The following is a 144,179-nucleotide window of genomic DNA, read 5'->3' as shown; positions in this document are numbered from 1 at the left end:
GGGCTCAAACCCGTGTCCCCTGCATTGGCAGGAGGGTTCTTAACCACTGCTCCACCAGGGAAGTCCCACGTTGCCTATTTTCAAGGCTTTATTTAACAGAAATTCAAATTTCTCTAAACATCTTCCTTGGGGGCATATTTCAGGTGGCAAAGCAGGATGAGCAGCATCGTCAGCTCCAGGAAACTCCCGCATGATCAGCTGACCACATCACACTTGAATGTTTAACTCCTGTCAACACAATTTCAATCATTACACTAACAAAACTTCCTAAGCCTGAAAAAATAAAACTGAGGAACTATCACCTGGGAAACTTAACAGACAAAACCTCCTGAAGATCAGCTGCATCACTAAAGGGCTTTTATAGTTTTGCTGAAGGAAAGTGAGTCAAGGTGAGGGTGGCGATTGAAGCCGAGTTCTCCAGAGAAGCGTTCACCTATGCTTGGTGGTCCGAAGCTGGACAGCAGACCACTGAGAGATGGAAGCGGAGGAACGACAGTCATCGGTCCACTGGGAAATAAAACTAAATCCTCCAGCATATGTGTGTTACTGTGTGTATTGTGTGGAGAGGGTGAGTCACTGCCCCATCTGTAATGGGATGCAATAACACAAGAGCTTTGGAAATGTCATACTTCCCTAAAGCAGGCAGAAAAGCAGATCAGTGGTGACCCAGTGAGAATATGGACCTTCCAGGATCTGCAGAAATTCTCTTTACCATCTCAGTGTGAACTGAAACGTTTCTGTAGCAGGCAGATCAAGGTTCCTCTCTGTTTCCTCCTCCCACCTCTCCCTGCCTTCTCCAGTCTGGGTTATCGGGGCTTTGCCTGTGTGTGTCATCATTCGAGACAGCATTCCATAGTGCAGGAGTTTGGGGGACGCTGGCGTAAGCTATTGGACAACCCGTGTCCCAGACAAAAGGCAATTCACTATTTCTGCATTTAATCAAGCCAAGTGTCCAGGAGGCTACATTGGGTTTTGGGACTAGTCCTGGCCGGTAATAAAGCATTTCTGCCTTGGTGTCCAGGACCAGAAGTGGGTGCTAGCAGAATATTTGGGCTTCCAGATCCCAGTGAAGTATCACTCATCATCATTAATCACTCATCATCATCATCAATAGCAAAGTCCTGAGTGAATGAATCTAACGCTGGAAAGAGCGTGCGTGCTGGGGCGATTGACCCAAACATCAGTGTGCTGTGTCAGCACTGACTTATTTCTAATTTCCCTCCATTTGGGATGAGTTTCCATATTTGACAATTAGTTCCCATCAGTTTGTTCCCAGAGGGCCCGTCCCTCCTTTTCCTGCAGAAACTCTTGGCTGTGGGCCTCAGCCTGGCTGCCCTTTTCTTGGCCCATCTCATTTCCATGCAGCCACTGTGGCCTCAGTGTCAAACAGCACAGCCTCAGCTGAAGAGAGAAACAGAAGCTCTGGAAAACTCTCTGGAGATCCACTGAAGACTTTGCCAAGGGAAGGAGGAAAAGGTAACTAGTTGGCAAAAAGGGATAATAGCTTTGGACTGTTTTGGGGGACAGTTGGGAAAGGGAAAAATGGAGTTTTGAAGTCAGAGACAGTACCGTCCACACATCACATTTGGAGAGATGCAGGATTCCCTGTCTCTGAGCTCCCTCAGCATTTTGGGTGTTTGGTCACCTCAGCCTGATGCCAACCCTTCGACTGCCTTGGAAATGATTCCTCACTCACTCTCAGAATCTCCTAAGTCGGTGAGCCCTGTTCCCTGAGGCAGCAACGCGCAAAGCCCAGAGCAGGGGATCTGCGGCCAAACGGCTGGTTTAATCCTGCCTCTGACTTGCTAGCTGAGGAGTACTGAGGAGTACTGAGTACCCTCCCTCTGCTTTAGCTGCGTGGGGATAGGCAAGTAGCCTCTAAGCTATTTGAGGATTAAATAGGTTTTGTAAGAAAGCGAAAGCTTTTACTATACCACCTGGTTCATGGTAGGTGTGCTATTCCTTTTTGATAAATGAAGGAGCTTGTTCTCGGGCTCACATGGCCTGGTCTCTTTAAAGACCCACCTTTGTTACTTCTCTGCTGCTTTATCTTCTTTCCCCCTACTTCCAAATCTTGGTAATAGACAACTGGTAGTTGGTGGCCATCCCTCTGAGGTGTGGAATGTTCTCCGTGGTATCAGTTAAGAAGGAAACACAAGTTGAGATACTGAAAAAAAAAAAAAACTTACAGTGGCTTCACATAACAGAAGTCACATTTCTCACTCATATAGGGGCAGGGAGGGGTAGGTGGAAAGCCCTCCACCAAAGATATTGCTCCCTCTGTAGTGCAAACGCTTAGCTGAAAAGCTGCCGCGCACGAGGACTCCTGTCAGCAGCCCATCTTGCATGGTGGACCCAATAACTGGGTCGCAGTCAGCACAATACGGACAGAGTGACGTGGTGTATGCCTCTAGGCCAACCCATAAGGCATCCTTTGATCCTCTGCTCTGGTCTTGACTCCATTGGCTGCTGGGTGTTGGTGGAGCTGCCTTCAGTGCGACTTAGAAGCACACATGGAAGAGAGCCGAGTCTCCCCTGGGCTGGGTCCCTCCAAGTTTGCCTGATGTTGAGTTCCTGTCCCTGGTCTGAAACACCCAATCCTGGGCATTCCTGGCGGTTCCTCCAATGTGAAAACTAAATCCTCAGTGTCTGCCCCACTGCTTGAAATGCATGTGGGCTCATGTCCTTTATTCCTTTTGATGAATTTGGTAGTTCAAATGCATTTGACCTGAGAAAACAAAGACAGGAATGTTTGTGTTGATGTAAACTGTTACTACATTTTGGAATATTGGTCTATTGCACTTCTTTTTATCCTACTCTATTAAAGTCTAAACATGAGGCTTACGTTTCTAGGATATAAAAATATTTTCATTACTGATATATGTACGATCTTGCCCAATAAGTTGACAGAAGGGAATATTTTATTCCTGGGCTAAGAAACATATCCCTGTATCCAATGCAGAATTTAAAAATAATTTTAATCACTAAGTATTATACACATGTGAGAAAGTTCATAAAACATAAGTGTGTGGTTTAATGAATCATTACACGAACACTAACGTGACCACCACTCAGACCAAGAGATGAAAGGTCCTCAGCATCTCCTGTATGACATGTCCTGACTTCATGTCTTCCCACCAAGCATGATTAAAGCCCAAATTATTACTCATTAAAGAGAAGAGACCAACCACAGGGGGACCTTGGGGCTTCTGCCAAGAGGGTGTTAGGAAAGACCCTGCCAGATGTGGCTGCTGTTCAGTAATCTGGGGGAGAGTGTGAGGAAGCAGGGCTCTGCTCTGGGATAGAGGCTCGGGGGATGCAGGCAGTTTTACAACTGGGGGGTCTCAACAAGTCTTAGCAGGAGGTAGGAGGCTGGGCTGATGGAGCTGTGTAGCCGTCACTCATACCAGCTGGGGTTTTGTGGTTTGGACAAGGTTTAAGTTCTGTCTGTTCAGACGTGATCACCCAGGGCTCGTGTTTTTGTCTTCCTCCTGCCTGGTGCTGACCTGTTCAGGAGCAGATCAGCAGGCCAGCTTTGGGATGCAAGGCGTGGCTTTTCTCTCAGGGTTCACAACCCTTTTGCAATGGGTCATTTAAAAGTCCCTCTCATAATGCTGGGAATTAAGGGGTTTAGACTTGTCCACTAGACAGTAGCAGGTGCACTTTTTGACCTCACATTCAAATGGAAGCTTTTTCTTCTTCTCCAAGTACTATTGAAATAATAGTTAATTTTCCTCGATTTTTACATTAACTCCAGGAGCAAGCAGTTAAAGATTGAAGAAAACAGACAGACAGATTATCACAATTCTCCAGGATACATGTTCTTACTTCCTTAATAATTCTTTATATATGATTCTTAAGAGGCCTGCTTGCAACTTGGTGTGTGATCATGTTGTAGTGTTTAACCTTTCTCTGCCCTCAATTTCATGCTAAGTATCTAATCTGTGAAGATGTGAAAAGAAATGACGTGTAAAGGACAATTTCAATACTCAGCTGACTTCCAGCAGGAAATTTGCTTCAAAACCATATAAAACATATTTTCTTTATTTGACCATATTGGTAGCTAATTTATAACCCCATGGTCAAGGGACTTGCACTATTCTTCTAACTTTGATGTAACTTGCTGTGGAACATTGGGGTGGACCTCCCTATCTGTAACATGAGGATGATAAGAGGGCCTCCAGATATAAAAGAGGTAACACCAGAGGAGATGCTGTAAGTTCTTCATAAATTGCTTCATATTTTACCAAGTTCTTCTAACTTACCTTTGCAAATTTTATCTATGTTATACTCTTGTGTAACAGTTATTATTTTCAGTAGGAGAATATTCAACCAAGAGTGGCTCAGCGAATTGTCCAATTTCATTTAGTTTGTGTTAAGGCCAGAAACCAAGCTGCTGCTTCTTCTTGCACTCTAAACATTTATAGTCTAATCGCTCTTCGACTGCATTTTTACAGCATGGCTGCTCAAGGTTTTTCTCCTAAAGAAAATTATGCTAGCTCTATTTACAATAGCCAGGATATGGAAGCAACCTAAGTGTCCATCGACAGATGAGTGGATAAAGATGTGGCACATATATACAATGGACTGTTACTCAGCCATAAAAAGAAACTAAATTGTAAGTTAGTGACTTGAGCCACCTGGCTGTAAATTCTTAGGAAAACCACTGTAAGCTTGTTGCTCGGTGATCTGACTGGGCATATAACGTTTCAAGAAGTTTTGTTTTCTTTTCTTTTTGTAAGAGAGTGTTCACAGAGAAATAGTATAACCTTTCCAAGGTCAAGGTTACTTATGAGCTGACAAAAAACCAATGCTGGCAGTGCCAAGATGTCACATTAACAGAAATTCTTAAAATTAGGGGAAATGGAAGAGGCTGTGTTTGTTGGAAAAGCTGGTTGTACGCACATGTAATTGGTGTGTATTTTAAGTAATGACTCACAGGTTGACTGTCAACTTATCCAAATACCGAGAGACCCTTCATCCTTAATTCATCTTGACTTTCAGGCTTACTTGGAACTGCTAAGAAATTAGCAAAATTAATACTTTTTCTGGTTTCCTGAAGGCAACTCAAATGTGATACAAGAATCAGTACCACCTAGTAAGGCAGGACCAAAATTTTAAATGTTCCTCACTGACATTAATCATTTATCATTTCTATGTTAATCCAAAGAATCTAATGGAAACTAAACACTGAAAAAAAAAAACCCTCAGATATGGGGATATTTCCAAATTGTTAACTGTTTACATTTATGTAGACAAAACATCTGGATATCTGACTTAAAAAGCTTTCCAACTCTGTATTTGTATTAGGTGAACAGTATTTTTTTAAGTCCCAGGACTGAAAATGTCTTATCCTTTAGAACTTGTTGAAAGAGTTGTTGCACTAAAGAAAGCCCCAGGGACAAACAGGAAATTCAGTAGATTCTAACATTTTGGCAAATTCCATTTTTATTTAAAAAAACACATTTGTAATATAGTTTGAATAAAATAAGCAGACCTTACTAAAGGTAAGACCTTACTAAAAGTAAGACCATTTAGTGATTTAAACCTCCTCCCCTGCTTATTAGCCTTTATGAGTCAGGTTTAACATAACCCTGATTCCCCTGAGTGAAAGATTATATATTATTTGATATAAATTACTTTGATTTAGGCCAATAATATTCAAGAACTATTTTCTTCTCTTAAATTAATCATCATATTTTCATCCTCAGAAACTTGGAAGACAAAGAAGACACTTATAAGATAAATTTTATGTACATTATACAGAATAAAAAAATGTTAAAATGTGTAAACATCAACGGTAATTAGTATACCGTTTACTGAGTGCTCACTACAGGCCAGCTGGTTTACAGACTTGATCTCATTCAATCCTCCAGCTATAATTTATTAGGTGTTCTATTTGTTGATTTGCAGGTAAGGAAACAGATTCAGAGTGTCACTTGCCAAGGTCACTTAGCTCTAAGTGGCAGAGCGGGGCTTCAAGCCCAAGTCTCCCTGATGGCAGGGTCAGCACCCTTTCTTTGTGACACCATTTGCTCTAGGATCTTGGTAGAATATGCAAAATACATTAAAATTTGGGGAAAGTTATTTTTTCTAACTCAAACCCATTACTGAGTATTATATTCGAAGGGAATATGTTACCTTTTGAAAAGCCCTGGTTACTCCTTTCCTTCACTGCAGAGACCAGACAGCGGCGTCAGAGGTTTACGGAGCCCTGCTGTGTGGACTGAATAAATCTCTGGGCTTTGGAGAGAGCACATGCCCTGGGCCAGCCCACTAGCTCTGAGTTCTCAGCTACCGCCACACTACTTTGTTCACTTTTTCATTTTTGACCTTAAAGCAGCTCATATTCACCAGGGCATAGAGAATTATGGCATAAATCAATTCTCTATTTTTCAGACAGCTTTTAAACTTTAACTTTCTAATATAAAACCAAGAAAACTATAACTCCTAATACTCCAAATGTAATACATTGTGCTGACCAGCAAAACTGTCCTTTCATGATGTTTTCAGGGAAAGGAAGTAGGTTAGAATTAAGACCAGCATAAACTTGAGTTGGGTTCGAATTATATTTGTTGAATAAGTGAAATGAAATATTGAACGTATTCTTTACCATGTATTGAATAGAAAGGTAATAACATTTGGTCAACAAGAGTTTTTTTCCACTTTTGAGATATAAATAGGACAGCCAAAGATCAGGATTAAGAATGTACCGGAACTTTAGCTGCCCTTTCTTCATGTATGAAGAAAAGGTCATGTTTGGTTTTGTTTGTATGTTCTATCTCTTGTGGTTAGCACAGTGATGGGCACAGAGGCAGTAAAAACACTCATTATTAATTAGTTTAACAAATACTCTGGTAACTAAACTTCTGACACTGTAGCATAAGGTGAAATTTGCTTTGCTTTTCCCCATGCATTGCTGTTGTTGTTTTGCATTTATTCATTTTTTTTTCCTTTAAGGTTTTTTAAAAAAATTTTTATTGGGGCATAGTTGATTTTCAATGTTGTGTTAGTTTCAGGTGTACAGCAAAGTGATCAGTTATCCGTATATATATGTATAACTGATAAGTTATAAGTTATGTATACATAAGTTATACATATATATGTATATGTATAACTTATGTATACATAAGTTATATGTATATGTATATATACATATAACTGTATATCCGCTCTTTTTTCAGATTCTTTTCCCATATAGGCCGTTATACATTATTGAGTAGAGTTCCCTGTGCTATACAGTAGGTTCTTATTAGTTATCTATTTTATATATAGTGGTGCCCCACACATGGTTGATTTATTTTTAGTATGGGACCCCTAGAGATAACAGTGGCATTTTCATGAGTTTTCTTATAACTAAAATCACAGCTCATTTTAAATGGCGAGCCAGGATCCAAACCACGTCTGTCAGATTCTGGAGCGCTTATTTCACACTGTTCAGATAACGAGTCTTTGCTCCTGACGAGGAAGGAGCCAGGTGCTAATGCAGATGCTGACGGTTTCCACCAAAAAGTCCTCTGTGTCACACGCGCACGTGCGTGTGTAACACAGAAGTCAGGATGTAGGACTCAGAATGCTTCTGTGATGGGCTTGGGGGCCGCAGGGAGCTGCAGACATTTACAGGCTCTGCCCCGGGGGGCGGGTCACACTGCTGCAGCTCCCTCTCCCAGGCAGGGAGACGGTCTCTCTCCTGCAGTCTCAGGGAATGTGGGGCAGAGCTCAGCAGTGTAAAAATAATCATGCCAGGTTTCATTTTATACCACGGCACTGAAATGTAACTACTCTTTGTCACACTCTGCTAACAACCTGTTAACAGATGTTTCGTTTAATAGACGTCAGTAGACGCCTAACAGCCCATGGTTTGAAATGTTGGTTCCCAAACAGCTATGTTTAATTTTGTATTTGCCTGGTCTCTTCTGGTCCCTCTGGCTTGGTATTTATGTCCCACCTGCTGGAATGAGACTGTTTTCTGGCATAAGGTTTATATAACGAGTGAGGGCTACGTTTGCTTAAAAGCTAGAACAACGGCTTAATGAACCTGAAACAGCCCTGATGTTTACACTCAGGCAAGGAGAGTTCTCCTCCACCGTCCAATTCAGAGGAGTATTTACTGATTGTGGTTGGAGTCTCCTTCCCTCCCCAAGAAAGAAGGTGCCAGTGGCTGAATTCCCAGACAAGAAGATTCACGACTAGGACTTACACAGATTGGTTTCCCATTTCTACAGCTTATGGAACAGGACGAACTCCTGGTCTCCTTCTAGTGTAACTTTTGAAGTGTTTTTGACTTTCTGTCATTGAAAAGGCGTTGGCATATTCATGGGAATGTTGGTGGGATTCACTTCCTGCATTCCTTCATTTTGTGGATGTAAGGGTCTGTCATCAGAACAGGTCAAAGTCATCATGCAGCAGTTACAACTAATATCCAGTCCTCATGGCCCCTGTAACAATGGTTTTCTCACAGCTGTGCACCTGAGGGAGCAGTCCCTTCCTCAGGCCCTTTGGGACGGTGTTTGGCGGGGAAAGGGAGGGCACCACTGGGAGGGGTACAGCATCCCCGGTCCTGGGGAGGGCACAGTGGTGTATGAAGTCTTTGTATGGCTCCGTTGGCCGAAGTATATTTTGGCAAATGGTGCCTGACACCCGTAAGTGCAAAGCCTTCAGTAGACGTTCTCAGGTGATACGGCAACCATGCCCCTTCCTCCCCATCGTAACAGCACAGAAAAGCACTGCATTTTGTTTAGTCTTTGAAGGAAGTGAGGAAGATCACTTGCAATATAATAACCTTGTAAAACCTCAAGATTTTAGACGTAAAATGTGTAAATGGGGAAATCCTAGTGGTACTTACAGCTACAGCCGTTTGGTGCAAGCGTCACGACGCTGACAACAGGGCCTGTTTCAATCTGTTAGCAAACAAGAAAGGGTACTTCCCAGAGCAGGGGGACAGCAAGCCTCCTGGGAAGAAGAGGCGGAACAGCTCAGGGCAGAGCCAGAGCTGTGCAGGCCGTTCACTTAGCCACGGAGCCTGCACTTTGCAGAAGTAAGGCATTCTGCGAAAGACAGGCAACCTACATGTGTGTACTTACATAATTTGCTTGAATAAGTACAGGGTTGAATAAATGATATTAAACATCAAAGACTCTGTAATATGGGCGTTGAAGCAAGAAGGGGGACTAAGAAGTGAGAAACTCAGAGAAAATTCTGTCTGCACCCATTAGCACTTGCCACCCATTCTTTAGGGCCAGAACTAGAGGGGGCCTCCTAACCTCTGCACACCATTTATAGCTTCATGGTGCGTACATGCGGAGACATCACATTTAGTTCTCGTAAGACTTTTTATTTAGTGATTGTCAACAAACATAGGACTTTATAGAAATATGGAATATGTTTAGTAAAAGACTGAAAATGACAGTGTTCAGAATAGTAGAAAATTATGAACGCAAGAATGTAACATATGAAAATAATTTACAAGAAGCCCCCTTCAGGGAGACGCTCACCCTCTGTCTGGCTCTCCCGATGTTCCCGGTCCCAGAGCTGACTTGACAGTGCTTTTGTCCATGAGAGACATACAGGGAAAGTCAGTCCTCATGGTTTGGGGGCTTGTGCTCTGCCGAACGTAAAGTCAGCACAGCTGTTATGCAAGCTGCTGAATTAACCACTGGTCTTAAAAGTGAAAACCTGCCCTTGCTGATGGTTGACGTACATTTGGGGCCTGCCATGCCATGGGCCACATTGGAAAGAACAGAGGTCTTCTAACGTCGATGGGAACTAAGGTATCACCTGGAAAGTTGCTGGTTTATGAGAGTCATTGCAGTTTCCTACCTAACAGATTTCTGTAATGCATCCTGGAGAACAAGATGAAATAGCCGGAGGACATGAATTTGAGAACCAAACCGCAAAAAGGGCTAATAAAGTTTGAACTGGGGAAACTGAAGCCCCATTACTTCTGCCCAGGGCCTCCTATTGACAGTTGCAGCAGTGTGCAGCCCTCCCAGGACTAGAAAGTTGGAAACTGAGAGGAGCTACGGATGCCATAGGAAAATGAGGGTGCGCAATGGAGTTATCCCCATCCTGGCTGTTACCTGCTCCGGTGGTTTTTTCATGCCAGCAAACTCATTTGAACAAAAGTATATACTGAAAATCTCGGACTCTTACCACACTTGTAACAGGGTCAATTAATTCAGGAAATGACATAAAGGGGTGCTGTTTGTCAGGAAAATTATTTATGAAGAACATCTATTCTAAGGCACGGAAGCCCGCTGGGGCCATCATGACTTGGGACTTGGTGGAAATGGACTTTCTAGAAATTCTGCCATCAGAAGGTAAGAAAGCGTTCTCAATGGCTAAGACAAATGCTGACATGGTGATCAAGGTCTTACTGAATTATGTCATCCCAATTCTTAATGGACTGTATCATCCTAATCATCTGGACTCCAAGAGGGGAAGCCATTTTGTTTCTAGGGTAACTCAGGGCTCTCTAAAACCCCAGAAATACCTGTAACTTACGTACTCCTTATCAGCCCCTGACTTCTGGACAGTTGGGATGATTAAACCATACGCTAAAGAATTCTTTGGTTAATTTATACCAAGCCAGTGGCTTATCGTGGCCCAGAACATTGCTACTCGTTCTATTAAAAAAAGGTCAGCTCCTTCTAGCAAGCATGCTACTTTTTCCCTCTGAGTCAATGTTCGGAGATCTGTGCATTTATTGAATAGAATTTAAGCCTACTCTTAACATGAAAACACGGTGATCAGAAACCAATGAGTTAGCTTGTTTCCCTAGCTCATGGCGCCATCCTGTGGCTGGATGCTAGAAGGTTAACCAAAGAAGATGGTACGGTATCGACTAGGAGAGCAGGGCTACACAGGGCTCCAGTGACAGTCACCGCGCTAAACCGAGCCTACCAGGTGCTGATAACTCAGAGGACATCGAAGCGAAGGAGAGACCCCGCTTCACAAACGAGGTTATAGCACCCGTGACCGTAAATACGCTTACATTTTTCTATAATATCTTAACAATATAGAGTGACTGTAGCGCCCGTTAAGGACCTCAAGGTTAAATTCTCCAGACAGTAACCTCCAGGTCAGGTACTTGTAATTAGGCATAATCTATAAACACTATAACACTGGGCAGTATAGTTTTTTAGAAATATAGAACCTACATATTTATAAGGAATTAATAAACATGAGAATAAAATATTTACAAATTATGAATTTCAAAAAATTAGAAAGCAATATTGTCACTACTTTAGTGATGAGCCGTACATACGATGGTACTGTCTATATGACGAGAAAGGCAGCGATATACATTGAACCATTAAAACATTTATATTCTTTGTCCTATTAATTCCACTTCACAATATCTATCCAAATTAAATGATCAGATTTGTTTAAACATATTTATCTGGAGATAATACAAGACAGAAAGTGAAGAAGAAATAAAGTTATTAAAAGCCCCCCATATAAGGAACTGGTTTAAATAAATTGTATGTTTTGGTTAAATGAGATTTGACTTAGCCAATAAGTGTCATTAATACTTTTGATATATGAAAAGTGTGTATAGTATAACGTCTAAACAAGAAAGCAGAAGACAAAATAGACTAAAAAGCTTATCCTGGAAGAAATCCTGCCAAATACTGGCAGTAATTACTTTTCAGCGCAGGACTCTCACACCCCTTGCTCCTGCCCCGGTCAAGGGTGCTGCCGACTCTGCCCTGCATGTTCTTGTTAAAGAGAGGTCCCTGCCCTGCCAGGTACGGGTGGCCAGGAAGCAAAGGCGTGAACCCTCCTCCCTCTGCTTTTCCTTCTGGGTGATGGAAACCTCATCAACCGACTGGATGATGCCCACTGTGGAGGGCAGGCCACTGCTTGACTGACTCCACGGATCCAAGTGCTCAGCTCAGCCAGAGACACCCTCACAGACACACCTGGAAATAACGTTTCATCTGGGCACCTCTTGGCCTAAAGTTGACACATAAAATTAACCATCACAGTGTTATCGACCAGAGAGGCATTATCCAGATATTGTATGAAAGCAAACGTGGAAAGCAGAACAATGCACGTTCAAGTTATATCAGGAAAAGTTACAGAAATTAACCCAGCACCTGCCAAAATCATCAGTGTTTTATCCTGTGGACTGGAATTATCTCAGGTGGGTAAACTGAAGGAAAAACGTCCATTAGCCTGACAATTAAATAACTGTAAAAAACCTGAACTATCAGCGATAGTGGGTATAGAAATGGAAGAACTATTTAGTTAATTTTTCTATTGGCTCCAATACTGGAATGAAGTTTTAATCGAGGGCAACATTCAGAATGATACGTAGAAGCAAGGCTATGGTTCTAATGGGTCAAGGTCATGCGAAGCCAGAGTAAGGACAAGAGACAGGAAGACCACCCTGAGACAAAATATAATTCAGAGCACGGTTTAAGGAGAAAAGTGCTACCAGCGTCGGACCCTGTTAAATCCGCGGAGGAGGACCCCTCCCAGGAGACCGGGGGCAGCTGCCCCCTTCCCCCACCCTGTGAAGGACCAGCACTTGAGACAATAGCCTGGAGGGGGAGGAATAAGGTGCTACTGGGTTTCCTCAGGTCGCCCAAGGGTCCAGTGCTCTGGTGCAGAAGACAAAACTCTGTGAACGGGAGTTTTCCACATCCTGATATATGGGAGCTTCTGCTAGATCTAATCCGACTTCTAAAAAGAAAGAAATATGATCCTCTTGCATTTAAACATTGTGGAATAGTTAATGATTGTAAACTGGACGTTCTTGATGTTGAGATCCTGTTAACTGAACCTTCACCACTCACGAACTGGTACTTTTCCCCAAGATCAGAGACCTCACTGCAGCAACTGTAAGGTGTGACCTGACTTCAGAAATATTAAAACATGAAAAAGCATGCCAAGAAATGGAGGAAAAACAGTGGTTAAACTGGAATTTAAATCTAAAATTTGTAGTTTATGAAGCTCCTTGGAGTTCGCTCTCAGATCTCACTAATTGAACCAGATAATTTGCCTCCATGTGGGATCCCATTTCTCTGGAGGTGGAGGATTCTGATACAATAGGACAGGACGGGGTCCTGGAGTCTTCCCTTTCCCGGGACGGGGTGGCGCTGCAGGGTGGACCTCAGCCACCAGGAGGCGCCACGAGACTGTCGAGGACACAGGCCAGGACGCAGAGGACTAAAGCCACAGTGCAGACCCACGCGGCAAACACGGGGAGGTGACCGTACAGACTCCTCTCAAGTTTACTTGCACACCACACACCAACAGAAGATAAGAGACATAAATGCCTGCTTAGCGTGTGAGGGCTGACGCTCATAACTAGTCAAGCTTGGCAAAGAAATTCAAAAGGATGGAACACCATGTGGTATAAGAGAACGAACAGCAATTATAAAATATAAAATCAGGTGCTAGTTTCAATTCCACTTGAAAATTTTCTGAGCCTCAGTTTACGCCTCTGTGAAAGGGTAACAGTGATAGTTACCACACTGTCCTCTTTTCCTCTAAAAATTTCCCATTACTCCAGTACCCACAGCTAGATGTTCCATAGGGATATGATATCAGGTCATTCTGTCTTTTATCCAAAAACTTCAAGAAAACCAATAAAGACATTAGAATTCCCAAATAATATATGTTTTATTCAAAGTACAATATCTTTATATGGAGAAAAATTTATATAGAGAAAAGAATCAATTTTGTCTCAAATAAAGATTTGGTGACACTGTTAGTATGGCATTAAAGAGTAGTTAAGTAATTTCTTCCAAGAAAACGTTATATCAAAATTTGATTTGTACTTTCTGAGGGTGAATAATACCACAAAACCTGGCACAATATATTTAAGACAAAGCAGAAGCTAAGTAATTAACTATTCTCTTATCACCAGTTTCAGGAAACACAATAAGTTGGTGCCTCAAGATGTTCAAATTGTCCCCAAAGTTGAGTTACTGCATATTTCCTCAATCTTTGCTATTAGTTGGAGGAGAAAGCCTTCCAGATTAAAGATGGTGGACCAAGTACTCCCCCATAATAGCCTTTCCTTCCAAGACTGCGTCGTTATCACAGTATCTCTGTCATAGGGGGTGGAGAAGCGATCGGCAGAAGACCAAAACTGACTTGGAGCTCACACAGAGTGAAGGAAACCTCAGTCCGCACGTGTGGGGAGGGATTCTGGATGCTGAGATTCAAGGCGTCCAGGGTAGAACTGAGACAGCTCTCTGAAAGCAGAGGGATTTATTAAACTCTGTACCTGGAATGGTGGACCCTCAGTACCTCACCTCAACCCTGCCTGCACACCCATTCTCCCTGCCACTAGTGAGGAAAACACCAGCAGCCATGCACCCTCCTTCCGAGAGGAGAGGAGGGACTTTCCTCTAGAGAACGGAAGAAGTCTAGACCAAAGACAGCCCTTTCTAATATTTGGGAAATTTCAGCACAGTGAGCATTCCCTATCAAATCACCCCAAAGAAAGCCGCTTGCTAATGACAAACCTTACAAATGACAATGGAGACTCTGTTCACCTTTTTGAAGTGACGCTGTCAAATGTGAACAGAAAATAAAGCATCACCAGACATTTCAGGGAAACGATCTCCAGGTGAGAAAGAGATGAAAGTAAACGAGCAGATATGCTTATTCTTGAGAAACTAACCCCCCCAGCAAAATGAGACACAAACAGCATTGTTATGTTGTCACTACTGGCCCTGTTTAGGTTTTAGACAATGCAAATGTATCACTTTGCTATATTTTTAATTAGTAGGATAAACCACGTGAAAGTGACATTCTTAGAGGTGAAAATAGTCTAATATCAGCAATTTCGCACATAATAACTTTTTTAAATAGAAAGGATAGAATTAATTCAATATCCAGGCCAGCAATCAAGGAAGAAGCAGGACTGGAGGATTTTATCATCAAATAACGATAGCAAGATCTGAGCTTCAAGTTTACAAAATGACTGACATATACTGCCTTGTTTGTTCTTTAAACAAACCTGTAATTAAATTAATATACCCAAATATTGTTAACTGTTGAGAAATCCAAGACCAAATAAAATGAAGCCTCCTCTGGGACACAGCTTTAATTGAGCAAGAAAGTGAAGATGAGACCAGAAGCCAGGCTGACTGACTCCGTGGCCTCTGCTTCCATTGCCCCAAAGAAGTCAGCCAAGATGAGACCCTGGGGAGGACACGAGACAGAGGCAGAGGGGAAGGAGCGGAGGAAAGGATGACATGTAAACGGAGGTAAAAGAAGGAAGCCTTAACCACAGGAACATATGTCTATGGAGTCAGAACTCATGTGAATCCATGTGACCAGACAGTGTCACGTTGGCAGCAGACTCTTGAACCGACCCAAGGGGAGAACATTTATGACACTGATCCCAAGAAGGATAAACTTGACATATTCCAGATGTGAAGCAATTAAACCTTTGCTGGGAAGGAACAACCCAGATAACTGCACAAATGTCCATGTTAAGGAATTAAAATGAATTTATACCCACATAAAAATATAGGAAAGATTGACTCTTGTCAGATGTCTGCAGGCTAAATTAGCAAATGTGCCACACACATGTGCATGTGCCACGCATGCACAAACATATGCACACAAACACATAGAAATATGTTCAAACACACACGGGCACATATATACACGTGGGCACAAGCGTGCACAGCAAACACAAGGCATGCATGAGCTCGCACACACATATACATGCATGTGCACATGCACGCACACATATACAGACACGAATGTTATGCATACACGTGCACTCACACAAGTGCACACATGCATATGAATATACAAGTGTGTGCATGGTCTTTTGTACACTATTCACACATGAGTGCATATCACGTGTTCATGCACACATGTGGTGAGCTGTCCAAGCAAAGGACAAACAAGTTACCTGGGCGGCTGGTGCAGGGTGACTGTTGTCTCTACTGGCAATCTCATCTTGTCTAGGACTGAATCCCATTCACACACTAATGGCCGTGCGCTTGCTGAATTCAACTCAGCTTCCTTTAGAACCAAAAGACACCTCTGCGTTTCATCAGAACTGATTTCCTTTTCATTTTCTCACACAGCTTCTAGGAAAAGAGAACAGCTGTGAGAGAGAGTGAGCGGGAATATCCGCAGTGTTTGGATGAATACAGTGCCTGGAGAGGAACTTTTAATACCTCCTAGTCCCAATAAAGTATAAACAGTCAGGGGGTGTTACAGACATCACTGCAAACCAGAAAACACAGCTGAGTCATAGCTTCATGCAATGAGCGTTTGGCTGCAGCCTTAGAGGGGCAGTGAGAGGCTGAGATGTCAGATAAGATCAAGACATAAAACATCACCTCCTCTGTCTATGCAGCACCACTGAAGTTCACAGGAATTCCCCATTCCCTCCCCGCTTGCAAACCTCTGCTCAAAGGATGGATCCCTCCACAGAGAAGGATCGGTGCCTCTTGTGTAGCACCTCGAATAAACACCTGCCTTGTTTCATTCTCCACGTCGATGGCTGGGGACATCCACGCTCTTCACATGCACCCCCCAGTGCGACCAAAAATGTCAATACTACGTTGTCCCGGCTAACCTTAGCACCTCCTAGAATAAAGGGGCAAGTCACAGCTAAGAGTCAGCTCTGGCTAGCTCAGATTCTCCGAGGTGAAGGGACACTGCTTGTCTTTTGTGTGATACAATGAAGCCACATCACACCCTTGGGATGGTAACCAAAGCTGTGCTCTAGCCTACCCTCTTCAGATTTTTCATTCCGCGTGAATACAGACCTCTTTGATCTTTCAAATGATCTGTTTTGGAAATGTGTAAAAATAAAACAAGTTGAAACTGTGTGACTCCCAAGGAAAAAAACATTCAGTTTTAGCAGAGCGCCTTTGTAACCTAAGACGCGTCGGTCATTGATGACGGTGACTTCAATTGCACTTGACACTCCCATCTGGAATAATAAAAACAACAGAACAAGGTCTTTGCTCTTCCTCTTCTAAACTTTGTGAACATCAGCAGGTCACCTAGATCCTCAGGCTGCCTGTTTCTTCTTTTGGAAAAAAAGAGGTGGCTTTGCATAGGACTCTGGACCCTGGCGGAATGGATCCAGGCAAAGGGCACAGGGCACGCTAACTGCGTGTGCAGTCCTGGAGATTAGTGTAGATTATTTTTAGATACTGTAACCTTGGCTTTATTGACACCTTATATTAAACAAGTCTCACTTACCAAATGCCACAGGATGCAGGCCGACAAATGTGCTTTGAAAGAAAATTCCTGTGAGCTAAGACTGTCTTGGACAGAAAATGTTGAGACGGTTAAAGAGAACACGGATGTCTCCACACAGGGCAGCCTCCCTGGAAGCCTCGGCCTGTAAAATGTGGCCCCATCCCTTCTTTTAGAAATGTGTTTAGATTTTATGGATTTCTGCCAGGTTTTGTTATGTAAGCGTTATGTACTGAAAGGTCTTAATTACAGATTTTTAAATGTTGAGAAAAATGTTCACCAGTCTAGTTTGTAATATATATAATAAACCTGTCATATAATTTATTTTCTTTAAAAACAAGCTTCTTATACAAATTGCCTATGGAACTTTTATTTAGAATGTAAGGTCATTTGGGGGTTAGTGTCTTGTATACAAAATTCTCTAAAATGCTATGGTCTGTTTTCGGGGTGTTACATTCCTACAAGCCATGACCAAGGCAGGGTTAGTCAGCTCCTGCAAACACAGATCCTCCTGGGTCTGGGAGCTCAAATGCCTAGGCTGTGCCAGATGAAGTTTCCATTCCTGAGTCATAAACGCCTCGATGCTTGTATTACAGAGAAAAGACCACCTTTAGCTTTGGCACAGTGATCTGGCGAAGGCCTCAGACATCTCTACTGCAGTAAAATTTGCAAAAAGCCTATCTTGCTAGAGGGCTCTGATTCAGAGAAGAAAGTTGTGGAGACTCTGGGTTTATTGCTTATTGAGTCTGGCAACAGAGCGTGTCCATCAGGAAGTAACTGGGCTTTGAGAGGAAAGTGGAAAGGCACTGGGTTTCAGAGCTTGGACATACTTTTTCTTTTTTGAAACATCTTTATTGAAGTATAATTGCTTCACAGTGCTGTGCATTGCAGCTCTATTTACAATAGCCAGGACATGGAAGCAACCTAAGTGTCCATTGACAGATGAATGGATAAAGATGTGGACATACTTTTTTAAACTTCAGTTTTCTTCTAGTTAAAGAAAAATAACAATATCTGTGTCTTAGGGCTGACGTGTGGGTGAAATGTGTGGCCCGGTGAAGTGCCCAGAGCAGTGTTTGAACCAGAAAGGGGAGTCGGTGCGCTGGTCTGTTCAGCGCTGGGTGCTGTGTAAGGCAGAGGCGGAAGGCACGAGAACGTCAGAGAGCGGGGCATAGTCCCAGACGAGGGACAGGGCGCGCGAGGGCAGCAGGAAACCAGGGCTCACCGGAGCAGGCAGGCACTCCTGACTGACCGCTGAACCTCACGGGTCTTCACTCCTGTGCCTCTGGATGAAAGGTGACCTCCTGTGCACATTTTCATCCCGCAGTGCGGTTGTTTGTAAGCATCCCTCGTTTCCCCTGCTGGCCTTAGGAGCAAGTTAAATACAGGGACGGCATCTTATTCCTTTGGCCCACTGGGCCTAGCTCAAGGTTTCCCAAAACGCTTTTAGACTAAGAGGAAGAAAAGGAAAGGAATAAGTGGGCACAGCCCAAACCGAGAGACATCATCTATCTCAGGAGCGTGAGTGTGTTTATGGAGGTGAGTCCCAGGCAGGCCCTCGGGGTACCCGTGCTGCCCAGAGCTCCCTGTCCTGGGCCCACTCCTGTTCCCCACACAGCGACATGCTGCCCTTTCAGCCACGCAGCTGACATATTGATCTAGCTGAAGACGGGGTAGAGAGGCAATCAGGGAGCCTGCGTAGCTGAGTTGTATAAAACTTCCTTTGTGTATTTACAGGAAAACAAACAGGATGATACCTGTTTTAAAGAAAATGTGCAAATTATTTAATTATTTCCAAATATTCACTGCTTTTCACTGGGGAAGGGAAACTGTTAGGAGTACGGTTTGTATTCCAATTCCTCCAGGACCATGAATGTGAACTATTCTAGGGGAAATAATACTCCAGTTAAATAGCTCATCAATGGAAATGTGTTTCTATTATAAATATGTGAAAGTATTATTAGTTTTTGTTGCTTTTTGTAACATAAAGCACACATAATCAAACTGATTTGGGAAGATGTGTTGTGGCATTCAGCTTCAAAAGAGTTATTCAACTTTTGGAAGCTCTCTAGAGATGGGTGGTCAGAATTGATCAAATCTTTCTTGCGGTAGGCAGCCCTGAGTTGCCCCCGCAATGATCCTGTCTCCTGGTACCCATGCTTTTGTGCAAAGTCCTCCCGTGAGGGTGGGCTGAACTGGTGACTCACTTCTAATAAACAGAATGTGGAGGAAGTGATGGGACATGCTTCCAGCAGAGGCATCTGAAAGGCTCTGAGTTCCTCCGTGCTGTTGCTCTCTTGTTCTTGCCTCTGCCTGCTCTGATGCAGGCCGGCTGTCACGTTTTGTGCTGCTCTGTGAAGAGTCCCACATGGGGAAGAGCTGAGGGTGGCCTCGGGCAAACAGCCACGAGGAGCTGAGGTCCCCAGTCCAACAGTCCGTGGAATCAAACCCTGACAACAGCCATGGGGCACGTGCGAAAGCCACGCCCGCCTCAGCCAATCTCCAAATGAGAGCAGCCCCGGCTGAGGATGCGAGAGCGGGAGACCCGTTGTGTCACCCGGATCCCTAAGGCACAGAAGTGTTGTTGCTTCAGTCGAGTAAGTTTTGGAGCAATTTGTTATGTAGCGTTAGATAAATCTATTCCTCTACCATGAATTCTCACTCTTAAGAAATATCCACCTGAGTATCTAAGGATAAAGTGGTCCACTGTCTCCAACTTACTCTCAGATGGTTCAGAAAAAATAATATGCATGTATAAAAACAAATAAAGATCTATAAAATAATAAGCAAATGAAGCAAAATGTAAACAACTGGAGAAAAAGGATGAAGTTTTTTAGAGTATTCTTCCAATTATTTCAACTTATATAAAAATAAAAAATAATCCCTAAGGCCAATATAAAAGATCAGTTTAGGAAGAGAATAGTTAAAATTATAAAAGTGGTTATTAACAAAGTTGCGAGAATAAACAGAAATACACAATCGAAGCCCTCGTCACAAGAAAAAGAAAGGAAAAAATATTTGTAACTATGCAAGGTGACAGATGGTACTCAGACTTATTGTGGTGACCATTTCACAATGTGTACAAATATTCAATCATTACCTTGTACGCCTGAAACTAATACAATGTTATATGTCAATTATATCTCAATAATAAAATTTTTTAAATAAAAGAAAAAAGAAATTATGTTTAAAAGCAAAAACAAGCGAGCCTATGTTTTTGATTAGTTATGAGTGTGGTATCTGCATATGGAAACCTGTGGTCAACATATCACACCATGTCCAGAGTAACAATAGCTATTAAGAAAGAAACCTGACTTGCCTAAATAAAGAAAAATTGTATAAGACAAAAGCATTGGACTGTTTACTTTTTAAATAGTTATCAGTTTTCATTTGGAAAATCTAGAAAAGCCTTTGGGAAACATGTAGATGTTAGCTATTTCAACTACTTCTTTTCTTAACATCTCTACTTTTATAAACAAAAATGTATTCATCTTTAAATGCACACCTATATAATTCTACATGCTTCTGTGATTTTTTGGAAACATGTCATATTGGAAATACTTATTTATATTGATTTTGAACAAATGTGTACAACTTATTAAAGAAACAGTTGTTAATATATATCAAAAGTGTTGAAATACAGCCTTTGACTCAGTATTTTAGAAATTTCTCTGGGCAAGTGAGTGCTACAAGAAAACTTTATGTACAAAGATGTATACGACAGTGAAAAGCTGGAAATAATCCACATGTATAACAACAAGAAATTATTTAGCAAGTGGAGAAAATGGAATATTATGTAATAATTAAAATTATGTTCAGGGATTTTTTTTTAATGGAGAAATGCTAAAATCTAAAAAGCAGTGTATAAAAATAGCAATGCAATAATTTTTTAATTCATTTCAGACTTGGAAGAAACAATCTTCTTTTCTTAATACTATTATATATTTCTAAATTGATCTGTAAAAGTATTATAGTCATGTGCATATATGCTAAAAATATATAATATGTATATGATACTCCATTACCTTGTAGGAAAGAGATGATGACTTATTTGATATTTTCGTTAATGATTAATGCAGCTAAGAAGACATGTCAGCTGTGTTAAACAATTTTTGGTAAACTATAGACTTAATTTGCTAAAGTGGACACCAGGGAAAAATTAAAAGGAGAGTTTTTGTTCTCATTTTTAAAGAATATGTGCGCATGCCAAAATTGAAGAGCGATTACGCGGAGAGTTTATTTTTTTAAGACTATTTATAAGTGGTCTTGAGAGAGACGTTTTATATTTATATTCTTAGAGTATAGTACACATATCAAATATAATTGGAATAATACTAAGCTAGTTGTTTTCTGAACAAATTGTATCTCCATGTTGGCTTCAAACCATTTGCTGATAAGATTTTTTTAAGTAAAAAGAAAGTATAAATTCCTCTAAAATATCACCATTTTCCCTTGGAGTCATTTGTATGTCCCCAAAGTTTAACCAATGGAGGACCTTCAAAAGGAGAGTTAGTGGATATCTTTCTTTTGACCTTCTCACACGTCCTTACAAGTCATACAAAATCATCCTCACTCCAGTGTGAAATATTGCTTGGGTGAGAAAGGAAAACCTTGACAAAATAGGTCTTTAGCGTCCTGGGTAACACCCAGAATAAGATTCCAATGAGGCTTCGGTATCACAATGACTCCTGGATCCTCATACAATTAAGCCAGAGATTCTCAACCGGGGGTGTTCAGGTCCCTGCCCCCCCAACATGTGCCAATGTCTGAAGACATGTCACAACTGGGGGGAACAGGGTGATACTAGACACATATGATACACAGAATATACATCACAAAGATTATTCAGTTCAAAATGTCAGTAGTGCTGAGGTGGAGAAACCCTCAACTAAATGAAATCTCAAAATGATACATTTTTCCTTTTTTTTAATACTTGTATTAACCCTAATATCAGATGACAGATTCTAGGCGCGTGCATCACTTAAGGGAAAAAGTCCCCACGTTTCTTTATTAACTTAAGGTAATTGTATGATTTAACAGCATGTACGCTTCAGCAGCAGCAACAGCAACAAAACAAATAATCTTGTTAGAAAATGGGCAAAGGACTTGAACAGACATTTCTCCCAGGAAGACACACAAAGGATAAACAAACACAGGAAAAGGCTCTCAGCATCACTAATCATTACAGAAATGCAAATCGAAACCGCAGTGAAATACCACCTCATACCCACCAAGGATGGTTACAATCAAAAGAATGGACAGGGCTTCCCTGGTGGAGCAGCAGTTGAGAGTCCGCCTGCCGATGCAGGGAACACGGGTTCGTGCCCCGGTCTGGGAAGATCCCACATGCCGCGGAGCGGCTGGACCCGTGAGCTTCGGGGGAGGTAAAGAAAGAGAAGGTTATTTTAGAATTTTTTTAACCTCCCAATTTTACATTGCCTTGGCCGCACTATGGCCTATCTAGACATTTTTCCATAACCAATAACTCACCATAAGCCTGAGGAGAAGGTTGATTTAAAAAAACCACCAATCCTTAAAATGTCTTTTTTTTTACTAGCTCACAACCTGTATCTGATAGAGAGCAAACTAAATAGAAGTTAATTCTGAACCGAGACAGATCCTGGGCCCACAGGAGGGGCAGCAGACAGGGAAGATCGGGGCCCACAGGACAGACTCTCACTGTGGGTTCCAAAGACCAGAATCAGGCCAAGCAGGTGTCACCCAGCTGGTGACAGCGGGAGCAGCCCTCCTGAGGGACCAGGACCTGGCACGTCCACGGTGGCCTCACCAGGACCCGTCTGCAGACACAGATACATGCACGCCTGTGTGACTATCCCCATCCAGCCTCTGTCTTCACGACATGCACCTGTGGTGAACCAGGGCGGGTGTGGGTGGAGCTTCAAAGATCATCTCATGCAGAAACAAGACCGTAAAAAATGAACAAACTCAGAATCCTTTTTTTTTCACTGACATTCTCCCTACCCTAACAAGTCATTTGCTAGCATTTTCCGACACACTTTTCCAGTTCTCGTTCATAGGTATAATCATGTTTACCTCACTTTAATCATTGCTTAGAAAAAAAATTCTGGTATGGTATTGATTTCACCTTTATTATATTGTGCGTATTATGTGCTGGTCCATGTCAGGGTGTCTCCTCTCCACGCATCCTTCCCTCTTCCTGACTCTCTTGGGGAAAATACACACACAGTTTGTCTTCAGTACCAGAGCGAGGCCTGGCATCTCTCCTCTCAAAGAGTGTCCTCCCACCCCTTTTTTGTCTTTTCTCACTGTCTGCTCTTAAACTGGCCTCTACGCCCCTTCTAAGAAGGAGCTGGTCCCTGAAGGGGAATCTTGCAAATAATACATAACCAAAGAATCAGCGCCGAATTGAACAAGTCAGGTGACAACTCTGAAAGTAAACCACACCAGCACCTTGTGTCCGTTGTCTGGGACATCCGGGCAGGTGGGCGTCCTTCCCTGGGGTTGCCCTGCGTGTTTGTCTGACCTGCCCTTCGGCCCGGAGCCGTGGTCGCCACTCTGGGTCTGCCGCACAGAGCCCAGGGTGACCCCAGGCCTGGAGATGGGCCCCTTTAGCCTCAGACCATGCTTCTCAGTCAGCCCTGCGGGCCACCCAGAAACGACGTCGAGTCCCCACAGTGGCTACTTCATGCTTTTTCTTTTCTCCTGAACCTCCCGCGTCTCATGTAGGGACTGAGCTACGTGAGATCAGAGATGGGAAAGCCCTGCTCGTCTGAGCCCAAGCCTACCAGCCCGACGATTTCTGAGCACAGTGTGCCTTTCACCCTGAGACAGTAACTGGACGAGTCTGAACATATCAAAGGCCACCTTCTCGAAGCCCCACCTTCAGGTGTCCTCTCCAGGCCCTGCAGGCACCACTGCTGTCCATGTGCTCCACTTCTGCACTTTTCTCCGCCATCTTCACGGCGGATTCTTCACCTGCCTCCCTGCCAGGCCTCCCTCTGCGCAGTTCCCCTCAACCTGCCCTCGCCCCACTCCAGGGGGCTCAGGCTTGTACCCGCCCCTGGGAGGACTGTGGTCTAGACTGTCACTGACTTCCACACCAACCCCCAGGGCCTCTCCTCTGTCTCCACCTCATGTGTCATCCCAGTAGCTCTGGTCCTCCTGACCAGTGCCTCTCATTTTAACTATTTTGTTCTCTTGTTTTTTTTTAATTTAGTTATTTATTTATTATTTATTTTTGGCTGCGTTGGGTCTTCGTTGCTGTACGCGGGCTTTCTCTAGTTGCGGCGAGCAGGGGCTACTCTTCCTTGTGGTGCACGGGCTTCTCATGGTGGTGTCTTCTCTTGTTGCGGAGCACGGGCTCTAGGCACGTGGGCTTCAGTAGTTGTGACTCATGGGCTCTAGAGCGCAGGCTCAGTAGTTGTGGCACACAGGCTCAGTAGTTGTGGCACACGGGCTTAGCCTCTCCGTGACATATGGGATCTTCCCAGACTAGGGCTCGAACCCGTGTCCCCTGCATTGGCAGCCGGATTCTTAACCACTGCACCACCAGGGAAGCCCTCTCTTGGTTTTTATTTCATTAAATCTTCTTGCTTTTCCCAACTTTGCTGGCTACTCATAGCCCCAGTCTTTCTGCTCTGCCCCTCACGGAGCTCTCCCAGGACCCGGTCTCCCTCCTCCTCTTTTGTATTCTTCTTTAGGTAAATGCATGTTCCAAAGGTAGATGTTAGCGTTCTTTGGGCTTTAGGTCTGCAGACACAGGTCTCACTTAAGAGCACCCCCTTGGATGTCTAAGAGGCACACGAGAATTCACATAGCCAAAGGAGAGCTGCAAGTCCCCCATCGAGCAAATGGACCCCCTTCCTCCCTTGCTCTCACCTTCAACGTCCAAGCCATTTGGAAGCTAGGGTTCCACAATAATTCCTCTGTAGCCCCTTTTTGGCCACCACTCCCTGACACTGGAGCACATCTGATTGTCACTCTTCTACCAGAATATCTTGTGAAAGCCTGAAATTTTGGATCTTGGCCTATATGGCCCTAAAACCCAGGCCATCCTTAAAGCCCTTTGTCCCAAAGAGGATGTGTATTTGCCCTATCTAGTCCTGGCCTTTACGTTTTAGAATTAGGGTTTGGGGGTCACAGAGGCACGTGGACTGAAACCCCAAACTGAAGCGCTGTGCTCAGGAAGACTCTGGAGTGACTTTTTTCTCTTTTATCCTGTTTTCCCTCCACCAGGATTCAAAGAGAGCTAAGTATTTCTCCCAGGTTGATTTGCTTTTCAAGCACTCTAGTTGTCCCCTTTCAGAGGACCTGAATTTACAAAGGTCATTTCCACTTCCTGCCACGTGAGCCCTGTGAAATCCCACACTTCTGGCCACCAAGAATTAGCATTGCCCTGAGCCAATCAAGACTTGCCTGTTCTTGCAGATTAGACTCCAAGGCTTGCTTTATTTGTCTATGTCCTCAGCTGTAAGTTTTCAAATGACTCATTTGTTTTTGTTTTTCCTGGCTCCCTGGTCCATAGGTCGCCACATCACAGACAGTGAGCCCTCTTTGCTATTGTTCGTTGTGGTGAAGAACTTAGTGTAATTCTCAACCAGTGCGGTGTCAGATCAAACAAACCTCGAGGAGGGGACTTTATGACAATGGAGGGGAGGTTCTGACCGTGAGGTCTTCGAGCATCTCCAGCCTGGGCAGACGAGTCTTGGTCTTTCTGGGGAGGAGTGAACGAGGATGAGAAGACGGGTGTGGGCAAGCCTGACCGCAGGAGGTCAGAGGTCAGCTGTTCCGCAGAGAGGCAGCGGGAGGGGGCATTCCTCATCTTAATGCTCAAGGGAGGGTCCAAGTTCAGGGGCCACGGGGAGGAGAGAATCTTAGCCAAAGTTCGGTTAACAAGCCGACAGGTGTGTTTCCTGCAGCAGTGGCGACAAAGCAGTTCAGCTAATCGTTTATGGGACAAAGAACGGGAACATGGACAAGTGGCCTTGTCGCTGGTGAACAAGGGGGTCTCATCTTAGGTGTGGGGAAGGTGTTCTTTGCAGTCGGTCCTTTCTCAGAACACAAAGTGGGGATGCCTAACCTTTGCTCTTTGCCAGGAGCCCACGGCTAGGCAAAATGCAGCATCGTCAGTAGCTAGAAATAATTTTTTTCCAGGATGGATTTCATTCTCTATCCAGTGTTCAATCTTGTATGGAGTTCCCTATGCTACAGTGTTGCTCAATTCTTACCTCAGTTCCCTTATTACCAATCACAGCAGTATTTAGCTCACAATACTGAGAACTTCTTCCTGGGAGAAGAATTAAACTGAAAATAGAACTTCCATTCCCCAGAATGTGGGAGCCTTAGTGAAATCATTGTAACTGCCGGGGAAACGGAAACGTAAGGACTTTAATCACCTTGTTTCTAGAATTACGTGGTTTGTGCCTGCATGCATACAGTATGAACTCAACCTTTCTCAACTAAATATTTTATAGCATTTTTAAAGTCCTATATTTAAGAAACCCTTCAAATATTGTTGAGAGTTAAAAACCTGGACCAAGTGGACCCAACTTAACTGCTGCAGCCACCCCAGGGCAGACCTGGGCAGTGGGCGGCAGGGAGGCCCAGGCAAGGGCTACCCCTCCGTTGTCACCCAGACGGGGGGCAGGGTTACAGTTGCTACATATTCACAGTTACTCCTATTCCATAAGAGACAATTTACTTCTAGTGACTTAAACAGGAAACGTACTCTCTAGGTATGTGTACTGATGCGGATGGCTGCCCAGGTAACTTTCAGAACCTAAGTGACACAGTAACCCATCCACATTGCAATGCACCTACCTGGCTTCTACAGGGTTGACCGTGTAACCTCATGGGAAGTCCTCTCCTCAGGACTGACACTGTAAGTATAATCTCTGTGGAGGTGCTAAGAGAGAAATTCCAGCTTGTCTGGCAAAGGTACACCAGAACAAAAAAAAGCAAACTAATATCCTGGTTATGTTTATTTTTACCCTTTGGAAAAAAAGTAATTTCTACTTGAAATCTTTTTTAGCTGTTATTAAGAAAATAAAACATGATATAAAATGTTAGACAAAGAAAAATTTTACTGCACGACCTCAGCACCCTGACACACAGCCTGTGTTCACCTGTATTTTCCCTTCCAACCTCCAAACATGTATACATTTCACTTCGTCATAACGCATGTAAAATTGTGTATCCTAATTTTCTCTGAACAATATGTTGTAAGCACTTTTCTGAGTTGTTATTTAGTTGTCATAATCATAATTGTAACGGCTGCACCATATTTCAGAGTTTCTCAACACTAATAAATATAATGTTCATATGGCTGTAAATAAAATAATATTGAACCACGATGGGCCTTTAAAACTTAAATGTGATTACCTGCACGGCCAAAAATAGCTGGCTTTTCCCTGGGCTGCATGTACTTTGAAACTCGTGAAATATTTAAAAATAAAATTAATTTATCTCATTTCTTGCATCCTTGGTTCCAGTCTCCATGGTGTGGGTCATCTTGCTGGGATGAGTATATTACAGCACAGATATTAAGCAGCCCTCCCTGTCATTCTCTTTTCTCCAGCTGTGTTGTCTGCATTCCCACAGTTTAAAGTTTATTTTAAACTTTATCCTTTCCCACGTTCTTTGTTTCTTTTAGATAGTGTGCATGTAATTATAAAAATAAATTCAGATCAAGGGTGCCTTTTGGAGAGATGGGTGCATCTCAAAACAACCAACGTCTGTAAAAGGAGGTATTCCTCCTCTGTTTTGTGCCTGTTGTGTGGGAATAAAGCAATGTGACCATTTTAGAATAATTAGCGAGATAAAAATCCAAAACACTGACTAAAAGTTAGCCTTGCTAGTCTGTTGATCATTTTTGAGTTCCTCAAACTTACACCCGTGTGTATTTATGTCTTTTTCTGCCTTAATTTTGTTTTCAACTGCTTTGCAAGAGTGCAAGAATGCAGGCTACAGACTTACTCCCGTTGGGTTGGGCCTTTGCCGACCTGACATGTGCTCTGTGATAGACCTGAGGAGAGGCGATGAGCGAGACACAGACTGCGCATCGGAGCCCGCAGACAGGAAAAGGACTGTTATCCGCCAGGCTTGTGTTTTGGCTGTGGGAAACGCCTGGCTTCAAGGTGTCTGGGGCAGGAAGGAGGGGATCTGAGAAGACTTCATGCAACCTGGATGGCTTTCAGTTTTATTTCATAGTGTGGCATCAGAAAGAGTTGTTTGACCGAACACTGCTTCTAATGTATCCTTGTGCTATTTTTCGAGACCCTGATGAGTGACAAGAGAGCTAGAACCTCCTATTTTGCACAGTACAGTAATAATTCTCACACCACTACGGAAGCACGGGGATATTAGTCTTTTTTATTCTCTGCCTTGAATGGTGTCTGGCACACAGTATTCAATAAACACATGTTGATTGAACGTATAGATGGTCGAATAGGCATTTCACGTAATAGACTAGTACAGATTTCATTAGAAAGTGCTCTTGTTATATATGTAGGTACAAATTTAACATGGGAACTGCAAGGCTTACCCAGCTTCCATTTATTAACCAGCAGTTACTGCAGGTCTGTTAGTAGGCTAAGCTCCGAGGGCGCAGCTACAAAGCCCCGTCCTATCAGGGACATATGGAGATGGAAACGGGCATAGAGAATACAGTGTGCATTAGAGGTAGGTTCAGTCCTCAATAAACATGCTCAGAAACTACAGGTAGGACCAGAAGGTATCCACAAAATCCTTGGGTGCAGTGATTCCTGAATTAACAGCCTGTGTGGTGCTCAAGGACCTCCTACTTTCATGTTCCTTGAAGATCATGTCTACTGATGATCGGGCCAGAAGTGGCAAGAGCTAAATAAAGCTACGGATGGTTGACATCTGAGCTTCCAGATGGGTTTATGCATATTGATCAACGGTGAGTGCCAGTTCAATTTGCAAACTTTATGTGACAATAGTAATAATAACTTCAGTAATGCTTACTGAGCATTTCCTAAATGCCCAGCACTCAATGAAATCACTTAAATGCATTACTTTATTTCATACCATTTCTACAGATGGGAAGCCTGAGGTTCAAAGATGGAAAGTCCTCTACCTAAATCATAGAGCTTGTAGGCAGTCGAGTCCAGGTCTGGTATTTACCACTGTGCTCAGCAGTCTGATTCTAGCATATCACACTGACTTAAAATTTATGCGACTCTATATAAATTACTTCAGACTCAGGATCCAGACAGGATGTGGTAGAAAGACCCGTACCTGCAGATGGTTGAGAGCCGTCGGTGACACAGCTGGTTTCCCCACAGTCTCAGGGCTGACTGGAGCCTCCATGTGGGCTTGGAACCAGCACAGCCACCAATCTTGGAGCTCTGGGTCCGCCACTTACTAGCGGTGTGATGTTGGGCAGGACACCAAGTTTCTTCACCACTAATATTTGCACAATGGTACTGTCTTCCTTCCGCTGTGAGGATTAAATGAGAGAATGGTCTGGAAAGTACCTGGTAAACCATGAGGACTGAAATACACATGTAATATTTTTATTTGACTTAAGTGGAAGTGTGGACAATTCGACATGCTAAAGAAAAAAAACCATTGCTCACCTCTGTGAATATAAAATACTTACATGAGATTTGAAAATTTTGCTTTATTGTTTTTAGCTAAATTCTTTAATCAGTCTTTTCTTCGTATGACACACGTCCTATGGATTTACTCTGTAACCAGTAAGGATTTGGGGGTATTTGACGGAGGGATCAGTCTATCAGATACTCAACTGGCCCCACAGTTTATCTGAATGTGAACCTTAATCATACGTGAAAACCAGATGACGTCTGGAAACTACTGGCAGAACAAGCTGGTCAAGGAGCAGTGTGTTCACAGCACGGCTTTGTCCAGACTGAGAAAGGAAAGGGAAATCACTCAGGACTGATTTCTTTTTGTTTCTAACGAATGTCAAAGTCTGGGAAGCTTTCCCAGAAATCTCACTTCCTACATGAGCACAGCAGCCCTAGGACCACCAGGTGACCTGCTAAGCTAAACGAGTAGGACCCCTTGCTTCAGGCAAAGTCTCCTTCCTTGGTTTCCACTTTCCATCCTTTGCTTATGTAGTCCCACAAGAGCTGTGTCTGAAGACAGACAGCACTGTTTGCTCTGCTATGATAATAAAAACACGGTTATGAAATAATGTAAACGTGCATATAAAAACATACAGAAAAGCCAAATACAATAACAGCCCAGCCAAGCACAGCAATTTAGCCCTAACCCTTAGGAATGTCAAGTAGAGAGACTCGGGCCTTAAAGGCATAATCAAGCAATGCTTAAAAACGTGCAAAACGTTTAAAAACTCCTCATGCACAAAAGTCAATTGCAATTTTTTAATTTTAACATAATTTTAGACTTACAGAAAATTTGCAAAAATACTGCACAGATTTTCCGCATACATTTCACCCATCTCCTTCCGATGTTAATATCTTATCAGTTATCAAAACGATTAACTGCAGACTTTATTTGGATTTCATGTTTTTCCATCGATGCCCTTTGTTGTTGCAGGAATCTGTCTCCTTGCTCTCGTTCAGCATCTAACATTTCTCAGTCTCCCCATCTTTCACGCTGAGAAAGTGCTTTTGGAGGGTATGCTCAGGTACTCTGCAGACTGCTTCTCAGTGCTATTATTGATGCTGTTCGCCCTGGCCACTTGGCTGCAGTACTATCTACTGGGCTTCTCCCTTGTAAGGTTACTGTTTATCCCTTTTCATCAAAGATCTCGGGGAGACACTTTGAAGATACGTGCGAATCCCTTGCCCCTAAGTTTGCATCCGTGAGTGGATCTGGCCTGCAAGAATGATTACTGTAGTGTTCTAACGGCGATTTTATATTTTCTTGATTCTTTTCACATTATTGATTAGAATCTTCCCTGAGGAAGAGCTGCCCTTCTTCCCCATTTACTTACTTATTCAATTATGTATATCAGTATCGACTCTGGGTGTTTGTCTTCTGGGTTATAATAGATAGTTTTCATTACTTTTTTCTCAGGTTATTCAAGCTCAGGTCACTGGGAGCTCTCCCCAGTGCATGCCTGGCCCTCCCCAGGTCCGCAGACCCTTTCTGAGCACTTCCTTACTTTCTGGTCCCACAGATTTCCCAGGCTCATCTTGTATTTTCCCTGCCCCCAACCCAGGAATCAGCCAATTCTTCTATTGATATTTAGATGGTATTTTAATGGTATTTCAAAGCCAGGATCTGTGGGGGGGGGGGGGTGCTGGATGAGCTCATGACAACCGGGTTGCCATGGCTCCTGGGCTCTCTCAGGGGACAGAGCTGGAAATGCATGGTGTGGACATTCTCTGTGCATTTATCTGCACACATATTAAAGACCATGAGCTCGTGGGGCTGCCTCTGATTCTAATGCCAAACCAAGGGCTCATTCACGCCTTATTCCCTGCTGTACTTGTAACTTCTTTTCCTGAGGATGCGAAACAGGGCTTTCCCGTTTGTTCAATCCTAGCGCTCACAAAGTTATGATTGCTACCCCACACTACTGAACACATTTACTAACTACAGTGTAGGACTAGTGCATAATTTTAAGTTTGTTTTTTTCAGTCAAAATCCTGTTAAAGTTAGGTTAGCACTTTTCCTTCCTTCCCCTTCCAGTGACTCACCTGCAACACAGTTCGTTTCATTCTGTGGTTTTTACTCTCATTTTATGTCACTTTCATGTTCTTTGATGCAGTTTAAAATGATGCTATATTTACATGGTGATCTCCAAAGACTGCTGTTAAATTTGCTGGAAACTGCTCCCTGGAGGTGAATGTCAACATCATGGGATCTTAGATGTTCATCTGTGTTCTTGTACATAGAGAGGCATTTCCAAAAATACTATAACAGAGATTGGATTCCAGACAAGCACAAAACCTGTCCAACTCCAGGTGATTCCAAGTCAGACATGCCCATCTTCTCCTAGTTGCCCCCAGAAACGCCCGACGCTCCCACATGCTTTTACCTGTGTGGTTTACTTCGTCAGCATCCATTCTGACGTTAGTCACTTAATCACACTCTCGCATTCCGAAGGACACTGCAGGATCAAACCAGGGAGAGAGTGTCAGGCTGGCCCACTTTTCTCAGGTCCCAAGAGGAGAAAAACATATTTTGAGAAGACAGATTTCCTTCCTTTCCTTTGCCTAAGATAGATATTGGGTTGGCCAAAAGGTTCATTTGGGTTTTTCAGTAACATTTTGGCCAACCCAATATCTTGCTGAAGATAGACTGTGAATTAAGAGTATGGACATTCTTGAATTGCCATGTTTGCTTTTTAAAACTATTCCTTTGCCACCTTTATCTATTCAACTGGGGTAATGGGCTGTGGGGAGGGGAAGAAGATGCTGACTCTTGTGTTTATTGTAGTTGGATTATATTAGATTTGTCCTTTTACTCTAGTTTGTAGACACATTTATATACTGAACTGTCATTTTACATATTTGTAATCCCTGCCAAATTTGCTTAATCTACGAATGTGATAACCAAGACCTTTATAGTGAAATCCAACACTCTAATGAAAACTTTGAGTAGAAATAGGGTCAGGAAGGGCAATTATTATTCCAATTTTCCATAACATTAACATTAGTCTGTAGTATTGCATTTCTCAGATTGTGTTTATTTTATGTCCCCCCCCCAATTTAACTTAAGTGAAATTAAATCAATAATGTGTTTCATTGACTGTACATTGCATTGTTTGTTTTGTAGACTGGAAATCAAACATGGAAACTGACTTTCACAGTGATCTATGTCGTTCATTTTTACAAGTTCTCTCTAAACAATTCTACTGCAGTAACAGCATCTTTCTCGTGAAATTCTAGGTTTAAGAGGAAGCAGATATTTGCCACATTTCTTAAAAGCAGGTGCCTGTATCTCCTAAGGTACTGTTTCTCAAACATCAGTCATTTAGATATAATTTCACAAGTTTATTTACCACATCAGAAAACCATCTTCCCTGTTACTTGACACTTTTCAAAAGGAAATCTTGTATTGGCATCTTAAATGGAAAATTGGTATCATTTGACATAAATAAAAACAGGAAATATTTATATGTAAGCCTGAGTTCATAAAAAGATCACTTTTTATAAATAAAAATAATTAAACATACTTAACATAGCTATTGGGTTTTACAAAATGAAAACTTAGATATTTCCCAAGTGAGAAAAAATGATTTATGAAGAGTTAGTAACAAACATATTTTGAGTAGATGTCATTTACTCTAAGATAAAGGTAAGTTTTTATTTAAGAAAATCAATGTTTTATTTAAGAAAATAAATGTTAAACCATTCTCCAAATACCAACTCATGTGTTTGAAAAAAATCACAATTATTTTACCACTACTTCTCATTAATTTCTCATTAGTTTACAACGAAAATTAAGAAAGTAACTATTTTTAAAAAATACTTTTGTTTCCAAAAGACTTCTAGAGCAATGGAGTGTTCTTTTGCTGTGTTAAACTATTTCATAATGTCTTGAAAGAGAGCATACAAGGTCTATTTTTTTACTTACTACTGCCACCTGGCTTGAGAAAATATTCGTGGAGCTCAAATTTGAAATGTTTTATATGACTTTCTTTAAAATTGAGATTGCAGTATCCTGCTCTTACCGTAACTGACAATTTTTAACCGTCATGTTAAATCTTCAGCATAACTCACATTTGACCCATTAATGAGTGAAAAGCTCCCCAAAAGCAAAGAAAAACCGCCCAGGCTTTTAGCCTTGAGAGTCCTCCCCGCCCTGCAGCTGGAATCAGCCCAGGGTGGAGGACAGGAGGGGGAGGGGCGCCTTCCAACAGAGCCAGGTGTGAGGCTGTTTGTGCGGAAGCCTCATTCCTTTGGGGGCTCACCCAGCAGGTGGCAGGAGGAACCTACAGGAATGAGCCCCGTGGAGCACCCGGGCTTAGCAGAATTTTGTTTTGAGGAGGTATTGTGAATACCAAACCTAGAGGAAACATCCCCGTCTGCGTCTAAGGAGCTGGCCCCATCACCAGTATACATACGGCAACGCATTCTGGGGCAGAAGATAATTGTTTCTTCCCTTTTTTGTTTGTTTGTTTGTTTGCGGTACGCGGGCCTCTCACTGTTGTGGCCTCTCCCGTTGCGGAGCACAGGCTCCGGACGCGCAGGCTCAGCGGCCATGGCTCACGGGCCCAGCCGCTCCGCGGCACGTGGGATCCTCCCGGACCGGGGCACGAACCCGTGTCCCCTGCATCGGCAGGCGGACTCTCAACCACTGCGCCACCAGGGAAGCCCTGTTTCTTCCCTTTTTGATATAGTTTATCTAAACTGCGAGTACAAGCGATTACTTGAAAAAGCTGGTTAAGCCAGTGTGTCAGTTAGACATTCTTCTGGTTGCAAAGAAGTGCTAATATTTATTGAGCTTTTCACGTGTTGGGCACTGTTCCGAGTGCTTCATGTGACCGTCAGCGATAAGGCAACCAAGGCACAGAAAGATTAAATAAGTTGTCTGAGGTCCCGGTCATGGAGGCTGGATCCAGAGCCTGCAGTCTTAACTGCTGGGCTCGCTCTCCTGTTACAGAAGGATCTCATCCAGGACAGATTTTTTGCCAGTATCACTAGGGCAACATGGGCTCTGCCCGCTAGATGAGCCCTATCTTCACGGGATGACCGAAATCACCACTGTGTTTGCGGGTGCATTTCCCCCAGCGCCCCAAAGTAGTCATTAATTAGCTCCTAGATGAGTTCAGCGGGAACTCTCAGTTGAACATTCTTCGAATACGTGTGAAATTAAAAAATAGATATTCGTGACCTTTTGCATGTTCCTTATGCTGTGGGAAACAGCATCTTAAAGTGTTCCAAACGTTTTCCCTACCTCGGATCGGACTTATACTTGGCATAGAGCTCGAGTGTTGGCCCTCGGGGGTAGTGTGTGTGGAGGAGGCCCCGCCCCCGCGAGGAAGAAGGCGGTGCTTCCAACCCTGCCCTGCTGCTGCTCTCCTTGGAGGTTTCCAGAGTTTTCACATCCATTAGCTCATTTAATCCTCCCAAAAGCTTGTTACGTGGCTATAATAAAAATTTACCAAGACTCAGAAATTCTATAATTGATCCAATTTCACATGGAATTGAACATTCTTTCAAAATCCATGCTTTTGTTCATGCGGCCTTCAGGAGCTCTTGCCTATGAGAAAGAAAAAAGTGGTACGTCTTCTCCCAGAATATCCTCAGCCTGTAGCTTCTAATTTTCTTGAAAGGTTTAAATTACATGCTATAATTATAGTGATGTTTGAATCTTGAAAACAAGGGCTAATACTGTCATATAAAAATAGAAATTATATTTTCCTCAGCTGTTACAATTTACTTATGAGTGGATTAAGTTATAAGATCAAATGGATTGATTTCATGTTATTTTTAAATTAAGACTTTACTTTTTGAGCAGGTTTTGGGTTTACAGAAGAAAAGGAGCCCCTAGTATGGAGAATTCCCAAGTCCCTGTCACCTCCACCCCCAGTTTTCCTTGTTTTTAACATCTTGCATTAATGTGGTACATTTGTTACAATTTCGTTGTATTTTAATGAATGGGCTGGATTTTCTTTGTAGTTCTGTAAAATTTATTTTAATTTTTAAGCCACGAAATAAATTGTTATATCCATAGTAGAAGGCATTGCTCTGTCCATTTTTATCATTACTTTCAGGGCAAATCTGATTGCAGGGGAGGTTCTAGAATGATGGATTACTTTTGTTAAAGAACTACCTTCTGTTGGTAAGTGCAAGGCTTTTCATTATGCAACATAAGGATCACTTACTCAATTTTCAATTTAGCTAAAAAAAAAAATCTGTACATGACTTTTGCATGGAAAACAGGGTGCACCATAACACAGGTGTTCTGTGAAAACGTCCAGTACTGTCCCGGGAAGGATGAGCTAATACTGAACACGTATGAGGTGCCGAGTGCTTGGCTCTCTGCTCATGCAGGCCTCCTTGGAGCCCTGCCAAGCCAGTGTCTTCAGGAGTGAATTTCTAAGCTGTTAGAGCAGGTAACTGGCTGAGCACGATGTTTACCCACAAAACCATGCCAAGCACTGAGGGATCTGACAAAGGCCGATCTTTACATTTCAAGCTTTTGGGAAGAGGGACCATCTCATAAATTCTCTGTGACAGTCAGATTTAAAATGCGCCCCATTCTGAGGCAGGGAGATCTGCCTTTCGGTGTCCAGCACTCTGGGCTCAGCCGTCCTAACTGTCCGACAGTGGGCTGTGCTGTCGACGTTTTCCTGCCTGCTGTCTCTCTCTGGTCTGACTGAGTTGGTTACTCTGTCACATGTGTTTTCAGGAAACCCCGTGGCCTCATTTTACCTTTCCTAGAAGCAGTAAGGTAAAACCACATTGGGACACATCTTCACAAAGAAGAGGCCTGGTGATGTTGGAAACACTTGGGGGGGTAGTTGTTAAAATTTACTACTGTCTTTTGTAAATGCAGCCCTGACAGCACAGGATGTTGAGTCTCAAAGCCCAGGCCACTCAATGTGACCATAAATTAACGAGGTACTTGAATAGGCAGGAAAATGAGAATACTGAAATTGAAGAGAGAGTGTACAGAAAATACTCTAGATGACAAAAGACAAAACTCAAAAGGTGTTTAGGCCTCTAGCTTTTTTTTTTTTTTTAAGTAATTTTAATTCTAATTGAACCTCTTGATAAAATTTCCAAATTGTAGATAATATTGAAGAAATGCTCATGAACATCTTGGGTGAGAAAAGAAATTTTTCTTTTTTACAAAAGCTGACTACTAGTGAAGTCTTAAGTGTAAAACAAATATGATATATGAATAATGGTTGGAGGATTTTGTTTAATTTCATTAAATATAGACTGTTTCTGTAGACTCAGAAGAGTGTATTTTAAGTTCCAGTTCTTTTTAACAGTCTGTGACCCTTTGCAAACGGTTTAATTTTCTTGAGTCTTCTCTTTGTTTCCTTAATTGAGAAAGGGAAATTCATTCAGTAACAGAGCATTTTGCTGGGCACTGAAAATACAAAGTTGAATAAGACTTGGTCTTCTCCTCAAGGACCTTTGGTGAAACGGGAGGCATGTAAACAAATGAGATGATGAGATATTTAAAGTAGGCAGATGCGAAGCTAAGATACCCACCAAAACGACGAAGTGCCGAGATGTAACCTTAACAGGAAATATGCGAATATCACGTGAGATCTTTAAAACACTCCTAAAACAGCATTAGACTTGGACAAACAGAAAGACAGCCATTATCCTCGCTTTGGACAAGTGAACATCATAAGGATGACAATTTTCCTTACGTTATATGTATATATATATTATTAATATAATTTAACACAGTCCCACTGAAAAAATAGTAAGTCTTTTTTCTGGAGATGGTTAAGTTGATTCTTAAGTTCACACATGAAAATAAACAAAAAGAACAGCCAGGGAAACCTGCAAAAAAAAAAAAGTGAGAAGAATTGCTTAACTTGCTACATTTAAAAAATACCCTAAAGTACTGTAATCCGATCAGTGTGGAAAAATGAGCAGACAAGTCTTTCCTGTATTTTCAAATTTTTCAACTCACTACGCTTTAGACCTACCTTCAGCTTAATGATTCTCTTTTTGCTATGTCTAAATTACTGTTAAATCCACTTATTGTGTTTTTGATTTATTCTATTTTTCAACTCCAATTTTTTTTCATTTCTCTCCTGTAGTGTCAATTTTCTGCTGAAATTCTCCACCCTTTTAATTCCTTGAATGTATACATCATAATTTATGATAATCCCATTGCAAATGAGTGCATTCACTGTATAATTTTTATAAGTTTAAAGGTTCAAATTTTGTAAGCTTGCAACTATGCAAGACAATACCACATAGCGCTTAGGGACACATACATATGTAATAAAAGTGTAAAGAAATATATGGAATTAATAAACAGCTAATTCAGGATGATGATTACCTTTGAGTCAGAAAGGGAGGGAGATTGGGAAGAGTGTTTTATTTCTTGCTGGGTGATGATAATGCGAGTCTTCATTTCTTTTTCCATGTCTTATGAATTACGTTATAAAAAAGTCAACACATGTTTGTATAAAATGTAAGTCTATAAGAACACAAAGCAGGATAAAAATCTGGAGCATAAGGATCGTTTGGCTGCTGTGTGGAAGCAAGGAATCAAAACTGGAAGCCGTGACAATAGTCTAGGGTTAGAGTTAAATTCAGAACACTCTACTGTTGTAATCGTGGTGGTGGTTAAATCACTTATAAATCTAGTGTGAAGGTTAAATAACAAAGCATCAAAATAACTATAATTACAAGAACTTGTTGATGTACACACAGGTAAAAGAGATAAATTGTAACATTAAAAACATAAAATGGAGGGGGGGAGAGTAAAAATGCAGAGCTTTAATATGTGTGCTAAGTTGTTATCAACCTAAAACAGACTGTTATAAATACAAGATGTTTTATGTAATCCCTCATGGTAAGCACAAAGCAAAAATCTACAGTAGATACACAAAAGATGAAGAGAAAGGAATCTAAGCAGACCACTACAGAAAAGTATCAAATCACAAAGAATGAGTGCAAGAGGGGAATATAGGAACAAAGGAATCACAAAACCACCAGAAAACAATGAACAAAGTGGCAATAGTAAGTCCGTACCTACCAATTATTACTTTAAGTGTAAATAGACTAAATTCTCTAATCAAAAGACATAGACTGGCTGAATGGATTAAAAAAAAAAGACTCAACTATATGCTGCCTACAAGAGACTCACTTCAGCTTTAAGGACACAGGCAGACTGAAAGTGAAGGGATGGAAAAAGATATTCCACATAAATGGAAACCAAAAGAAAGCAGAGGTAGCTATACTTATATCAGAAAAAATAGACTTTAAGCCAAATACTGTCATAAGAACAAAGAATGTCATTATATAGATAAAGTGGTCAATTCAACCAGAGGCAATGACATTTGTAATTATTTATGTGCCCAACATAGGAGCACCTAAATATATAAAGCAAGTATTAATAGACCTAAAAGTGGAAATAGACAGCAATACAATAATAGTGGGGTACTTTGATACCCCACTTTCACCAATAGATAGATCATCCAGACAGAAAATCAATAAAGAAACATTGTCTTTAAATAACATGTTAGACCAATAGCAGAAGAATACACATTCTTCTCAAGTGCACATGGAACATTCTCCAGGATAGAGCCTATGTTAGGTGCAAAACAGGTCTTTATAAATTTAATGTTGAAATCACATCAAGCATCTTTTCTGACCACAGTGATATGAAACTAGAAATCTACTATAAGAAGAAAACTGGAAAATTCACAAATATGTGGATACTAAACAACATGCTCATATATGGCCAGCCCACAGATAACATCATACTCAACGGTGAAAATGTGAAAAATTTCCCTCCAAGATCAGGATGTCCACTGTCACCACTTCTATTCAGCATAGTACTGGAAGCCCTAGCCAGAGCAATTAGGCAAGAAAAATAAATGAAAAGCATACAAATTGGAAAGGAAGAAGTAAGGTTATCTCTGTTTGCAGATGGCATGTTATTATATGTAGAAAACCCTAAGTGTCCATCAACGGATGAATGGACAAAGAAAATGTGGCGTATATAAATAAAAGCAGAAAATCCTGGAATTTGCGACAATATGGATGGAACTTGAGGGTATTATGCTAAGTGAAATAAGTCAGTCAGAGAAAGACAAATAGTGTACGATCTCATATGGGAAGCTAAAAAAGCCAGACTCCTAGAAACAGAGAGTTGATTGGTGGTTACCAGGGGTCAGGAGGTGGGGGAAATTAAGAGATGTTGGTCAAAGAATACAAACTTCCAGTTTCTAAGACGAATATGTTCTGGGGATCTAGTGTACAGCACGGTGACTATGGTTGATGATATTGCATCGTACAACTGCAATTTGCTGAGAGAGTAGAACTTAAGTGTTCTCACACCCACAAAAAAGTAAATATGTGAGATGATGGATGTGTTAATTAACTAAGTGGGGATCCTTTCGCAATGCATATGTATTTCAAAGCATCATGTTGTACCCTTTAAATATTGTACAACTTTATTTGTCAATTATATATTAATAAAGCTGAAAAAAAGAGGTCAGTAGCATAGTCATGGAGGTGGGTTTTAACATCCAGACCAACCACAGACCTCTGGTTACTTTACAAAAAGAAAATAAGAAAAACAAAATCAAGACATTAACTTCACATTTTAAAAACATTTATTTAGGGACAATGGAACCATATCAACATAACTTTATTCTACTGCTACCAATGAACAAGCATAACCTCATAAAGAAGGAAAGTTAACAGATGTCATCTTTTTTTAATGCATAGGGGTTGAATTTCTTTGTCATAGCGTGTTTCTTACATACAATTTTTGAAGGTATAGAGATAATTTTTAAGGATTAATATTCTAGTTAATACCTACAACTATAAGTATTACTTAATACACTATTTAAGCTGATTTATTCTTTTCTAGTCACTTTGCAAATATATAAATTGGTATTCATGCCCCTATCCTTAAGATTCTCCAGATAAAATAGTCATCATATACCTAGCCAAATCAGATGTTTAGTGATGTTTGAAAATGAACACAAAAGAAATGTGACCATATAAATTAGAGGATATTAAACTATTAAATAGTATATGTGATAAAAATCAGTGGAAAGTATTTAAAGATATGTAACTATATATATATATCTATATCTACATATATAAACAAAATCTTTTACATACTGGATAAAAGTTTACAGAATAAACAGAAGTGTTTTTAAACTTATACTAAACGTTGTTTAGCTGAATAGTAAATCCTGCCAGTGTAGTAATATTTTTTTGTAATTCTCAAAGAAGAAAATAATATAAACTTTAATTCATGGTAACATAGTTGGCTGGAAAAATGCCAGTTTGACCTCGAAGGTTTCCTTCCCACCAATCAAAATGTGAATCTGTTTTTGATATAACTGTGATTCTGTCTCCAGCTTGAAAATTCAAATCTCCTGGCTGTTGTCCTTCAAAAGAATATAGTGCTGTCACTTCAAGAGGTTGGTTCAAATTGCCTAAAACAAGAAAAAAGCATTTATTCACATTTTTATGAGAAAAACTGGAAGTATGTGTAGGTAAGATATAAATTAACAACTCAGGGCTTGGTATTCTGATGTCAGAGGCCAGCAGAACTCATAGCACATGGTCTGTGTAATTTTCATCACTTTATTAAACTTACGCTTTTCTTCTTTGTAAAGAGTAAATATTTGGTAATAACATTTCCTAAATCCACACAAGTCAAACTGCATATTGCTATGTACTTAAATATGTGTTTGGCAAATATTTGTGGTTATAATTGTTTAAATTTTGACTAAACTATAAGATAATATTATTGTTTTTCCAATTTTAATAGAATAGTCATGGTAGCTTCAATGAATTATAGCTATTAGATAAAAGATGATATTTATGCACTTGATTGTATCATAAAAGATTCAATTTAAAAACCGTGCTCTGTGGTCATCGATAATGAGGATTCCAGCTTGGATGCATTTGCTGATTCATCAGTAGACATTTCTTTTCCCCAGGCTTTTATGGCTATTTTCATTTCTGTACTTACTTGATCCTTTCTCTCAAAAGAGAGATGAAATTCAAATTAGCACATCAAGAAGCATGTCTACATATATTTAACCAGAACTTCAACCCATATTGGGAAAAAAATACCTTGAGAATTGAGTGGGTAACATGAGTAAAAGACATTAAATATTACAAACTGTATAGCATCATAATAAATATAAAGAAACAGATACTTTCTGGGTACTCAGCTACATGGAATTTGGCATTTCCATGTTTCGTATAATTTTGTGCAATTAGATGCTTGTTAAATGCATCTCAGTACAGTTGTACTGAAAATATAAATAACCAAATTCTAAATCCAGTTACTTATTTGAGCCTATAATACTATAATAAGAAAAAATAAAGTGACCTTGGACTATTAGTAAGAAATGAAAATAGTCAACACTCTAGTTAAACTACATTTACTGAAGCACTGAATGTGTATCTCACACAAGATGGGGCCAGAGTTCTTTCAATAAAGCATGTACCATGTAGTTGAGTTCTCCTAAAGAAATAACTTTAATAATAGCTAATATAATTATATTAGCAGTATTACTGGTACAGTTTTTCTCTATAAAATAGAAAAGTTCTGTATATTTTTATATTTTATACTGTATTTACTTTTAACCTGTTAATTTTAAGAAATAAGATTAAAAGTGTGTCATTAAAAGAATAAAATTTTGATATAGTCTGGATAAAATCAAAACCAGTTAAATGACTACTAACACATATGAATGAACAGTCGTTACTATGTACTTTGAAAAGTAGCTATAATACTACATTGAGATGGGACGTGCAGAAATGCCATGCCTCACTGTGATTAGATCAGAAGAATGTAAGTTAATGTTAAAGAAAAAAATCATTCTGAAAACTATTTTCCTATATCAATAATTACATTTATGACCTCCATATATAAAGCTCAATCTCAATTAACCGAACTTAATTAATGAAAACCCTTGAGTAACTCTTCCTCCCCCTCTTGTCTCCCAGACATTTCGGATAATAGAAAGAAGCACGTAAAAAGAGAGTGCTTGTGAATATCAGGGAATGTTCTGGAAGCCAGAGCCATCTTAGCTGCCATACATGTACACATCTGTAGCACTGATTACAAAATCAGAGATGCATAGGAATGGTGACCAACATGATAACAGGTGTCATTCGGTGTGGCTATGATAAGAGCAGCTCCTGTAGCCCGAGCCGGGCACTGGGATGAGCACCCTCGTCCCGCACTTCCTAGGAGGCAGCTCCCGCATCGCCACTTCACAGAATATGAACCTGAGACTTGCAGATGTGAAGTGATTTGCCCAAGGCGGGGAGATCTGAATCTGGAAGTCTGTCTCCAGGCAATCTTAATCACTGCTGAGATTACACCCCAGGTCCTCAGCAACCATGAGTCTGAAATTGCATCCAACAGACTGAACTTAGGTTCACCAGTGCATTTTACTTTTGTCAGGCAGACTTTCAAGGAGAACTAGTATATTTGCCTGCATCACTGAGTTATCCAGACTGTGCAAATAATGAGAACATCCGATGCTGAGGACCCCTAGTAATCACTGAAACTGAATTTGTTTTTAGCAGTTTTAGAAATATATTTTATGATGAATAAGTTAGAGGAAGAAAGATATTATGACCTAAAGAAAAGACAGAGGGGATCACAGACTTGGTTCAATCCCTGCCCCCCGACCAGGGGTTGCCATTGCCTCTGAATTGCGGTTTCCAAATAAGATAATGGGAAAGATGGGCATAAGGGCAAAGCAGATGGCTCTGAGTTGCAGCAGAGGACAAGGCGGTGCTGCTGGGTTTGAGGAGGCCAACAGTCAACGTTCCTCTTCCCACCTGAGTTTCGAACAGAGGTGAGGCAGAGAGGGAGGTGTCGTGGCTGGTAGAGCTAGTGAAGAGTGTGGCTAAGACAGGCAGACAGAGGGGTGCCAGATTCCTCAGCCAACTCACCAGTCAGGCAAATCCCTCTACCTCCTGGCAGGAGTGTAGAAGAGTCGGGAGTTGAGGGGTCGTTGGCAAAGTTCATTCACATGAAAACGAAGGAGTGAGCCCGGCCGAGTAGGGGCAGGTGCTCCCAGGAGGGACCAGTTCACAGGCCAGTGCCATGCCCTGCTGCTAGCTTGTTCTTCAATAAGCTCAAAATGACTTAAAGTTCCTCTTTACTGTAAATATTTGTGATAATTTCCATAAGGAGAAGTTTAATGCCCTAAAATACTTCATTAGGAAAGGTGAGCCAAGGAGATATGTTCTTCCAGGAAGGGAGACCACCCTGGAAACCACGGACGCAAAGCCCACTGGGTCACTATAGCAGCCAGCGTTCACAGACGCCTTCCTTCTGCGCAGTATATGCCTTCAAGTTTTATATTCCTGCACTCAAAAGAATCTGGAGGATCTCTGAAGCAATTGACCATTTTCAGCAAAATATTCAAGTTTAATTCAAATAGAGGTTATTTTTCTCTCCCAAATCAGGGCTACGCTTGACAGGAACCAGATTACAATCAGCTTTGGCGACTGGCAGCTGCTCTGAGGCTCATAATTAGCAGGTCTGCGCCCGCGGGATGCTGCTACTTTACTTCTCAGCGGAGCCTGCGTGACGTAACCCATATGCAGCCGACACATCTGGCCCAAGACATGACTCAGAAGAATCTCAGCCTCTGGAAGTTCCCCTTCAAGAAGCAACCAGAAATAAGAGAACACAGCGATGTTTTGCTTCACATTTACTGCAGTGATGAGCCGGGTGGCTGACTTGATCCTAGCGCCATGTCCCTCCAGGCTACATGTGGCGTCTATAACTTTGGTGACCATGTCCTCTGTAGGAGTGTAAGGGTCAATGGCGAGTGAGCCGGATGAGGCTACCAGGCGAGGCCACCAGACCAGCGGTTCTCAAAAGGCAAAGTCTGGGCCTTTTATGGTTGTCACACCCCCTGGGGAGGGGGCATCGAGTGGGCTTAGTGCATGGGTACTGCTGAAATCCGCACAGCACAGGACAGCCCCACAAGAGAGAGCCGCCCACTGTGCCCAAAGTGTCCCTGACAGTCGTGGGGTGGATGAGAAGAGGATGATGGAGGCTGACCGAGGAGGTACAGACCTTCAGTTACAAAACACCCCAGTAAACAGGGCTGTGGACGCTCAAGGCTTGTTTCACCGAGAGGCCAGATGACAAGGTGGTTTGGAGCTTCCAAAGGGTGCAAAGCAAAAGTACGTACATTCTGGAGAATTATCGTTATGCCCGGGCAAAATTGCAGCTCGTCTGTGGGCATGGGACAGGCTGTGGGGAGCCAGATGTCCCGCTCAAATGGGTTTTCAGCTCGAGCCTGAGGACTGTGGGTTGTGACTTTTCCCTGCAAGGCTGATAGACTAGGTGTAAGGAAGCCCTTGGTAAGAATTTAACCGTTTCACACGGTAATGTAAAGTAAGATTTACTTTTTAAATAGACTTTAAATCTTTCCTTACATTTTCTTCTTCAAAACTCTTATATTTTGAGAAAGAACTAAAATAAATATTTATATTAACTTATTACGTACTGTTTATACCACTTAACTCGTCCTACCCTCAAATATAAAAGCAAAACCCAACCACCCACCCAACCATGGGAAGTAACATTGTGTTTGGATCACACAGCCAGTGAATGAGAGTATTGGCTGTAAGTCGGAGCCTCTGTCTCCAGAGCCCAGTTAGGGTTTTGTTTCTTCTTATTAGACATTTTCCCTTATTGCTTTTTAAGAGATATTTCTAATATTTATTAGGCATCTATACTACAGGTACAGACTTCAGAGAAATCTGAGAAAAGGAACCCTACTTCCCAGAGTCACTTTGCCAAGCCCTTCTTGGGGGTGATCCACATTGGGGGGCGGGGGTGGACCACAGCCTCGGCTCAATTGTAGCTAATGTCCCTTATCCCTCAGGTCCCGATGGGCCCCCTTCACCAAGCAAGTCCAGCCTGTCTGTTGACCTTATCAAGTTTAATCATTCTAACTGTGTAGAGCATGTTTGTTTTTGTTTTTTTTCGGTACCCGGGCCTCTCACTGCTGTGGCCTCTCCCGTTGCGGAGCACAGGCTCTGGACGCGCAGGCCCAGCGGCCATGGCTCACGGGCCCCTCTTCCCGGACCGGGACACGAACCCGTGTCCCCTGCATCGGCAGGCGGACTCTCAACCACTGCGCCACCAGGGAAGCCCCAGAGCATGTTTTAAATGAAGTGCTTCTCAAGATAACGTGGATATCCCATAAATCAAAGAAGCGGCGCTAAACAACTTCCCAGATATTTTCACAAGCTGCCAGATTATAATCACAAACTAGGAAGTTCGTGATTATAAGATGGTTGTGAATCATTTGTAAAACAGAGATATTTTCATTTACCAACTCTCTCCCTGTAGCTGGAAAGTTCAGGATAGAGATTATATTCATTTCTGTTACCTGAAAAAAAGTAAATAGATAAATAAAAGAGGGGGAACATTTAGAAAACTTATTAGTATATAAAATACCCAAGAATGTCAAAGCTTGTTCTCGTTAAGCAAATATTTTAAATCACTCTGATAGAAATATCATTATTTTATCATCTTTAAATCAAGAGGAATACCTGAATATTCCTCAGGTATTCCTATTTTCTACCTGAAAATAGACCAAACGTAAGGCAGATGGTAAATGTCTGATAGCCGTGTGACCAGACGCACATAAACTACAACTCATGGCCTTGCAATTACACATTCATGAAAAATACAGACACCTCTTTTTCCAGAAAATACCTGAATAAGCAAAGTTTGTAATCCCCAAGCCAGTGATTTTCAGACATTCTTTCTTGCTTAACATCTAAAGTAATTTTTAAACAGCAAGTATTCACTTGTATGTTTTTAAATTGATACCTAAAATTGTTAACTGTAAGCTTAAGGGTGTACTTTTTAGCATATTTCAATATCAATTACTTAAACATTCATCTCACTCCCTTTGTGGATAAAAGGATCTAAATATGATAGTGATCTGAACCTATCAGCATTCATTAAAGAAAATCAACAAGATGTTTTTCATTTTTAACCTTCAAATCATATTTTCATTTAATTTGTCCCAAAGATTTTCTAGCAATGTATTAATATTGTACTTTATGTAAGTGTCTACAATACAAATTTGTACATAAATTTACTTTTAAAATTGTATTTTATGTAACACGATCACCTATTAAATAATTTCTTATAGATTGAGTTATCATAATCATTATTAGCACACATTGATCAAAACTTTAAATATAGTATGAATTTGTTAATTTACTAAACAGGAAAGTAAAAGGTTATTTGAAATGCATCTCAATAAGTGGACAAGACTTTTAAAAATTAGTTCATATACACAGGATGAGTATTATTTCTGGAATGACATAGTTTCAACATAAAATTGTATTTCAGTGTTCTTTTTTAAAGATACAGGTGTTAGGTGTTAAGGAAGCTGGTTGTTATAAAAACTAGAGAGGGCAAGAAAGAGATATTTTATAAGAATGTAACAGAATTTTTTTATGTCCCTTCTAAGATAGAGGTAAAAAAAACTGCATAGTTATCTATCATCAAAACAATAGCAATAATAAAATATTACTTATGAAATAATAAACTATTACTATTACAATTTTTTATTTTGGTGATAAGTAGCTATGTGATTTTTAAAATAATTAATATATAATGATAATATTAATTACTATTCTTATTATAAATTCAGATAACAGTGCCATTAGGTCTCTCTTCAGTTTTGTTGAAAGCAAAAAAAAAAAAAATGTAAATCACCTAATCTACAAAGTATTTACTGCTCATCAGACTTAACTAACTATACCAACATTAACACCCATATTTCACACTGGATCATTGTTCTTTCATTTTGGGGACAATGTACTGTAGTATGATTAAGATGGTTTGGGGTTTGCTTTTCTTATTCAAGTGTAAAAAAAAAGTACTGTGAAAGGATAGAAGAGAGAGAGGGTAGCCTGAACATCATGTTCTCACTTGGACTGGCTTTAAGAAAGAACACGTGTGGAAACTGGTCATCTGTAAACTGTATCTCTTAAATTACCTATGCCCAGGTGCCCTTTCACAGTCTCTGTGTTCCCCCTAAGGACAGAGGTACACCACTTTGAAGGCCAGTGGCCTCAGAAGTTTATGAACAGAAAAATATAGAAATAAGCATTGGCAAGGTGGGGAAGAGGGTACAAATACCAGAGAATCTATTTTTAACAACTGACTATAAACAAGAGATTTGGGGTTGGTGATCATATATAAGACAAAATATATGCAAATTAAGACTTTCTCAACTATTAAAATAAGCACTCTGAAATATAAATGGGAAAGTACATTCCATTCAACACAGCAAACCAAAATCACAAAGTATTTAGGAATAAATTTAACAAGAAAGGCACAGAAACTATGAAATCTTAGGAAAGACATAAAATAATATCTCAACAAATGGGAAGCATAAAATAGGAAGATTATCATAAAAATGCCAAGTAATGTAATGTAATGTTATTGTAATGTTATTGTATGTAATGTTATTGTAATTAATATAAAAATCACAGAATTCATGTAAGTACATAATATTACTTCAACTAGAATTGCATATTGGGGGTCGAGGGGAGTATTGGTAAAATGATCTTAAAGTATATGAAGAGTTAAGTATCCACTAACTGCAAGAAGAAACCACTGCAAGAAAATTTAGGATACCGTGAATGCAATCTTGTATAGGAGGGAAGTCCTTAACCCTGACTAAAAAATACAAACCTATGAAAATAGGTGACAGATATATTTTTACATAAAAATTAAAACTTTCATATAGTAAAATACATGAGAAATAAGATCAACAGACAAATGATACATGTAGAAAAATAAACTGTCATCCAAATGACAAAGCCCTTAATATACAAAGCACTCCTACAGGCTGAAAATGCAACAAATATTCCAATAGCAAAAAATTAACCAATGAAATAAAGAGACTTTTCAGACAAGATTAAATTCCAAACACCAGCAATAGTATGAAAAAATATTTAAATCACTAATAGGGACAAAAACTATCCAATTAACAAGGAGATATAACCAACCCTCAGACTTGTAAACACCTCAAGACACTCCAACATTAACAGTGATGAGGAATGAATATGGTGAGGAATGTTACGGTGGCGCGTGTACATAGCAGGGAGTGTAGGTATATGATGGCGGTGCACATGGTGGGGAGTGCATATGGTGGGGAATGGCTAATGAGACTCTGCAGTAGTAAAAACTTTTAAAAAGCAATCTACTAAATCTGTTAAAAATTTAAAAATATATCCTTTGACCTGTCATGTCCGTTCCTGGTATTTATCTTTTAAAAAGTGCCAATGTTGTAGACAATTTAACTTTAAAAGATATTAATTGTGGCATTGCTCAGCATGGGAAAAAAACTGAAAGTTAGTATCTATCAGTAAGAGAGTGGCTGAATAAAATATGTACATCTACACGATGGAATGTTAAATAGCCTTTAAAAAGAATTAGAGTTGTATCAGTTGATTCAGGGATTTCCATGAGGTGTTGTTGAGCAAAAGGAACAAATAACCCACAAACAAACAAGCTATAGTAAAGCATAAATAATAAGACAGCATATTTGTGAGACAACAGCAAAATATTCTGCCTATGCGTATCTACGTGTTTGCACACGTGCCCACGTGTAGGAATATAGAAACATGGAGAAAAATATCACTCCTGTTGTTCACATGGGTGTGCTGGGATGAGTATGGAAGAGGGTGCCGTGCAAGTTAAGACAGAGGAGAAATGGGAAAAAGGGAATGAGTCCCAAAAGAAAAAGAAAAAAAAATGCTTTCAAAAACCATATTTATGAACCACGTATGTACTTATATAAAATTATATATGTGAGGATATATAAAAAATTAAGACTTCATTTTTTAATAAAGAACTTAAGAATAGGTCAGGTTTAAAATAAAAGGTTGAAAATAGATACCAGTTTAAAATTTTCCTTTTATTGAATAAAAAATGGGTGTTCGCAACTGGGGATGATACGCTGCATGAGAAAAAGTGATGAGCATGTGAAAAAAATAGGAATCGAGCAACAAATAATGCAGCTAAAAAGTCAAGGAAGAAGGAGAGTATTCACAAGGACATATGGTGAATAGAGTTGAGTTTGCAGAAACGTGCACAGGCAAGAAGGTGAGCTGGCAAGGACACTGCGAAAAATAGGGAGAGCGGCCCCTGCCGACACAGATCGACAGATCAGAAGACACGAGATCACTGTGGGAAACAGACAAGCCAAGGCTGGCTGGAGTAGGGGATCCAGTGACCAAAGATGATGGTGAGATTTTAAAATACATGCTCGGGAAGAATATGCATGAGAAACAAATCTTCCAAGATTCTTCCATTGTCAGGTGAGAGGAGCTTCTCGAGATAAGGTAAGTAGCTTTTTAATCTACACTGACAAGGAATTGATATTGAGGACGAACAGGATTTTTATGTCAGCATGATACAGATACCTATTCTCTCAGCAAGGAAATTTTAGAAACACTATGTATTTTAAAGTATACACATGGGTCAGATTTTAGGTAATCACTCAGATCTAAAACATCAATAAAAATAGATTCAACGCTCTCACATCTTACTACTGAAAGTAAGAGGGTAAACAAATTAATCACCACAACATGAATGAAAAATAGACTATCCCGTTTGATAGAAGAAGGCAGCATCCCAGCAGAACGGGACACAGAGTAAGTTGCTAGGGCGGGGGCGGGGGTGGGTCATACGAGAAGAACAGGTCTGTTCCTGAGGATCTTCCTGGAAGGGGTGAATTTAAGCTAAAGGCACAGCCAGGAATCAATATAAGGGCTATGAGTCATGTTTCACGCCCAATTCTCAACTGTACTTCCTTCCAGCATGAAAACTGGGCAAATGGATACAGAGCACGGAGGGGGAGGGGCAGAACGGGCTCCGTGCCCTCGGCAGCACTTTGACACTTCCAGTCCCCTCCTCCCAGATCTTATCATACGCTGTTGACCCTTGAATAACACGGGTTTGGACTGTGTGGGTCCTCTTATACGTGGTTTTTTTCCGATAAATACATTGGAAAATTTGTCTGAGATTTGCCACAATTTGAAAAAACTCACAGATGAAATGCACAACCTAGAAATATCAAAAGAATTAAGAAAAAGTTAGGTGTGTCATGAATGCATGGAATTTATGTAGATACTAGTCTATTTTATCATTTGCTATGATAAAATATACCCAAATCTTTTACTAAAAGTTAAAATTATCAAAACTTATGGACACACACACTTACAGACCATACATGGCACTATTTGCAGTGGAGAGAAATGTGAACAAATGTAAGGCTGCAGTATTAAATCATAAGTGCATAAATGAACATACTTATGTGCATACATAAATGTACATAGTGCACTACGGTAATAGTGCACCACCTCCTGTTGCTATAGCGCTACGGTGAGCTGAGTGTTGCAAGTAATCATCTCCACATGAGGAGCAATCTCTCCAGTAAACTGTGTATCACTGTAATAAGTTCTCTTTCATGGTTCTGGTGTATTTTCCATTGTATTTAGTATGATACCGTAAACCTTGAATAACGCCATGGGACCCATACAAAGTGCCACTAGTGGTCCTGGAAGTGCTTCCAAGAAGCAGAGAAAAGTCATTACAAGCAAAAGCTGAACTGCTTGATGTATACTGTAAATCGAGGTCTGCAGCTGCAGCTCCCCACTATTCCAACATAAATAAATTCAGTGTAAGTACCGCTGTAAAAGATGAAAAGGAGGGACTTCCCTGGCGGTCCAGTGGTTAAGACTTCACCTTCCAATGCAGGGGTTGCGGGTTGGATCCCTGTTCGGGGAGCTAAGATCCCACATGCCTCGTGGCCAAAAAACCAAAACATAAAGCAGAAGCAACATTGTAACAAACTCAATAAAGACTGTAAAAATGGTCCACATCCAAAAACAGTTTTTTTTAAAGAAAAGGAAATTCATGAAGCTGCGGCCACAGCTACACCGACAGGCGCAGAAACCTTTTGCGTCTTTGGTGAAATATCTTTTCATCTTGTATTAAAAATGCAGTTTTTATGTGGGTGCAGGATTGCTATCGACTCTCATATGATTTGAGAACAAGCAAAGTCATTATATGAGAGCTTAAAGCAAAAAGAAGGTGAAGGATCTAAAGCTGGAGAATCAAATGCCAGCAAAGGCTGGCTTGATAATTTTAGTAAATTATCTGCTTAAATACTGTCAAGATAACAGGAGAAGCACCTTCTGCTGACCAAGAGGCAGCAGACAAGTTCCCAGGTGCCATTAAGAAAATCATTGAGGCGATAGGACATCTGCCTGAACAGGTTTTTAATGCAGATGAAACGACCCTATTCTGGGAAAGAAAAATGCAACCAAGGACATTTATTAGGAAGGAAGAAAAGCAAGCATCAGGATTTAAGGCAGGAAGGGATAGACCAACTCTGCTCCTTTGTGCACAGGCAGTGGAGTTTATGATCAGGACTGCCCTCATCTACAGAACTGCTAAACCCCAAACCTGGAAGGGAAAAGATAAACGTAAGCTGCCCATCTTTGGGCTGTACAGAAAGAAGGCCTGGATCGTAAGAATCCTTTTGCTGGATTGGTCCCTGAAATCAGGAAGTGCCTTGCCAGTAAGGGACTGCCTTTTAAATTCTTTTGATATTGGACAATGCCCCTGGCCCCCCAGAGCCCCATGAGTTCAACTCCATGAGTAGACCACCAAGTTGTGTACTTGGCCTCAAACACAACGTCTGTATTTCCAGCCTCTAGATCAGGAGATCATCAAGACCTTTAAAGGCTCTCATCACACATGGTACTCTACAGAAAGAACTGTTGATGCTATGGAAGAAAACGCCTATAGAGAGAACATTATGAAAGTCTGGAAGGATTACGCCACTGAAGATGCTATTGCTTATAGGAAAAGTCATGAAAGCCATCAAGCCTGAAACAATAAACTTCTGCTGGAGAAAACTGTTCCAGATGTCGTGCATGACTTCAGAGGATTTACAACAGAGCCAATCAAGGAAATCATGAAATAGATCGCAGATATGGCCAAGGAGATGGGGGCGGAGGGTTGCTGTGAAGGGTTTCAAGATACGGATCTTGGAGAATTTCAAAAGCTAATAGACACCACACTGGAGGAATTAACAAAAGATGACTAGATGGAGATGAGAGCTTCTGAACCAGTGCCAGACGATGAGGAAGAAGACGTAGCAGTGCCAGAAACAAACTGACATCAGACAATCCGGAAGAGGGTTCCGATTATTCAAGACTGCTTTTAACTTGTAGGATATGGGCACTGAAAGTAAAGCAAACAGTGGAAGGAGGACTGGGATCCTATAGACCCACTTTTAGAGAAATGAAAAAGCACAACAGTCAGAAATTACGATGTATTTCCATGGAGTTACACTGAGTGTGCCTGCCTCCCCTGCTTCCCCCTCCCCCACCCCTCCCCCACCTCTGCCACCCCTGAGACGAGCCCTCCCCCACTCCAGCCTGCTCAACACGTGCAGGAGGAGGATGAAGACCTTTATGAGGATCCACCTCCACTTAATGAACAGTAAATAACCAGCATGCTGTTCGGTTAATAAACCTTCCCTGGTGTACGTGTGAATGTCCGCATGTGAAAACCTAATAATTGTATGGGACGTCTTTGTGTTATCACCATCATCGCCTAAGTGTTCATCGTGTGGAACTTCCTGGGCAAGACTTGTATAGAAGTGGATAGCCTATTCTCACATAGGCATAAGGTGAGTCATATTTAATACAAAATTAATAATGTGTTAGTTTTCTTACTGTTTTATAACTTGGCTTTCAAAGAATTACATTGCTGTACCGTATGCCCCTCTCTCTCTCTCTCATAATTGGAGAAACTATCAGTCTTCATCGCATGTAAGTGGTTTTTAAAAAATGTAACGATGTTTCTAATACTGTATTATCAGTATGGCTGTAATACTGTGTGCTATCCAAATTTCATAACTTCTCACTCATTAGCGTACAGGCTAGGCTACCGTGAAGCAGTCATATTGCTGCTTCTTTTTCATCAATGCATGAATCATTATACCTGTAAATACGAATTTCTTTTTCTATTATCTTTTCACTTTTTATGTCTAGTGTTAGTAATACATATAACATTTACAGTTTTTTGTATCATATGAGACAATATTGATGTACGTACTGACAGACTATTCATCTTGTAAACAGACAATGTAAACTTATGGTATAAATAAATACGGTAAAGTACGATCAATGTATTTTCTTTTCCTTATGATTTTCTTAATAATATTTTTTCTAGCTTACTTTATATAAGAATATAGTATGTAACACATATAACATACAAAATACGTGTTAATCAACTGTTCATGGTACCAGTAAGGCTTCCAGTCAGCAATGGGCTATTTGGGGAAGTCAAAAGTTATATATGGACTTTTGACTGCATGAGGGGTTGGTGTCCCTAACCTCTGCGTTATTCAAGGGTCAAGTGTACTTCCTTCCAGTAACGGCAGTTACTTTTCCACCTGTGATATCTCTGCTTCTAGAAGGAAAGTTCTTTAAAGGCAAGAGGTAAGTTAGATTCATCACTGTGCTCTCAAAAGCCACAGTCCAAAGCCACTTGCAGAACAGTTAATTATTACATGAAACATTGCCTACTTTGATATATTGCTATTTACTGGTAACCTCTATACATGAAAAGCAGAATTCCAAGAGTGACTGTCATAAAAATGAGTGATGGAAAGAGGTGTAAAGGCCAAAAGCCTGGTGCTTTACAAATTTATCCTATTTTAAAACCACCTTATGAAACCCTGAGCTCCCAAGAATGTATGGTCAAATTAATATTCAGAAATATAAATCTATGTGTATATGAGAAAAATAGGCTTAGTTTCCATTTCAAATTAGCAGGATAATAGTCTTTGGAAGAAATGACAAAAAAAGAAAAACTTTAAAGATAAATCACTTTGTGAATTGGAAAAAGCATTTTCTGAATGAGAATAGACATTTTCACAAATTACAGGAATGAGAATTTGCCTTGTGTGTTTAGAAGAGACCGGGCATTTGTTTTTCTCTCTTTAATACTCATTAGTTCTTCTATTTGACACTAAAGTAATGACTTTAGATCTATCATTAAATGTAGCTTGATTTCTTAATAATATTTCACGATTACTTAATTATAAATGTATTTGAATTGCAACACAAATATTTACTTTGAGAGCCAGAATTGAGCTGTGCTTGTGCAGACGAGTGCCGTGGTCTTGACAATGGTTTTGAAGGTAATTCTTTAGCCTGGGAGGAAAGACAACAACAAAAAATGCATGTGATTTTAAAACTCTGTTTTTACTTAGGAGCATATAAGGCTCCCCCCCCCCACAGTGGGTGTACACGGCAAACGTTATCCTATGCACTCATTAACAGAGCACACGTACTGCTCTGGGCCACATCTGGTTGAACTGGACAACACGCGGGTGACGGCTGGGGGCGCGCTTCTATAACCGGAAGCTTCCCTCATCCTGGCACCTTTGACACCGCGCAGGTGGAGCAGAGCGATGCGCTGACCCGGAAAGGGCCACGCGGCTCCGAAAGGTGCGGAACTGGATGAACGAGGCGCACAAAACCCTCTGCACGTCAAGGCCCCTGGCTAGCGGCAGTTGTTAGTATTATCAATTAATATTATAAAGTTCTATCCTTGCAGAAATGCGATCATGGAGAACCATGTTGCTTCCTGAAATTTGCATAGATGACTGTCAAGGCTTTATGACATTTTCACAAGAACTTTATGTTAATGAAATTAAAAGGGAAGTGTAGTAGGTTATTAGAAACCTGATATCAAGGATAGAATGTTCTATATGAAGAAATTTTCTGTGGCTACTAAGAAAAACATAAAAGCCAAGCATGGTCACAGAAGCCTCCTCCCTCCCCCGTGCTGCCCTTCTTGCATTGATTCGTTGTCCTTCATTTCCACACTTGCCAGTAAAAGAATCAAGAATTTCATGAGGCCCTCCTGCTTCAGGGGCCGCGGCGCGCCCCAGGTAGAACGCCATGAGCTCGGGTGCCTTGACAAAAAGCTAATAAGAAATATATTAAGAACATTTGATGTTATGGAGACGGCTGCTTGCCTTCAGCCTCGAGTCACCCTCTGCCAGCTTCACACTCTTCTTCTGCAGCTTCCTCGCCTCTCTCAGCCTGAACAGAATTCAAAAGAATTAGGGCGTTGCTCTGGATGAGGCTTTGGCTGAAGGCAGTGTTGTGGCTGGTTTGGTCTTCAATCCAAACCACTAAAACTTTCTCCGGAGCAGTAATAAGGCTGTTTCGCCTTCTTATCATCTGTGTGTTCACTGGAGGAGCACTTGTGATTTCCTTCAAGGACTTTTCCTTTGCACTCACAGCTCGGCTAACTGTTTGGCACAAGAGACCCAGCTTCCGGCCCATCCTGGCTTTGACGTGGCTTCCTCACTAAGCTTGGTCATTTCTGGCTCTTGATTTAAAGTAAGAGACGTGCAACTCTTCTTTTCACTTGAACACCTGGAGGTCTTTGTAGGGTTAGTAATTTCAATATTGTTGTGTCTAAGGGAATAGGGAGGCCTGAGGAGAGGGACAGAAACGTGGGGGCAGGGGGTGGTGGTGAGTGGAAACAGCCAGTCTGAGGAGCCATCGGAATACACACTCGTTTACTGATTAGGTTCTCCATCCTATAGGGGTGCAGTTCCCGGTGCCCCAAACAATAACCATGGTAACACCAAGGTCACTGATCACAGATCACCATAGCCAATGTAGTAATAATGAAAAAGTCTGAAATATTGCAGGAATTACCGAAACGTGATGCAGAGACACAAAGTGAGCAAATGCTGTTGGAAAAATGGTGCCAACAGACTTGCCTGTGCAAAGGTTCTCTGTACACTCTTAACGACAGGAGTCTACGAAGTATTACTTTCTCATCACACGCTCTTCAAATCAATTAAAGTGATTTGCCTTGCACTTACTTTCGGTTAGTTTCTTTCCTCTCAATCAAACAGCTACCTTCTAAAGACATGCCAGCGAAGAGGCCTCTTGACTTGCAGTAAGTAAAGACAGCCGCGGAGCTTCTTAGGGAGACGTCTCCTTCTAAATTCCTGCAAAACAGAAGGCTTTGCATCACAGAACTGTGAGCATGTTCACTTGAAGATGTCTGATTGGCACTGCGCTTCTAACCCAAAAGAAGGATCCTGCTCTGCACTTACTTCAATCATTTTTTTTGCGGGGGGGAAGAAATATTGTTTATTGAATATTTAATGAGGTCACGTCCATAGGGCTTTCTCTTTTTGTAAATTTTATTTTATTTATTTATTTTTTATACAGCAGGTTCCTATTAGTCACCTATTTTATACATATGAGTACATATATGTCAATCCCAATCTCCCAGTTCATCACACCACCAACCCCATCCCCAACTTGAATCATTTTACATATTTTACTTCCTGCTGGCCTAAGCTAGGTGTGTTCAAAGGGGTCTAGAGGACGGACAGTTCATGGCAAGTACACAGCAGGTCAGATGGTTGTAGCACAGTGTGATGCACGTGGAGAACACACGTACAGCTGATACTTTCCCATATTGTCTTCCTTCCCTAAAACAGGGAAACACACCTCAAGAGTAAAAGACTGTGGTTCTTTTTACAGTGAGTATTTTCATGGAACTTAGAAACATTTTTAAATGATTTTACTGAGTAGCTTCTATAAACAGTCTGGGTTTAAAATATTTAATTGCTCAATTAACTCAAGAATAGTTATTAATAGAGAAGGAAAATAGACTTTAAGTATTGTAAACATCACTCAAGTAAAACACTTCTATTTCAATTTTTCATAATTTAGTTTGAAAAAAAAAAACCTTTTTTTCCCTGATCAATGCCGTCCTTTCTCAGTTAATTAAAATTGACTCGACCTGGCTCCTTCAAAGCTTGAAGGTGAATTTTATGTTGATTCCGGTAGATACAACAGCCTGCAGTTCTGAAATATTTAATTTCTTTTTGTGTGTTTTAGTTTCAGATTTTCTCACAGTGGCTGTGTTTTGTATATTTCTTATTTGTAAGCAGCCTCAAACCCTCTGGGGCACGTGTAAATCATAAATTTCTGTCATTTTAATTCGTTTCCCTTAATGAAAAACGATGTAGTTTTAAAGCCTTTACTATCCAAGAGCTGTTCAAATGGGATTTCAGCGTACTCACCTTCCCAAGGGCCCAAGTGCCACAGTCAAATTCCCTCCAAGTGTTAGGTTACCACCTTTTGCAAAAGCTTCTACTGCTCTGTCATAATTCAAAATTATTACCAAATCCGATACCTGAAATGTAGACAGCCATTTATTTTAAAAATGTCTAAACATCATTTAAAATATATGTTTACTAAAACTCAAGATACGATATGTAATGTAGCAAGAATTTCAATGTAGCCAAAGAAAGTATGAAAGCAGAGCCGTGCTGTATTTTCAGCTGCGGATGTGAGCCGCTAACCTCCCGCCGGTAATCAGAGCGCAGGCCTCTGGGCACTCTCTGTGCATCGAGCACGTGGTGTGAGGTCTCCAGGCATCGACTTCTTCTCAGCAGCCTCGCGGCTTAGTGAGGCTGAGTGACGTGTCCTAGTGACACGTGAACAGGTCACACACAGGTTGGAAGGTCCGGGGGCCCGAGTCTGGTCCCCACCGGCGCCCCTGCAGGGCCACGCGACCCCCAAGCAGAAGCCGCCCCAAAGCGCAGAACACCAGGAGGAAGATTAGTTAACCAGTAGTTATGCCTATTACCATGGTTAATCCTCCAAGTAAAAGCAAAGCCGGAGCGTGTTCTCCACGCTCTGGGCGGGTCGCTGTGATCAGGGCGTGTTCTTCAGACTCGCCTCCTCTGGGGCGGGACCCCCGGTGAGGCGGCGCAGGGTGCCCAGGCCACGGCCCCTCACCCCACGACCGCAGAGAGGCGCCGGCTGGGGAGGCCAGACTTTCAACCCAGCTCCTCTTCGCAGCACCGGGCCATCTGCGGCATCTTGGCTCCATTTGGCCTTTTCATGGTTAAAGTCCACGGCAGGACCCGCCCCCTGAACCACGTGGAGTCAAGCACGTGTGTCAAGTGCCGGAGAACTGAAGGCCTGAGGGCCTGGCGCTGGGAATCTGGGCTCAAAATGGAAACCATTTGGGTGTTAATTCCACTTCTTCCCCTGGCATATTGTGTGACCTTGGGCAAATGATTGAGTGGCTCAAAGCCCCAATCTCCTCTGTAAAATGGGTATAATAGTAACCAGATTTCTAAGTATATATAATCGTATAGATATATGTATATGCGTATATATACGCATATACACAAATCTAGGGTTGTTTGAAAGATGAGTTGAAATCATCTGTAAACCCTGGCATCACATCTCAATAAAATATGCAAAGGCCAAGCAGATTAATGTTTAAAAGATGACTTCATTTATATCGTTCTTTAAATTTTTCAAATCTTTGTTTTCATCTGACAGAAGAATCTGATTATTACCAAATGTGATTGCACTCGGAAGGGCCTAGTGGAATTCCTGATACAGTTTAATATGAATCCCTTCATGAAAAATTACACTCAAGTTCCGTAGGACAGACCAAATATGCCAGCTAATTGACGCATGCAAAACATATCACTGTGACTCATGTCAACTGTTAATTCCATTTTATACATGGACAGTTTCTGATGATCATTATGTTGAATGACGCAGAATTATTTAGCGTTTCTCATGCAAAGTTAAGCAATTTTGCCACTGATCGCATAACCAAATCTTATGTACTTTTTAAGATAACACATATGAAATTACTTTGCGTAATGCTTAGAGTATACACACTCAGTGTAAGTCTCCAGCCGTGACCTTGTGGATACTCTAGTTGTTATGTCTCCTTCTACTTGGTGCGTCTTAGGATAGTTAAGTAAGGCACAACTCTATGAGTCAATAAAGAAAATAAATTAATCCTTTAATTTTATGTCTAGTCTCAACTCAATTCTCAGTTCTCCTGAAATAAGAGTAAGATAACCCTGTGTTCTTTGGTGGCGTGGCTAATTAGAGAGCCAGGTCCAAAGCGCCGCAGTTTGAAGAGCGGCGGTACTGGCGACGGCTCCTGATTTATCTCCACAGCTTAGAATAAAAAGCAAAACAGATTTCCTGAAAGAAAACCGGAGCAACGGAGCAGATAAACAGTTAAGACAGACGTTTAAGAATTTGATAAAGGCTTCTTAATAAGTTCGCATTAAGATACAGTTAACTGTAAATAAAATGCGAGTTTTACAATTAAACTCAATTCTTTAAGAAGAATTTTAAAAAATACAAGTATCATGCAGGAAAAGCTGGGGGAGAAATGTTCTCAGGAACCGGAGGGCTTCTCGTCCCCTGACACCCTGTCCCCAACGTGGCACTATCCCATCTCCCTCTCAAGTGTTTACCCACCTTGAACCCAAGCCACCGAGTCCCTGATGCTGTCGTCCTGTGACGAAGAGATAGCTTTCAAGCCCCAAATCCAGACAACCTGGCGAGAAAGCCCAGGGCTCCCTCCTGTGGTTCTAGTGAGACCCGTCCCCAGCCCCACCCCTAGCCTCCATAGAAGGGTCTTCTTTCCCATCTCTCAAGCCATTCTGCTCGGGAGTCTGTCTCAATCCCCAGAAAGCCTCATCATGTGGGCAGTAAGCTTTCAGACTCAGTACGTGGCATCATCAGCCTCAACGTTCGACCCAAATTTGAGGGGTTCCCATCCCCTTCCACTCCTCACAGTAACAGATCCCCCCCTTGCACAGCAATCTTAGGGGACTTCGAAACTGAACTCTGATCTCCAAGAGTAGTTTCTCAACTTAAGCCTAGATGCCTTCCTCATCATTAAAGGAAAAGGGTTCATCCAAATTCTCCTGGAAGAAGCGGAGTCATTCTTCTCACATTACAACCTTGGGTGAAAGCGAGGTTGATCTGATTTGACGGCCCAGTGTGGATTCTGGCTTTTGGTAAACAACGAACAGTTGGGTAATCCAAGGTATCAGGGTTTTCAGACCTTTGGGCTCTGCTATAATTGTCCTGGAAAGAAAACTTAATGGTGTTTAAACCAAGTCTTAGCATTACCTTTCCTTACTCCACTGACTTTTAAATCTTTCATTTGTTGTTGTTGTGTTTGGTGGGTATGTGTGAGTTATACACCCTTGGGAATTCTCAGCAGCTCTCGTGAGGGGACCAGTGCCATAATCTATACTTAACTAATGCCCAAGCTCCTGAAGGCCAACAGGTTCTGTACACGTCCCTAACTTCACACACCTTCAGAACCGTTCCTGGTCTAGATTCCAGAGTGGAGCTAGAACTAGACTTCCTGACAGTCAAGTACGCATTCCACGTGTAATGAAGGGGTCGCCACCTGGGGGAGGCAGCAGGGGGGCGGAAGCTCGCAGCGGGTCCTGGGCCCAGGAGAGGGGTCTGGTCCCACCATGGGGGGCGCTGCAGTCCCCTCCAGCCCTGCCACCACACACCACACCCACGTGCTGCCAGGTGGCGAGAGCAGCTGACCCCAAACGCCAGCCCCCTTGCCTCTGTCGTAAGACCTGCCTTCTCCTCCTGTCATCAGACCAGGGCGAGTTTACCTGGAACCACGGCCTTGCTTGGACCCTTCCCCTTCTCTGTCCTGCTTCCCTTAGCCCCTTATAGTTTCCCCCCCACCCAGAACATTTGCTCAGTAAGTCACGTGCACCAGGAGCCCTGTCTCAGGCTCTGTCTCCAGTGAAACCAATTAGAGACAACCACACACCACCTCTGCAAGATGCTCAGCATCTCCGTGCGTTGAAAATAATCACATGCGCCCCGCCTACCTCATCCGTGCCCTGAAATCCACGGCGTGTTACATGGGTGGGAGTTACGGTTAGAGCCAGCTGGGGCACTAGAAGCGAGGAGACTCACCCAAGCGCCCGTGGAAGCCAGAGGCCTCCCTCTGAATGGCCAGCCTGTCATTCTCCGGCTGGAGAAGTCACATAACTCAGTTATCTACACAATGGCGGCAGCGACAGCCACTCAGCATGGCTACGGTATGGAAATGATTCTATGAGAGTACATGTGAGAGTTTTATGAGAATGTTAGCCATTATTGCTAATTATTCCATTCCAAAACAGAAGGGCAGATAATTAAGTTATTCGACAAACATTTAATAGTTTGAACCGATGATGCCAGTGCTTTAAAGAAACATTTATTTTGGGTGTCTATTTGTGCTTGACACTTGGCCAGTCTGAGGGCACAGGTATGAAGGACTCACAACCTAGGTAAGGGCCAGGCAAGAAAACCTCCAGACTGGCGCATGCGCCGAGCGCCCCATCCCACTAGGAGCAAGCGTCTGGCGGAAGAAGAACGCCAGAGAGGAGCTCGGGCAGCCTGGGGGGCTGCAGACTCGAGGCATGGGTCCCGCTGCCTGAGGTGGCCACGGGCCTGCTGCACTTCATTGGAACTGGAGCTGGGGCGACAAGAGCATCCAGACGCAGGAGCTCCGCGGGCGCATGGCCACCGACCCCCAAGCTCCCTCGCTCATCCTGGGTCAGAGCTGCACCCCGAAGGTAACTGCATGTTTCTGGCCAGGTCTGAGATGCTTCCTGGGGAACCAGCACGGCCTCTCGTTAGCACTGAAAAGTGACCGACAGCTCTAACCTTACGGCTACACTCAGGGAAGCAAAGCCAGGTCCTATTGAAGAGATACAAACTCCTAGGACAGTCTTCTAATCTCTACTTGAAGAGGATATTTTTAAAAGTTAATACTTATCTTCCATGTACAGTATTTAAATGGAATTCCAGAGTTAATTTCTACTCAGCCATGAGGGTAAGTGGCATTCAAAGTTTCCACAAACGGCAAATATAAGCAAATGCTCTTTGAGATGGAGCCCCAAAGCCTGGGGTCAGCGGGCAGTGATGAGGGACACCTGGGTACAGCACCAGGACGTGTGAGCAGGGGTGCACAACAGATGCTGAAAATACGCTTTCCACACGAGTGCGATGTTTCTGAAGGCCATGATTTGGTTGAATATACAACCAAAAGGCAGTCATGTTAGCAAAACTAAAATATGTTCCTCTTTTTATATCACAAATCTATGCAGCAGCAAGTAAAGGTCAAATAAAAATGAAAATCAGTAGTGGAAACACTTCCTCCTAATAAGGCCAAGGGCATTTAAAACTATGGCAACAGAGCAAATTCATAAAAGGGTAGTTCAGGAAGAAACAGACTGAAATTTCAGAAGAAAATGATTTGGGAATATTAGGAGATTTGATTTACCAAATCACTTAGCAATAAAGCAGCAGACGAAAGATTGATATCATGTAGATGCTCCCTGTGGGAGAGACCTCTGTAAGCAAGTGTGTGCTGGCATAATTTCTAGTCCATTTGATAGAAACCATAGTCATTAGCAGCAAAGTTGTAAAATGAAACAATACAAAGTCAACCTTTACTTAAAAAATTGTAAGTAGTTTGAACATCAGGGATACCAAACTGGATTTTGCCACAAATGTTGATACATGGCATTGAGCTGTTTGCACCCATGACTCTGCAATCAGAAGCCATAAACTGCCAGTTGTAGTTTTCAGGTCTGAGAACAAGTGTTCTGCAGATGTGCTAACGATGGAAACAGATGAGATGGTAAATGAAAGAAACTCTACTCTCAATGAAGGCGAAGGAGAAAAATGATAAACATTACACAGCTTCAGATAGAGAGTCAAGAAAATAAAAGGGAACGATTTCCATAGGTGGTTAAACGAGAACAGTAGGAGATCACTCGACTTTCACGTAGCAGTTGCTTTTAGAGAATAGTGCAGTCGTATGTACACACGTCACCACTCACCTCTATTCCTAGTTCAAATCCTCCACCAAGCCCAGCTATCCCGATGGCCGAAGGTGCAGACCATTCTAATAAAAACAAACAAACATTACTCTAATATTAAAACTCCTTGGCACATAAATATGGGGAGGAAAAATGCTAAAATATGAATTAATAGTGTTTCTTCTTAAAGTAATGAGATTTTGGCATTTTTGACTATGTTTTTAAATGTTCTTTAATAAATATATATAATTTTTTTTTTTTTTTTTTTTTTTGCGGTACTCGGGCCTCTCACTGTTGTGGCCTCTCCCATTGCGGAGCACAGGCTCCGGACATGCAGCCTCAGCAGCCATGGCTCACGGGCCCAGCCGCTCCGCGGCACGTGGGATCTTCCCAGACTGGGGCACGAACCCGCGTCCCCTGCATCGGCAGGCGGACTCTCAACCACTGCACCACCAGGGAAGCCCCATAATTTTTTAAGTTAAAAAGGTTTGAAAGGTGTTAGTTATTCATTATGAGCCTCATAGACTCACAAGTCTATGTTTTCTAATCTTTCCCTACAAACATGCATAATACCAAACTATTGAATTCTCACCAGTTAAATACACATAGCATTTGATCATTTCAACCGTCCGTATTCCTAATGTTTTACAAAATAATTGAGCTGGAATTCCAGTCTTTTGTTAGCATTTTATCATAGATATAAGAGAGCAAATGGATTCAAAATAGCTTATTATAATCGCTTCTTATGGTAACATAATACTAAACCGTTTCTATTGTAAATCCTGGAGGGCAAAAACTGTTTTGACACCCTTTGTGCCTAGTAGAAGCACAAGAAATAGGTTATAAATTCAAGACTATTAAAATTCTAACAAGATACACATCCTTACATTTGGAAACTAAGTACAATAATTCCATTTGCCACGATATGGTACATTTCAGGATTATCGTGTGCCTAGCTTTCCTGATCTGGACACAATTGTGCTAAACAAGTCTAGAAAAAATAACTGGGGGGTGGGTGGATAGTCTAGATGAAGTACTTTCTGAAAATGCCCAGCAGCTACCTAAGCCTAATTTTTCTTGCTACCATGTATTCTAGATGACAGGCTAGTGCTTGAATATACCCAGAACTAATCTATCTGGGCTTAGAGGGGTTTTGATTACAGAAATTAATGTCTCATAATCTCAAAGTTATTTTCCACTTCCTATGTTAGGGACTGTCCCTGTTTAAAAACTGCCCACCTGGGCTTCCCTGGTGGTGCAGTGGTTGGGAGTCTGCCTCCTAATGCAGGGGACACGGGTTCAAGCCCTGGTCTGGGAGGATTCCATATGCCGCAGAGCGGCTGGGCCCGTGGGCCACAACTACTGAGCCTGCGCGTCTGGAGCCTGTGCTCCGCAACAAGAGAGGCCGCGATAGTGAGAGGCCCGCGCACTGCGATGAAGAGTGGCCGCCGCTTGCCACAGCTAGAGAAAGCCCTTGCACAGAAACGAAGACCCAACACAGCAAAAATAAATTAATTAATAAACTACCCCTAACATCTTAAAAAAAAAAACTATTAAAAGTGATTAATTTCTAAAAGAAAAACAAACTGCCCACCTGGCCAGGGTCTGGGGATTTGCTGTGCCCCACTGGGCACATATTATATTACCCTCTGAAGAGTGACCAGCAGCTACTTGGGAAGATGAGAGACAGAAACTTAGGTATCTAAGTAGGAAGGTCCACCCGAGGTTCTGATAGGAGCCCCAGGTGTCGACGGCTCCTCCCCCTTTTCTGACAGTCACCGGTCCATGACCATTCGGGCCTGCAGGGCTGGGGGCTCCTTGCAGGTGCAGAGCCCATCTCATGGTGGACTCGATTTGAGTGTGCCTACTTGTCTGGTTGTACTGCTGGGAATCTGCCCACGAAAATTTGCGTAATGCTTCTTTTCTTGAGAAGAAGAGAATGTTGTCACTTTTTGTTTCGTAGCCAAGCCCAGAGCTATGAAATCTGGACCACCTCAGGGGCAAACTCTCATTTGCTGTAGGGACGCCTCACAGGGGACAACAAATCCTGCTGACTCAAGTTCCGGGGCTGTGCGCCCCCCAAATGCCGGGTGTATCTCCTGTCAGTGGATGGCCCGTGTTCTCCCTCAAAATAAAATTAAATTATCTACACTAAAAAGAGCTATTAACAGAAAAATGTGTTCAATTATATAACTGAACAGCAGATGTTAAATTCATATAAGAGCCTTTTAGTTGGTTATGACACACCCACACACATTTTAAATACTATATATGTTGGTCTTGGGACTCAAGCAAACGCATCTCGATGTCATGTCTAAAAAATCAAGTACCAGACCTCGCCCCAGAAAGCAAAACCAAATCATACTGGCCTTGCTATGCTTCTGCCCTGGGGCATTCTTTAAAATGTCTCAGCTTTTAAGATCCCACACAGGAGCAATGGGGGAGAAAAGCTTCCATAAAACAAAAGGAAGCAGCTGAAGGTGAAGCTGAGGGACAGGAATGCATATTTAACAACAGAAATACCGCGTCAACGTTTAGTATACGCTCCATGGGAGGACAACAAAGTGTGTAAAGACGGGGGCCCCATCTTCTGATATTTTGAGTCTCACGGGTCGTCTGACCACAGAGAAAACGGAGGGAGCGGCCCAAGGAAGGTAGTCCAGGCGGCACCGGAAAACCTGTCTCTCTCCCTACAAAACCTGTTTATAGTGGAAACAGAACAAAAAAGGGACAAGGATTCTCTGCCCCTCCCAGCGAAGGGAGGCTAGCTTACTTCCATCTGGAAGGCGTGCCAGCACGATCCCACTGCCACCTCTCGCTGTGACCAGAAACCCAGCTTTTATCGCAGACAGGACCACCAGGCCCTTGGCTTTGGCAATGACGTGTGCTGCAAAAGATGAAGACAGGTGAGCGCCCGGCAGGTGACAGCTCAGCAGGCCTGTGCACGCAGGTTTGCTTCCCAGGGACCAGGGCCTCCCTATGGCCTCAGCGGCACAGGGAACTGCGAGGAAACCGCCCCAGGACAGAGAAGCCTGAAGCCTTCGGTGGCCCTAACCCAACAGGGCAGGCGCTCAGAATCCTGCAATGGACACAAGAAATGAGACACTGGGATGAGACTGTACTGATATCTAGTAGCAGGACAAATAATTTGGAGATTTCAATTAATTTACAACATTATTTATAATTTTAAAAGTTACAAAAGTATCTTCAAAGAAATTAAGACCTACATAGTGTTAAGGAGAAACTTCAAAAGTGACTGACACGCAGTGTGCAGCAGGACGTTTGAACACATTGTTGAGTTCAGCTTCTATTAATATGAAAATCTGGATTCAAAACCAGGAGAATTAAATGATTTTGCCACTTTAAAACATTTTTTGACTTTATAAAGTGATCTGATCAGTATTCGAATAACACATAACTACCAGTGCACTGAAAATATAATTCAATTTACAAAATATTGGTTTATCCACATTTCAGGGAAGTTTGTTACACAAAAGGAAGGTTATTAACATAGGTACCCACTAAACACAGTGCCTTACTAGTCTGTGGATCTATTTACACAATAGTACATCTTTCAAATAACAAAGGAAGCCTAAACATTGGAAATTATTCTTGGATCCCAATGTTACTTTTAAGGTAGTTTAATTTACCATCATTTTAGTCAAATATTCTGTCAAGGAAGTCAAACCAGACAGTGTACTCAAATACACAAAAAAGGCTTTGTAGGTGTCCCTAGGAAACACTAAATTTCTAATACACTTATGCACACCATTTCAAAATTTAATAATAGACTCTCAGAGACGGTTCAACCAAGAGCACGAGGAGGGTAACACACAGACCATTCCTGGAGCTCTTGGTACTTGAACAAGGTTTAGAAGTAAGGCTCTCTTCTCTCGGACGGTCATCACCTAAGTGTGCCTTAGCTCGCGTTCTAAAGGGTGTGACACACGGTACTGATGCTGACAGCTTCATTATACATCAGGTAGGTTTGTTTATACAACACATGTTGGCAGAATAGCCTCACACGCCATTCTCAGTGCTGTTACAGTGAGTAGTGCCTCTCTTCAGAAACATTAGGTATAACAGAAGTATATTTTTAAAATGAACATAGTTCAAATGTCAGGTGTGTTTTTATATCTTATCCACCCTGATTCAGGGACATTAAAATACCAATAATCCCTAAACAATTGTCCAATTAGCTCTTCATTTGTAACGTAGATGCACTGACTGCAGATTTACTCTCTAAACTGAGTTTCACTTAGTCTCAGAGCCCCTCACACCAGATGACCGTGAACTCACAGCCTAAGAAAGTCTAAAGGTCTGGGCATTTTGTTTTCAAATATTTTTTAGATTTTATCTCCTATCACGTAATACACCTCCCTAGCTTTAATGTACGCGTAATGGGCCCTCCCTACTCATCCCAAGGACAGACGAGGCTTGGTCATCTGGCAGCTGCGGCCTCCCTGGCTTCCATCAGACACACAGCCCGCACCCCTGCGGGCCTTCGCTCTTATTCAGGCTGCTGTGTAAACAGGTTTTCATTTTCTGAGCTACACCCAGTGAAAGGGAGTCGGGTGGCCTTTGACTGGAAGCAGAATAAAGGCAAGGCAGAATTTTGCTGGACAAAATCCACGAGAAATAATCCATACCCCCAAGTTTTTATGGTAGGAAATACAGCTTATCTGTAACTTGGGCTAGCCTGACATGTATGTAGATGCTGCTGTATATTGAGAAACGTCTTCTGTCTCCTGCTTCAGAAGACAGCTACAGAAAATTGAGTTTTTCTGGCTGAATTTTCTTCAAGTGTTACACAGTGCTTCTCTAGCTTGTACGTGCATGTGACTCACTGGAGATCTTGTGAGAAATGCAGATTCTGACTCATCAGGCTGAAGTGGAGCCTAAGGTCCTGCGTTTCTAACAAGCTCCCAGGTGATGCCCAGATGTGGCCACCTGCCTTCAAGGAGCAAGGCTCTATGAAGCGCTGTTTTCTTAAGATGGGAGGAGTGGCTGGGCCAAAATCACGACACTTCGTATTATTACCATAACAACAACAAATTAGAAATTTTTACAACCCTTAAAGGTCTGTTAAATAACTTCAGAAAATCTGGCTTAAGGAATTAAACTGGTTTCTCTAATGCAGGATGAGTTATTCACTAAGAGGGAGATCAGCCCGCAGCTGCCTGAGCTAGTCTGCGTGTGAGTGTCTGCATCAGACAGGTATTCTCTGAAACACCTTTAGAAATAACTGGTACTAGTAATGAACAGACAGTGGTTCCCAAAGGCTGGCCTCTGGACCAGGTCTTGTGTGGTCAGCCTGACTACAGGAGAATCACATTAGAGACGTGATAAAATCTGCGCTCCTGGCCACGCTGCTCCCAGGGTCTGATTCAGCAGGTCGGGGGGTAGTTTAGGAACTGCACTTTAATGACCCAGGGAATACAGATGTGTAGCTGTGCTGGGAATCATTGATTAGTCTTCTTAAACCACTATAAAGTATAACTATCTTACCTAGAAAGGAAAAACACAAAATTAAAATTTATTTATGAGATTAGCCGGTGAGTTTGCAAGATGAGTTTGCCAAAGTCCTCAGAAACTGAGGATAAGGACCTGTGAGTTTGGGGAACGTGCAGTGGAAACGGACACAGGGTACTTAGGGCCATGGGCCCTGCAGAGCGGAGGAGGAGAGGGGGCTGCCCAAGACACCAGCCGGGACGACGGGCCCAGAGGAGAAAGGTGGTCTGAGGACCTGTGTGAGTCAAGGGTTGCAAAGGTAATTTAAGAAACAGAGCAGATGCAGAAGTGAAAAGTATGTATTTCATTTACCTACCAGGAATGATCTTATCAGGTCCACTTCCGGAAGTTATTTCTGTGAATTCTCTTAGAATTTTAGCAGCCTTCTTTGCTTCAGATTTCAAATTGGAAGGTATAGGGTTATTCACTGAAAGATTAAAAAAGTGATTTTAATGAAGAGATCTACTAAATAGAAGTTAGAAATTTGTTGTAATTTCATTTTTTCATACACAATTAAGCATTATCAAATTGTATCCTACCAGACAAAGGAAATAAATTGAAAATCCTTATTTATTGATCATTTCATCTTTATTTTCCTACTAAATTAAATTCACTAAGATTGGGAAACCCTAAACTCTCAAAATCTCAGAAATTATAAAATCATGGAATTCTAAAGGATCTTAAAATCTGGTCCAGTCTCCCAATTATGTATCTTTTCCCTGTAATTCTTAACTCAGCACAATATTAACAAAAAATATTAAAATGTTAAGAATGAACAAAAGATGTATTTTACTACCGTCTATAACAGATAATACAAAATTTAATATATTTGGCTATTTTGTTGAAAATGTTTGACCTGTCTGCACAGATTTTCCATATTAGTAAAATTCTAGTAGACCCAGGAATTGAGTGATTACTTCAGTTAATGAACATTTGCATTTGTATAGCATTCTATGTTTTCAGCATTGGTTGGGTATTCATAAACTCAGAGGAAGGTTTATTCATCCTAGCGATGCTCACATAATCTTTCCAGCTCTGAAGTATGTGGGATGGACCATTCCTTTGTCACAGGACAAGGAACCAGAAGAGTCAAAGAAATCAAGAGGCTTCAATATAAATCCTCTGTTCTGACCATCAGATGAATTTTTCATTTCAAAGATTGTGTTTTCAGACCTGAAATTTCCATTGGTTGTTTTTCATTCTTTCCATTTCTATCCTTATTGTGTTTTTGTTGTTCTTTTAATCCTTGAGCATATTTTAAAAAGTGTTTTTATATCCTTGTCTGATGATTGCATCATCTCTGCCCTTTCTGGGTCTGTTTTTTGACTGACTTTTCTCCTAGTTATGGGTTATGTTTTACTGTTTCTGCCCATTGCTAGTGAAATTTGGTGGTTGCTAGAACTATGAACACCGCCATGTTGAGGATCTAGATATTGTTGTCTTATTTAAACAGTGTTGCTGCGTTTGTGCTGGCGCCAGGGAGTCACTTGCAGATCAGCTCAGCCTTTCCAAGGCTTGCTTTTATGTTTCGCTTGGAGTGTGTAGTCTTCGGTGCCAGGCCTGCAGTTACCAGTGGCTCTGGGCTGTCTCCGGAACGTCCTCGGATGTCACACACTCTCTCCACCCGGCTGGTTGGAACTGCTGCTCCCAACGCTGCATAAGCTCTGAGGACTGTTTGCCTCACAGCTTCCTGAGAGCCGTTCTTTGCCCTGCCCTGAAAGTGTCCCCTTCACACAATGCTGCCTGCGCAGCCAAGGACTGCAGATTTCTGGAGCTCTTTCCATCTCTGATTCACTCTCCTCTGGGAATCTGCTCTGTAAACTCCAGTTGCTCAGCCTCTCCAAACTCAATTTGTCTCTCCCATTCAGAAAGAACCCATGCCACGGTGGGCTTCCCTCCCTGTGCTGCAGCTTGGAAAGTGGTCCAGGCAGAAAAACGGGCAGTTGTGGACTTCACCTCAATTTCCCCTCTCCTCTGGGATCCTAGACCCACTCGCCTGTCGTCCAACATGAAAACAGATGCTCCATATGTTTTCCCCAGTTTCTGGTTGTTTACGGCAAGTGGCAATTCCAGTACCAGTTTCTTTGTCATGAAGCTCTCAGTGTACTTTTGTTTTTTATGATGAGTAATACTGAATATCTTTCCATTTCTGTCAAATCTTTTTTTTTTTTATTTCTTGTCCATTTATAGAGGGTATATTGATTTGTATATTAAGGGAATTAACCTTTTTTTCTAGAATACGAGTTACAAACATTGATTTCCTCTTTGCCATTTGTCTTTTCAATTTTCTTATGATGGTTTTTCTACTTTTTAAAAAATGAAATCAAATTCATAACTACTAAACAAAGCAGTTCCCAAATTCATATGGAAAAATAAGCAAGAAAAGCTAGAAGAAAATGTGTGAAAGAAGAAGAATGAAGGGGATAAGCTCTGGTTTAACATATTATAAAGCCTCAATAATTTACCTCTTAGTGATGTAAATACAGACAGAAAAATCAATTTGACAAAATAGAAAATTCAGGGCTTCCCTGGTGGCACTGTGGTTAAGAATCCACCTGCCAATGCAGGAGAAACAGGTTCGAGCCCTGGTCTGGGAAGATCCCACATGCTGCGGAGCAACTAAGCCCATGCACCATAACTACTGAGCCTGCACTCTAGAGCCTGCAAGCCACAACTACTGAGCCCGCGTGCCACAACTACTGAAGCCCACGCACCTAGAGCCCGTGCTCCCAACGAGAAGCCACCACAATGAGAAGCCTGTGCACCGCAACGAAGAGTAGCCCTGACTCGCCGCAACTAGAGAGAGTCTGCGCGCAGCAACGAAGACCCAACACAGCCAAAAAAAATTAAAAAATAAGTAAAATAAAATAAATAAATAAATATATGTAAATCCATTAAAAAAATTCAGAAATTGGCCCAAATATATAAATTAATTTAATATATGATAAATATTGCACCTGAAATCATTGTGGAAAAGCTGTTGTACACAAAAAATAGTGGTCCTTTGGGGGAAAAAAGTCATCCACAGTTTCACATTACATAACAATAAACTCCAAATGCATTGATGATTTAAAATACCAAAGGTCAGGGTTTCCCTGGTGGTACAGTGGTTGAGAGTCCCCCTGCCGATGCAGGGGACACGGGTTTGTGCCCCGGTCCGGGAAGATCCCACAATGCCGTGGAGCGGCTGGGCCCGTGAGCCACGGCCGCTGGGCCTGCGCGTCCGGAGCCTGTGCTCGGTCCCAAACGGGAGAGGCCACAACAGTGAGAGGTCTGCATACCGCAAAAAAAGAAAAAAAAAAAAAAAAAAAAACCAAAAGTCAAACCATAAAAGAACCAGAAATTATGGGAGAATTACTGTTCAAATTCATAGTGCAAAAGGCCCAACTATGAGGAAAAATTGTTTTTTTCTTTTTTTGGCCGCACCACGTGGCATGTCGGATCCTAGTTCCCCGACCAGGGATTGAACCCATGCCCCCAGAACTGGAAGCATGGAGTCTTAACCACTGGACCGCCAGGGAAGTCCCTGAAAATTTTTCTATATTTTTTAAACCACCAGAAATTATGGCATAAGTGCATTGTAAAAATAAAGGAAAAATATAGATACACAAATATTGAAGAAAAAAGGCATCCCTACTACTAATACTCACCAATACTACTGTCTGCATTTTAGTGTGTGCTTCAGTTGGTTCCTATTGCTAAACAAGGAGATTATTTCCTTTTTTAGTTTTTAGTGATACCACTGTTCGATGGTAATTATCTTGAGAGAATCTTAGGAGTTGGAATTAATGACTGAAAAAAATAAAAAATGTCTAGCTTTTTATTCCATTATCAAATCACCTTCTAAAATTACTATCCAACCTTAGAACCACTGGGTATTACCATAAAAAATTCGTACTGTTACTGGGGAAGCTGGTCGAGGCAAAGTGTGCACATCAGAAAGGATGACAAATTTTTATTGTTTGTTTACATTTTGTTTTGCATATTTTCTGTTCATGTTCTTTGCTTATTTTTCTGGTACCATACTCCTTTTGTCTATAATTTTAATCATGTCACAAGTTTGTATCTCAGCTTCTTGTTTTCATACTTTTATGTATAGTTTTTCAGTATTTGTTTTTATTTATATGGCAATATCTCTCTGAGCTTTCTACCATTATAATCTTTCTATTATTGTGACTAAAGGCCTTTAAAAAAATTATACAAGTATTATTCTAAATTTTCTTCCTCCAGAGCTTTTATTTTACATTAAATATTTGACCCTCCTCAAACTTGCATTGGTATAGGATATGAAGTGAGAACCTAATATTTTAAAATTATACAACACAATTTATTGAATGATCCACAGCACTTAATTAAAAATGCTACCTTCATGACAAAAGCAAGAAAGGAATATATATATATATATATATATACTCATATATTTAAAAATATATGAGAGAGATGACATGGTAGATTAACAAATTATTCTGGGACTTTAGGTCATTCAAAGGAAAACAAAATAAAATTAGATTACATATCACATCATACACACACAAAAAAATTCAATGTAATTGAACGCCTAAATATTAAAAGCAAAATTTAGTACTTTTAGAATAAAAAGAATAGGGAATATCTTTATGATTCAAGGATGGAGGAATGCTACAAACAAGGCACAACAATAACGGGAAACTACAGATACATTCAACTACATTAAAGTTTAAAAAGTTGTATCAACATACATTTAAAAAATAAAAATATAAGCCACAGATTGGAAGATATTTGTCATAAACATAAGTGACAGAGATTTAGAATCCAGAATATATAAAGATCTTTTATTTTTTAATACAGAAATTTTAAATTTATTTACGTTTATGATTGATATGATTTATGGTTAATTGATTTATTATAATTACAAATCAATTTGAATTTTTCAATTTGTATTTCTATCATATCTTTAGTATCTTCTACTTTTTCGTTTGTTATTTAAAATTTAGGATTCTTCAAGTTGAATTCTTAAATCCTTCTTTAGTTCTGGACATTTTGCTTCTTCCATTTCTGTTTTTTTTTTTTTTTTAATTTTTATTGGAGTATAGTTGATTTACAATGCTGTGTTAGTTTTCGGTGTACAGCAAAGTGAATCAGTTATACATATACATATATCTACTCTTTTTTAGAGTCTTTTCCCATATAGGCCATTACAGAGTATCGAGTAGAGTTCCCTGTACTATACAGTAGGTGCTTATTAGTTATCTGTCTTATATATAGTAGTGTGTATATGTCAATCCCAATCTCCCAGTTTATCCCTCCCCCCCAACCCCTGGTAACCATAAGTTTGTTTTCTACATCTGTAACTTTTTCTGTTTTAGAGATAAGTTCATTTGTACCCTTTTCTTAGATTCCACATATAAGTGATATCATATGTTTGTCTTTCTTTGTCTGACTCACTTCACTCAGTATGACAGTCTCTAAGTCCATCCATGTTGCTGCAAATGGCATGATTTCATTCTTTTTTTATGGCTGAGTAATATTCCATTGTATATATGTACCACACCCAGAATATATACAGATCTTTTAATATCAATAAAAATATGAAATCACTATAGAAAATGGGGCAAAGTGTTCAATTAGTTAATCCACAGAAGAGGAAACCTCCATGGCCAATAAATATATGAAAAGTTGATCAAACTCCCTAGAAGCCAGGGACATGCAAAGCTAGACCATAATGCATTACCGTGTCTTGTCCTTTAGGTTGACGGAAATTATAAAAGCCTGCCAATGAGCATGTGTAGGTTGTGCAGGGCCACATAGGGAAGCCTCCGTCCCATTGGTGGGGACGTGAGTAAGTGCAGCTGCTGTGGGAGCTGTTCTGAGGACAGCTGGAGATGACCCACCAATTCTACTCCTGGACGTGCTCAGAGGCACTGGCTGCCCGGCTGAATGGTGGCCCCCAAATTCACGTCTACCTGGACCCTGTGAAAGGGACCTTATTTGGAAACAGGGTCTTTGCAGACGTAATTAAGTTAATCATCCTTGACTACCCGGGGGCCCCTAAGTCCTTAAGGAGACAGAAAGGGGAAGATGCAGAGAGGAGGGGAAGGCAACGTGGCCACAGAGGCAGAGGCTGGACCATGCGGCCACAAGCCCAGGAGCACTGGGGCCCCAGGAGTTGGGGGAGAGAAGGCAGGACTCTTGGAGGGGTGCGTCCCTCCAAGCACGGCCCGGCTGACGCCCCACGGGCAGCCTCCACGCGGGAGAGGCCGTGTCTGTTGTAAGCCGACCAGTCTGTGGTAACTTGTTGCGGCAGCCCAGCCACCGAGGCAGGGCTTTTAACAGCACAAAGAAATAAATATATTCAAACAGGAGACAAACGTCCCTCAAGAGGAGGACGGATATATCTAGTTTGGTGTAGTATTAAAATTGTATTCTATACAGAACTTCAGATAAACTAGATCTACTGTATCAACATGGCAAAATGTGAGTAATATTGACAGCAAAAACAAGTTGCATAAAGATATATAGGGTGTCACACATTTATGTAAACATTTACATAAATGTTATACAAATATTTATATATAAAGATAAAGTAAAATGATACTTGATTTGGGGGTGGGGTGGCCCTGGGGAAGGCTTATATAGGAAGCTTACTGGAAACTTGTACATTTTCCCTTAGGCTGTGCATAGTAAGTCACGGATGTAAAAATTGTTATTCTCAATAGTCCTTTGTATGTCTGAAATATTACAGAACAAAGACTGCTCAGCATAAATTGAATCCTGTACTATTAAATATTTAATATATTAGTGGAAACGTATGACTCCAGCTGTAAAAAAATATGTATATTATGAATAATTACTCCATAAGTTGTCTTTTGTTTAAAATCTGACCTCTCACAGCCAACATGTCTTGCATGAAGAGGTATAGAAAAGTGAAAAATGTACCCTTATGTTTTACACAAACAAGAGAGCACACACAGCCTCCCCTCCCTCACGCATGTGCGAGCGTGTGCACAACACACACACACACACACACATAATCCAAAGGACAGGGATTTGGTGAGTGGCTATACACTAAATATTCAGTTGTTATTATATGCATTTGTATACCATTGACAATTCTGAAATTTGCATTTTTAGGAACTAACATAAAGTTGCTCTTCGTCTTCTCGATCATGTATTTGTTTAAAATCACACTGTCCCATTTTGACGATGGTACTGAGATACTGAAAAGCTGCTACTGTTGGTTCTCTACTTTCACTTGCGATGGTGAATATGAAACACAAAGATGAACACAGAAAAATTCTCAGAAGCACATAATCTTTAAATAGGGAAGGAATCTTAAAACATCCATTTAAAATTATGTCAATTTACTAGTGGTCTTTAAACTTTTCCTATTCTCAATGCTTTGGTTATAGTCTGGATTTAGAAGGTCTTAGAAAAAATACAACGTAGAACAATTCCAAGTGAACATATTTATGTAGATACTTCGGCCTTTAAAGTACATTTTATGGAAGTGGCTGTTAGTCATGACTTGACTAATGTCAGTAGCAAGCTAATGACATACAGTTGGTTTTGGTATTCCACAGTGAGCAAGAAAAAGTGTGCACGGTAGGGGGCATTTCCAAGTTTCCGATATGGTATTGACACAATTGACGGCTTCCGAAAACCACAACCGGTGTGAACAGCCTCAATGGGAGCCCGCCTCTTCTCCTCTGGATCACTACAAAGGAGGTACCGAGCTGGCGATCAGCAAGGCAACCCGAGTGCGACTAGAAAACCGACTAACGTGCACTGTCCATTTGTAACGCATGTGCTTTGATACCTGGCATAGGACTAGATGAGGCCTTTGTTTTCTTAATTTCTGTTGGGATCTAAGATGATGTAACCTTACTCTTTATGGAATGAACAAGTCGCATGCAGGGGGTCTCCCGTGTTAGCTAGTTTCCCACACACTCGTGTGCTTCCCGCGTCAGCACAGCGCTGGTCCCGGGAGCTGCCGCCAAGAGACAGTAATGGATGTCGCTGCTACGCCCAAATAGTGGGAAGGAGCGTCTTCTGCACCCTCCCTTCCTATCACGGGCTGCCTGAAGGGGTCTCCAGGGTACAGCCACAGTGGGAGGGATGGAGAACCCTGGATCAGAACACGGGGGAAGCTGCCCACCACAACTCTTCTTGTGCTAAGAAATCGAGATTTGGGGGCTTGTTGCTGCAGCTGACATAACCCTACTTATTATGCTTAAAAATTATTTCTCATCCCTCCATGGTATTCGCTGCAGAAGTTAGATGGAGAAGTATCTGTAATTTTTATTTTCTAACTTAGGACTAGACTTGTTTTATATACATTCTAATCACTTTATTAGTTTGGGGAGGTAGATAACCGGGTAAAAACACATAAAATATAACATACCACATGTTAATATCGTTCTCTTTGATTACATAGCATTCCTAATAGACTACTTGCAGGTCCTTCTAAAAGAGCAAAGCAGTAGTTTTGCCTTTTTATTAAAGGTTAAAATGGATAAAAAGATAGATCTTTGCTGTACCAAGTGCTCCTATTAGCACGTGCCTGAAAACTTGATGCTATAGGCCCCTTCCTGCACCCTCCTCATTGCGCCCGAGTCATGCCTCTGGCCGGAAGAGGTGTAGCAGGCAGAGTCCAACGGCAGGTGGGACGCACACTGCGGGTCAAAGAGGGGATGTTCACTGTGGGAGCTATTCACTCTGTGTGGCGCCCTCGGCTGAGGGCCAGTCCTCGGGTCGGGGGCAAAGGTGAGGAGATGCAGCCCTCCTTGGAGAAGCTGTCGCTCGGCCCGAGGACGGCGGACAGCTGCGCGCCACCAGGCTGGGCTCCCTCTGGGGGCGGCAGGGGCAGGAGTCCTCAGAGCAGTGGGGCCTCTGGTTTCTGAGTGCGGGGGGCTGTGGAGAGGACTCCGAGAGGGCTTTCCCGGGCCTCTGGCCAAACGGGCTCGCCAGATGGCCTCTCACTGCTCCCCGAGGGAACTCGGCATCAGCCCCTTACAGGAGCCCCACAGCCCCGCCCAGAGCACGTACGGAAGGGGCGTCGGGAGCTCAGAGGCCCCGAGGACTCGGGCACACCCAGCCACGCACTGTTCTCCCGTGGGAACGGCTGGTTGAAAAAAATGAATCAAAAGAAGAATATTTTATGTGAGAACACACTTCCAAAGATGAAACAGGTAAAATCCCATCCTAGATCAGCATTGATAGCTGAACATTTATGATCTGTCGTGATGAGGGGCGCTAAACAGTGAACTCAGGGTGAAAACGTTCTCCCATAAAGAGAATCCCATTCTACCCACCAGAAGATTTGGATTACAAAAAACGTTCTCAATTATTATTATAATTCAGTTTTCATCAGTAACAATTTGTGGAAGATTGTTTTCTCTCTTGTTGCATAAGTGTCAATACATAGCCTCAGTTTTCCTCTTGGCCCCCAGAGCCTGATACACGGGCTGCCTGGTCCTAGAGGAAAAAAATGCCAACCTCTGACCTCTTAAAATTCCACTCATTCTTCCAAATCAACCTTAAACACCGCTTCTACTTGAAACCATGAGTACGTAAATCTTAGACCAGACCTGAGATTTGGCAAGATCCCCCCACCCCGGGGCCATCCCTTCCTGGGAGCTGAGCAGAGCTTTGCCACCTGCGCTGCACAAAACAACAGATGACCCAAGCAGCAAGGAAGACACCGGCCCCATGTCTTGTGGGAGAGGCCCCAGAGGACCCAGCAGTGCCAAGGTTGCTAACACTGCCTTCGTCTGTCTTGCCAACTGAAAATTGTCCCTTGCCATCTGACTCTACAAAGATGAGGTCACTGCAGTCGCTGACCTTTAACACGCCCTGAAAGGAGCTCAGGGCGGAGCTCAGGAATGAGGCCCTCTGTGCTCTGGAAAGAACTGGCAGAACAGGCCTTCAGATACTTAGATCTTGTCAGGAGAAGATTTTAAGAGCACAGTTTCTCACATTTTCTCATATCTAGAAAAGCACTAGAATCACTGATAGGGACATCTGCTGTGACCGGCAGCGAATGTCTGCCAAACTGTGTGCTTGACTACATGTACCCCCTTCACCGAAATCACGTGTACACTGGCCTCCCCACCCCGTCTCTTCAGAGCAGTTCCTCAGCACTATCTGAGAGGCTGTCTCCCAGGCTACAGTCCTCATTTTGCCCCAAATAAAACTTAACTCACAACTCTCACATTGTGCATTTTTTTCCCGTCGACAGCCTCCAAGAGGGAGCGAAGCATTGGAGGCCAGCCCTTTCAGGGTCCTCTCAGCTTCCCCAAGGCTCCACCTTTCCTATTCACACTCACACCTCAGGTCCTGTGACTTTAAGCACCATTTATATCTGATAATTCTCCAAGCCTGATCTATTCTTTAACCTTTCCCTAAATGCCAGACTCACCGTATCAATTACTGATTGGACCTTGAAATCAAGTATCCAAGTAAGCATCTCAAATTAATCACATTTAGACTTAACAGTGATGCCCTAACCTCCTCTCCAGCCTGCTCCCCAAGTTTCCTCTCCAGGTAGGCTTCATCCATCAGGGAGCTCACACTCAAAACCTGAGCCAACTGTAACTTCCATATCGCTCTCATTCCCAGTGCCAATCCACCAGCACACCCTACTGGAGTACAGACCTTCAACACGCTCAGAATCTGGTTACATGTCACCCGCTCCCCTGCCACCAGTCTGGCCCAAGGAATATCTGCTCTTGTGGTGGCTGTTCAGCAGCCTCCTCTGTGGTTTCTCTGTTTCCAGTCTTGAACACCTATGGTCATTTCTCCAAAGAAATGCTCTAAGTAATAGCTCATTAATAACACGCCTCAAAGTTTTTCCACCATATTTAGTCTACACCATGGCTTTTATCTACCCTGTCTGTCTGTCTATCTGTCTATCTGATCTGATCGTTCTAACCTAATCTCCCTCTCTAGAATGTAAGTGCTATAAGGTTAAGCACGTTGACTATTTTATTAACTGTAATATCTCCAACACACACCATAATAACATATAGTAAGTGCCCAATAAATATTTGTTAAATGAATGAAGCATTTGTTGCTTTTAGGAATTAAAGATCAAAACCCTGTGAGGACTAGGAAAGGCTCATTTACATAGAAAACCCAGTGGGTTTAGAAGAACGTGTGCTGAGTAAGCGCAAAGGTTCCCTGACTCTCAGACTCTGTAACATTTCCTAGATCTTGAGAGAGAGGAGGGTGAGAGGGAAGCGTGGTACAAGTTGATGGCATAGTACCTTAAAATAGTCCTTTCTAGGCTGTCACAGGAAAGGTAGGACAAAACCAAAGCAAACCAAACCCCAAACTAAGGAGGCCTGAGTGTCAGGAGACCAACAAGCACACTGGTCTAAAAAGCCTCAAGCAGCCCCACTGCCAAGTGGCACCCACCCCACGGAGACCCCTTCAGCCCAGAGGGCATGGGAGAGCCAGCTCTCTGCTTGCGGAAACTCCTGCTGTCCCATCAGAGCTGGGGTGCCAGGACCCCTTCAGCCCAGAAGGCATGGGAGAGCCAGCTCTCCGCTTGCAGGGAGCTCCTGTTGTCCCATCAGAGCTGGGGTGCCAGGACCCCTTCAGCCCAGAAGGCATGGGAGAGCCAGCTCTCTGCTTGCAGGGAACTCCTGTTGCCCCATCAGAGCTGGGGTGCCAGGACCCCTTCAGCCCAGAGGGCATGGGAGAGCCAGCTCTCCACTTGCGGGAACTCCTGCTGTCCCATCAGAGCTGGGGTGCCAGGACCCCTTCAGCCCAGAAGGCGTGGGAGAGCCAGCTCTCTGCTTGCAGGGAACTCCTGTTGTCCCATCAGAGCTGGGGTGCCAGGACCCCTTCAGCCCAGAAGGCATGGGAGAGCCAGCTCTCTGCTTGCAGGGAACTCCTGCTGTCCCAGCAGAGCTGGGGTGCCAGGACCCCTTCAGCCCAGAAGGCGTGGGAGAGCCAGCTCTCTGCTTGCGGGAAACTCCTGTTGTCCCATCAGAGCTGGGGTGCCAGGACCCTGGGAGGGCAGCAGGGGCAGCTTCAGAACTAATAATAACTGAAGACCCAGAAGCAAATCTGAGTGGGCAGAGGCGGCACACACCTGACGCTTCTTCTCAACACCCACTCTGAGACGTGACTGAAAACGAGGACTCGATAGAATGTTTACACTTCCGGCACTCGAGCTTGTGATTTGAGACTCTTACCCACACAGCTGTCCACCACTCAGCTGCAATCCTTACAGGTCAGAAGCAGTGCTTTTTACAAAGCTTTGTGCCCCTGTAGAGCCCTCTTCATATATCCAGGTGCTCAGTACATCGCACTGACTTGAATTAATAAACTTCAGTGGAAATTGGTTCCTTTTCCTACTGAGCATCTATGCCTCTGGTTTTTGGAACCAGCACAGTGTTTGTTTCCACGGATGCCGCACCTGAAGGGGACCCATTTGCAGAATTAGACCAAGTGTCCTCCTTGTGCTACAGCAGAGCTTTGTAACCAAGGCTGATCCACGTCAGCATCTGACCAAGGGCTTGTGTGGGAGCTGCCGGAACTGCCTCTTTCACAGGCACTTCTGTTTGGACTTGCTGCAAGGTTTTGTCACCACTGGGGAGAGCCTGAGAGCAAAGCCATGCAGAGGAGCACTTCACTAGAGTTGGAGAGAGGACCTGGGCTCCGCCGGCACTGCCTGAGCCCAGGGCTGGGCCACAGCTGGTGCCACAAGCAGCTCTGGACTCTTCAGTCACATGGACCAGTGAAATCCTTTCCTGCTAAAGCCAATTTGGATCAGATATTCTGGCACGTGCAACTAAAGCTCAGTAAATGATACATAAACCTTACCCCCAAAAGACTTTCTACTTTGAACTCCATCAACCAGGCAGAATTAAACCAGTTAAATAAGCAAATTCCACAGTTGAGAGTTGCTATTGCAAACATCCTGTGTAGGGAAGGTCAGAGCCTCTTTTATAAACATGGGAAGGAAAGCTACTGGACTGGGGAATTCACACGCAGCCCGGGATGCCTGCAGACCACAAAGCTCAATCCCTAAGCCTGAGTGCTAGACACAGCCCTGCGTCACTGCGAGCTGGGTGTCACATGGTCACGGTGAGGACACCTTCACGTTCAGCTGAATTCCAGAAGAACCTGGCCAATTTGTTTGACTAGTACAGATCCTATTACATTTCTAATATGAGCATACTGCCAGGTCATAGTTGTATAATGGTGAATTTTTCCGTCAGAGCCAACAAGTAATAACAACGATTTCGAGACAAGCCTCAATTCCTGTCCTCAGCATCAAATCATGGCTCATCCACTTTTCCTCTGCTGTACCGTTCGGCAGAGGGGCATGGTCCGTTCAGAATGTTGATATCATTATAGTGCTGAAGTTGTGAAGACAAGGTCATTTTTAAGTCATGGTTTGCATCTCAACATGCATAAAATTCTTAAGTCTCTTGAATTCCAAGGCAAAGCAAATCATCTATAAATATTTGAGTTTCTTCCTAAGAGAAGGATGGATGCCAAACCTCAAGCCAAGAAAACAGATGTAAAGTTTTCTTTAAAAAGTAACTGAAATATTTGAAAATTTCCATACTAAGACTTTTTTTTTTAATTAAGAGGATTTTTTTTTTAATACTGAGGAGAAAATTTTTACTTTGGAAACCTCAAAAGCTTGAAATGAGCTTAAGATGTAGAAATAATTCCCATATTGGTCATGGGGCAGTAAACTCGGGGCTGGGGTGACTGGGGGCCACAGTGACATCAGAAACTATTTGGAGTAAGCTGCCACCCGGGTGGTAAAACTGGCTAGTCTCCGGCCCAGCCCTGCAGTCTAGAACGGAAGCAGGGAGAGGAAAGGCCCCCTCCCAACACCTCAGCGTTTTCAGACTTCAGCGCTTCCCAAACTTTCCCTCTGGTCAACAAGCATCTAATATATTATTTTCCTTAATGGAGTCTCAATTATGAGAGGGCTACCTATAGGAAATTTTTTATTAATTTTTATCTTGGCTATAAACCTTAGCTAAAATAAAAGAAACTTTATATATCTATGTAATCTTTTGAAAGCCGTTGAAATATTGAGTTTAGCTTTATTAGGACGTTATCATCTCGGACACTACCACCTGATAACTATGGCCATTGTTTCTTTCTTTTTTTTTAACATCTTTGTTGGAGTATAATTGCTTTACAATGGTGTGTTAGTTTCTGCTGTATAACAAAGTGAATCAGCTATACATATAGATACATCCCCATATCCCCTCCCTCTGTCTCCCTCCCATCCTCCCTATCCCACCCCTTTAGGTGGACACCACTGTTTCTTAAACTAATTCTTATCTCTCTGTGGCCTGGGTTTAACTGCTTCCTTTGTCTTAAGGAGACAAAGTCTGTCAGTTCTAGAAATCAAAACTGGTCTCTGGTCAGGTCATTAACCTTCTAATCCAAACTTCAAACTAAACTAATGATTTGAGCCCCAAACATTACCGTGGCCTGTGCCTCTTTTCTTGTTCCCCTGATCACAGGATTCAGACAGGGGACAGAGACTATGGAGTGACAAGAACCATAACTTCCAGCATAAGGAGCCCCTCGACTTATACCATGTTACCTTTTCTCAAACTGAAGAGTGATCCTGGCTCAGAGAAGGACTACACAGGCCACATTAACCTGGTCAGTGACTGTGAAAAATGGACTCCTCCCAAAGAAAATAAAAATTCCGTGTGTTTAGGTCTCCAACTGCACAGGATGATGTCTTATCGTGACACACTTGCACATAAGGCAACTTGTAGAAAGACGTCTGTGACCACCGGTCACTCAGCGTCACGGCAGCAACATCCCCTTCGCTTGTCAGCGTTCTCTTTCCAAACACCATATCTTTCTTTCTAAACAGTGAGAAAGCCCCTGAGAAAATTTCCTAAATGGAATAAAAGCATCAAATCACTCTTGATAAGCACAGATTTCTTTTAAATATTTTTTTAATCTTACAAAAGATGAGGGATAGTATTAACTCATTTTAAAGAAACTCTGTTTAAATAGAATATTTGTAAACCAGATAACCAATTCTCCTTAGTTTATGCATGATAAACAGGATGGAAGTAACAACTGATTTTAACCTCCAGCTGGTCACTGCGCAGGTATGCCAATAGCAGCCCACACAAAGAACTAAACAGCACCATGGAGACTTGTTATTTCTCTGAGGTGCGTGTGTGCAGAGTTTCTGACTAACCCATTATTAATTCAGGCATCTCCCACACCTCAGTAAAAACTCTCATGAGGACAAAAATGCAGGACACGCATGTTCTGTATACAAAAGAAAACCTGAAAACCTCCTCCCCTTTGGTAGAACATTCTGGGGCCATCAGATTCCTACTCTCTGTGGGCAGGGTTCCCCTGTGTCATTCTCTCCAACTCAGCCTCAGCAGCAGCAGTGGTGACACAGAACTATTTGTTGAGATGAAGTGAAAATAACACATTTCCAGCTAGCAGGGTAAATCTCATTATCTTATGGTCATCTACCTGTTCAGAGCAGTTTCCTATTTCATTACACAAGGAAAAACCACCACAGTAAAGGAAAGAGATCCAAGGTCCAGCGCTCACAGCACCAGGGAGGCGGCCACTCTGCCCCAAGAGGTTCCCCGGAACTGTGGCTGATCACAGGCAGGGCCAGGTGAGGTGTGGAGGGCCCGGCACTTACACCTGGGGAGCCCGGAAACAATGGCAGCTTTCTGCCTCCGGCTGCGCGAGCCAGGCCCAGGCTGAACCCAAACCGTCCAACAAAGGTCCAGAGTGTCCCCCACTAAAACAGACGGGAGCGAAAAAAGATAGAGCCTAATACTTGGCTTTTCAAATATTAGATATTTACAAATGAAGTGAATGACAATCGCTAAAATTAAAAACGAGAAGAGCCATTCTGTGAACTGAATCAACTGGGGCCAAACCTGAAGCACAACCGCATTTGTGGCGAGTCCAGGGAGCTGGTTCCTCTTAACTTTTAACAGTTGTGGGATAACTGAGTGTTAATAGATGCGCAACAGCAAAAAAATCCCAAAGACATCGTTTCTATCTCTTTCACCAAAGATTTACACTCCTCAGCAAAACTTTTGTATAGCGCAAGGGGTGTTCCCGATTCCAGGTGAGGCTCAGCGGCGTCACCGACACCCGTACTCACTTGCGACCCCGAGCCTGGTCCGTTCCGGCGCCCCTGGAGCTGCCGACACCTACCCAGGAAGAGGAGAGGCCCTCCCCGCTCGGCTCCGCCTCCCAGGGCAGGGACCGGTCTAGCGAGGTGCACACCTGAGACAGGTGAGGGAGCAGGTAAACACCCGCTTTTCCGGGGCAAAGCACCTACTTTACACATATTCGCAGGATAAAAACTGCAGCTAAGGGAGGTGTGCGCTCGCCCTCACCGGTCCCAGGGCGGCTGCTGAAGCAGCCCAGCTTCGACAACTGGGCAGCCCAGCGGCCGTCCTGCCGCAGAGCGGACCTTGCGCAGCGGTTCCGACCCGGGCACTGGGGGCGGGGGTCTCGGGGTACCAGGAGGTGCCCTTGCGGACCCCGCCCAGCCCCTGATCGCGGGCCTCACCTTCGGCCGCGCGGCCCAGGTGACGGGCGCTCACCTGAATCCCAGGACTGACTCCCTACTCTCCGAGGACACTCGGGGACCCATCAGGCCCCGTCTCTCTGGCTTCAGTCTGTGGCCCCCAAAACCCCGGGACTCGGGGCTACGCCCTCTCCTGCCCTCGGGTGGTCACTCAGCAGAGGCGCGTGACCCCAGCTCTCCCCCATTGGGCCCCTCCCCTTCCAGGTGGCTCTTGGTCCCGCCCCATCCCTCCCCTGCCCGCGCCCCACCCCCCGCCCAAAGGGGTGGCTCTCGGCGCCGCCTCCCGCGGGAGGCTCTGGGGCCAGACTGCGCAAGCGCGAGACTGCACTCTCGCTCCGGGTGGGGCCGGGGCAGGACTACGCGGGCGCGCGGAGCGGGCCCCTCGCGGTGCGCATGCGCCGCGCCAGAAACGTTCCTACGTGATTAGTGGGCGCCTCTCTGAGCGCGGGAAGATGGCCGAACAGGCGACCAAGTCAGTGCTGTTCGTGTGTCTGGGTGAGACAGCGCTGATCTAGCCCCACTTTGACTTTCCTGGAGGGCTGGGAAGGGCTTCGTGCGCTCTGGGCTGCGCCGCTGGGCTGCGCCGCTGGACCGCGCCGCTGGACCAGGAACGGTGATGCGGAGGAGCCCGGAGAGGGGAGACCCGAGGGTGGCATGGGTCGGCGCCGTTGCCTGGGCAGCTCTGCAGGCGGGGTGTCCTGGACGTGCCCGGTTCTCTCTCCAAGCGGGGTCTCCTGTTCAGTCCTGTCTCCGAGTCGGATCCCCTGTCACCTGCCGAAGCCCTCTATGCAAACCTGGACCTCTAGCTTCTGTACAGTCCTTTCTCCAAGCCCGGTTCCCTTCTCACCTGCAGCACCTGTACTCCAAACCAGGGTTCCTGGCATTGCACTTGCCTAGAATCCCTTTTTCCCCTTCATCAGACAGACTCGAGGCCACTGGGCTGATCTGTCCTTTAAGGGCCTCCTGATGCGCCGAAACCCATGACAACACTGGTTTGCTGGCATGTTGCCTCGGCCCATGCTCACAAATGGATCTGACCTAAAGTCAGGGGAAGTGCAAAGGTTTAGGATTTCTTGATTGTAAAAGCCAAACCAGGGAGATCTGATTCCCTAGGTCGCTATGTAACAGCCCCATGTGCCAATATTCCTCTACATGAAAGTGAAGGTATTTTATTTTTAATTCTTCAGGTAACTTCCAGCTCAGAATTATTTTCATTTTTAGGACTTCAACAGTGAGCCTCCCTTACTTAAAATAGAGCTCACTTTCCCTTTAGCTCTCAGGATTTTTCCTTTGATAGGGCACCTCAGTGCTTCCACCCCATTGCCTTAATTCCGCAGAGAGGACGGCCTATATGGTCAATAGTCCAGTGACTTAAAACCTTCTGATGAGTCTGCATTTCCTGCATTTCCTTCCACTCCTCTTTAGGTGCACCCTTAAAGAAGGCCACAGAAGTGTGCTCAGCGTTTCCCACTTTACCCCGTTTACCGTTTCCTACCCACACACCCTGTGGACTCCCTGTTCCCCAGGACTTCAGATGCTCAGTGTGCCTTCCGTTGTGTGCTTCTTTCTGGGAACCCATTTTGCATTTTGCCTGGAAAGCCTTTCTAAAAGGTCAGACCCAAGTATTCCCTTCTTTACTTTTTCCAGATCGTCTAGGTAGAGGTAGTTGTTCCCATGACCCTTTATAGACACCTTTCCTCACACAGATTTTATTATAATTAACTTGATAGCCTCCTGAGATTATAGCTAGATTTAGCCCTCTTGAAGGCAATAACTGTGGCTTATTTTTCTTTGTATTTCCAGCTTTAGGACAAAATACGATGCATACTAGGTATTTGCAGAATTGAATTTCTATGAGGGGAAAAGTAAAAGGCCTCCTTGTTTCACTTTGACAGTAGGCATCATTTGAGTTTTAGGCTCTCCACTGAAGGCTGGCTGATGGCTTCAACACAGTTTTTAAGGGCCGTTCAGCTCAGGTTGGGCATCTAATAGGACTCCATTGCCTTATTTCACTTAGTATTGTTGATTAGGCTGACATAATGCACTATGGTGGCTCTTAATGGGAGGTGTCTGCTTGTAAGTATTCATCTTCAGTACTTTTTTTTTTAAAGCAACTGCCACGGGACCAGGCACTGTTCTGAGTGCTAGGGATGTAGTGGTGAGGGAAACAGACAAAAATCCCTGCGCCTCTAGAGCTCACATTCCGTCATGAACAGTCAAGGATTTGGTTAGACAGTAAGGCAGGAAAGGGGGAGAGAAGGAGAGTGCAACTGTAAGTAGGCTGTTCAGGGGAGGGCTTACCGACAAGGTGACATTTGAGCAAAGACTTGACGGAGGTGAGGAAGCAAGTGTAGGGTATTTTGGAAAAGCACTCTGGACCCAGAGGAAGGCAGGTGAAAGATTTTGAAGTGAGGGTGCTGGCCATGTTCAAGAAACGGCTGGGAAGCTGAAGTTCTGGGCCTGGTGACCTAGTACCTTCTCAGTCAGACACTCCTCTGTACCTGAGGACTCAGGTACTGTGGCTGTTTTCTCAGTTCCCAGTGGATACATAAGCAGTACTGTTCTTGGTGCATAGGGGAGAAGTTACTTCCTGACATACAGTGAGTGTTCTGGGGCAGGAGTCTGCAAACTCTTTATGTAAAGAGCCAGAGAACAAATACTTTGTGCTCTGTAGGCCATACCAAAGGTGTAGTGCAAAAGCAGCCCTAGTCAGTACATAAGTGATTATGCTGGGCTGTAATTGTGTATGGACACTGGGATTTGAATTCTATGGAATATTCTCAAGATATTCTGAGTATTTTTCAACTGTTTAAAAATGTAAAAGAATTATTTTTAGCTTTGAGAACTATATACAAAGCTGGTGGGTCCTGAGCCCTAGTTTTCAGACCCACATTTAGGTTCTGCGGTGGACAGATCTGGTGAGGCCGTGTGAGGACTTGGGCTCACTGAGCGAGTTAAGCCATTGGAGGGTTTTGAGCAGAGGTGGGAAGTTTAAAAAGAAGCCTTCAGCTGTTGTGTTGAGATTGGACTGAGAAGGGGTGAGGGCCACAGGAGGGAGACCCACAATTCAGAGAGAGTTTGTGTGTTGAACCAGAGCGTTGCCAGTGGAGGGGGTGAGACATGGAGCTCTGGGGAATTTGAGGTTGCTGTTTGCCATTTCACTTGGTAGCCTGTATGCAGGACAGTAACAACAGTACATTTCTGAAACATAAAAGTTTTATTCCTTCAAAGCGTTTATTTGGACCTGTTTCAGACTGAAGTGCAGGGAAGTGTCAGATGTATACCATTGGTAAGGGTAATAGCAGAAAAGAACGGAACTCCTTATTTTGGCAAGATTATTAAGTGTTTAATGTTTTAAAGGTCTAAAGAATGTGTGCTGTTAATTGTGTCCCAGCCAGCACACTGGGAGATGAGAGCATAGTGGTGTCAGGTTACCTTTTTCCTACAATTAACCAGTATTTAAATACTCTTCATCCTTTAAAGACCAGCCCTAATTGTTCTTTTTTTCTCATAAGAAACTTTCTTATTCTTTATGCTTTTTAGAATATTTTCCTGTGCTCCTGTAGTATATTGCTTGTCTATCAGCATTTGTTTTCTTGTTTTTATTATAGCTAATTCCGTATCTCCCATAAATACATTGCTTAGCACCTGGTAGAAATATTTTGAGGGAAGATTTTCTGCCTTTTATCTTTCTTCCCCTGTGTAGTAAGGAATTTGACCCCATTTAATGAGAGGTCTTGCCTCTGTCCTGGCTGCTGGGAGGTAACCTTCAAACCCCTTGGAATTCCCTTGGAGTGATAGGAGTGTTTTGTGATTCAGGGATGACCCTACACAGCTTATGCTGAGGAGGTAACTCAGGTGGAGGCTGCGAGCCACACATGGCAGGGGAAGGGGCTGGACATTGAGTTCAACCACAGGCCAGTAATTCAATCAGTTGGGCTTATTTATGAAACCCCAATAAATCCTTGGCACTGGAGCTCTGGGAGGCGTCCTGGATTGGCAGTACTCTGAGTACTGTCACACATGGGTGACGGGAATGTGACACGTCCCCAAGGACCAGAAAGTTTCCGATTTGGAACTTTCCAGAATCTTTGCTGTGCCCTCTGACTTTGGCTGGTTCTGCTTTGTATCTTTTTGTGATAATAAAACTATAATCATAAGTATAGCATTTTCCTGAATTCTGCAGTCCTTCTGGAGAAATATTGAACCTGTAAGGTTCAGCTGGTTTGAAGTGAGGGTGAACTGGGGATCTGTGAACTTGCAGCTGCTGTAAGTTCTGGGCAGACTGGACAGCCTGGAGGACCATCCCTACCCCAGCTGGCTGACTTGGTCCACAGCACTCAAGCAAGGGCTCCCTCCGCACAGGTCCTGCGGTAGAAGTCTGTGTGGAACTACTCTTAGGCCCAAATACATTTGCTTGTATATTTTATGAAACAATAGTCATCTTTATTATGTGCAGTATACTTGAAAATGCATTTTTTAAACTCTATCCTGTTGTATTTCATTTTAAAATAGGCTGGTTGCGACCCACTTCGTTGATTTCACGACTCGCTTCTGGGTCAGTGGTAGCAAACCTGAAAAACGATGATTTTGGTCATGACTGTTCTGATTTCGGATGTCTTTGTCATTTGTACTTTGAGTACTTGGACAGTTGGTGTGAAATCATTGAGCAGGGTTGGGTCAGCTGTTCCCCCAGGTGCTGCCACGTGCTGGCAGGACGGTCACCTCAGAGAAGAGTACCTTGCTTCCCTCACATCACATGCTCACTGTGCCCCCTCCTTTTTTTTAAGGTAACATCTGTCGATCACCCATCGCAGAAGCAGTTTTCAGGAAACTTGTAACTGATCAAAACATTTCAGATACTGTAAGTACTGTTCACAACCTTAAAGAGGACAACCTGAATGGCTTTGGGGCAGAAAATTGTGAAAAAAATTCTTTTTTTCTCCTGCAGTGGAGGATAGACAGTGCAGCAACGTCCACGTATGAACTAGGAAACCCTCCTGATTATCGAGGGCAGGCTTGCATGAAGAAGCATGGTGTCCCCATGAGTCACGTTGCCCGGCAGGTACTGTACTTGACCTTGAAGGTGCACTTGTGTGTTTTGTGTTGCAGTGGGTCATTGACAGTGGCGCTGTTTCTGACTGGAACGTGGGCCGGTCGCCAGATCCGAGAGCTGTGAGCTGCCTGAGAAATCATGGCATTAACACAGTCCATAAAGCAAGACAGGTAGAAGAGACCTCGTTTAATTTCTAATACGTTGATCCCGTAACCTGAGCGCTTGTGAGAGGCTTAACCAGACTTATGTATAATGAGTGCGTTTATTTGAGTCTGTTTATTTAGGGTCGGCCTAACCAGCCACAATACACCCATTCTGGTTCCACAGTTCTGAAAGGTTTGCACGGTCTTGGAATTGACTTGTTAAAATGCATGGTCGAGAGAGCCCTGGCTAAGAGCTGGCAGACCTGAGCTGGCATCACCTTTTTTTCTGTGCGTGAGGTCTTTAAACATTTAAGCCCTGGTGACTTAGTCTGCTTCCATTACTAGGTTGTTGCTAGAATAAATTTCGGTTGTAAATACAGAAACATATTGCCAACTGTGGAGTGCCTTAGAAGTACCGGGTAGCGCTGATATTATTATGGACGCATAGCCTGCACACCAGCAGTAGCACTTCTGGGTTTTGGTTCTGGAATGCGGCCCAGCAGAACGTCCTGCGAGGAGGTTGGTGTGCCTTATCTGCTCTGCAGGGTGGAAGCCGCCAGCTGCATGTGCTCTTGCACTTTTGAGATATGGCCAGTGTAATGGAGGCTGCATTTTAAATTGTAACTCATTTAAATAGTCACTTGGTCTGGTGGGCACGTTATTGGGCTACAGGGTTCTAGACTCCCGTGGAACCGCGGGAGGTGGGGTGCTGAGGTTTTCATGGCAGCATTCGTGGTGAGACGTCGGGTTCCGTAGGCGGCCCGTCCAGTCCCTCCCAGTCTAGGAGCTGCTGTGGGTGCTCGTGCCGGCACCTTCTATAACCACGGGGACCAGCTGCTACAGAAACACGCCTCGTTTCTGACTAGCGTGTTGTTCTAAATCCAAATCAATTGGATTCTTTAAAAACCTCGCTAAAATCTGCTAACTTCCTTTTGTATCCATCCTGACAAAATGTAGGCTCTGTAGGCCAAGAAGGTCGTGGCTTGGCGTCACGTGAGCGTTTGAGGCCTTCAAAGTGAGAAGCCAAATATTGTGAAAATCAGTTGTCAGATACATTGCATGTTTGTAAGTGTGGATGGCAGCGTGAGAACTGTAGTATCAGTGCTCGGATCAGAACTTTTTGTAAGACTGGATAAAGGTTCCTTAGTCGTTGTTATACTAAATTTTGTCTCTATTTAAAACTTCGCAGATTGCTTTGCCATATAACATCGTATTTTAAATTTTGGTCGTTCTCAAATTTTATCAGTTATGGAAAGGAGTGGTTGGTAAACACATTTTGCAGGTCAAGAAACAGTTCTGGAGAGAAAATAAATGACTTATTGAAGGTTATGCAGCTGCAAGTGGTAGAACTTGGATTTAATTACAGGTTTATTTGTTGACGTGTGAGCCAGAAAATTCACAAAACAAAATGACTATAGAAACACTTTGAATATGTTAATAATGCCTCAGAAATTAGTAATGCACACATTATTTTTGACTTAGATAACTGAGATCTGTGAACTAGTTTCTGGCTACATCAGTTGACTCTGCATGTTAACAATTTACTATTTAAATTAACTATTTTAAGGACCCTTTCTTAAGTGGAATTTTCATTGGAGATTAAACATTTTTTATATCATTTGTCCATTCTAATCTCTTCAGGGTTGTACATACCTTGCCAGTTTCTATTTTGTTTTTTAAATAATGTAGATTTATTTTGAGTAGACCTTCAGAATTATGAGCAATCATACTTCCATGTTTTCTGCTTTTAAGATCAGATTATTTTTCATACACTAAGTTTATAATAAAAGTGGGTACAAATGAAATATTTTAAATACACATGCCTTAGAAAAACAAAGCTAGAAAGTTACTGCTTATGAAATTATTACCAGTTTTAGAAGTAGTACTTCCACATGATCTATTTTTTCTTTCTCTTGTTGCTTTTAAGAAAATTTTCTCAGCAATGATTTTTTTAAAAATGTGCAAGTCCTAGTAGGATATGTCAGTATCACGTCAGATCTTTGTTATTTTTTAGCATTTTCTAATGTTTACAGATTTCCTCTTTAGTGAGTATCACAATTTGTATGAGAACTATTCTAATATTTCTATTAAACCTGGGTTTTATAGACAGAATACATTCAGGGTACTTTTTTCTTTTTAGCGCATGTAATCATTTCTCTGGAGTATGTGAACTCTCACATCCGGTTAGTTCTGTGGGGATGTTTACTTTATCATACATTCTTTCCCTTTCCAGTAAACTTTATGTGACATATGCACAGATGTCAGGGTGCTCAGTGCATCTTATGGCACGACCAGCTCTACTCCCTCTACTCCAGAGGTCACCACTCAAAATGCCGCTACCTTTTCAGCTTTATGGCAGTGGAATCCTATAGTGTGTATACTTCTGTCAGCTTTTTCCTTTGTGAGATTCTCCGTATTGTTGTTCATAGCAAAGCTTAGTCATCCTCATTTGTGGACTCAGTATCATTTTACAGTTAGGCTACAGTTTATTATCAGTTCCACTCTTGATGAACACTCGGTTGTTTCTAGTTTGGGGCTGAGTCCACTCAATATTTTTGTATGTGTGCAGTTCTGTTGGGTGGATACACACCTGGCATCACACACTGTGTCAGGGTCGAGCAGCCTCATAGAACAAGTTGGCTAATGTTTCTTTTCTCTTCGGTTAAAAAACTTTTGTCAAACAATGATGGTATTTCTACCTTAACTGTTTGGAAGGATTCATCTAATGCATTGTCCTTTGGTTGCTTCCTGCAGTTGCTGTCGTTTTCTTCTGCTGTCTTTAGCTTTTCTTTGGTGTGTAGTTACCAGCAGTTTTATGTGGTCAGATTCACTTCCTGAATTTGTGTCTTGATGGTTTTCATCAGTGCTGGAAGATTCTGGGCTGTTATCTTTGTCTACTTTTCTTCCCCTCATTCTTCTGAGATTCAGCCTAAATGTATTTTGAACATAAATTTCTTGTGCTTTTTCTACTTTCTCCATCCTTTTTTTCACTCTGTTTTTCAGTCTGAGATTTTCCTCCTGACCTGTTTTGTGATGTACAAATCTTTCTGTTTTCAAACAGTCCGTAAGCCTCTATTTATTGAATATTTAGTATCTGTTACTTTATTTAATTCTTTAAGTTTTATTTGATCTTTTAAATTGACTCCAGCTCTCTGGTGAAATTCTACATCTTGCCCTATGTTTTCGTGAGCAACTCCGATCACAGTTATTTTACACAAAGCCTGGTAGCTAATACCTGGGTCATCTGTGAGTCTGCTTTCTTTCTTTTCCTCTTTGTTGTATTGCTCGGCATGCTTGCTAGTTTGGATTAAATGCGGAGCATGATGTATAGACAATGTAGAAGCTTTGGGTGAAGGACCTTCGCCCCCAGGTGGCTCCGCTTTGGTGGGGCAGGGATTGGTTTGGAGCTGACTGGTTTCTGGGCCTGCCTCGCGGAGCTCGGGCTGTGCTGGACGGGCCCCACTCCGGTGAACTTCCAGGAGCCCCCCTGCCGGGGAGGCGTTCAGCACACAGGGCTGTTCCTGTTTAGCAGCTTCTGAAGTAGTTCTTCCCTCCCCACTGAGTCTGCTGCGTGCGGCCTTCCACTTGTTCTCTTGGCTTCTTCCTCTGAATAGTTTAGGAACTTGGCAGATGCTCTGAGGAGAAGACGTGTGGTGTCTGCTTCACCTCCGGCATCTCCATCCGGTGAGGTTGCCCACTGGCCCTTTGGTGCTCCTGCCTTCCATCAGCGGCCTTCTGCCCAGGCTTCTCGTGACCTGGGAGGCCGGGTGGTTTGACCCACACGATGCTGAGCACCCCTTTCATCCCCCATCGTGGCAATCACGATGTCCTCAGACGTTGCTAACAGCTCCTCCTGTGAGAGTCTAAAGCACAGTCCCCACAGTGGGTTCCAGGGACCCCTAGGCCCGTGAGGTCAAAATGTGTGAGTCAGGGATCCATTCAAAGGCTCAGACTAACCATAACCAGTGAGCTTGGACAGAGTAGGAAAAGTTTGCTCGTATGTTTTCATGTTCTGCATTGCAAATAACCTGTAAGAAACCACTGCTAATGAGCTTTGGCGTTGCATCAGAGAATATCCACAGTTACACAATGGCTGTTAAAATACTGCTTTTAAGCTACGTACTTGTGTGAGGCTGGTTTTGCATATTTCAGCAGATCAAATGCAGAAGCACAGAGGAGAACCGTCTGCCTTGAGTAAGCAGACATTAAAGAGATTTGCAAAAATGTAAAACAGTGCCACTCTCCTCCCTAAGTTTCAGTGTGGAAAATAGAGCTGTTTTTCATTTATAAAAATGTTATAATAACAGGTAATGAATTTTTATTATTTTTAAGTGAATAATAAGTGTTATAAAAATTTCACTTTTAATAGCTTTGGTGAATATTGGTACAATAGCTAAAAGCCTAAGTAACAAGTTGTTTAGACGGAAGGCCTAAATAATTTTAAGAGTTAAAAATTTCTGCATCCAGGAAGTTTGAGATCTCTCTTCCAAGCTCTAGCCAGGGCCCAGGATCAGCAAGTCCTCTTGAGGGCGGGGGCAAGACGCCAGCTGCCGTTTGTGGCCGGTCAGCCCTCCCAGGTAGCCAGGCTTGAGGGCCCGCCAATTTGCATACCTGGTCCTGTGCACGCAGTTGGGATTTTGGCCTTTCTGAGCCTGGCTGTCATGGGAGCACGTTAATGATTGTGCAGAAGTGTTTAGTTTTGATGGGCGTTTTCTACTTTTTTTCTGGCAATAGGGTTGTTTTGCCACAAGCAATTTCATTTATAGCTGCAAGCGGAAATCCTTTACCATGCATTCTTTATAAGATGTTAATTATAGCCGTTCCTCTTCCACAGTCATTTCAACATCTAAACATCATGTAGCTCCATGTAGCTGTCAGTTACTAAGTCTTTCTTAGGATCTGCAATCGCAGTCATTCCAAAATTAAAAACAATGTTTAATATTTAATCTCAGGACATTTCTCAGACAACTAATTTGGGGAAATAACTTGTAATATTTGTTCTAATAGATTTTAAAATAAGCTAGTAGCTTGGGAATGTTAGCAAAATTTGGTCCCAGTACTTTATTAATGTGCTACACTAAAAATTAATGCAAGTGCATACTAAGAGCCAAAATTTATTATTTTTAACAGAATAGTGAGTATATTTCTGGTTCTTCTGCAGCACTGATTATAGTAGAGTGTCACTACTCTGTTTAACCAGGTATTCAAAATCTTTGTAGTTTCATTGTGCCACTATATTTTAGAGGATTTTTTTAGTGATGAAGATGAGTATTGAAAGCATTCTTAGAAATTATTTCCATCCTTGATTACGGCATGTTTCCCTTCCTTCCTTCCCACCTGCCTACCATTTTTTTAATTGAAGTATAGTTAATTTACAATGCTGTGTTAGTTTCAGGTGTACAGCAGAGTGATTCAGTTATATATATATATATATATATATATATTCTTTTTCCGATTCTTTTCCCTTATAGGTTATTAAAATTGAATATAGTTGTTCCTTTCTTATTCTGTTATTACTTATACTAATAAAAATCATAAGAGAGTTTTTGTTTATATTTTAGTGAGCTCATGTTTATGAATTATGTCGGAAAACAGTGCACAGTTCGGGTGAGAATTAGTAACAGTACTGAGTGGCGCTCTCTTCTGTGTCATGTCCAAGTTACGGATATTTAGTCAGAACAGAGAAGATCCAGAGACTCGTGTGTTTCTTTCTCGTGAGCCTGACCACCCTCTACCTCAAATGTTATCTTCCTCTCTGCTCTCTTCTCTGCTTTATTTTTCTGTGAGGCATTGTCACTCCTGAGAGCTGCCCACCCTGCGTAGGAGGGAGGCCCCACGAGGACGGCCGCCAGTGCTGCAGTTGGTCCGTGTCACTGGGGCTGAGGATGAGTACTTTTGGAATGAAAAGTAGGGCTCAGACACGGAACATTTTATTAAGTTAACTGAATTATACTTTGTTTCTAAGAAGTCGAAGATGAAGTATAAACTTTGCATCCACATATTATACTATTTATGATTATTCTAGGGAACTGTATAAAATAAAATTTATTTGCAGTACAATTTTAGGAAATCAGGTTAACTGTTTAAAGTACCTTAATTGATTTATAACTTAATAAGTGAGTAGCAGATTCAAGTATAGCCTTTTTTTTTTTTTTTTTTTTTTTAAGGTTCTGTTTTGGATCCTCTAGGCTTGATTGGTCTAAACGTAAACATTATGTTTTCACTTCTCATTTACTTTTAGGTTACCAAAGAAGACTTTGCCACTTTTGATTATATACTATGCATGGATGAAAGCAACCTGAGGTAATCGTATTTTTAAAGGGTATTTCTCTTCAACTCGGTTCAGTAATAGGCTAGGCAGTTTGTTGTCCAAAATGACTTTTCTAGTACCTTAAACTTGTAATACATAATGATGGTCACAACATGTGGAAGTACTTATTTAGAATAGTAAGAAATCCAGGGAATAATTTAGAATTGAAGTCTCATAGATCTGTTTACACTTAGACACACCCTTTGATAAGGAAAAGTCTGATATATAAGATGATGCTTTGTCTTGCAGGAGAATGAGTTTGTTATTGCTGTAATGATTCACGGCCAGCATGGTGTTGTATTGTGTTTCTCATCTTATTCCCCCTTACAGCTGCCTCACAGCAACCCCCAAAAAAAGACTAACAAAAAAGAAGACGTTTTAGTTCATTTAAATTGTTGATTGCCTTAATCAATTTAAAAAACAAAAACTGTCAGATTAAGGTATTAGGTAAAAATGGCTAAGCCTGGTGTGTATCGTGTGCTGTGCACGCCAAAGCGCTTCCTCTGAAGGTTTGCACTGTTGCTCCGTCTTATCAAAGGGGAATTCGAGGCACAGAGAGGTTACTTACTTGCCCAAGGTCACAGATTCAGTGGTGGGTGTGTTGGAATTTTAGCCTAGGCTCTGTGAGGCATGAGTCACACTCACCACCGTGCCCTATCGCCTCACTTGTGCGTTTGACCTCAGGGGACATGGATCTGGGCAACAAGAAGCTTGGTGTGGCATTTCTTCAGCCAGGCACTGGTAACCAATGATGAGAGCGTTTTCCTGGGCCTCTCCTCCTGAAGTCTGAGGTGGGCTTACATGTATTATGGGCTTCGTGTATTCAAATTAAACCTAACAAACAATATGATACAATGTGACCATGCAAAGATAAATGAATACGATGTATTTTACAAATATAGAGGCAGACTCGGGCTAAGTGACCAAAGGGAATGTGTGAGCAGACCATGCACCAGTTGCAAGACGGGCACCGTGCTGCCTGTCACACAATAGGTCTTGCTGAGTGAGATGCCTGAGCAGTCCGCCTGCAGGGCCCTTGGTGTCTGCCCTCACCGAAAGGACAGAGACGAGCCCGCGGTGTGAGCACAGGACCACACTGCCTCGCTTCACTGCTAACCCGTAAATGTTGCGTGTGTTTGATTAACAGAAACTCTTTCCTTTAGTCACTGTTGTAGGGTGGACAGGTACGGATGCAACAGGCTTACCTAGGTTTTCATTAATCACGAACTGTGTTAAAATACATAGATTTTCTATTTTTGTTTTTCACTTGTTAGTTTTGTTTTGTCCACATTTTTCTCAGTTACAGAATAGCTCATCAGTATCATCAACAGTGTCTTGTTAGAGAACTCTGTGTGGCACCCTGTCTACTAATGAAATGTCCAGACGTGGTTGGCACTTGGTGGTGCAGCCCGAGCCACCCCTGCTCCCACCTGCCCTTCACGTTTCAGCCTCGGTGGCTTCCTGGGGAGGGTCTGTGCTCTGAGGCCTCGCGGGTTTCCCGTTAGACTCTGTTGTCCCCCATAGAGATTTGGTAACCAAATGCAGGAACAGTCCACACGAAGCTCAGTGAGAAAGCTGAGGTGGGAGATGGGCGCGTGGAGTGGGTGCAAGGACCACCGTCAGGACACCTTAGCGTGGAGCCTCCCGCCCTCTGGGACTTGGTTCTCATGGCGTTTTGCGTCCCACTCTGCCGCCTCGGCAGGAGAGCGCTGATTATCGCGTGGCTCAAAGCTGTGCGCTTCGCGTAAATGCCCTGCTGTTGCGAGCCCCCTTGCCTGAGATACAGAGCCCCAGACTGCAGCCCCGGGGAGGGCCGCGCGGAGCTGCCCGGTGTTTGATTTCCTCTTTAAATCAGGCCACTTTTGCTGGATTTTGATATAGGTGCTTCATAAAACCCTAGCAGACGCCCCAGTTTAACTTGAAACCATAGATCAGAAAACTGAGTTCATGTTTCAATTTTACAGAGATTTGAATAGGAAAAGTAATCAAGTTAAAAACTGCAGAGCGAGAATTGAACTACTTGGGAGCTACGATCCACAGAAAAAGCTCATCATTGAAGACCCTTATTATGTAAGTATGGTTCTCACTTCCATCCTGCGGTTCTCGGGTAGGGATAACGTAAACACCAGCCTGTCTGTGTGCCCTCACGTTGGGAGTCGGAGGCAGACTCCTGAAGGGCCTTTTCCTTACGCAGGCTTCGTTACTCTTCCTTTTCCCTGTCTTTTCAGGGTAATGAAGCTGACTTTGAGACCGTCTACCAGCAGTGTGTGCGGTGCTGCAGAGCCTTCCTGGAGAAGGTTCGCTGACCCGGGTCCAGCCCTGCTGCGGCCCAGGCTCGTTCCCACAGGCCCGCATTCTCAGTCAGGTGTCACAGTGTCGCCATTCCCTAGCCAAGGCCGCAGCCCTTTTCTCAGTTGACTCACTGTTTCTTACCTTAAAAATAATTGTAGATGGAAACCAGTTGTTGCGTTTGGTGGACGAATAAATAAAAAATTTTGATCAGCCAGTTTATGGGGTAAGTGTTCTTAGACTAGTTGAACCTCCCACTTTGCCCCAGTTACAAAAATAGTGGAACAAAGAAAATCGCAGAGCAGCAAAATAGAACACAATGAAGTAAAGCATCACTGTAAGGCTCGGCAGCATCTGAGCCATCGGCACTTCCAGGAATCTGCACTACCTCTTCCCTCTGTGTGGACGGGGCCCCTGCCCTGCACTCCCTCTTGATGCCAGGGCCTGGTGTCCAGTGATGTTGGCGAGAAGTGTTCACACACAGGCACAGTGCACACTTGTGCATTGACAGGACAGGAAGGAGGAAGATTTGCTGACTCGTCTTCAGCACCTTCACTCCTTAGTTTGTGTCTGTCTAGTTGATTTCATAAGGAAGTCACCTGATGTGTTCCTGTTTGAACCACTTTGCCTCTGGAAATGTAATTATGTCCGGGAAGAAGGACACTTGTGTGCTGGTTTACCTTAGGGTCAGTGTGGGGACCACGTCTGCTTTTACATGCATGTGATTAACCTGAATGTCAAATATAGGTCAGCTTAGGTGGGAAAAAATAATAAGTGGGAAAAAAGTCCTTTTATGTTGGAATGCTTAAATATTGATATGTGAAGTATTCTTTTATCAGTGCTTAGTTTATAGGCAAATATAGGTAATTTCTGTGCACTTGGAGATAACTGATCTAAAATTCATATGAATATATGTCAGAAAAGATTGTTTTCAAATAAACTGGGGAAATTACAAAACTACAGCTAAGTACAAGTCTGGTGTCTGCCTGTTTTTCTACTGACAAGTGGGGAAGAATCAGAAAGCATTGCCTCCACTGTCCCTTTTGGATGATGTGTGATGTGTCTGTCTGCCCCGTGCCGGGCAGCACCCTAAGCAGCATAAGTGCCTAAGTAAGCACGTTGCTTCCACTCAAGTAATCTGTTCATGGCAGAAGCTGGCAGCCCTGCAGCCACAGCGGCCTTGCCTGCGCCCCATCCTCAGTGGAGTGTGGGTTCTCCTTGGGGCCAGCACCCCAAGGCAGACCCCTGTGGATGGCTAGATGAGGGACAGCTTTTCTCCTCTCGGTCTTCACCCCAGTTCATCGTTGATGACCTGAAGTCCCGGGAGGACTCTGGGTCACAGATCGGTCTGAGTGACGGTCGCTCAGAAGCAGGGAGAGTTCAGAGGAACGGCTTCTGGTCCTCAGTATCACAGGGGCCTCAGATGGGGGACCTTCAGTCCTGAGCTTACTCAGGCCTGAGGGATGAGCAGGTGTCTTTCCCACCAGGCCACCGGGGGCGGCAGACTCAGGGACACCGGGGAGGCGGCGGCAAGAAGGCTGGCCAGGCATGTGTGTGGTGGCCTGTGGGATCGCTCCATGAGGGCTTATCCTGAAACGTGGGAGGATTGAGAATTTGATAATGGTAGCTTTAAAAAGTAAAGAATTGAGGGAAAAAGTCGACCTGCAACTAGGAAACAGGAAAGTAAAGCACTTCAAAAATTACACCCTAGTGCCCTAATCGTTCAGTAATTGCTTAATACTCTCAAAGTAAGGAAATTTCTTACTCTTTTCTGTTCCTTTATGTTGATGAATAAATCTCTCTAGTTTGTTTTCTTTAACATTTACACACATGTCTTAAACACAGACCCTCAGACAAATCCTAGGGTTCCTAATTGACTTTGTCCTTAGGCTGTATCCAGACTAGGGCTCATGTGAACAGGAAACCTCGTTGCTGAATTCACTTGTCTGAAAAATTAGATCCAGTCAGATTTGTTCAAAATATATCTACCTGTAAAAATCTGGAGCTTTTTGGAAGTCTTAAGGTCCCTCTTAGTTTAGCGTTTCCATTACAAATCACACAGGAAATACGGAGTTTAGTGTTTCCATTACAAAGTCATACAGGAAATACGGATGCAACCTTATTTGAAATATTCGCTACCAAATCACGTACGTTAAGAAATATGTCGCCAGTATATAGTGCCACTCTCTTTAAAAAATGCTAATGTCCCTTACAAGAATTCATAGCTTTCTCGTTTTATTTATTTATGCCTTTTATATTCTGTGATATCATGCCAGTATTTCAATCTTTTCAAAAGATTTGTAAATCATGAATTCCCAATGATGAACTTGTTCAGGAGTAAAGAGTCACTTTGAAGACTTCATTATAACAAACACTTCATTTATTACTTGCGTTTTATTTACAGTATCTACATATTGCACAGTATCTAGATACTATTTTACATTTATTATACAAAGGACAAATGAAATTAGCCTGAGCATGTACACAGATTTACACTCCAATGTCTCCACAACTGAAATTCTTTTCTGTCTCTTTTTATTTATTTATATTTTTAAAATTTTTCATGCAATTCCAAATGATACTCTGGGCATTTAATTGTAAAAGTAATAAAATATTAAGTAATACCATATGCTATATGAAAATATAGTTTTAGATTCTGCTGATTCTGCTTATGCTTCTCAAGAAATATTTGTGACGTCACCTAATCAGAAAAAGGAGATCTCTCTCTGCCGTTTCACAGCATGACACATCAAACGTGGAGCACTCTCCTGTTGTCTAAAATGACCGGTGGCAAGCATTACTGTCGGGCACACCCATTTACTGACTCTGTGCCCACAGACGGTGTCAACATACAAAACTCAAGGTAAAGGAATTATGGGAGAGGCTGTCTGCAAAAATAAATCTCTGTTCATGGGGCGTGTCCAGAAGGCAGTGGGCTCTGCCCTGCTGGTCTCCAAGGCACTTCTCACGGTCCCGGGCCGCTGCTCGTCCGCGGCACTCTGCTCGCTGCGAAACAAACACGTTTGGGTTCAGAGAATGATTCACAGTTGCTTATTGATTCTGGAAGACCTATACATTCAATTACGTGTAACATAATGTGTGCATAGATGTGAGGAATTGCAGTCTGCATGTTTCCCTGTGTGCCAAAATGTGTGTCTATTTTATTCTGGAAAGTAACTCAGTGCTCACGGGCCTGCTGCGCTAAAGGGATGGAAATCATCACAAACGAAGAGAGATGCTTGCTAGGGTCTGAAGAACAGTGCTCAGTGTTGATGCGTCTGCCGCCAAGTCCTCGGTAGTTCAGTCCACGCTGATGTGGGGTGATCCTGGGTTGCTCAGAATAGGCTGCATTTTGTAGAGCGAGCTGGATACTTGTTACTCAAAACTCCGCTTCTCTGAAAATATTCCAGGGCTCAGGCTTGTAACTTACTGGAGCGCCAAGTCCAGGTAGTGAGGGGGTGTGTTTGGGAGGCTCTCCTGCTGTGGGAGGATGGCTGCGAAGCTACAGCTTCTCTTTGGCTCGAGGAGATCAGGTCATGAGTTTCAGCAAGAAGGAGCAAAGGGCTCGGGCTCTGCTCTGAGACCACAAGTGTGGAGGGTCCCTGTGCTCGGACCCCTCTAAAGACCCACTTCTTTCAGACTGAGCCTTTAAGAAGTTGAGGCTCTGGTCTGGAGTAGGAAGAGGAGTCTTACCCTGCAGCTTTGTCGTGACATCTTCATGTGTCAGGACGGCGGAAGAAACGTATGTGGACGCAGCTTACGCCACTTAAGGAAAACCTGCTGCTAACGCAGGATGTGTGCTCTGCCCTCCGGGACGTCAGGGTACACAGAAACCCTTGACTGTCTGCGTCGTCACCAGCCAGTTAAGACTTTGCTACTGCGGTTTAGAACTTCTGGAGTTGGAAGAAATTAATCTTTTTAAATGTTATAAAATTATTTTAGCAGAAGTATCTGTATTTTAAACTACCCACTTCTTGACCAAAGTGAACACGGTTACCGACGGCGGTGACCAGTGCGATGTGGGTCTCCGTGTTGTGTTGGGAAAGCCCTGGTGTGCCTGTCCTGAGACGGTGCAGAGGTAGGTCCATGCTCGGGCGCAGTTCCACGGAAGCGTAGGCTCCTGGGTACCATTACTCTCGACTTTTCGCTCCGGGGAGCTGTCTCTGCAGGAGAGCAGTCTTTGGGGAACCGCTGTGGGGAAGCAGGGGGTTAGCTTGCAGGCACAGAGACAGGAAGCCTGTGGCCTGAGCGGTTCTTCGGTGGATGTGGACGCTGGGCATCTGGTCTCCCCACTTGTGAGTAGATGGTGGTGGTTTTCCAAGGATGTGCCTGGTTCATCTTTGGAAATAGTGATGCTTTAACTATAAAGAAATGCTTAATGAAAACAGCATTCTCATCTCCCCAGGCAGGTACTTTGGGAGACTTACAAGAATCCATTCATTGCTTTAAAAATAAGAAGTTTTCTGTTTGCCATGTGGGCAGTGGAAGAGAAACTGGACAGCATTCAGATGAGAAGTGAAGGTGGAGGAATTTCTCAGCTTTGGCATTAAAAACTGTGCTTTCACTTCCCCCACATAGAAAGTGTTATACAAGTTTCAGTGAGCTTGGGGAAAATGTGGGATGATACCCTCCACTAACCACTTGTTTCACTGAACCCCCATTTGCTAGTGGGACTTCTGATGGGAAGAAGCAGCGCTAAGGACGCAGCTCAGGGCAGCACCCACTGCCCGGCTGACCCCGAGCATCTGTGCAGACGTTGTTCAGCGCAGCCTTCGCCACGGTGAGCACCCCTCCTCCACTCACAGGAGGCGAAGGGACAGCCATCTGACTGCAAGGTAGACCCAGCATCTGGCTGTGCCTAGCACACAAGACACACAGCTAGTGTCCAGTTGTGAAGTTACAGTTTGTGGCTGAAATCGATGGCATTTGTCTCAGGAAAATAAAACCTTTCAGCCCATCCCTTGACTCTTGCTGACAGTTAGTGTTATGTGTTACATGTGAGCCCTCAAGAGGCCAAGGTAAAAAGTTTAGCTCGTAAACTCAATGTGTGTTTATATTTTTACCATCAGAGGCTTTTAAAAAATAACTTTGATAGAAACATTTGAAGAGGATACCTATTCTTAGCTGTTCTTTTTAAGTGTATTGGTATAATGACAGAATTCAATGCAAACATTTGCCAGATATGTCGCTAAAATTCGCATGGATATGGTTAGTCATATACTCATTTATGAATGTTTGAATGAAAGCCTAGAAGTGGGTGGGCAGATACACACCATGTCACGCGCTGAAGTCAGTAGCCAGTGGGCTGTGTGCAGGTTAATGTGAGCTCGGGCAGCGTGTCCTCCTGCGACCAGGTCTCAGTGGCTGCCTGGGGTGCTGTGTGTTTACTGCTGACCAGTACCTAGAGCTATTTTGAGTGTTCTGTCAGCCTTACTCAGAGTAAGGCTACTTTACCCAAAGAATGACTGTCTCTAAACTCCCATGAATTTTTCATGTCCCAAATGCATCCAGTCTTTGGTGTGTGGGCCACAGCGACTGGGCTGTCAGCTTACCTTATCCCTCCATGCACATCGGACTGACAGCCAGCCGAGTAAGAAGCCGGGCGCATCTCTTATAGTCTACAAGGGAAATAAATCACAGACCCTTGTCAGCTACCTCAACAACTTAAATGAATTGCATTCACTTTAAACAAGCATAGCAACTGTTAAAGCCATTCATTCCTTTAAATATTCTGAATTCCTTGGAAACAATACATAGACTGTCATCTGCAATCATGGCTCGAAGTTGTTGATTTAATAATTTATGGTGCCTCGGGCCTTTAGCATCACGTGACAGAAGTTAAATGATGTAACTGGGAGGCTGTGGGAAGTGGGGATGCAGAGTCTCCCACGCGGCTGCTCTCTGCCTGTTTTCTTCTCGCAGTAGCTGCTGGGCTCATTAAAACAGCTTTCGTTTTGCTTCCTAGAGTACAGTTGGTCTTCCCGTGCCCTGTGTTACTTAACTTTTAGGTCACGTGCGGGCCGAGTCCCCTCTTGAGTTAATCATAACACAAAGCCTTCCGCACAGAAATTCTAAAGACAGTGGGTCAACAGCCAAGTACCAGAGCAAAAAACCTGGCTGGACAATGGAGGGAAGCAAGAGCTGATTTCTGAGCGCAGACTGGTTTTCCTAGGTATCTCGTATGGTTTCCTGTTTCAGTAGTCTCATAGGTGCTGCCTCAGAGGACACAGCAATCACGCCTGTAAAGGGATTCCTCAATACGAAGTTCACTTCTCAAGAGTCACAAAATCCTACTTAAAGATGGAAGAATTCAGACTCGTAGCTGAAATTCTGAGTGAATGAGTAAACTGACAGCAATAAATGCACACAGCATGTCTGTTAGGCAAGCACCTAGGCCTTCTGAAAACACACCCGCTAAACATCTAGAGGACGTAATAGTTTGGGCTCAAAGGAAACAATTATGTGGCAGCTGGGGGCTTTTCTGCTCTTCAGATGTGCCGTGTTTTCAGGATGTGCTTTTCCTAGAGAGACCACACGTGGAGGCGGCGGACTGCAGGAGCTCAAAGGAGATACTGGCATTTGCCACACACCCTGAGATCCTGAGGGCGACCACGACCCCGCTGGGCCACATGTTCTCCACCCTGATGTCCACCTGGGGTCCCTTAAGGTGCAGACTTTTCTCAGCAGGTGTGGTGGACTCACAAGTCCTGCTCTTCCCGAGAGCTCACCCCAGGACCACACCTTGAGTGAGAAGGTCTGTGGTTCCTTCTGTCTAACCGGCCAGGATTCTGGGAACTGTCGTATGCAGCCTTGAGCAGCACAGAAGTGGTCAGGTTGGCTCTGCAGCTCTTTATGGGCTGAGAGAGGTGGGACCCACACAAGCAGCCACTTGTCCAGGGCACAGATCTGCTTCCAGGCCCAGGGGCATTTCTGACCGGGCCTGGTCCCACCGCCTCACCTTATGGGTGACTAGGAGCTTGGTGGCGGCCCGCTCAGCAAAGGAGGCAGCAATGTGGGCGGCGCCTGCGATGGGGCACACGCAGCCTAAGTGCCTTGTCTGTGTCCTTGTCCGTGAATGAAAGGATTCAAGCAATGACCCTAAGGGTCACTTTCAAATTTAGAATCTGATCCTATTATTGTAAAACAAGACTTAATATAAAAATATATACACATTGAAACAAAATGAGAAGGTTCTCTGACCCCTAGAAGCAGGCTAGTAATTCTCCAACAGAAGGTGATTCCATTTCAGAGGAAGGAAAGAGGGAGGTGAGGTGTCCCAGGTCCACGTGGCCTGGATGGAGGGTGAGCCTGGAGCTTCCGGGACACGGGTGCCGCCCATTGACTCGTGCCACTGTCCCCGTGGTAGCCTTGAGCGGGACCACGTCAGCTCCCTCCTGAAGGCGCTCCCTGTCTGCCGGCCATGTTTGGGGACGTGCGAGACAGGAGCTCCGTAAAGGGGTGCAGCTGCCTGCACACAGCAGCTTCCCCTGCATGGACAGGGGCTTATTGTTTTGAGCAGGACGGGCAGGTTTGGTCTGCTGCCCCTTCGGACAGTCCTGAAGGCAGCTCCTAGGAGACCTGGCTTATTTGTACAACTGCCCTCCTGTGAGCCTTCAATGGAAGGCAAGTTGTGGTCCCTACACACACAAAAAAGTTGGTGTGGGGCTCTAGCAGATGTCCCTCTAGCTAGTAAGTTACTTGTCATCATTGTATGTTTTGTGAAGAGCACAAGAAAGCACTTTTGGGGGAATGAGTGCACTTGTTGTGGATGAACCAGGAAGTTACAGCTGAGAGCCAGACAGAAAAGGGCACCTGCGTTTCTGAATTAGTGAGGAAGCCAAGCAGAAGAGCAGGAGTTTGAGGTAGCAGTAAAATTCCTGGGTGATGGGGTTACAATTACTGGTGGAAACAAAGTCTCTGGCCAGGGCAGTGGGGATGGCCCAGGGCCAACCATAGTTACCTTACACCCTGCAGTAGTCATTTTAGCAACTCATTTGAAACATTTGTTCCACTGTCAGAGTTGAGCGGATACAAGGACAGGCATCAGACCAGAATTCGAGAGCGTGCATGGAGGAGTCCAGCCCCTTCCAAGAGCCGATTCATTCCAATGACTGTGAACCACGTTCCGTTTGGCACTAGCTGCCGCTGCCTGCGGTTATCTTAAGTGGTCTACTCACCCCAGCCCCGGACTGTATAGTCAACAGGGAGTAGTATTAGCAAACCTGGGTTACAGAAGGGAGGGGCCTGAAGCCTCGTCTACACTGTACTGGCATTTCTAAAGCGAGTTGGATGCGGTCACTTACAGGTGGGGATGGTGCAGTCTCGGGTGTTGTGGTAAAGTCTGTGGAAGTGTTTGCTGCACTTTGGGCTGAAATAAAGAGGACCTGGAACGTGGAAGAAGAAACAGATTGTGAGGGCTGCGGGATGCCAGGAGCTGGGGAGCGGCGAAGTAATGTGTGGAAAGCCTACCTGTAAGATGTTTCAGAAACTTGTCTTTCATCCTTAGATCTCGAGGAACAATTTCTGTTTGAGGGAAAGTAAGTTAATTATTAAATTGCCTGAAAGGAGCATGTTTTCATGTGATCCGAAGTGAATGTTTAAAGTTACTGGAAATTCTGCCCTGAACACAGCAGCCCCGTGATGGCAGTACGTGACGATGTGAAGACGGGTGATGGGGCACATTTTCCTCAAATCATATTAACGGCTCTCCAAGCTCCAGTATTAATGCCCAGTCTCCACCACTAGGATAGAGGCAGGGACTGTAAAGTTATAGGCAAAGAAAGGTGTGTGTGTGACAGTTATCTTCCAGTGAATAAATCACTCGTAGACAGTTTCATCTTGAAGAGCTTGGGAATCAAATTCAACAACCTCTCAAAGTTCTAGGAAGAAAACCTGATCTCATACTTCAAACAAAAAATTTGCTATAGGTATATATTCTTCTAGGTATATATTTAGAAAAAGGGTTAGTTGCTGTCAAAACCACTTGTTATGAAGGCTGGTGTGAATGCATGGAAACAGACATTAACCTGGTTGGATGAGATAAAGGTACAATTCCCAGGGAAAGACTGACTGTACCGGCACAGCGCCTGGTTAATGTTGGTAACTAACCTGACTGACGTTCTTTCTGATTTCAGCCTTGTTTTTGCTTTTTTTTTTTTTACAGTCATCTGGATTCATTTTCACTCACCTGTTCTGCACTAGTAATGCGCTGGCACGTGGTCACACTACCACCAATTCTCCTCATCTGAAGAGGGAACATTTCCATAAGAATCTTACTTGCAAGGTTTAGACATCTCCTAAATGTCAGTCTTCATTTACAACTGACTTTAGTCAGTCTATATAAAATTGACCTTATCATATTTGACCTAATTGTGTCATGAAAGCATTAAAAGCTTTCATGCTTTCCTTGGTAATTTCCCAAGGGGCAGCCACTCTGGGAAGGCTCTGCCATGGGGAGGGGGGGCGGGGAATGGGAATTTCTGTCTCAGTTGAAACTGCTTTGCTGAAAATATTTCCATTTCCAAAATAACAGATGACAGTTCTATGCTGAAATTACTGACCTAGGTAACAACTCACATGTCTTAGAAGTGGATGAGGGATAGTTATGTTATCTGCCAGGCATCATTCATGGAATTCCTATTTCCTTCTCTAAAAAACATATTTCCCAGTTTTTTTAACAGTCAAAATGTATTTATATTTTAAAAATACGTATGTGTTCTCAAAGACAATTCTATTTCCAAGCAAGTACTAGTTCTTCTAGCGTCTCCTGAGACAGGACAGGCGGACCCGCCGTCAACACCGCACACACCCGAGAGGCCTTGGGAAGCGGTCCACTCCGTCTACACAGCCACGCGGGCGGGGACACTCACCCACTCTCTGCTCCTCCGGGTAAACCCCGTAGTCCGAGACCTCCCTGCGGCCCAGGGTGTAGTCCTGCCGGCCCGAGAGCTGCAGCCTCTTGGACTCCCCCGAGTGGTACTTCCTGAGCTCCTGGACGATCTCCACGATGAGCTGCAGCAGCGTCTGCCTGTCCGCGGCCTCCCGGGTCTCCGCGATCCCCCGGCCGGGCCCCGCCGCCCCCAGCACGAGCAGCAGCCCCAGGAGGAGAGGACGCCCGGGTCCGCGCATCCTGCGCTCGGCCAGGCTGGGCGGATCCGACGCGCTCCCGGAGCTCGGCTCGCTGCAGGGACAGGAGTGCGGGGAGACCCGGACAGCCAGTCGGCGGGGGAGCGGGAAGGGCGGGAGAGGCCACTCCCCTCGGTCCGCGCGCCCCGGCCCTGCGGACCCAGAGGACGCCCGCCAACCCAGTGGATGGACGCCTCGCGCCGTCCCGGGCCTGGAGGGCGGGCGGGGGCTCGGCGGCGGGAGGCTGGGCCGCGGTCTCCACGAGGACTCGCCCTCCCCGAGGTCCCACGCGCTGATGCTGAGAGCAAGCCTTGGGTGCGCCCGCCCTCCGCGCGCGGGCGACACGGGCCCTGGCCGCCTTGCGCCCGCGTCCCGCCCCCGCCGCCGGCCTCCGAACTTTCCTGGAAATGGCGCATCACCGGCGCCCCGCGGCCCAACGCGTCGCCACAACTTTCCGTCCCCTTTAGACGCCGAGCGGGGCGGCGGCGGCCGCTCGGAGGGTCGGGCCCACACCCATCTCCCTCGGGGAGCGGCCGCGCTCAAGTTTCCAGCAGCGCCTTTGTGTGGCGGTCGCCCCCTCCTCCCGCTGTCCCCGATCCCCCCCCACCCCCCACGAGGAGCTCCCGCGCCGGGACCCTCGCCCCGGCCGCCTGCTGGGCCAGGTTCTGGAAAACCCTTGGCCCCCGGTGACGGGGCCCGGCCCACACCTGCCCGGCGCCGCCCGCGGGGCCACCTGCGCGCAGAAGCCCGGCCGGGTTACCTGCCCCCGCGCCCCGGAGCCGCGGGCGTCCTCTGGCGTCTGTCCCGGCGTCTGTCCGCGCGCCCCAGAGCCGCGCGCCCCGCTTGCTACTCCATGCCCGGCGGCGCCCGGGCCGGCGGAGCGCACTGGACGCGCGAGTAAGGGGACGCGGTGCCTCGGCAGCTCCGAGCTGGGAACCCGCGCTTGCCTGGGGTGCGCGCCGGCAGAGTCCGGCCTCGGACCTCGGGGCGCCTCTTATCCCCGCGGCCGCCGACGTCAGGAGGGTCCCCGAGGGCCCGGCGCGGGGCTTTAATTAGAAGCCGCTGAAGTGTTCGTATCCCCGCGCGGATCTTCGTCAGACACCCCCCCCCCCCCGCCAACAACTCCTCCCATGTCTCCGTATCCCGTCTGTCTCCCCTCTCCCCACCCCCTCCAGCTCCCCCTCCGCGTCTCCCCCGTCTCCTCCCCCAGCTCCCCCACTTCCCCCCTCCCGCATCCCCCCCCACCTCCCCCATTTCCTCTCTGCTCCATCTCTACCCGCCCTGTCGGTCTCCCTCCCCTCTCCCCTCCCCTCCCCCCTCCCCCATTTCCCCTCTCCTGCCTCTTCCCCCTTCATCCCATCTCTCTCCTCCTCCCCTTTGTCCCTCCCCTTCACCCCCCGCTTCTCTCCTTCAGTCTATTTCCCTCCGTTCCTGTCACTTGTGACAGGATGAGAAGAAACGCCTTTACCAGGAACTCGGATCTGTTTTTGTCTAAATGTAGATCTTGGGCTATTAAAAAAGGAGCTGCCTGACTGCCTCGGCATTTAATAAGTCAACTGGAGTCTGTGCGTTTTGGGGGGACTCTGCCGGCGAGGCTGGGGACCACTCTGGGGCCGAGGTCCGCTTTGCCCGAGGCCGGTCCTAGGCGGGCAGCCCGGAGGGCAGGGGCTGGGTTAGGGCTGGGCACCTCGGGGCACAGCTGCCGGGCAGGACACCGGCAGCACCCCTCCCCCGCCACCACCACCCCCAGCCCCCGGACCCACGCACGAGGACAGCGCTCTGGACCGTCAGCGCCCACCCGCTCCCGGGTTCTCTCGCTCCCTTTCCCCGGAAACGCCCGCGGGAGCGCTCCCGGGTCACCTCCCTCCAGGCCCGACTCTTTCAGAAAGTTTTGGTTCTTTGGATTTAGGCAGGCACATTTGTGAGAGTTCAACAATTTATCTCCTTTAATTTTTTTTTTCTTGTAAAATGTATTATCAATCAATTGCGCACTTTCCCATTTTATTGGCGCTTTCTGGGCAGGAGCTGGACATCCTCCAAGTCGGCGATCTGACTGTGAAAGGTGTTCTCAGTTCAATACCCGAAAGGGAGCGTGGGGACCAGAATTAAAAGCCTCAGCCATTAGCCGGGCAGCGCACAGTGGGTGGATGGGGACGGATGGCGAGGATGCTGCGGGCGCGGCACTGGCGGCCTCGACGCCCCAGGCAGGGCCCGCGCCGAGCCTCTGTCTCTCCATCTCTCCCTCTCCCTCCCTTCCCTCGGTCTGTTTCCTCAAGAAGACAAGAGTGTGGCAGAGTCAGGTGGGGTAAATAGAACAGAGACGAAAGATACTAAATTGTGAGTATCCAAGTCCAGCCTCTTCCACACACGCACCTTTTAAGGGTATGTGCTTAAAGGAGGTGGTTTGATTTCTCAGTGAGGTTTTTTTTTCCCCCCCAAGCAATATGACTAAAATGTGAATGTTTCTGTCAAGATATACTCTAGAAACAGTAAACATTCATATCAAACTGCTCTTAAGCAGATAAACTGAGATATGTTTCCTTTTTCCCTTTCCCCTTTCTGTGTGTAAATGGAAGTTTAAGCTCCTCTTGGGAGAGCACCGCCTAGTGACAAGTCTTTCTCCGCCAGCACTCACCAGCATCCCTCAGGCAGCCCGGGTACTGTCTGCGCCGGACTCCTTTCCGGCATAATGGAAGCATGTGACGCTGCTATTGTCAAATATTTTGGTGTGAATCTGTTTTTGGAAAAACATCTTGCTGCAGTGAAAAAAGAAAAGAAATTAGCCCAATCACATATTATTTTAAATTTACAAATAATCTTTCTTTCTAAATAGTATCTTACCATATCAAAAGCTAGATATTTTTTTCTAAAAAATACCAGTAAGAACTATCTTCCACTGCCCCACCAAGCAAAGAAGTCTTGTTAGTAATCACTATTATCTTTTTTTTATTTTGCAGTTTTTAACGGGACAGACAAATGGATTCTTTGAATGACTCCTTCTACCACCCAGTTATATATATATGCCAACACTTCAGCCCAGCTTATTAGATACTTAGATGTATAAACAACAGCGACAAAACTGGTACTTGGTCAGTCTTTAGATGCAGGAGATCTGGCATTTGAGGGTCAGACAGTTCATGTATTAGTTCATCCGTTTTTGCAAAGCTCTGTGCTGAAATGACGGTAGGTGCCCTCAGTTTGAGACTTTTTTACAGACTTTTTCAACTTAATAAAAGAGTGCACTGATTTAGAATCTCTACTGAGCTTTTCCATTTGTGGTATTGTCAGAATGAACTTTTTGGAGCTCTCCAATCACCAGAAATATGTGCATTGTGCAGATTGCTGGCACACCTGATTGGCTGAATTAATTTGCGCTGGAGAAGGCGGAGCGGACTGTAAACTGGTTCACGTGGGAATGTGAAGTTGTAGCTGCAAATCGCTTAGACTCTCCACTATCTTTTGTGCAAAATGGTGGTTGGACTGGATGGTTTCTGAAGTCTAAAGCTATATAATTCTATGATTGTTACCAACAAAGTTTAAAAACAGCATAATGCAAGTTTCCTACAAAAAGCTGAAGGTAATTCACTGAAATAATCACTATGAGTTTCACATCCGTTTTCAGGCAAGAAGAGGTGATATATTCATATTAAGTAATTTAATTCCGTCCTTTAGAAAGCGAACAACTTTCTACTATGAAGTGCCCAAAAAAGATAAATGAGAAAATTACACAACAAACTATTTTCTAGCATTATTGGGAAAAAATAACTAACGGCTTCGTTTTCTAGATTTGATTTAGTATTTTGAGAAGACTATATTGGATCATAGAAAGGAAACTAACCAACGAGGGAAGAGCTGCGTTTAACTTACTTTTACTGTAGATCTATGTTGTCAGATGAAAAAGTATTTTTTTTTAAATTCATAAACACTGTAAAACTCCAGTGTTTCAACTACAATCAATTTTCTCTTTCCCCCACAAAAGGAATATATTTTATTTGAGATGACTATTAACTGATTTCAAAGACTTCTAAAGTAGATATATATTAATGAACTATACGTTTTAAGATGGTAAAGCAATTATACTCCAATAAAGATGTTTAAAAATTTTTTTAAAATAAAATGAGTTGTTACATTTGTTCAACCATTATGTTGATCATTTAATAACGTAACTATACTCTTATTAGAGAGAAAACAATTACCTTTCATAAAGGATAACATTATGTGCTATAAAGAAATATTGCTTAATGTTTAACTTTTATCAGCTCTGTTATTTTCACTATTAATATGATGTTAGTATGCTAGGAATGTCCTAGAAACTGTATAAAGCATTTAGGAAGACAAGCTTTCTAACAGGACTGACCTTCTCAGTATAAATGTATCAATAATACATGTAACACTTTATAAGTAACAACACTACCTAGTAGTGTATTCTGGGTTAAGGAAATACAGCTTTCACCTAGTTCTTTCCCTCAGATATGAAAGGGAGCACACTACTCTAAGGATATGTAGCTCACCCACCCCCCTTTCACTCCTCGATACACGCTTTTGAATTTGCAGAACCATGTTGCACGCTGGTCCAGAAACAATAGAGGCCAAAGGCTGTGCACAGGCTGGGGACACGCTGAGCATGACTGACTGACTCTAGCTCAGATTCTTGTCCCAGGGCCAAGCTGAAGAGGACTCCTCAGAGGCGAAAGGCTTAAAGGGAGCGTGGACCTTACCTTGTTCCTCGGAACTGGTTCAGTTACAAAATCCAGCTGGGGAAGATGTCTTGAGACTTGGTGACACTCATCTGTCCTTGGAGGCTCCAGTCTGGCACGCTTTGATGGCAACAATGAGAGTAAATTGAAATGTACACACCCCGCATCAACACATAAAAGAAAGACCCTCCTATTTATTTGGTAAAAAGCCCATCTCAAATTCATAAACAGTCAGATTTGCCCATGGGAATATCATACAAAGTACAGTCATGCTGAGGAACAACACGACACACCCACATCAATATATCTTCTGGAATTTTTTTTTCCTGCAGGAGATAAATATCCCGATCAAAGGAGACACGTGTACTGACTGGGGTCAGTAGGCGCTTCCAATGTGCCAGAAAGGTACCGCATTCTAAAGATAGGGTGGGCGCAAGCTAACCCCTCTAACCAACAGCCCATGCATTTTAGTGGCTTAATGCAGCACAACTTTACTTCTCTCAAGTCCTGGTCTAATATGTGGAGGGGAGTGGTCTCTTCCTGCTGTCACTCAGGCTCTGTCTTTCTTGGGATCTGAAGTCCCCCCTGGGCTCTCTGCATCTGGCCTGGGAGACGTGGTGGAGCAGGCCAGGAGCTGGAACACGGCACTCCTGCCCAGTTCCCGTGGCCAGCACCCCACCAAGCCCTCAGCTCGTCCTCTTGCAAGGGGTGGGTCCAGATCGATGTGAGTAGGAGGGTCAGGCTCTCTTCAGAAAACTAATACATGTTACGTTTTCTTTCCCTTAAGCAATTCAGGAAGAAACAACTCTTAACCCCTGGCCAGCGGTCTGGGGCCCTACCCCCCTTGTGGACGGAGGGACGGGGCGGAGTGTGTGCCAGCAGCCAGCCCTGTGCGGCCAAGTGGCAGGCTCGGGGCAGACAGGCAGGGCTGCAAGGCTCGCTGTCCTCCCTGAAGGGAACCCCAGTCTCAAGATCTGCGCTTCGGCCATGCGGAGCTGTTCATAAATTCCTGCCCCTGGACCTTCACCCACACTGCTCTTTTTGTCTAGAACCACATCCATCTACTCCTTGCTTTCACTGAATAACGCAGCCTTACTCCCAACTCAGACGCCAGATCCTCTGGGAACACCCTGCCCCCACCTCCCTGAGGCTTGCACCCTTGCTTCTGCCTATCACGGCACCAACCTCACTCACTCCATTTAGTTTCCGAGATGGCCTGCATTACTTTTCCGTATCTTCCACTGGACGATCATATTTTGGCAGCCAGGAGCTATTTTATATCGCCAATGCCTAGTATCACGCAGGGAACATTGTGCACGCAAAGCAAAATTTTTGAAAAGACAAATGAAGATATTATTTTATGTATTTTTTCTGACAGATGCTCATAAAACATCACCTAAATACTTATCAGGCACCTATTCTATGAAAACCAGTGTTGTAGAATTACAAAGACGACTTGAACATGGACTATCTCTTTAGAAAGTATCTGATCATACGGTAAAGTCATGACAACATACTGTTAATAAGAAAAGGTGATAGCCAATTGAAGCTATCTCGTAAGACTTTGTAGGCAAAGTGATATTTGAAATGCACTTGAATGATGGGGGGTTGTCTTGTTGGGATGAGAGATGTGCATATACAAGTCCAAGGTGGGAGCACAGAGCCATGGGAGTCTGGACCGTAAGAAAGTAGGTGAGAGCAGCTCTGCTGACCAAAGAGCCCAGGAGGGTGGAGGAGAACATGGGCTCAGGTCCGATTTCCACTCCCCAGTGTGTGAACCTGGGTGAGATTCCCCTTTGAACCCCGTTTCTTCATGTCTAAAAGGGATGTGACAGGAATCTGTTACTGCAGGAGTTTTGTGAGTATTGAAACAAGATAATGTATGTTAACCTTTTAGTACAGTGTCTAAATTTTTTTAAAAAAACATAAAAAAAGTCTACGTCTTTCCTAGTGTGTACTGTCCTAAAAGTCCTTTTTTCTATACTTCATCATTTCTTACAATATGCCGTGAAAGAGAGCATCATGGAACTCCTACAGAGTGTCTGGGGCAGCAGCATTTTGTGACTTGTTCACAGCTGCGTGGAAGAATCTATAGTTAGAAAGTGGACGGAAATATCCTGAAGTATTAGCTGTCCACGTGAGCAGCCAGCACTCAGACCACTGGGTGAGGGCTACTGCTGAGTCTGCTCCTCAGTGAAGGTGATGGATACGTACGGTGGCTAGGGATATGAATGGTTAAGAATGGTCTATTTTTTGCTCACCTGACCCTTACTTATAATCATGGGGACATTTGAACATGGCAGTACTGCTTTCTCTAATATTTTTGCCATTTTGTAATGCAATCCATTAGACAAAGAGGATTTGGCATACTCAGTACCCATCACATACAGGCTGATTCCTGCTAGAACTCAGTTGCAGTGACATCAAACAGAAACAGTTCTGTACTTCTACCAAGGAAGGGTGAATTCATGCAGAGAAACTTGGACTCACACATTCAGCTGTGGCTGCTGTGAGCCGGGAGATGCGCAGGTGAGGATTCCTGCCTCTGAGACTCGGTGTTTGCTGGGGTGACGAGCATGTCAGTCAGTGAGATCAGGGCGGATGGAGTGCATGTGTCGGGCTGGAGCCAGGTGGTTTATGGAGGGAGGGGGATAAGGACGGAGAGGGTATCTCAGTGTAAAAGATCGTCGCGTATTTGGAATATCTGAGGAGCTCCTCTCTGGAGCGGAGCGTAAGGGAGAAATGAAAAGAGAAGAGGCCATTCTGAGTTCTGCGGACTCTCTCCTGTGATCTGTAACGTGACCACGGGTGCTCAGATTTGTATTTTACGTAGACAGCTCAGGAGGTGGATGTGGAGAAGGGGCCCAGAGGGTTTGCCAGTGGCAGATGGACCAGGGAGGGGGCCTAAAATTCACTCCCTCCCTCCCCCCTCCCTCCAGGCAGCTGCCGTCCTTCCACGGAGCCGTGGACCTTCTGTGCGCGTCAAGCGCTGCACCAGGTCCCTGCCCAGTGCCGTTCTCACGCCAGCTAATAGAGGATTGAATAAAAACTAGCAGGTTGCAAAGAGTGCAGAAGAAGGGAAGAAAGAAATGCTGAGAGAAAGATGGGATGACGAGCGGTAGAGGGGAACCTACATTTCACTCGGTGGCTGGAGAAGTCTTCTCCGAAGAGGTGTCATTTGAACTGAAATCTAAAGCACGGAAGCAGCCATTCTGCGGCAACAGTGAAGAAAGGAAGAAGCCCAGAGAGAGGACGCGGAGGCGAGGTGGGAGAGGAGAGAGAGTTGCCGCTGCCTGAGAGAACTGGCTCTTTTTCTTGAGCGTTTCACCCTGAGATCAGCATTCCCAGTGAGGCAAGGTTCCATGTGTGCCTTTAAAAATACAGCGAAAAGAACACACGTAAACTTTAACTTCCGTAAGGTCATTCATCCGTCCATTCAGCAAATACCGGTCTGGTGCCCACCACGTGCCGACGTAGCTCTCGGCATACCGACCGCAGTGTGCAAAGTCAGTTCTCATTACTTGGCTTAAGAGGTAATGTGAGATTACTTAGAAAAAATAGGCAAAATAAAACAAATACAAAACAAAAGTTTAAATAAAAGCCTTATCCTACCTTTATCCTACTCTGTGTGGGACAGAGGACACAGTCGCACACCTGACCGCATTTTGCTGCTGGACCTGTGGACGCAGCTCATCTCCGAGGCGAGCCTGTGGCTGAGGACCTGTGTGCAGGTGGACGGCACTGGGTGCGGCCCGGTCCACCTGTGTGCCAGGTGCAGAGCTTTGCAACGAGAGCACAAAACTAGAACCCCCGACAAGGACTCCAGATCCTTCCAGCTCTGCGTTCTGGGGAACCGTTGGGAAGGCTCGGTGGTGCCGAACTCAGGTTGTCCTCTGACATCCTGATTTTGCTGTGTCATCCCTGAGGTTGTTTATAAATGTTGGAGTGATTCCTCACAGATGCCTTTGGACACGTTTATGTCGTAGTTTATGCCTCATTTTGTGGCAGTGAGTTTCATAAGTTTGCTTTTCATTAAAATACTTTCTTTAGTTCGACACAAGCATGATTCAGAGACGCCCAGACGTGCCTGTGTTTGTCTTCTGCTGGAATCCAGCACGAGGCACCCTGGGTCGCCTCTGGAGTCACAGGAAATCAGGCAGCAGCGGATCTGCTCTCACGCTGGCACAGTCGCTGAGGCCAAGGCTAGTCCCTTAAATTCTCGGCCCTTAATCCTTCATCTGCAAATCGTTTTACACAAAGGATGCGGACGTTTCTGTAACTAAGCAGCAGGCAGTATTGGGTTTTCGCACGATTCGTGATTCGGTTGCCTTTGACCGAATACTCACCTGGCCTCTGTCCTTTCTGAATCCTACTTTCGTCCTTATATGGCAATGCTTTCTGTTGTCTGTCTTAGAACCTGTCATAGTGGAGTGGCCACGACAACTTTGTCAAAGCATCTTCACTGCACCTGCCACCCTCCTGCTGACTATGGTGCTGGACCGAGTTTAGCTGTCACCTCTGCCCCTTAAGGGCGTGGGTACCCCCCTCTCAGGACCCAGGCTCTGCTGCTGAGTGGCTAAAAGTTGATGATGTGCCTCAGGGACACTTCGGCTTATTTTCCCTCTGTATATGTTCAAATTGAAATTCACTATTTTTTCTTCACAGTTTTGAGCGGTATTGGTGGATACTTCTTGAACGGCTTAGCATTTTACAATCTGACGCACTCATGTCACTGGCAGACTTCACGTTTACTCTTCCATTGCTGGCGGCACGTGGATTCAGAATTTTCGTAACTCGTGTGCTGGTCCCACTTAGCCTACACTCGCATATCCAGAAAAGATCCATTTTATTCCTATCTTTTTTCCTCATCTATAAACGAATGACCACAGTCATATAATTATGATGCCCTATTATGGATCCTTTTCAGAGGCTTTAAAGACCTGAGAGGCTGAGGTCTCCTGGCTTCATTCTCACCTCCTCGACGCCGAGTCCTTACCTGGCGTGATAGCCCTTCCCCGTTGTCCTGCCTCTTCTTTACTCCTGGGCATTACTGAAAAGCTGCATGTTGCAGGTATGAGTCCTGCTAACGCATCATATGGTTTTATTTCATAGGTAACCATTCTGCATATTTACAAAAACACACATTAAAAATGATCCAGGGGGCTTCCCTGGTGGCGCAGTGGTTGGGAGTCCGCCTGCCGATGCAGGGGACACGGGTTCATGCCCCAGTCCAGGAAGATCCCACATGCCGCGGAGCGGCTGGGCCCGTGAGACATGGCCGCTGGGTCTGCGCGTCCGGAGCCTGTGCTCCGCAACGGGAGAGGCCACAGCAGTGAGAGGCCCGCGAACCGCAAAAAAAAAAAAAAAAAAAAAAAAAGTTAAAGAAAAAAAATGATCCAAGTAGGAACAATGGGCCTATTCTAACAGTGTTACAGCAGAAATGTGAACAGTATCTTGTACAACGGGGTTTAAGTTAATGGCAATGGGGGATTGTTTTCTCCCCACACAGTGGGAGCATTTGAGTCTGAGAAAAGACAGCGCCTTTAAACGCAGCACTTCGCTTTAATATCGTGTTGCATTTATTTTATAAAGTAGTAGCTGGACATAAATAGCAGAAAGTAAATCCAGTTTGCATTATTCAGAATCTTGGTTACCAGACTTTCTTCAGGCAGGCCCTGACTAAATGTCATCAATAACCATGTAATGAGGATGTAACCAGTCTCATGGAGATCTGTGTTGGAACAACCTGGAATTGATCGGTGTAATTTTAAAAGCATTCCTAGTTGAAGTGATAGCAATAAACAGTTTTCAAGGGACTTGTTTTGCTAAAATTAATTGAGGTCCTATTTAAAGAGGTTGCCAGCCCTTCTTGCTTCCTGACTGTGCTCTTACTCAATTCTTGATGAAATTTCTAATGATGAAGTTCATGTACATACCACAGTATGAAGAAATTCCATTTTTGTTGTCAGTACGTTGAAATTAGAGTGATAGAAAATAGTAGAAACAAATTTATATCAATTCCAAATTTGTAGCTTTCATTGGGCCCAGCTTTGTTTCTGATATAATTTGTACAAGAAGTAAAAGAGGGCTCCTCTGGTGGCGCAGTGGTTGAGAGTCCGCCTGCTGATGCAGGGGACACGGGTTCATTCCCCGGTCCAGGAGGATCCCACATGCCGCAGAGCGGCGGGGTCAGTGAGCCATGGCCGCTGAGCCTGCGCGTCCGGAGCCTGTGCTCCACAACAGGAGAGGCCACAGCAGTGAAAGGCCCGCGTACCGCAAAAAAAAAAAAAAAAAAAGTAAAAGAGCGCTTTACATTTTTGACTTTTATTTGAACCCTTATGATTAGCAGGTTTATGAAAGAACAGTCCCATATGCAGGGGTTTGGTAATTATAATTTCCTCCATCTTTTAAAATGCGCTCAGTTTTGAGAAACTGCTATATAGTATGACAATATCCACTCTACAGAAAGCAAGAACATTCAGATGAAAACTGAAAAATGGAATCAATCATTCAGATGCTTTCAAATGTTTGGCATCTGTAGAAATTCCATCTGAGTAACTAGCTAATTTTTTTAGAAAGTATTTTTGCAGAGCTGACCCTGAGAATATGCTTGTAATTGCTTATGCATATCCCTGAGAACATGGGTGAAATTTAAGTTGAATTGAATCCTAAATGTGCTAAGGGTGTTTGTTATTTAAAGAATCTGGTTAATTTATTTTTAAAGAAATATGTACTTCATAAGGAAAATTGCTATTCATTATTTTTTGTAAATTTAAATTTATGTCACTACATAGAAATAGATTTTTAAAACAATCTTGGATGCTTTAGGATTATTTTGATTATTTCTTCATATTTTTACAGTAGTTATTTTAATCCTAATATTTAAATAATGATAAGCTACGGAAGAACATCGTGATATTTGCAGATATACAAAGACGTAGTGTTTACTGTTGTGGAATTTCCCAGCCTCATCACCTCCAAGAGGACGCTGGCTAAACTTGAGTTTGGGGAGTGAGGGTGAGGGGCTTTGGAAGAATGCGTAGAAGTACAATGCAGCTCCTTTCTGTTACTCAAGAAATAGTCATCTTTATTATTGTCATTCTTGTTATATTCGTCATCATCATCATTCATCACCACGTCCTAGAAAATCTTCTTCGGAGGCCAAGGAGAGACCACTTGCACATTCTGCCACATTCTGTACGTATACACTGTCCTTTCCAAAAACTGTTGACTTATAATGGTCAGATCAAGTAAATGACCTCAAACAGAATAAAACAACCCACGCCTTGAGGCCCTGAGTCCTTTCGTCTCCACAGGAGATGTTCAGCTCCTGAAGCCGCTCCTGCAGCTGGTGTTGGCCCCCTGGTGCAGCTGGTGCCGGTCCCCGGCCAGCCTGGCATCCTCTCGAAGCAGACCCCTCCCCTCGCCACCGGAGAGTCTGAGTCTGCATTTCAGTAAGACCCCAGGGGGTTCCACACACCTTAAGAGTTAGAAGCATTAATTTACATTGTTTAAGACATGTTAGACGATTTAAAATTATGTCCTTTGACGTCTGGGTGTGGTCTGCATCCTCCCAGCTCTCTCCCTGGTGTCCAAGACAAACGGAATTATTTCTCTGTGTTTTGCTTTTCCACTTGTTCCACTGGGAATTTCCAAATACACACGCTTTAACCTTACACTTATTATCGATAATACACCTGACCTTCTACTCTACAAGCATTTTCTTTCTTTCAATCATCTCAGCATCTGGGCCTCTGATTTTTACTTTCAAGGTTGATATGTCACACGTTCTGTTCAAACCACCATTAAGTTTATCACGCTCTGGCTACAGTTGACCTGAAAGTTGAGAATGAATGATTTAGCAATGATTTTTGTAACAATAATGGGAAGCTCAAAGGTGGCTTAAAATACACATGTACAATGCATATACACATCTACACGCGTATGTATGTACATTACACACGTACACAAAGTCAGGGTAGGAGCTGCGGGGGTTGGTCAGCGGCTCTAGGACGTCAGGCCCAGCACCTCTGTCATCTGTCTGGACGTTTCATTGTGGTCTCACGTTAGCTGCCTCAGACTGAGGGTTTCGTTTCCCCACCCTCGGGTGGAGAGTCTTACCGAGCCAGCGTCCGCAGCGTGTTGATGACTGAGGGTTTGCTGTGTGACTCAGTTTTGTTCCTGTTTCCTCAGCACCAGAGCACGTGGAATATGTCGGCAGGGCAGCTAGTTTGATCTTTTAAGGTAAATGGGTTGGTGGACTGGAGAAGCCACATCTTGTCCTCACATCATCTGCGATCCTGGATTTTGAGCTGAAGGCAACATGCAGGTGAGAAATGTGTAGGGTCCTGCAGAAGACTGTGTCCAGGGGCTGGCTGGCCAAAGGGGGTACTCTGCTAGGGCATGGGTCACAGATGCACTCATCTGTCATTAGAATTAGTAGGGGAAATTTAATGATATGATGGTTTACAAGGTTAGGGACAGGCCATGGGGAAACCACAAAGGCTCCTGCAGTACTTAGGGGCTTCCCACCTCCCAGACCCAGAAGGATGAGGGTCAAAACAATGCAGAGGATCTGGTTTCAGGAGAGAGACAAATGACCTTGGGGCGACTTTACAGGGTGGGAGCAAGGGGAAGACAGCCCAATCACCTTCTCTCCCTCCCTCAGATGGGCTTCCTGCTGGCCAAGCCTTGCTGGGAGCTGGAAGGAAGGGACCACAAGGAGCAGACACGGAGGAAAACGCAGAGAGCCCGTGGGAAGGTCAGGGGGAGACACAGCTGCCCGATGGGCGTTCTCCTTGGCCCCCTTGCTAATTGAAGCCCCGTGTGAGGGGGTGGTGGAGACACAGCTGCCCGATGGGCGTTCTCCTTGGCCCCCTTGCTAATTGAAGCCCCGTGTGAGGGGGTGGTGGCTCCTTGGTTGGCTACACATGTTGTTTCTTATCCCCCAATCCAGGGCCAAGCGGAAGCCATTAAGACAAGAGCCAAGCCCAGGATGCTTGAGGCAGAAAGCCGGTGGGACGCTGGTGATATTGTGGGTTTGCTGTTTCAGAGCTATTTGCCTACCTACGTCTGCTTGTTTTCTGCAAAAAAGAATTCTCTGTGTGGTCAAGCCACTGCAGACTGCGTGTGATGGTCCATGTAACCAGACTCGACCTAATGCATGCTACTTTGTCAGTGAAACAAGCTATCCCCCATCAACCGGTGTGATTCAAGGCTGCTACGGTAAATGTTAACCTGGCTCATTCCCTTTACAAATTACAGTTTTCCCATATCTCCTCTTTCATCAAGAACTGAGACGTCCCCGTTTTAGAGACAGTACCGTTTTGTGCTTACCATGTCTTTGTGTGAAAATCTCCATTTGTTTTCCTTGTTGTTGAGTTACTTGATATTCTGATGTCATATTGCATTGGAACTAGCACAAGTATTTCAAGAGCTCCAGGGAGCCCCACGAGAGGCCAGGAAGCCTGAGCTTTTCGTAGTAGGGCCCTTCATCTAGAACAACCCTTCTTCATTTTTAAATTGAGCTTCTGCTTAATATTACACTTTTGCAAAACTTAAAGAATTTCACTGCTTAATAAAAATTGAAAATTACTAATCTATTCCCATGCTCTCACCTTTGTAGGAAAGTGTTCAGAAAAGTTAAGTGTCTTAAGATCACACAGCTTATTACGTGGCGGATCCAAGGCCAGAATGTTTGCTCCAGTTTGCTCCCACTAGGCCTCCTAGTTTCTCCCGCTAACCTTTTTAAGGTAACTATGTAAACAAGATGAAAATACAGGCTTATTTTCTAGAAAGAACAGGAGGCGGGTACCTGAGTGGATATCCGTGTTCGTGGGGACCAGCTGGGTAAAAGGCGGATGAGGGGCGGGGCTGTGCCTCTCACAGAAGCAGGCAGGAGGAGATGAAGCTGCTGTCTGTGAGCTGGGGCTTCGGTGTCTGAGCATCTCTGACGTTAGGAGGCTGACGGGGAACAAATCTCCCATGGTCTCCAGGGCTTGCTTGGACCCCTGGACACTGACATTAGGGGAAGTGAAAGAGTTTTCAAGCCGAGGTTGTCTGGGAAATCTCAGTGGCAATTCATGGTCAACAAAATTCATCTGTCTTACATGTATTTAGTATTTTCTGTTAGTTTATTTCTTAATGTAATTTATGGAAATACATTGGTCCTGTATGGCCCAGTTTTTCTGAGACAGGGTGATGTGCATCAGGTGAGAGTGAGTGCAGTGAATTATCAAGATCAATTTATTCCACAAGTGTATCAACTATGCTGTTACCTGTCTTAATGCGGGTACCCCAATACCCTTAGACTCCCTTTGTTGCTATGGTAACCACTGTGTTAATTTATCCTTCATGCTAAATGGAGCTTTAATTAGCATTCCATTTCAGTTTTTCTGCTGACCAAGGGACTTCAACCTGGGGGTTTCATAGCCAGCTATTCCTTTGCTTACTAGCATTTTTTCTCTCCTGAATCTTTTTTTTAACAGTATAAACAGTTATGGTGCCGTGTCAATTGTTAACCTTCACTAATATATATCTAAAAGTACAGTATGTATTTCTTTTTGAATTTTGTTAAATAACACCAGTAACATGAAAATACATTTTCACTGTAAAAGAAATAAACAATTTATATTAATGTAGAATAAATCAGGACTCTCCCCCTCACTCCACTCACCTCCTAAGTAGTTTGGAGAGTCCCTGAGAGTCTGTTTCTACACATTTCATATAAATGGAGAGACAAATCAGCACCTACTCTCTTTCTCTCTCTCGCCTGCCCTCTCTCTGTCTCTGAATCTTTTGTACATTTAAAACTAAAACACAAATCATTTATTTTGCCCAAGGGTTTCTTGTGAACATTTCTTGCTTATCCAGTGATCAGTATTTTTCCTTGGTAGGTAGTGACTGGAATCTGATTGGAAATCCCTGTTGAAGGACATTGACCATTTAACTGAAGAGCACATCTTCAAGGCACAAGATTTCCTCCACCAGAGGCTAAAACATCTCCTTAAATGACTCCATAAAAAATTTCAAAATAATAAAGTGGAAACACATCAATTGCTTTCACTAATAATTGATGATATAATTCTGTGGGTTCAACACAGTAAATTGATTGCCTTGGAATCAACATTGCATTGAAACATGACGATGTTGGGTGATCCAAGAATGAGGCATTGTTTTATTCCCCAATTTTATTTCAGAAATGCTACCTTCCTCCCCCAAATAATGAGAGAATGGAAAGATTTCCTTAAAGTGCATTAGAGGCAGCCCTAGTCCTGTGTGAAGATTTTGAGCCTATAATTTAAAATTTCAACCGAGACAATGAGTTGAATGACTGTGTAAGGGCTACATATCTTAAATGATGACTCCCGTATTCTGAAGTGACTCGCCTTCCAGCATTCAAGCACTTCGTTTAGTCTCTGGGCTGCGCAACCTTGCATACTTTGCACCATTCTCGTAGTTATTAATGACCTAATGTTATTACAACTATGAAAGAAAATATGCCTCCTAAAACTTATTTTTTAAATTTCTTTACATTTTTATCTATGTTCTAGCCACTCCAAAGTGTTCAGCTCTGTTTCCGTCAATACCACAAAGAGAATAACCTGTGATGTTGGTAAGCAGACGCCTTTTGCCATAATTCAGCAACAAGTAGTCACTGGGATTTGTTGCGCTGATTGTTTTCTTAGATTGGCCCAGTGCACATGTAAGGCCGTGGCTGGTGGCTGTGTTTGGGCTGATGCATGTCAGACCATGAACTTGGATGACCACACCTCTTTTAAGAAAGCAGTGATTGCTGTGGCCGCTTTGAATGCGTTTCAGTTGCAGGCAGTGCTTCATGGCCTCTGGGAAGTGAGGAGAATTTCAGTGGGTGTTTCAGCTCTTGGGGACCTTTGCCACCTGAGGTTGTGAGGCATCTTGAATACCTTATTAAGTGGCAGATTCAAGGCCAGAATCAAGGCTTTGGATGTTTGCTCCACATGTTTGCTCTGTCTCAGGTGTCCCAGGTGCAGCCTGCAGGTGTGTGACCTCAGCTCTCAGTCAGACCCAGTGACCTACCTGGGAGGGGCGGGGAGAAACCCCTGGCACCTGGCCGGCCCCCCACGTGGCCAGTGGCAGGGGCGCCTTTCAGAGGAGCCCCTGCGATGGCTCCATGTGAAGCTGGAAGCCTGGCTCTGGCTCTTGGAGATATTTCCACCATCTTTCACCATTTTAAGGTTTACTTTGCTGCTTAAACTATCTATATCCGGCTCTCTTGTTTGTAAATAGGAACAAAGAATTTTTTTTTTTAGGTTAAACAGTTAACAGGCATTTATGGAGTAGCTTCCGCACGCAACCCTGGAGCATATTTTGCAGAACGTGGTCTGTAGCCACCAGCATCAGATGAAATAGGAGAGCTTTAAAGGGTAGGTTTCTGGGGTGCCCTGGCACTGCTGACCGAGGGTCTGGGTGAAGCCCAGAGCCCTGTATTCCTTGAACAAGATGCCAGGTGATTCCTATGTAAGCTAAGAATGCCACGAAAGAGAGTAAGATATTGTTCCCATCAACAGTGAATTCAGATTCAGTAAAAGGAGGACCCATCCGTACCTGCCTCCACACCCATATCGCATCACATCTATTTATATGCGTCTCTCCCCACCCCCTATATATACACACATATAGACATAGTCTGTTTTAAAGATCCCCCAACTCATCTGATATTGGTGGTTTACAGAGAACATTTGGCAAAATATGCCCTAATGTTCTGTGTAGAAGCTACTCTGTAAGTACATGTTGACTGTTTCATGCAAATAAAGTACTTTTCTTTGTTCTGGGTTGTAAACAAGAGAGCAGACCCTCTGCAGATGACCTTCCAGGGCCAGCACCATAGCTGCTGACACTTGATGGGTGTGTCCTATGTGCCAGCAGCTGCATGAGGTGGAAACACACATTCATTCATTCAACAAACATCTGTGCCCTTCATGCGTCAAGCACCGTTGTGGATGCTGGAAATGCAGCAGTGAGTAAATAGAGAAAATTCTGTTCTCCTGGAACTTGATTCTGGTGAGGGCATGATGATAAGCAGACAAACAGAACAAAGCATACGGTGTGTCAGATGATGAAACGAAGCTGACACAGAAGAGGGGAAGTGCGGGGTGCGTGCAGTGTGAAGCAGGGTCGGGGGCTCCCTTCTGGCTTCATGAGGTCAGTGTCACGATCGGTCGTCCCTGCTTACAGACCCAGAAACCCAGTCCTAGAGCCTTAATGATGCCCCCCAGGTCTCATTAAGGGGTAAGTGGCAGAACTGGAATATCATACTGTAAGTCTAACAAGGAAGTGAGAATTTAAAAATATTGAATAAAAAAGATATAAGATGAATTTGCCAAGGAAGAGAATGAAGGTGACATCATAAACGTTGATGATTGTATTCACAACTGCATCTTAAATGAGCCCAGATTTTCTACAAAGCAGATTTCCCCGGGAGCTCGCGTTCCGCTGTTGGGCGTAAATGCTCACAGGTGCTATCTGGACTCAAGGGAGGGGCTGCATCACTCTTGTGCGCAGAGGACGATACAGATCTTTTGTGCTTGTGAAACATCTGGAATTCAGTTCAGATGGAGAAAAGGGACCCTGGGGCTGGGTGGGCTGCAGCAAACATTTAGGCTGTGTTCAGTCTAAGCCCCTGGCCCCCAGTTGGCTTCTTAGCATTTGTTCATCTTAGGAGAGTTTGAAAGTAGCGTTCAGTGCAGTTCAAAAATGCATGACGATCCTCCACTTAAGCTAGTCCAGAGGAAACAGAAAGATTACAAAGTACAGCCAGAGCGCCGACCAGGAGGACGATGGACGTGTTCTGTTCTCTGCTCTCCCCTCCCCTCCGGCACCCGGCTCAGGACACCGAGCCTCTGGCTGCTACGCCACCGGGTGGCACCTGTTTCTCTCTGGAATTCTCTTGAAACAACTGCTGTCTTCTGGGCAGGGCGTCCAGAGACATGGTTGGCATATGGGAAGGGCGAGCTGTATATATTTACAGCTTTTATGGCATGTTTCTGTTCCCCAAATGGAAACACACTGGGGGCTCACCTGCAGCCCGCCGCCCAGCCCTGCCCGGAGCAGACCACCCACTGCTGAGGGCCTGGCCCCGGGCCACCCTTGCTCTCCCACTCGCCTGGCCGGCCCTCCCAGCCCCGGCCGCCTGAGGCTGCTACCCGCCAGGACTGCTTACCTGAGTCGCGCCGGAGGTGTTGCTTTGCTTTCGGCTGTTAGCTTTACCCTAAGTGCTTTGTCTAACATTTACTCGATTTTTCCCCTTGGGCTTTATGAAAAGAATGTCTTCGAATTGAAAACAGGAGAAAGAAGGAACATAATTATTTTTGCATATAAAACTGAGGTCACCCAGTGCCTTCAAAAGTGACCTTATAAGTTTCTGCACTAAGTAGCTGCTGAAAGTATGGTCCATACGTGGCAGAATGCAGTGGCTGGTGCCACTGAAGTTCTACTTCCTAAGAAGGTAAAGACCTGGCTTCCTTAGGTCAGTGTCATTCCTCTGGGATGTGCGGTGTGGGTTAGAACCGTCAGAGCATCTTTTGTTTATCCGTCCTTTAGTTCAGCAGTGCACGTGGATCTCTAAGCGTCCATGAGCTGGGGCTGCAGGTGAAAGTATGCATCAGAAAAGCCTCCAGTCCTCCTAGATCATAACGGTGTTACGAGCAACAATATACCTGTTTTGCTTCCTATAGACTACTCTGCATTTAGCTGAATATTTGAAACCTAGTAGACACTCCATAAATGTTCCTGAATGATTATGGATCAACGGAACGGAATAGAGAGCCCAGAATGAAACCCACATGCCTACAGCCAGGTAATCTTCAACAAAGGAGGCAAGAATATACAATGGGAAAAAAGACAGCCTCTTCAGCAAGAGGTGCTGGGAAAGTTGGCCAGCCACATGTAGATCAAATGAATTTAGAACACACCCTCACACCATACACAAAAATAAACTCAAAATGGCTTAAACACTTAAGCATAAGTCATAACACCATGAAACTCCTAGAGGAGAACATAGGCAAAACATTCTCTGACATAAATCGTACCAAAGTTTCCTTAGATCATTCTCCAAGGCAATAGAAATAAAAGCAAAAATAAACAAGTGGAACCTAATCAAACTTACAAGCTTTTTTTTTTTTTTTTTTTTGCGGTACGCGGGCCTCTCACTGTTGTGGCCTCTCCCGTTGCGGAGCACAGGCTCCGGACGCGCAGGCTTAGCGGCCATGGCTCACGGGCCCAGCCGCTCCGCGGCATGTGGAATCTTCCCGGACCGGGGCACGAACCCGTGTCCCCTGCATCGGCAGACGGACTCTCAACCGCTGCGCCACCAGGGAAGCCCACAAGCTTTTTTTTTTAAACATCTTTATTGGAGTATAATTGCTTTACAATGTTGTGTTAGTTTCAGCTGTATAACAACGTGAATCAGCTATATGTATACATATATCCCCATAACCCCTCCCTCTTAAGCCTCCCTCCCACCCCTCTAGGGGGACACAAAGCACCAAGCTGATCTCCCCATGCCATGTAGCTGCTTCCCACTAGCTATCTATTTTACATTTGGTAGTGTATATATGTCCATGCCACTCTCTCACTTCGTCCCAGCTTACCCTCCCCCCTACCATGTCCTCAAGTCCATTCTCTATGTCTGAGTCTTTATTCCTGTCCTGCACCTAGGTTTATCAGAACCATTTTTTTTTAGATTCCATGTATGTATGTTAGCATATCGTATTTGTTTTTCTCTTTCTGACTTACTTCACTCTGTATAACAGACTCTAGGTCCATTCGCCTCACTACAGATAACTCAATTTTGTCTCTTTTCATGGCTGAGTAATATTCCATTGTGTATATGTGCCACATCTTCTTTATCCATCCATCTGTCAGTGGACACTTAGGTTGCTTCCATGTCCTGGCTATTTTAAATAGTGCTGCAATGAATATTGTGGTACATGACTCTTCTTGAATTATGGTTTTCTCAGGGTATATGCCCAGGAGTGGGACTGCTGGGTCATATGGTAGCTCTATTTGTAGTTTTTTAAGGACCCTCCATACTGTTCTCCATAGTGGCTGTATCAATGTACATTCTCACCAACAGTGCAAGAGGGTACCCTTTTCTCCACACCCTCTCCAGGATTTACTGTTTATAGATTTTTTGATGATGGCCATTCTGACCTGTGTGAGGTGATACCTCACTGCAGTTTTGATTTGCATTTCTCTAATGATTAGTGCTGTTGAGCATACTTTCATGTGTTTGTTGGCAACCTGTATATCTTCTTTGGAGAAATGTCTATTTAGATCTGCTGCCCAGTTTTGGATTGGGTTGTTTGTTCTTTTTTTGATATTGAGCTGCATGAGCTGCTTGTATATTTTGGAGGTTAATCCTTTGTCAGTTGCTTCATTTGCAAATATCTTCTCCCATTCTGAGGGTTGTCTTTTCGTTTCGTTTATGGTTTCCTTTGCTGTGAAAAAACTTTTAAGTTTCATTAGGTCCCATTTGTTTATTTTTGTTTTTATTTCCATTTCTCTAGGAGGTGGGTCAAAAAGGATCTTGCTGTGATTTATGTCAAAGAGTATTCTTCCTGTGTTTTCCTCTAAGAGTTTTAGTGTCTGGCCTTACATTTAGGTCTTTAACCCATTTTGAGTTTATTTTTGTGTATGGTGTTAGGAAGTGCTCTAATTTCATTCTTTTACATGTAGCTGTCCAGTTTTCCCAGCACCACTTATTGAAGGACTGCCTTTTCTCCATCATATATTCTTGCCTCCTTTATCAAAGATAAGGTGACCATATGTGCGTGGGTTTAATCTCTGGGCTTTCTATCCTGTTCCATTGATCTATATTTCTGTTTTTGTGCCAGTACCATACTGTCTTGATTACTGTAGCTTTGTAGTATAGTTTGAAGTCAGGGAGCCTGATTCCTCCCACTCGGTTTTTCTTTCTCAAGGTTGCTTTGGCTATTTGGGGTCTTTTGTGTTTCCATACAAATTGTGAAATTTTTTGTTCTAGTTCTGTGAAAAATGCCATTGGTATTTTGGTAGGGATTGCACTGAATCTGTAGATTGCTTTGGGTAGTATAGTCATTTTCACAATGTTGATTCTTCCAGTCCAAGAACATGGTATATCTCTCCATCTGTTTGTATCATCTTTAATTTATTTCATCAGTGTCTTATAGTTTTCTGTATACAGGTCTTTTGTCTCCTTAAATAGGTTTATTCCTAGGTATTTTATTCTTTTTTTGCAATGGTAAATGGGAGTTTTTCCTTAATTTCTCTTTCAGATTTTTCATCATTAGTGTAGAGGAATGCGAGAGATTTCTGTGAATTACTTTTGTATCCTTCTACTTTACCAAATTCATTGATTAGCTCTAGTAGTTTTCTGGTAGCATCCTTGGGATTCTCTATGTATAGTATCATGTCATCTGCAAACAGTGACAGCTTTACTTCTTTTCTGATTTGGATTCCTTTTATTTCTTTTTCTTCTCTGATTGCTGTGGCTAAAACTTCCAAAACTATGTTGAGTAATCATGGTGAGAGTGGACAACATTGTCTTGTTCCTGATCTTAGAGGAAATGGTTTCAGTTTGTCACCATTGAGAATGATGTTGGCTGTGGGCTTGTCATATATGGTCTTTATTATGTTGAGTTAGGTTCCCTCTATGCCTACTACCTGGAGAGTTTTTTTTATCATAAATGGGTTTTGGATTTTATCAAAAGCTTTTTCTGCATCTATTGAGATAATCATATGATTTTTATTCTTCAATTTGTTAATATGGTGTATCACATTGATTGATTTGCATATATTGAAGAATCCTTGCATTCCTGGGATAAACCCCACTTGATCATGGTGTATGATCCTTTTAATGTGCTGTTGGACTCTGTTTGCTAGTATTTTGTTGAGGATTTTTGCATCTAAGTTCATCAGTGATATTGACCTGTAGTTTTCTTTTTTTGTGACATCTTTGTCTGGTTTTGGTATCAGGGTGATGGTGGACTCGTAGAATGAGTTTGGGAGTGTTTCTCCCTCTGCTATATTTTGGAAGAGCTTGAGAAGGATAGGTGTTAGCTCTTCTCTAAATGTTTGATAGAATTCACCTGTGAGGCCATCTGTCCTGAGCTTTTGTTTGTTGGAAGATTTTTAATCACAGTTTCAATTTCATTACTTGTGATTGGTCTGTTTATATTTTCTATTTCTTCCTGGTTCAGTCTCAGAAGGTTGTGTTTTTCTAAGAATTTGTCCATTTCTTCCAGGTTGTCCATTTTATTGGCATGTAGTTCTTGTAGTAATCCCTCATGATTCTTTGTATTTCTTCAGTGTCAGTTGTTACTTCTCCTTTTTCACTTCTAAGCCTGTTGATTTGAGTCTTCTCCCTTTTTTCCTTGATGAGTCTGGCTAGTGGTTTATCAATTTTGTTTATTTTCTCAAAGAACCAACTTTTAGTTTTATTGATCTTTGCTATTGTTTCCTTCATTTCTTTTTCATTTATTTCTGATCTGATCTTTATGATTTCTTTCCTTCTGCTAACTTTGGGGTTTTTTCGTTCTTCTTTCTCTAATTGCCTTAGGTGTAAGGTTAGGTTGTTTATTTGAGAGTTTTCTTGTTTCTTCACGTAGGATTGTATCGCTATAAACTCTCCTCTTAGAACTGCTTTTGCTGCATCCCATAGGTTTTGTGTTTTCATTGTCATTTGTTTCTAGGTACTTTTTGATTTCCTCTTTGATTTCTTCAGTGATCTCTTGGTTATTTAGTAGCATATTGTTTAGCCTCCATGTGCTTGTATTTTTTACAGTTTTTTTTCCTGTAAGTGATATCTACTCTCATAGTGTTGTAGTCAGAAAAGATACTTGATATGATTTCAATTTTCTTAAATTTACCAAGGCTTGATTTGTGACCCAAATATGATCTATCCTGGAGAATGTTCCATGAGCACTTGAGAAGAAAGTGTATTCTGTTGTTTTTGGTTGGAATGTCCTATAAATATCAGTTAAGTCCATCTTGTTTAATGTGTCATTTTTAAGCTTATGTTTCCTTATTTATTTTCATTTTGGATGATCTGTCCATTGGTGAAAGTGGGCTGTTAACGTCCCCTACTATTATTATGTTACTGTCGATTTCCCCTTTTATGGCTGTTAGCATTTGCCTTATGTATTGAGGTGCTCCTATGTTGGGTGCATAAATATTTACAATTGTTATATCTTCTTCTTGGATTGATCCCTTGGTCATTATGCAGTGTTCTTCTTTGTCTCTTGTAATAGTCTTTATTTTAAAGTCTATTTTGTCTGATATAATTGCAAGTCAAGCCTGCGGCGGCAGAGGCTGACATCACGTTGCAACAGCCTGAGGTGTGCAATGTGTTCTCCCGGGGAAGTTATCGCTGGATCACGGGACCCTGGCAGTGGTGGGCCGCACAGTTTCCTGGAAGGGAGGTGTGGATAGTGACCTGTGCTTGCACACAGGATTCATGGTGGCTGCAGCAGCAGCCTTAGTGTTTCATGCCCATCTCTGGGGTCTGTGATGACAGCTGTGGCTCACGCCTGTCTCTGGAGCTCGTTTAGGCAATGCTCTGCCTTCTGTGGGCAGACAGGGAAGGAATCCCCTCTCCTTGCACACCCCAAAACAATGGTCTCTTGCCTCTCCAGCAGGTCCAGACTTTTTCCTGAACTCCCTCCCCGCTAGCTGTGGTGCACTAGCCTGCTTCAGGCTGTGTTCACGCAGCCAACCCCAGTCCTCTCCCTGGGATCTGACCTCTGAAGCCCGAGTCTCAGCTCCCAGCTCCCACCTGCCCCGGCAGGTGAGCAGACAACCTGCTCAGGCTGGTGGGTGCTGGTCGGCAGCGATCCTGTGTGACGGAATCTCTCCGCTTTGCCCTCTGCACCCCTGTTGCTGCACTCTCCTCCATGGCTCCAAAGCTTACCCCTGCCCACCCACCATCTCTGCCAGTGAAGGGGCTTCCTAGTGTGTGGAAACATTTCCTCCTTCACAGCTCCCTCCCAGAGGTGCAGGTCCCATCCCTATTCTTTTGTCTCTGTTTTTTCTTTTTTCTTTTGCCCTACCCAGGTACGTGGGGAGTTTCTTGCCTTTTGGGAAGTCTGAGGTCTTCTGCCAGTGTTCAGTAGGTGTTCTGTAAGAGTTGTTCCACATGTAGATGTATTTTTGATGTATTTGTGGGGAGGAAGGTGATCTCCACATCTTACTCCTCTGCCATGTTGAAGGTCCCTCCAAACTTACAAGCTTTTGAACAACAAGAGAAACCATAAAACGAAAAGACAACCTACAGGCTGGGAGAAAATATCTGCAAATGATGCGACTGACAAGGGCTTAATTTCCAAATAAACAGATAGCTCATACAACTCAATAACAAAAAAGTGAACAACCCAATCGAAAAATGGGCAGAAGACCTAAATAGACATTTCTCCAAAGAAGACATACAGATGGTCAACAGGCACATGGAAAGATGCTCAGTATCACTAAATATTAGAGAAATGCAAATCAAAACTATAGTGAGATGTCACCTCATACCGGTCAGAATGGCCATAATTAAAAAACCTACAAATAACAAATGCTGGAAGGGTGTGGAGAAAAGGGAGCCCTCCTACATTGTTGGTGGGAATGTAAGTTGGTGCAGCCACTATGGAGTTTCCTCAAAAAACTAAAAACAGAGTTGCCATGTGATCCAGTAATTCCACTCCTGAGCATATATCTGGACGAAGCTATACTTCAAAAAGATACATGCCCCCATTGTTCATAGCAGCACTATTTACAATAACCAAGACATGGAAACAACCTAAATGTCCATCAACAGATGAATGGATAAAGATGTGGTACATATATACAATGGAATATTAGTCAGCCATAAAAAAGAATGGAATAATGCCATTTGCAGCAACATGGATGGACCTAGACATGCTCATACTAAGTGAAGTCAGAAAGACAATTTTTGTATGATATCACTTACATGGGGAATCTAAAATATGACACAAATGAACTTATCTATAAAACAAGCAGACTCACAGAGAACAGACTTGTGGTTGCCAAGGGGGAGGGAAGGTGGGGGAGGGATGGACTGGGAGTTTGAGATTCGCAGATGCAAACTATTATATATAGGACAGATAAACAACAAGGTCTTACTGTATAGCACAGGGAAATATATTCAATATCCTGTGATTAAACATAATGGAAAAGAATATGAAAAAGAATGTGTACATATATGTATAACTAAATCACTTTGCTGTACAGCAGAAATTAACACAACATTATAAATCAACTATACTTCAAAAAGATAAATTTATAAAAAAGAAAAAAATGTTTCTGAATGATTGAATCAATGCCTTTATTCAGTTTAATGACCAAGAATGGAAATTTTTAGACTTTTAATTCTTTCCAAATCAAAGCCACTTGCGTAGGTGATATTGAAAACACTCTCCTAAAATACATAGCTATTTAAATTGGTTTATAATGGTTATCACAGAAAAAAAATTCAAAAAGGCCTAATTAATCGAAATAGCAGGTAATAATCCAAGAGGAAGCATCTCTTTGATTGGGGCTACCAGCAAGTGTTTACCAAAATGATATACATGTCCCCAGTTTTTATATTATATATTTTCATATCATATGTTATATATATCGTATATACCACACAATGTTTCCTGCATAAATACTGAATAAATGCCTAATATCTAAATCATAGCACAAGCTGTAACGTCGTCATGTGGAGTTCACATGGATTTTTGACTCACTGCTGAGCAGATATTTATAGAGTGGGAAAGGCAGGCGCTCTGGGGTGATTCCTTCTACCATCTACCCTGGTCCGAAAGTATCATAGGAAACTTAAATCTACATGGCTGAGGGGGCCTGGGGATTCCCAAATCACCTGTCACCGTCAGCCTGGCGGAAATGATTGAGAAAATTTTCTTTCAGTCCCTGAACAGCGAGCAAAGAGCTTGTGGGTCTGTGCTGAGGTGGGTAGGAGTGTCGTCAGGGGTGCAGCTCCCGGCAGTGGAGGGAGGGACCCAGAGCAGCGTCCCGGGGGCTGGCTGCCAGGTCCATGCCTAGGACAGGGCTCTGGGCCCAGCTGCAGCTAATTAGCTTAAGACCCTGGACTTCGGCCTCTGTGCCCTCAAATGAGAAAAATGAGGACACACTTGGAAGACCTCTTAGAACCACTCACATTCTGTGCAGGTTCAGTGGTCTAGCTTCAAGATTCACCATTCATCCAAGCAAATGGTATTTTTCACTTTTCAACTAAATTGCTTTCTGTTGTATAGTCAGAGCTGTCAACCCACACAAGAGTTAAGCTGGAGGCTTTAGTTTAATTAACACGTTTACTGTGATGGAATAAAAATCAGAGCCTGTCGCTCCCAGCCCCGTGAGTGGCAGGGATTTTGTACCGTGATCTGTGATCAGTGGGAGCCCAGAGGGTCTGCTGGGGGATCCTTGAGTCTCCTTCCTGCCTAGCTTGGGGCCCTGGGGCCGGCGTACGGGGTGGACGGGGCAGTGGTCAGGCAGGCAGCGGCTGGTGGCCCCGGGGTCTCCAGTGTGTCAACCGCTGAGCAAAGTCTTTGACTCAGGAGGTCACCCCCGTCAGGCTCCCCGCCCCAGCTTCTCAGCACCTCCTCTGCGAGTCCCCAGCACGCTCGCTTTTAATGAAAGGCTTGATCGTTTCATGAGTCAGAGATGATGGCAAATTGCACCAGATTGGCACCTAAGCCTATGCTCGTTTCAGGAGAACTTGTCTCTGTCACTTTGGCAAAAAGTTAATCCTATGTTTGCAAAAAAAATTATTTTTTGGCTTCTGATCCTCTAAGTTCAGATTTCCTACTGCCTTGCGACGTGTCAGCCTTGTTTCATAGGAGATAAACCTTCAAGTTTAGTAACACATAAATTTGAAAGCTAAGTCATGGCCATAGTAGTGATAATATGAGGAAAAGTAGATTAAGAAATGTAATTTTGTATCGTTTTCACAACAGAACAACAACCAGATGCCCGTAGAACATGGTGTCAGCCAAAAAAAGGAGCCCATGTCAAGGAGCAGACATAATAAATATTGACCTCCACCTCACCCATCTTCTACAAACTAACCCCTTACAGTATAACACCAGGACAGGATTGCTCACTTTACATGCCCGAGTGTAAACCATCCTGGGTGCACGTGGCCCGGCGGGAAGGGCGGTCGTGTCTGGCACCTTATATGTCCTTGTTTAATACCAGGCAAGCATTCTGTTCCTGATATGAGGCATCTGCCGGCTGTGTCAGGCACGTGCAGCAGGGCCCCGAGGGCTAATGGGAGGTTTCTTTCATTGGCACCAAAATGTAATGATAAAGCCCTTGACCACCCAAATTCAAAATTCAAAAAGAAATTTGAGTTTTTCATCAAGAAGATATTCTTGGCTTCCATTCCTCTCACTTGCTCATTTTCTTTCTTCCTCTGGTACCAAATAAAGGCAAAATTCCACCACCAGCTTTGCGTGGTAGGCCACTGGCCACTCGGCATCTGGCCAAATTACTTATGCACCACCGGTACTCAAATTTTTCATCTCCCCCACGGTGGCTTAGCAAGTGACAGAAAAGGCAGGGAGACATAAACAGCCTGCAGTGTGTTTGCAGGGAGGCTGGAGAGGGGCCAGCCCCGCCCCCCCGCCTGACCCAGCATTGCTTGACTTGACCTCCCATAATTCAGGCTCGCTCTGCTTTTGGACACATGCAATCAATACAGCACGTGCTAGTTATGAAAGCGCGATTAAACTTGGGATTTCGTTTTAGACTGGACTCGGGCTGTTCACCAAGGGCACTGAACAGCAGGGCCAACTTCTAATCAGAGGCAGGCGCGGGCTCCGTCTTCAGAAGTTCTCACCACAGAGAACAGCGCCTTTGCACTTTGGGAAGTAGGAGCCAGGTGGGGAATCCTGACTCGTGTGGTTGGGAGGGGGGCAGGTATGGAGGATGTACGGACTTGGGTGGCTCCTTCTCCTTTCCCACTTGCCATTATGTAAAATCAAGCAGAAAATGGTCTTTCCATGTCCTGTTTCCCTGCGTACATCTGCTTGTTTGGTGGCATGGAGGGTCTGCACATGTGTTCCGGATAAGCATGTCCTCCGACTTCACTGAGTGAAATGACCCCCCTTCTGCTCACCCTGCACCCTTTTCGAGGTGAGGTTTCACAGGGGGTTGTGCCTCGACCTCGGGACCCGAGCTTGCCTACCTGACCCACCTGCAGGGTAACGTGCGGATCCCATCTGCCTGTTTATAGGCTCCAGCTGATCACTTGGGACTATTTTTGGACACACCTTTCTCAGAAGTGAATCTGGTGTGAAAACTGCCATGTTTGAAATGTCAGAATCTACCAGCTTTCTCACTTTCCTTCCCATGTGGTTCGATCAGCACTCGACAATGAATATAGTTAAACTTTTAGGAAGAAGCATCTGAGCTGAGATCCAGTCACCACAGACACCACACCTGTGACTGTCTCGAGCGATGATGTCCTTCTGCTAAACCAGTCAATTAGGAAACGCCACACGCCCCTGAGAAGGGTCAGAGCAGCACTGAAGCCAGAGGCAGAGGGGAGTTTGAAGAGCAATCGCTTCAGTGGCGTTTTCTTCACTCTATTGAGGAAACGTGTGGGCATGAGCTCTGAGCCTCTGTGACACAGCCTGACCTGCTCGCCTTTGCTCTGGGCAGGTGCGCTCCAGGGGACAGCTTCTAGAGCCCAAAACCCTGGGCACACCTGGGATGACTGTGGCCGAAGCTGTAGGTGGGAAATATCATGGGTTGTAGAACGCACACATTTGATAGAACATTTTCTTATATTTATCTACAATATTTAAACAGATAAGGTAAAAGAAGTTTTGTAAAGTTTTCATTCAAGTAATCCATGTAAATCCTCATACCTTTCATTTAAGTGTGGACCCTGACACTCTTTAGTGGGTGCTCACAGAGGTGCAGGTGGAAGAGTCCTAGCTCAGCCATTACCAAACATCGCAGGCAGGTAGGTCTCTGTCCTCCACACACCTGAACTGGAAATGTGCATGTGTGTCCTGACCCAAGGAAAGGGCAGCTGTGACCTGCTGGGTCATTTCTCACCCATCCCTGAGGTGTCTGGCCAGACATCGAGGGGCTGCTGGTCCAGGTCACAGGTGTGGAGTGGGTATCCCCAGGGGGCAGGAGGGGTGCGGAAGTCAGGCTGTGTGACCTTGGGCGGGTTTTAAATCCCCGGCTTCCTCATCTACGAGGCAGGGATGATGCCCCATCACGTGGGCTGCGGTGTGGACACAGGTCTGGTGTGTGGAGGACAATTCGTGGTGATTTTTCCTCTTTTCCAACATATCTTGCAGGGTGATCCTCTCCGTCAGGCCAAGAACTATCATAAAAGACATTTCAAAGTATATTGAGCTTCTAAAATACCATTTGTTTTTAGTTATTTAAGTAGATTTATTTTGGATCTGAAATGATAAGATTAGCATGAAAGCTGCCCCTTTTAGAGGCTGTTGGAAGCTTGGCCGCTGTGGACACCGTCTCAGAGGCTGACCAGATCCACGTGGGCTGGGTCCTGACACAGCCTGTGAGGGGAGAGGAGCTTCGAATATGAGGTGTGACTTCCAGGCCCCACGAAGCAAAGAGAAAGAAAACATGCTGCAGTTTTGGGGAGGCCGGCGGGGGTGGGCGCTGCAGGTGGAGGGGCTGCCTCCAAGCCCTGTGTAGGGTCATCAGCCCCAGGAAGACTGGGACCAGGGGCGCTAGCTTGATGCATTTTCTGGAGAGAACTCTTCTTTCCCCTGATCCAAGCAGGGTCAGGGGGCACCTGTCACCCACCTGCCGTGACTCCACCTGCCATCACCCCTGCTTCTCTCAGCTCTGAAGCTGCGCTGAGTTGTCTGGGTTGAAGGGCAGCCAGACCTTGTCTGAAGGGTGCCGAGAGCTCTGGTCCCTCAGGCTGCCCTGGGCCGTAAGCAACAGCCTCGGTGAATAGAAGCCCTTAAAGCTGCAGGGAAACCTGAAAATCTTGCAGTCTGTTCCTTCTGAACCAGGGTTTTTTGAGTCATAGGGGTAAGTGGAGTTTTTGGTGGCGGGGGTTTGGGGGTGCAGACTGTGGCCTGAACCCAGAGCCCTTGCCCTGCGGTCCGGCTCTTCACTGGGATGGTAGGCTGGCTGTGTAGCCTCAGAGCAGGAAGGTAGTGCCGCTTTGAAAAGCTAGTTTATTTCAGAAATATGTGGAACTTTATGTGAAGGATAAAGTGTTTCTGTTTCTATCCTCTGCATTTCCATGGCATCCATCTGTCTATTATATCAACTGCTTTCCCCTAAACCTTAAAAGGAACCGGAGAAAAAGTAGGGTGTTCAGAGAAGTGAGCACAAGACACCAGAAAACGGGCTTCCCTGGTGGCGCAGTGGTTGAAAATCTGCCTGCCAATGCAGGGGACACGGGTTCGAGCCCTGGTCCTGGAAGATCCCACATTGTTGCGGAGCAACTAAGCCTGTGCGCCACAGCTACTGAGCCTGCGCATCTGGAGGCTGTGCTCCGCAACAAGAGAGGCCGCGACAGTGAGAGACCCGCTCACCGTGATGAAGAGTGGCCGCCGCTCGCCATAACTAGAGAAAGCCCTCGCACAGAAACGAAGACCCAACACAGCCAAAGATTAATTAATTAATTAATTAATTTTTTTAAAAAAAAAGAGAGACCAGAAAACAGCGGTAAAGTGATGGCTTAGCCTAGAGAGGTGCACACCCTGCGGAAGCTGTTTTGCTTTCTTTGTCCCTGGGGTTTGCTGGCTGACCGTGGGGTCTCCTGTTCTCCAGGAGTTTGGTAGCTTGGCCCCTTGTTTCTGGTACAAGACTGGAAATGGTGTAAACTGACTCTGCATCTAAGGGATATGGTGACCACCTATGGTTCTTGTACTCTGTCGCCCGACCTCCCAGGGCTACACTAATAATTAGAATCCATGAAGGTAAATATGGAAACCAACCTCTGGTTGCCAGCTCTGGCTGAAGACCTAGAGTTCCTTCCTTATGCCTGACGGCCATCATGAGTAGATGGATGGAGGGAGGGCTCCTGTAGAGCCAGGCCGGCTGGGAAAGATTCCTCCCAGGCCTCTATCAGCTCCTTCTTTTTTCATCCTTGCAGCACACAACTCAAGTCTCCAGATGTTCCACGTTTCACGGTTTGTAGATCCAGGACCTAGAAGCCAGAAATCTTATTTCCCACACACGTGGGCTGCCTCCTGCTGGACCTGGAACTCTCTCTGACTATGGCGGGTCCAAGACAACAATTCTGTGACTCAAAAGAGGCATGATGGTGGCTTGAGTTACCCATCTTTGCCACGTCTACCCTGATATTGTTTTAGGCGGTCCTGTGAACACATTGTTGAACTGGTAAGTTTTGAACTCTCATGACTAAAAAAGCAAACCATATCTGTTTGTTTTTGTTCAATTTTCCAAGTTTTATATAAAGTTCCCATAAATAAAACATTGTGCTTTGAGAATGTGAGGGCATGAAAACAAATGTTAGCTTAGCCAACAGCAGTACCTAATATTTTAGTCTCCTGTGTTGTTTCTTAGGAATACTGAATTTTATATTAGAAAATGATTCTCAGGCTCCAAAATGTTACTAAACTGAAATTTTCATTTCTTTTTGATTTGTACATGAAGTGTTAAAAGTACTTGTGCACAAAATCTTGCTCCAGACCACCACCAATAAGAGCACGGGCGCTCCTACAAGTATTGACAACATACGAGCTCAGCTTAGTGCCCTCTCACAGGTTCTGGCACTTTGTGTTCTGGTTTTGTTTGATTCAACTGTTTGATGAAAGTGAGCTTGAAAGTTAATGTTTTTCATCAATGACACATATTGAAGACAATGTGCCTGTGAGATGCATATACAAGCTTGCTCTGTTTAGAATATTTGTGAGTTAATGACCAATGATGTTTTTATTGGGTCTCATCCTTTCCCTGAGACGTTTCATTCTCTGCTAGAGCAACCTCAGGATAACCATATGTAAATACACAGCTGACCCTTGAACTGCGTGGGTCCACTTACACTTGGGTATTTCTCAGCAGTAACACTACAGGACTACACAGTCCATCATTGGTTGGACCCTCGGATGTGGAGGAACCATGGATACAGTGGCCAAATATAAATTATACTCAAATTAACCCCCTTGCTGTTCAAGGGTCAACTGTATAGATTTTCCATGTATTTGGATTTTTAGCACCATTAATTTTTCACAGAGACGTTATAGTCCCCACCTATATACTGACTTGATAACAGCATTCAAAAATAGACATGGGTGAGATTTTTTGGCTGCCCAAAGAAAGTACTCTAACTGATGGAATATTGAAGAAAGAAGAGGAAAAAGTCAAGAATAGGCAAATATATTAAAGAAAAAAGTCAGCCTCCTAAAGATTAAAATAGAAGTTTAGGTGGATAACTTGGGATCATCTAAGAAAACACATCATTACTTGAAGATGAGCAGAGATCTTAGAAGCTGAACATACTCGAATGAAATCATCTGCAGAATGAAATTTAGCACAAGTGTTTTTGTTTGTTTTCAGCCAGAAGTGGACTTAACAGATTTTCTACAGATATATAACAGGGGAAAAGTGTCAGGCAAAAAACACTTGGACTAACTTAGAGATGAGACAGTTATGGGAAAGTGTAGTTAGAACAGTCAATTAATTAAACAGTAGTCAGTGAGGTAGTGTATCAGCTAGTTTTTGGCTGTGTAATCAAAACTTAGCAGTTAAAACAATAGCTGTTTTTAGTTCACAATTCTGTGGGTTAGCTGATGTTCTTCAGGCTTGAGGTAGTTCAATTGGTCTCTAACGGGCTCTCTCATTCATCTGTGAACAGTTGGCAGGGGCTAGCACATTTTCAGCAGAGATTCTCAGGTTCTTCTCCATCTGTTTTTACATTTTTCAGGATAGCTTAGCCTCACTAAGCATGACTGTTTTGCAATTTTGTTAAATGTAAATGGGTCAAATATTCCAATTAAAATACAGAGATTATCTAAATAGACTAAATAGAAAATAAGACATATCCTGCCTACAAGAGACTATAAATATAAAAAATAGGTTGAAAGTAAAAGGCTTGAAAAAGATATATCTGCAATCAGTATAAGAAGGTGGGTATGGCTACCTTAGTACCAGACAATGTAGACTTAAAGACAGAAACTATCACCAGAGGTACAGAGGAACATTTTACAAATATAAAATGGTCAATTTTCTAAATATAAACCTCAAAGTACTTTCTTTTTATAAGAAACCTGAGAATGAAAGGAAGACAGAAAAATCCAAAATCACAGTTGAAGATTTTTAACACCCCTTTCTTGGTAATTCATAGAATAACTAGACACAAAATGAGAATATGAAAACTTTAAACAATTATCAACTACCTTGACCTACTTTACTTTTATAGAACACTCCACACAAAAACTAGAGCATGCACATACTTTCCAAGTGCAGCTGGAACACTCCCAGGTAGACCACATGTTGGGCCATAAAATAAGTCTCAGTAACTTTTGAAAGCCTGAAACCTTACAGTTTCTGTTCTCTGATCAAAACAGAATCAAGTGAAAGATCAATTACAGAAAAAAGAAAAAATCTACAAAAGCCCCCAAGTGCTTGGAATTTAAACAGTACACTTCTAATTAACTCATTGATAAGAGATGAAAACACTAGAAAAATTAGAAAATTTTTTAACTTTATGAAAATAAATACAGTAATAACAGCATTTAGAGGGAAATTTCCAGTTTTTATGCTGATATTAGAAAAGACCAATCATTTAAATTGGTTCTATGTATCCACATAAGAAACTAGAAAAAGTAATTAAATTAAATTGGTAAACTGAAACCAAATAAATAGATGAACTGAAATAAGTAAAACAGAGAAAAGCAAACAATAAAG

The 144,179-nt window shown here is 43.5% G+C and overlaps 3 protein-coding genes across 7 annotated transcripts; 1 reads left to right on the top strand and 2 right to left on the bottom strand.

Moving 5' to 3' along the window:
- Window positions 1-40,387: 40,387 nt before the first annotated feature.
- On the bottom strand, window positions 40,388-85,804 carry SH3YL1 (SH3 and SYLF domain containing 1). Its single transcript, XM_033437531.2, is given in 12 exon segments — window positions 40,388-41,242; window positions 46,139-46,195; window positions 54,995-55,073; window positions 55,688-55,796; window positions 55,798-55,851; window positions 56,765-56,896; window positions 57,986-58,098; window positions 63,608-63,672; window positions 66,360-66,473; window positions 69,414-69,524; window positions 85,224-85,348; window positions 85,672-85,804. Coding segments are annotated over 11 exon segments (1,026 nt in total). The 5' UTR covers window positions 85,225-85,348; window positions 85,672-85,804; the 3' UTR covers window positions 40,388-41,051.
- A 241-nt stretch (window positions 85,805-86,045) lies between these two features.
- Window positions 86,046-99,664, top strand: ACP1 (acid phosphatase 1). 4 transcript variants are annotated; one of them, XM_004274923.4, is made up of 6 exons: window positions 86,046-86,150; window positions 90,446-90,519; window positions 90,607-90,720; window positions 97,096-97,157; window positions 99,129-99,234; window positions 99,393-99,664. In XM_004274923.4, exons 1-6 carry the CDS (start codon window positions 86,108-86,110, stop codon window positions 99,468-99,470), a joined length of 477 nt encoding a protein of 158 aa, XP_004274971.1. In that variant the 5' UTR covers window positions 86,046-86,107; the 3' UTR covers window positions 99,471-99,664. The 4 variants fall into 4 exon arrangements, 2 of the variants coding, with proteins under 2 accessions (XP_004274971.1, XP_004274972.1); XM_004274924.4 differs by lacking the exon at window positions 90,607-90,720 and adding an exon at window positions 90,768-90,881 and having other exon boundaries at window positions 86,048-86,150; XR_007470766.1 differs by lacking the exon at window positions 97,096-97,157 and having other exon boundaries at window positions 86,048-86,150; window positions 90,607-90,881; window positions 99,393-99,422.
- A 2,184-nt stretch (window positions 99,665-101,848) lies between these two features.
- On the bottom strand, window positions 101,849-110,683 carry ALKAL2 (ALK and LTK ligand 2). Of its 2 annotated transcripts, XM_049695745.1 has the most exons (6): window positions 110,339-110,683; window positions 109,323-109,633; window positions 107,923-107,976; window positions 107,757-107,837; window positions 105,006-105,071; window positions 101,849-102,459 (listed from the first exon to the last, which is right to left on the bottom strand). In XM_049695745.1, the coding sequence occupies exons 2-5, from the start codon at window positions 109,579-109,581 to the stop codon at window positions 105,007-105,009; spliced, it is 459 nt and encodes a 152-aa protein (XP_049551702.1). In that variant the 5' UTR covers window positions 109,582-109,633; window positions 110,339-110,683; the 3' UTR covers window positions 101,849-102,459; window position 105,006. The 2 variants fall into 2 exon arrangements, with proteins under 2 accessions (XP_049551702.1, XP_004274987.2); XM_004274939.3 differs by lacking the exon at window positions 110,339-110,683 and having other exon boundaries at window positions 109,323-110,134.
- Between the last annotated feature and the right edge of the window lie 33,496 nt (window positions 110,684-144,179).

Source organism: Orcinus orca, chromosome 13, assembly GCF_937001465.1.
Source record: "Orcinus orca chromosome 13, mOrcOrc1.1, whole genome shotgun sequence".
Taxonomy (NCBI): Eukaryota; Metazoa; Chordata; class Mammalia; order Artiodactyla; family Delphinidae; genus Orcinus; species Orcinus orca.
Note: the sequence above shows the minus strand (reverse complement) of the source record. Positions and strands in the feature narration are given on the sequence as shown.

Bases quoted from the DNA above. Each gene is read 5' to 3' on its own strand.
- ACP1 (XM_004274923.4), top strand. From the start codon at position 86,108: ATGGCCGAACAGGCGACCAAGTCAGTGCTGTTCGTGTGTCTGG. The intron at 86,151-90,445 runs GTGAGACAGCGC...CTTTTTTTTAAG, and splicing joins AGTGCTGTTCGTGTGTCTGG to GTAACATCTGTCGATCACCC. The intron at 90,520-90,606 runs GTAAGTACTGTT...TTTCTCCTGCAG, and splicing joins ATCAAAACATTTCAGATACT to TGGAGGATAGACAGTGCAGC.
- ALKAL2 (XM_049695745.1), bottom strand. From the start codon at position 109,581: ATGCGCGGACCCGGGCGTCCTCTCCTCCTGGGGCTGCTGCTCGTGCTG. The intron at 107,977-109,322 runs GTGAGTGTCCCC...TCCCTCAAACAG, and splicing joins CCCGGAGGAGCAGAGAGTGG to AAATTGTTCCTCGAGATCTA. The intron at 105,072-107,756 runs GTAAGTGACCGC...TTTCCCTTGTAG, and splicing joins AGACTGCACCATCCCCACCT to ACTATAAGAGATGCGCCCGG.